Raw genomic sequence first — 144179 nt, 5'->3', positions numbered from 1 at the left:
AGTGTCTCGTACCCCATAAGGCACAATCTTCACGCACTCTGCAACGTGAAACGAACAGTGGTTACACTCTTTGGAATGATGCGTAGAACATGCAGAGCAGCATACGTATCAATAAAGAACACGCACAAAACAAACACCCGAACCGGATAATTGATGATAAGGTGCTTCTGATAACAATGAGAAGAACGTAGCACTCCCCGCATACGTTTTCCGGTAAAGAGTGCTGTTGCACAAGCTGCCACGGCGACGGCAGCCTGTGACGTGGGGAGTGACATCTCTAGCCTTTCGTATCGAAAAAAGAACCAGCCTATAAATTGACTTGAACGTTGTGGCAGCACCACCAGCACCGCCAAAAATACCATTAGTCCCCATAAGTACCATTACTGTAAACCAATAAAGCATTGCATACCCCCCCCCCCCCCCCTCAGCAGTTGTAGTGGTGTTCTTCAACGGCTTCACTGGACATCCACTTTGGCAGGGTCGGGATGGAGAGTGAAGTTTATATTATGCATGTTACGAAGGCAACATGGTACCTAAGGAAAGGCAGGTGCTGCCTTATATTTCTTGTCTTCAAAACAAAGGTGCCTCAGCCAGCAGTGAAATGAAGCCAACTCTTATTTATATTCTTGGCGACTGCTTCTCATATGCACATAAGATGTCTGATCTAGAAGTCTATTTAAAACATGACACGAAACAAGCAGATAAAGCGATGCTTGAGCTGTTAGGATTGCTCAACTAAACTAGTGTTTAATCGACGTTTTGTATCTGTGAATGTATTCGAAATGAGTAGGTACATTAGCCACGAGTTCAAATTAGACATTATGTGTGTCTCGTCTGTTGCGTGTCAGGGTCCTTCGTGCGTTTCTTTTTGTCTCACGAACAAGCTGAGGGCTGATCGCAAGCGCAGAGAGATTGCGCTCCCTTGCCTTACACAGTCAACGGCGCAGCCAAGCGTGTACGAAGCCAAGCAAAGGGGAACTCCGCCGATTATAAAGGGGAAAAAAAAGAAAGCAGTTTCGAAACCTGCCAGAATTGCGGGGCGTTCTGAATTCCACACTGACAAATAGCGCGAATAAGCGCACGTAAAGTTGCAACCACAGTGAGGGCTGTACGTGCGTGTTTTGCTCTACCAGTGACATGCCTTGTCGAGCTGTGTGCGCCAGTGCGGAATGACCACACTCCGTCACCATCTGTCTGCGTCTGGCTTCCTTTTGCGCGCGGTATCTGAACACATTTGTATCGGTGCACCGTCGGTGCGTGTATCTCTGAAAGCGACTCAATGGCAAAAAGAAAAAGAGAACAGACAAAGCGGGGCGGTCTTAGGCTGGGGGAAAGAATTAAGAAAACAGACGACGAGAAAGTGGGGGCGGAAGCGCATTCTTGTCGACAGGGACACCGCAGCCGCCACTTACTGCATAAGCGAGGGAAGCAAGGAAAGAACAAAACTCACAAACGCACGCTAAGTCAAAAGTATACTAGCTGGAGCGCCGTGCTGTGCAGCGTAAATGCAAGATTTCTTCTTTTTTTTTCCCTATCCATGTTCTCGCCTTTGATCCTCTGTACCATTTTTTTATTGCGTTCCGATTTGACATTTACTTTGTTTCTTTATTGTGTCCCATATCAGTTGCGGTGTATAGTACTGTCGGAGTATGGCACAGGAGGAGGGAGACCACACGGATGAGAAAGGATGCAACGTGACTCCTGTGCCAGCACCTCCCCTCTCGAACAGGGAATACACGCCGCTTTCTCTTCACTTGACCGCTTCTCGGCGCCATTACTTCGAGTATCGGCGTCGGCATGGCTCTAGGTACGTGCAAGTACGCGGCATGTGGGTTGGTTCTTGAGAACGTTCGAGGAAAAGTTTTCCCTTCGGATTCCGGTTTTGACAGCGCCTCTGTGTCTACGTGTCTCTCCGCCAACTTGTGTGCGGCCTGATGTTATTGTTGGCTTTCCTCGCGTGGGTGCTCTTGCTTTGTGTGTGAGACATTTCGGTCTTCTGACTGTTGGGTTTGCTCACCTCCGTGGCAGCCACGATTCATGTTGCACAATAAGGTCAGCGTTACAAGCCACACAGACACACGCATACACACAAACACACACACACACACGCACGCGCGCGCACACGCACACACACACGCACACGCACACGCACACGCACACGCACACACACACACACACGCACGCACACACACGCGCGCACGCACACACGCACACACACGCACGCACGCACACACGCAACACACACGCAACACGCACATACACACATACATACGCAGACGAAATCATATAGCACTATTGGTTTTCCTCGGTGGAGCTCACGTTTGCGGCTATATCAAATCTGAAATGATGTCCTCATGTCTTTCGATCGACTTCTCGTTCAAGCGATCAAAACCCGAGCAAGAAGGGCAACCAAAGAACCACACCATAGAGCCGTTTCAGATTTGGGACGTCCCCGAGTTCTGCTCCAACATATCTCTGTTGGAACTTGCCTTACCAATGTAAAAGAAAAGTACAACACCTATTGGAAACAAGAAGTTTTAATGATGGAAGTTTTCATAGATTTGTATAAAGCTTTCGACTGGCTAACCAGGGGTCTGGAGAAGCTTTGGCCAGAGGGCCACATTGGCGACCAGTGGCGGTGTTGAGTGCCGAACAGTAAATAATTAAATAAATAATAGTGAAAAATAAATTCGTGACGATAAGTAACTATACTGGGCGTATACTAAAAACATTATTCTAATAAATGACGCCTCTTATTCAAATAATTTATTTATATTAGCGATGTCATCCTTCTGGCATAACGTCCAGAAAAGGAGCCAAACAAATATTTTAGATTAGGATTTAACATTTACTACAATGTCTCTGCGGGTAATAATATCAATGAGTTTGTGCTGAGAAACGAGCTTGTTCATATTTCCGAGTTGCGCAATTTCTTTTGTTTAAATTTTTACTTGTTCACAGTCATTCTGTCTGCACCAAGCAGATCTACAGAACGTTGAGGTGGTCTCGGAAGCGTCGCCATTATTTACAAAGAGTTCTTTGTTTTACTGGTGTGTCTTTATCGCAACTCCGGCATTTATACGAATTCGTGTTGACATTTGTGCGTAGTTAGTACACTTCAGCAGTGACGAAGGGTAGGCCAGTTGGTGCAGCACCATCAAGAATTAAATAGCACAATACACCTGACAGAGAGCACTCGTGTTTCATCTTGCTCTGTATTTTGTGTATCTTGTTCTTCGCAGTGTTTGCGTTTTCAGTTCTGCCACAAAAGACAACACGTGTAAGTAGGAGTATAGGGTTAACAATTAAGCTTGGACCTGGCCATGATATTTTTGTTGGAGCCTTGCCCGTGGTAAAAAACACCCGCACAAATGTTCTGCTATGATCAAGCTCTAGTTTGTCTCTCTATGGAGATGCCTACGCGTCATAATTCCACAACCTACCGTGAAGGCTGTTGTGAAATCGGGGGTCTGTGTGGCCAATGAACGTTCCATTTATGGTGCCGTACCAGGGGCCGGGAGAAAGTAGGGCTTCGAGTGACGTTGAAGAGCATGAAAAAAAAAAAGGATTCTATTCAAAGAAAGTACATGGTTCAGTTTTACAACATGGTTCCAACTATCGGAGCACACTACATGCTAGGGTCTTTGCATGTACGAGCGTCTCTCTTTTACGGCCGTCCGGATCCGCTTTTTATGCCCTTTTCTTCCCTCTTTCCCTCGTTGAGGGAAGTCGTTCACCACTTCTGTCGTTCACCACCTCTGTCGCCCCTCACTGGGTCTCCAACGTGGTGGGCCTGTCTCCGAGGTGTCACAATAGGAGGCAACTACGTGGCAAACTGAACCTGCCGTCGACGCTTCTCCAGGAGTTCTCAACGATGACCCTGGCATCGATCAGTGGCCTTTTCGAGACGGCCTGGAGAGGCGGCGTTGCTGTCTTCAAGCGAGCTGCCATGAAGTGAATAATGAGGCGTGAACATCAACCGTGACAGCTTCGTGTCGCTGGTGGGGCATACCCCGCTCTGAGGGACCACCAGGCACAAGAAGGCTGAGCACCGAAAGTCGCGTTTAATTTTCTGCAGTACTACAGTAGCATTGCAGTATTTCACTGAATAACGTATTTACAGAAGCTGGGCTAAAGAATAAGCATCAAAGACCCTGGTTTTTCCAAGGCGAATTTCATTGTGTTGATAAGCGAAATGAAGGTCCCTATGACTGTAAACGACAAAGATTTCGAGCGGGCGCATTGTGACTTGAATTAACGAAGTGATCTCGATGCTCATTCTCTGATGTTTCAGCAGACGACATTATAAAAGAGACGGTGCTAAAGGCTGTAGTCATGGTTCCCGTCATACGCAGCGAGAAGCATATACTATTTCAGGAAGCGCCGGTACTCCATTGGTCACTGTGTAACGAGCGGTATCCACACTCTTTCCTACATTCTGGGGTGGAGGTCCTTTCTATGGAGCTTAGCGATCCTACGCTGGTGGATGAGTGCATTTTGTGACCCTCGAGTAAATCCGTGCATCGTGAAGGGTCGTCGACACGGGCAGTTCTTGTACACATGCTTGTGTAGGAGCGGTCCGTGAACTTGGCACACGTGTTGATTCCATTATTTATAATATCAGCTAGGCCCTGCTATTGCAGCCTTTTCCCCTCTACTGTTGCACATATTGCAGCATGAATGGAGAACAGTGCATTAGCGATTATCCAGTTGCATTACTAATAGGTGATCGCATGAGCGGGTAATAGTATCAAATTCATGCGCTTTTGCCTGAGGCAATGTGTGCCTCGGGGGCCGAACTACTCCGCGAAAAGGGCCTTTAATTCGCTATTCCATTAAGAGGCTTGTGCATAAAACATGCACGTCATATGTGCAAGTTCTATTTCGTGATTTATTGTTTGATTACGCAGAACAGATTTGAGTTCACTGGCACTACCTTCTCTGTCAAAAATGAAGCACGCTACCCGGCCTGTCATACGAAGAAACATCGAGATCGGTCCAAGCAATGCTTCGCTTTTAAGTGTGTCAGCTTGGGTGGCGTACGCGTTCTTTTAACATGCAAAACCATATTGTATTGAACAATCACTAGACCTGAATCGTCCCTTACACAGACTCAAACCGTCATTACCGTTGCAGTTACCTGCAGATATTTCGCGATGTGACGCAACAACGCTGCGTCGGCTGTAGGTCGATGCAGACCTCACCGAAGTCCAGTGAGCGTCTGCCCGGCCCTCGTATGTCCAGAAACCCGTACGAAATATGTAGTACCTAAAGGCAATGGCTTGAGCGCCCGTCTTTGACGTGTTACGCCTTGTCTAGTGCACCACCACTGCTTGTCCCCTTTCTCCATCTCTCTCTTTCGCTACGACATTCCCGTCTGCAAGTGCGGGATAGCCAAGTGTACAAAGCCTAGGTAAAGGGGCCCTGAAACACTTTTTGAACCTAGTAAAAAAAAAAAACAGTGTCAATATCTAGAAGATGCTCCCGTAAACATACGAGACAAATATTATTGCACTGCATGCGGCAGGCAATTTACAGTCTCATTCCAAAAACACTGCAAGGTCACTTGATCTCGCCTCCCCCATGTCGGCATGCCGCTTCATTGCAAGTAGCGATGCATACCAGCAGCTATTGGCTATTTCGTTATCGCGAGACCATTCTCAGTAATGCTAATTTCGATTTAATATAAAAATATATCTCTGCAATCTCATAAAGACAGAAAAAATACTTCATTTTTGCAATGCTGCTCTACACACGGCAGCTGCGCGTAGCTGCGTCTGCCGCGCCTGGCTTCCGAGATGGCAATGGCAGGCTGCGTAGCATACTGTATACAGCGGCCGCCCCTGGGTGCTGCCACGATCCTTCTCGCCACCGAGACACTAAAGATTCGAGCGGCGCTCAACCATAACGTTAATATCGCCAACTGTAGAGCAAAAGCTCCCCATAGCGCCCATGTATTGAAGTCGACAACCTCAAGGGCGACGCCACGTTGCTGCCGTATGCAGGCGCGCAGGTGCAGACGACGAAATGCGATTCCGACGACACGCGCAATGAATGCGATCCCGAGCGTCTGTAAATTTTAGACATCATACATACATCCAAATCTCATAAACAACCCCCGATCTTTCTGAAAAATATGTTACGTGTAGATTATTGCTTTCACATAATGTATTTAATATTCGTAGCGCTGCAAAAATGAGTCATAGCCACATGGCGGTGCCCTTACGGTTGCCGCTATTCTCGCCCAACTTTTCCTCTAGAGTTAACTTACTAACTCTATGTATGGGCTGTGCCCTCCTGTTTTCTCGCCTCAGTAACTTCCTGCGCTATAGTGGAGATGAAATAAGAGAAAAGCCGCTCATCATTACGATAACTGCGTCTAATTCCGCTTATATCTGAAAGATTCGATGTTTTAGGGCGCAGCACTCGTGCCTGCGTTTAGCGTCGGCGTCCGGCAGCGTAACCGAGCGAATGGGCGTAGCGAAGGAGGAAACAGCGAACGCGAAGCGCAGCGGGGAATGAAAGCCGGTGATGGAGAAAAGAGTGCGAGGAGGGAAGCGGAGGAGGAGGATATGGCGAAACTATGAGAAGAAAAGCGTAGTGCCGCGCAAGAGGGGTTCTGCGGCGACGACCGCTACGAGATCGCGCCAGAGTAGCGCGACGTCGTCTGTACACCGATGACGCCATCAATAAGGCATACGGCGGGAGCGTCCACCGATACCATATATGGAAACGAGGTGCTGCATGAGTGAAGGTCTGTTTGTGGCGACTGCTGTGAAAACCACACACGCGTCACCCATGCGCTGCCTCTCGCGATCTCCCCATTAGCGAGGCAGTCGCGCCACACATCGCTCCAATGTCAATGGGCCGCACGAGACAGATTGTCCGCACTAGCCAATATATCGCGAAATGAAGACTTGTATAGAGCTGCGTTGAAATTTTGGATTCGGAAGAAAAAAAAAATGTTCATTAGGGAGAGTGGAGTTCTGCGTTGTTTGTGCGGACGGCTGCAGGCAAGGGTCGCGCGGGGTGGTCAAAAGAGACGCGTGGTTCGACACGAAGACGGCGGTGATTTATAGCCTTCGGGGGTGGGGGACCCGCGATCCTCGAAGAGCGCGTAGGCGGGGTGACTGTGTGTCGGGCTTCCGCCAGTCGGTTCGCGGAAGCAGTGCCCTGGCCTTGAAGTCAACCCCTCGTCGCTGAACCGCACTATGCCGCGGCATTCGCAAACTGTCCAGATGCCCCAATGGAGCGCGGAAGTGCTTTCTTCGGGGAAGTCTGTCTTTTGCGAGGTTGTGAGACAAAAGGGGACTCGTTGCACTGCAAAGGATTTGTGGCAACGGCCTGGACGTATTGGAACTCCCGATAGTGTCCCCTTGGAACCCCGTTGTGTGCACACTGCGCGCACCGCAGTGTGATTGGACGAACGATGGGGCGAGGGGTTGCTGGGGATGCTTTTAGGTACGTGCGGGGCCGTTGGAGAGGATTCAGTGGAGATTTGGCTGAGAAAGAAGACCAAGATTCTAACATGTTACTCGTAGTGATGTCTGTGTAAATACTTTCCTTTCTGTCGCTTGCCTATTCTATGTTAATACAGTAAAAGCTCGTTAATTCGAACCGCAAGGGGAAGCCGCTTCAATTCGAATTAACGAAAGTTCGAACTAATGAAAGTGATGGAGGGCAACAGTACACTGCGATGTGGAAGCAGTAGGGCATGTCACAAATTGGGCGTGTCAGAAAGTGGTGGCGTGTGCCCGCGGCACACGCCATCTTCAAGTCGAAGCTCTGGGTCCGACTGTGCCACACCACCGATGTCCACCGAAACGAACGTTAGCCGAGGCTTAACACCATCACAATGAATCGCGACGGCCGATACCTCCTAAGCTGAAAACAGAGGTGCACAACCGACGAAGACTGCCGAGATAAAGACGTTGAACATGTGAAGGCGGCGAAAGCCCTGATTCATTGGTTCTTGATTGCAAGCGCAGCTGCGACGTACTTGATTCGCTGTGTTTTGGCGCTTGCCGTGCCATCTCCGCACAACATTAGCAGCTGTACAAGATTTGCAAAGCCTCCGAGATTCGCAACGGGCAAGAAGTCTCGGAGGTTACGTAGAACGGAGAGGCGGCAGCCGCCTCTGCCTTCTGGCTGACCCCGCATCGGTTAGATTTTTTTCCGATTTTGCCTTCTCTCGCCGTTCTCTCCGTTTCGGAGGCGATACAGCCTTGTGTGTAGGCAGTAGGCGCGTTTCTCTGGCCGTGTGCCAGGCGAGTGTAGTTCGAATTATCCGTGAGCGAACCTTCTCGCGTTCGAATTAACGGACTTTTTTATACATAGGCTTCTGTGGAGCTTGGCCGGACCAAATCGTACAGTTCGAATTATCCATAAATTCGAATTATTGAAGTTCGAATTAACGAGCTTTCACTGTAAACAGTTAACCCCATTCCAATCAGCGTCACTGGCTTGCCCACTGTAATGTGACTTCGCGACATCCATAATATCTTCATGTTTCCCTCACTGACATCGAGGCGAACATCAACTGGGAGGGTGTTGTGTGGAACGCTGCTTTTTGTTTTTGCGAATTTCGAGTTATTTTGTGGGAGACACGGCTCCCGTAACTACAGGGGGAGTCACCTGGAGGGGCGCCAGATCGTGCCGCATCAACAGCGGCCGCTCCGAGAAAATGTTCTAGCCACCCGAGTGACACTGACAGCGAGGACACTGTGATATACTCAGCGACCATTGATGACACCTCGGATGACAGTGACTTCATGCCCGCAGTGAAGCACAAAGCAAAGAGAAGACTCGTCAGGACATCTCCTTCCGCAAGTAAGACAACTCTGATCTCGACGCGAACGTTATCGGACCACACACTTTTATTTGTGCCTGTTGCTGTTAGCGACACTCTAAACCGGCTCAAGTGCCAAGCTACATCTGTGTCGCTCGAGGCCTTTGTTCCTGGTCAGATGAAAGATGTAAGAATAAACGGCCTTAAGAAAATTATCGCTATTGATGTCCCAAACCACAGCGCGCTAGACGTTTTGAGCAACGTCAAGGTGCTGCATAACCTCAACGTACGCTGCTATAGACAAGGCGATCATGACTCTACGGCCGGTGTTGTGTATGACGTAGACGATTCCATAAGCGATGCTGACCTCCATATGCTCATCAAACCAGCGTCAGAGAGAATTGCCATATTGCAAGCCCGTCACCTAGAGAATTCGCACTGCGTGAAGCTAAGATTTAAAGGCGACATCCTACCCTCAAACTTCAAGGTCGGTCACTTTCGCAGAGTAGTACGCCTTGTGTGTCAAGGGACTTCATTGCCTCGATCACCTACTAGAAGACCCACAGCTTTCTAGAAGCGATAATAGATCGAGGCCACTCCTGGAGTCCTCATATCTCCTACCTGAAAAAAAAGAGCTCACCATGATAACCCATGTCCTCAGATTTCTTGCGGGAAAGTCCTCTGGTGCATCTGTGAGGGTTATGCAGTTACTCTTTAACGCTCTGTTCCTGGGTCTCCTGCGCTATAGCTTACCTGTATTGGGTGGCACCACTGAGACCAACCTACATGCCCTCCATTCTGTGCAAGCTCAAGCTTTGCGAATATGTATTGGCCTGCTCAGGTGTGCATACACGACAGTAACAATACCATCGCTCATGACCATTCCATCAATACGTGCATTTAAGTCGACGCTTCAGGGATGAACATCAGGTACGTCACACGGCTTCCAACGCATCATCTCGCCGCGCTTCCTGCCGCTGGACCTCATTCAGCGTTTAGGAGGAGTATCGCTGCCAACCATGTAACTTTACCGTCGAACTCCACGCCTGCAGCACGATCATCTCTACTGCTGCGGTGCCTACATCCACTCCAAGCCCTGTTTGCCATTCACGGCATCGAAAAGAAAATGGAGATGCCATCCTTCGCCTTCAAGCAAACCATGCTTTTCATTCCTGCATGAGAAGCACAGGGAACGCATTCACGTTTACACGGATGGTTCTCTCTCCTCCAAAAGTTCAGCTGGAGCAGTAATAATTCCCGCGAAATGTATCATCATCCAATTGAAGACTTCTCACATTACATCATCGATGGCTGCAAAACCCGCAGGTACCCGTGCTGCTCTGGAGTTTACTGGTCACGAATCGTCACAGTCACATTCCATCTTTTGTGACTCGAAGGCAGCTCTCCAGTGACTGCGATCCTCTTTCAACCACGGGCCTAACGAGCAAATAGCCGCAGACATTGGACTATGCCACCATCACGCAATCTACAAGGGACACAACATCATCTACCAGTGGATACCGGGCCAATGTGAAATTTCGGGAAATCACAGTGCGGATAACGCTGCCCTATCGGCCCACGATGGTGCTCATATTATGCCTTCTTCTTTTCTCTTTCCTCCTCCATATTATACCAACGCCACTGTCGAGAACACATGCAGCTACGAGTCTTCGTTTCCGCGCACGCGAACTTACGCACACTCTGTGGAACAGCAGTGAATTCACAAACGCACGTCTCCACAGATTGAATGCCCGTCGGCAACTCCGTCTTCCGCCAGGGTTACCACGAGCGGAAGCAACACTTCTGTGCTGCCCGTGGCTCGGCATGGCACTCACGAATGCCCATTCCTTTCGAATTGGAATGGCCGACAGCCGTACTTGCGACACCTGCAGCTGCGAGGACACGACCGAGCACCTCCTCTATGGCTGTCCCCATTACAATGTGCCAAGAAAAGTGCTCGCGACTGCGCTCGAAAAACTAGACAACCACCCTTTCGCAGAAGAAGTTCCGGGACACTGGTCGAGACGTGTTTCGGCACTCAAGGCCTTAAGGACTCTGCTCGTTTTTAAGGGCCTGTGAATTGTGCGACCGTGTTTGAATATTGTAGCGCATAGCAGAGCATTACTGTGTGAATTTTTCAAATGTTTTTTCTTCTTTCTCTTTTATTCCTTTAACCCTTTCTCAGGACAGAGTAGCCAGCCGATACTTACGCTGACTGACTTCCCTGTCTTTCCTTCCCTTTGGTCTCTCTGCATGAGCGAGTATGGTAATCGTCGGTGATATTTTGTTTTCTTTTTACAGAGGGATACGCGTGGGGTGATACGGTAATCGTCGGTGATTTTTTTCTTTTCTTTTTACAGAGAAATACGCGTGAGGTAATGTCCTTTAATAAAAGGTCATTCTTTGGTTAGCTATAAAAGTGTTTGAGGGCCCCTTTAACCTCCCCGCCTTTCCTTTCTTCATTCCTCTCTCTTTTTCACTGACCATGCACCAGATGAATGCTTAGTGCAGAAGCGAAGAGGTGGAGACGATGACGATAGTGGTTGCAAATTCTGCTCCTACGCTTACACAGCACCCGGCAAAATGGGCATCCCACTGGTTTCTCAGTCCAGAGCGGTGTAGCATCATGATATGTGAACGCCACTTCCGATTGTAGTTTTTCTCGCGAACGCGGTCGTCGCGATAGGACAGGGGATAGATACTATAAAGCGAGCGAATTCACGTGATTGGTCGCCTTATCTCTCGCTCTCTTCTTTCGCTTTCCCTCTCCTTCGTAACTTCAACCTTACCGCATGGACCGTGAGCCCGGACGGACTTTAAATTCACCGCTTCGACGAAGAAAGCTAAGCGCTTAGGGAAAGCGCGACACGCCAGCGGTTCCAGTTGCGAAGACAATGGGGGAGGGAGAACGGACGCGCGCGGCAAATGCGCGCCGCTAAAGTCGCGGCCCGCTCGTTGCCGGAACTGTCTCTCGCCCCGATTGAGATGGCGGTCACGGCGCATCTTGTCCGGCCATTAGGAGGGGGGGACCTAAACGAGAGACCACAAACCGCAGATCGATTCCCCTTCTCGCCCATCACACTGTGTTTCTTTCCTTCAAACGAACCCCCATTCTTCCCTTTGCTTCCCCCGCCCCACCCCTTAGTCCCTCCCTGCCTATCGGGTACAACACCTCAGCCGTGGTCCCTTCCACATTTCCCCTTCGGCGACGCGTTTGACCGCCGTTGGGTGAAAGTGAGGGAGAGAGGATGTGCAATTTAATGACGCCGGGTCCGTCCGATGGGACCAAATTGCGTCGAACCTGATGAGGTAAAGGTATCAACAGCGCTGACGTGTCCCGCATCCCACGCCGCGTCCTGCGCCGCTTTCCGAATGAGCGGGTCTTCCTCTCCCGGCCACGCGTGCAGCGAAGCGAGCTTCTGTATCTATCTTTTGTTGTTTGGGTTTTGCGTTCTGTGTAGAGTATGCATTTGTGAGCCGTGGAGTCGTTCCTGTGCGGTCCTCCGCTGAAACAGAGCTCCGGGAAATAACGGAGGCTTCGAAGTTTTCACAAATGCAGCCACACATTTGTATTCCAAATATAGTTCTGTAAAACGGCTCCATAGGATAGTTGATGGGCCATAACTACCAGTGTTCGTGCCTTAAAGCTTAGTGAAACACACTGCATGGCTGATAGTTCTGCATGTGATGTTTGCGGATGCGAGGAGAACGTTGACCGCTTATTGTGTCGCTGTCCTCAATTTCAAGCACGAAGACAATCTCTATCCAACATATTGAGGAAACTAGATTATCGTCCTCTGAGTGAACAGACAGTACTAGAGCACCGTCCCACCAATCATCGGCTCAGAAGGCAGTGAAATCACTTTTGTGCTTTCTCAGAACGTCTGGTTTGCACGAGCGGCTTTAATTCAAGTACTTTCTGTGAACGTCTTTGTACCCTCTCTCTCTCTCCCTCCTCTCTCTTCTTCTCCCTTCCGTTGCGTAGGGTAGCCAACCAGACACTTGACTGGTTAACATAACTGCCTTCCTTATCTCTCTTTCTCTCTCTCTCTCTCTCCGATGCGTACGCAACAGAAGTTCGCCGACAACTTTTGTAAACACCGCTAAAGATAGTATTTATTTTTTTTGCCCTTTTTTTGTGTGATGCATCGTTTTGCTTCGACCCGCCCGCGCGTTTTAGTAATGTTTTCTGCACTAATATATGCAGCCAAGTTTAGAGCGTCTGGTCGTCGGAAAAATGCGGCAGGATAACCACCTGCAGTTTTGCTTACTCAAATCGTATTAGAAGCCATGTTAATGTTAAATGAACTGCAGTTTAACGTTTCCTTACTGCGTGTGTTTTGACTTGCTTTGGCAACGCGCTTATACCCCAATCGCTAATAGAAGCATTCAACGCGATGATATGCATGACGTCCTTGATAATGCTGTTGTTTTGTGAGTGGCTGGCGTTGATATGATGGTTACACAGTAAAAGTAAAGTTATTCACAAGAAGAAAAAAAAAACAAGATTTTTTATTGATTTTTTCCCCTTAGAAAAAGGAGACCCATGCAGCTAGGTCATGTTTTCGACTGGCATGAGGTGCTTGTCTCTGTATATCTTTCACTACTTTAAAGTCAGTAGAGACTGACCACTACGCAAATCGAAACAGTGGCTTCGCAGTGATATGGGGCTTGTGTTTAGGAAACGATGTACAGCATTAAGGTAAATCCATACTAAGCGATCATAATCGCACCATACAGATTGCCTAATGGATTCCGGGAAAGAACTGTAGCACAATCTCGTACGATTAAGAACATTTGGCGTGCTTCGCTTCGCGGAAAGTTGGAAACTTGTCGCAGTGTGCGAAGACGGGGTGCACGTAGAAACACGACTTTCAATAAAAAGGCTAATCAAGAGAATGGATATAAAAGAGGCAGCCTGGGCAGAAGCCTCAGCGAAGAGCGGGGTTAATTTGCATAAAATGTTCGTGCGTGGGGCACATGAAGCAAAACATCCTTGAAGTGTATGTGTTAATACGTGGGCTGTCGTACCGGGTTGGTGCTGAGAAAAAAAAAGAAAAAAGAAGAACGAGAATCTGACCACGTAGTGGCTTCCAGTCTGCATAATTAGTCACGAATGAATTCCCGCGCACGTCGGTCCAACGCCTCTGCGGGCGGTGATTGCACGCACTGGAGAAGGCGGAGCAGCTTGCTCTATATTGTGAGATTAGAGCTTTGCTCATGACTTACAATTTGCCGTTGCATGTCGCCTATACACATATCGCGGCGTATTATTCGCTGGTTTTAGATCTTAAATGTTATTTTGAAGCCTGCTCTCCGTTATATGATAATTCATGCTAATTTAAGCGCCAACCAAACCGCGCATCCATATACGCACACAGCAAACTAATGAACATGCGAAGTCACGCATGCCGAAGTGGGATCCATGCCGAAGAGGGTTCTACAATATTGCAGCGACCAGAGAGAGTCGATGTACGCCATAATGTATAGGTTGCAGTCTATAACGCCATCGCCTTGCTGAGGGAAACCAGGATTCTTTGCTGCTTAGACGCTTATAATTCAGGATGAAGTAGCAGCTGGACGCCACGAATCAAGTGCTAACTGCAGCATATTAGCGCGCGAAATAACACCATAGCCTTGTCGCTCTTCTTAGGTTTTTTTTTGTACTACCGGAACATCTGGATAAATTTGGCACAACAGATTTGTGCTAGTAGAAATTTATTAAAGGTATAAACAGCGGGAACTTATGGTAGCATAAACAATCCGAAATCACAGCAATAGCACCACTTATAACGAATCAATACTCGCGCCAAAGAGACAAAAGAGAACCAGATGCTTTTGTCGTTTCATTCCAAGTTAGATCGTTTTTCTTTCTTCTTTCGCTCCATGGGCTTTTCGTACCAATGCGTTTTGCTAGGGGCCCACAGCTTGCCTCTGGTCACTTTGTCGAGGACCTGCAGATTGCTGGTGTCTGTATAGCCGCGGTTAAAGAAGACTTACGAACGTCACCGCTGCAGTGAATATCGGAAAAAAATAAAAGAGTAAATAGCACAAAGATATCAATGAGGTTATGCCAAAGCGAAACTGCTTTCTGCTCTTGAAAACTTCCGAACTTCCTCTCTTACGCCCCGGTCGGATTCTCTTGCATCACGGCGTCGGAGTGCGAAGCTTTTCCTCTGGCCTATCCGAAGATGCATGACCAGCTCACCCCCACCGGTAGCGATGCTGCAATCGCTGAGCTGTGTTCGACACGTCTTCTGGCTTTTCAGCTCGGCGGGCTAGTTTGAAGGCGAGGTCTTAGCGCTCAGCAACGATGTCCCAACACCAGAAAGGCGTCCAAGCAGAAAAGCGAGTAACGTCGCTTGCACAGCGCCACTGCGCCTCACTAAATAACGAAGCGCGAGAAGATAATAATAAGAAAAAAAAACGCAGAGCAAATTGTTAGCGCAATCAGTGCGAGGAAGAAGCAAAAATAGAGTGCAAGAAAACAATAATACCTCTACGAACGCTATAGCAGGCGTGATGCAAGCAAGACATCTCACAACATCTCGGACCAAGATGGGCCGGCGTGCTCGGCGTCGGAAGAACCTTTCGTATGGGGAGCCGCTTTTAGTCGAGGCAGAAAACGGGACAACAGCGGGGACCAAGCTCACCAGCGCTCGCCTACGCTGCCCGTCTGTTGAGACAGTAGAGAGGGATGTAGTTGGAGAGATCCGTGCGAGTGAGCATCAATTATTCCGAGCTTGCTCAGACAAAAGGAAAGCCCTGGCAGAGGAAGCCCTTCGAGCAGCAAGAGTTGCTGCATCTGCTCTTCTTACGCTGCTGCTTCACCGTCGACGACGCTGCGGCAGAACTAACGGAGTTTCTCTCCCGCGTAGCCCATCGCCCACTGCTTGCATCGGATGCCTCGTTCGCTTACTGTTTACGCCGCCGCCTACAGGCTTCTTTACAGAGGGTGCGTTCGGCGTTGTCCGTGGGTTCGGATGCAGACGTGAGGGCGTAAGGCTCCTTCTCGTGACGCGGTGGAAGCAGTGGCGGTAGCGTATGGGGGCGCGCATGCTCTTACATCGGGCCGCTACGCGGCTATATCCCGGGGCCGGCTAAAAGGAGCGTTGCGCGGCGGAAGCGGCCGGAGCCGACGCTGAAAGGACCGGTTGCGAAAGAGGACTCGAGCAGCGATCCTCTCAAGCCCCTCCTTGTCGTGCATTAGTGAGGTTGGCCGGCCAGGCGCCTAGCGAAAATGCCGCCTGCCCCTGGTTATTTTCTTTTTCTCTTTTTATTCTTCGTTTTTTGTATCGAGGGGACACAATAATGCGAAAAAAAAAAACAGTCGCGTGCTAGTGGTCCTGCATTCTTAGATTGGGGCGCTTCCTTGTACACTCCACAGGCTTCTCTCTCTCCTGAATGCCTGTACGTCTTGCTGTCGCACGCTTTTTTCTTTTTTTGCTTTTCGATTCGCGCGAGCTTTATTCGGAAAGCTAGCAGGATTCGCCTCTCGGCCGTTGTTTAGGGACTTGCTCTGTGCAGGCCCGTCTGTCTATTTAATTTCTCGCGTTCCGTGTTATTATTTTTTTTTTATTGTGCGCTGACTGTGTCGTGTGATCGAGTTCCTGGGTACGGGAGACTGTCGCGTTGTTGCATGTCACGCAGGCTTCGCATTGCGAGTGCCAAGGTTAGCACGAATGAAAATGAAAGAGCCGGATCCAAAAGTTGCGCGTAATGTAATTGTGAAAAGTGGATGGCGGGCTCGCGAAAAAGTACTGATCGCATTGTTGTCATCTATGTTCACCGGTGGTACCTTTGTGGGAATCAACTGATGCTGGCTGCTTATTCGAATCCGCATGGCACTGGTGCGTTTGTGCTGCCTAATGGATCAGCTGTTGGACTCCCTATAGTGTTCCAGACCAGCGTGATTTGATCTCAGAATTATACGTTGAGTTTACTTTTGGCAGGCACGGCTACTTTGAGCCGTGATTTTGCAATAACTGTAGACCGCGTCATTACGCTTGTGCATCAGACGTGAGTATGGTTGAAGACCAGAATAAGGCGCGGAAATCACAACGTTACTCTGCAAAGCGAGCGGAGAGAAGCTGCTTGCTTCTGCGGACGCTCATTGAACGCTACAGAATAGTGAATGACTATTTTGTTTCCAGCCAAAGAGACATACGTGGGCTGCAGCTGTATAAACGAGGAAGCATTCCAACAAAACGAGACGCAATATGCGAGCACATTTTATAATGGAGGAATAATCGAACATTAATAGCTTTCGACCAAATCCTGCAGTTACATAATGCATAAAACAAGCAGACGTGTATTCTTTCCACGTAGGCGGTGAAAGCCCACGCGGCATAACTCGGTGTAGTTTCATGTACTTTAGTTGCGTAGATTTTGCAGTCGATTTTAGCCCGCACTATTTCTGCACGACCCGGGCTGTAGTGGCCTTCCTTACCGTTGGCATAATGCATCAATCAGTAGTTACTAACCGCGCGCTCGCCCTCAATGCCAAAGACACGTATGTGAACGATTTCGTGAAGCAAAGACATCGCACTGGTTATGAGCTGTATTCTGAGCACAGAAACCTGCAAGCTGTTGTGTTGAGGCAAGGGTATAAGCGGAGCTAATAGCAAATGTAAGTTCCGATATTGCCCTGCTATTTAAACAACAGGGTAGATTCACTGCTTCAACAACACAGGCAGAGCCAGAATAGCAGAAATCTAGCCTGGACTTATGTTAAATAATAAAGGGCAGGGGGGGGGGTAGCATGGGCGAAGAATGATTTCATTGCGTGCTCAAGGTCGTTTGTGTAAAAGCCCTAAAGTGCGCTGTGGTCGCAAGCCGGAGAAAAATACCAGGTTCTGTAAAAGGCCGAGCTTCTGATGGGGCCCCACGTATAGTAGCTGTATATATTATCTCTTAACGCAGACGTAAGGAAACAAACGAAACATGCCGCATAGTAATTTGTCTAGAAGACCAGCCTCTTGCAAAAGTTCTTTTTAGTCTCAAACCTAGCGGGCAATACACTATAACTGAAGAAATATATGAGGTTCGTAGCCGCGTACGATGTAGCAACTACTAAAAGGATTCGTTCAACATCAGGCCTCTCAATAAATGCAGTTAGTGAGAGTTAACGTGCACCTAACCTCCCTAAGAGGCCCGCAGAGCTTCGACAAGCAATCTAGTTACGCAACTGACTGCTCTTCTAAACCCATCAGCTAGTGCTAGTATGCATGCGTGCAGTTGATTGAACTGCGTGCAGCGAATTGCAAAAACTTGCAGTGCTTCTCAGGAATTGAAAGAATGTGCCGGCTACAGAGAGAGAGAGAGAGAGAACGTTTATTACCGATAATAATAAATAAGTATACTACGGGAAGAAAGCAGGCGAAGCGGCGCAGCAGCGCAGTGTGGTAATTAGAAGGGAAACACACATAGAATTCATTTCAGGATTACTTTAGGCGTTGCGTTGTCCCGCACCGCTCGGAGCAGACCCTACGTGACTCTTTGACTGAGGGGTAACTGCGCAGTTTATAATGCACGAAATGTGTGTAATTGCGCATCCATTTTCGCTGGTAACCGCGGAAAATATATTTCATCTCGCGTCGGATCTATAATCACCCCGTAGCACAAGTGAACGAGCGCCGTATGCGGTACGTGCCAGGCAAAGTGTGTGAGGGTGGGCCGTAAAGAATGGTGGTTTGATGCGCGCCCAATATTGGAAGTGACGTGATAAAGCGTCGTGACGCCGAATGTTCTCGGTCGTCGAGCGAGATCTGTTCATGCTTACCTGTACGCACGTGACAACATGCTTGTTAACTTGATTACTAAGCGAATGTCTACTGCAATTTATACGGCCGATAGAAAAACGAACGACGAACCTTATTTCGTGCAGTTGCCCAGTACTTTGCGATCGCTATCAATCCTTCGGCGTTCGGGCAAAATCGCAACGTTTATTTTGACGCATTGCGAGCATCGAGTGTTCTCGGCGTGCTTTTGAAATATTCCAGCAACGTCATGTAGAGATCGAAGTTTATTCGGGCTTACACTGCGGGTAATGGTACAGAACGTACTCGCATGCGCAGCGTGTTGCATTCGCGACATAACTCTTATGTGCAGGAGGCTGTCGTGTCCGGGGGCTTCCGTAGACGAAGGGGCAGAGGATACTCGAACATAGTTTATTGCATGGCAGCAACGTAACTGCGGTTACTACATATTGATGGACAGAAGGGGTACAGAAGGAATGCTCGCCCCAGGGTCACGGCGGGCGCTTATATACACGTATACAGTGGGCGAGAGTGATTGGTGATGTGGGCCGTGTGACAGAAAGGAAAAACGATATCACGAGCAGAGGGGCACAAATGTGCCACAGAGGCAACCTCTGCTATGTACAGAAACACTGAGTGATCGGGAAGCTTTCCCACGGGATTCGGAAATGAGCGATAATTAGTTTAAAAAGAAGAAAGAGAAGAAAAAAAAGAAAAAAAGAAAGAAGCCCTTTGAAGAGTGTAGACGGTGGCCGCACTACATTGCTAGCAGCTGCAGAGTTTTCGTGAACCCAAAGCTTGGCGAGTGAACAATTGTGCGCTTTGCCGTCATTGGGGCGGAGGTACCGCGACCCGAAATCGAATCAATGACTTCGGACCACCGTAGCGACTGAGCCACCACCAAGGTAACAGCCTTGTTTGAGTCTCCCAACTTTCGTTCTTCTACTTTTCTTGCTTTTTTGTCTCATACATGTTCCGATGGCGGGCGATGTACAGTCGGAACCTTGATCCATAACGATATGCCACTTTGTGCAGGTAGAAATAAATACATGAATGAACGCTCATCGGGGAGATACGCGAAAGTAAAGAAACTACAAAAATACAGCCGATATACTCGAGGAACTGAAATCCAGTTCCATTATATGTCGAGCGTTCTGCAATCATCAGGGACAAATATCTCGATTCAGCGTTCAAAGCAGGGCCTTTTAGCATTCGATGTTCGACGCTAACGGACGCACGGAACCTAACAAAAAAAAAACTGTGCAGGACCGCGCCGCTTCAAATATATGCTGAACATGTCAAGAAAAGCTTTGTCGAGAGTCGTTAGAGGAGAACATTTTCCCCGTATCTATAGCGGTATCAACGCGACGGTCCTAGTTTGGTTTTGTTGCAGACGACACAAGCGTGCCACTGCGGAAGCCCCATGATGTCATGCATTCTGAACGAGTGCTGCCGAATACATTCTAGTTTCAGGCACCTTTAGCCGACTTTTTCTCTTCCATCGTGGCACTGCGCTCTTTTATCAGTGCAGTATAATGGAGAGCGCTCAGATCGCCTGCCGCATTGCGGACTATCGACTGACTGCAGCTTGATTATTTGCTGAAGAATTGCCGAAACGGGGAGCGAAACTGAATGAAACGTAGGTGAGGAGCTCATTTACTAGGTAGCTGGAAGTCCCTCCACTTTCGTTACGAACTTGTGATGATTTTGCGAGGGTCCTTACGAACTGGTTAGGTACTGCAATCTATACAGAGACCTTCCAACACGTGGAGCGTTTGTAGCTTTCATGTAGAGGAAGCGACCTTCCTCGTTTACGTTCTCGTCATGAACTGAAGCCAGCTCAGGCCACATAGTGAGGAGTAATGCGAAGGCAATTTGCTTGAATGTACAACGGTCTGGCAATGTAGCCTGCATTTTCGCGGCACGCCCGTGCTGAAGCTATTTATTTATTTATTTATTTATTTATTTATTTATTTATTTATTTATTTAAACATACTGCCAATCCCAAGAAGAGATTATTGCAGGAAGGGCAAGAAACGTACAATACGAAAATACAAGTCGAAGAGCGACTATACAGGCCCACTAATTTCTTGTGGAGTAGTGAAAGTATTACAATGTTGTTGTTCATGGAAAACATGTAATATTAGTTAACAAGTGTACATCATCCATATGCACAAATACAAGCGTAGTACAAATTGGATAAGGTTACATCATTTTTTCTTATTTTTGGGCCATTATACAGTTTTTACGGAGAAGAAAATGATTTGAGGAAACCAAGATCAACAATTAACAAGTTTTTGATGGCAATTTGCCACACAATGCAATGAGCTCCGCGTGTCATGTCTGTGAGGCATGTAGATCAATCTCGTAAGAGTGCTAAAAGCTTTCTAGTGATGGGCTGAGGATAATATGTGAAGGAAAGTTGTTCAATTGTCTGGTTGCGAGTGAAAAGAATGAAAATCTCAAACAGTAGGTGCTAAAACGGTAATTTTGCAGTGATTAGGGATGTTTATGACGTGTCTGTCTAGTCCATATGCAGAGAAATCCACGTATTACTTTTTCCTCGTGCCAGTGCTTTCGAAGAAAAAGAAGAAGACTAGGTTGAAATTAGATATTGGTCTCTATAAAGGCTGCTTAGCCATTTTACGGTTTAAGAAACGGTTATTCGTTGCCCTTCCGTCCAAGTCATATTTCTTTTTTTTCTTTTTTTTCTCTTTGAAGAGAGCTTTTTCGAGGATGCACTTCGAAAGCGCGAAAAATGTCGAGGAAGCACTGCTTGCGTGTCTTTCACTGCGTTAAGTGATTCCGTGCAAGGTATCGGAACATTCCAGTAACACCATGGCTTCTTGTACCGTCATGCTGGAAGTATCTGGAATGAAAACGAAGTTAAAAAAAGAAAGTTCACGCACTTACGTGTGTCTGAGCCAAGAAAGCAAGAAAGTGGCTGCTCTACCACAGTTGAGAAATCACATCCTTGTTTGTTTGTTTTTTATTACAGGGAACCAAAACTGCAGTGATTGCACCAGAAGAAAACACAACATAAGTTATTGGTCAGAAAAGTTCAAACGCAAAGTAATGCAAAAAATTCAATTGAGAGCGTCGCATGAGCGCTCGTACACCGTAAAATGATTTACACCTTTAAAATTGAAGGCTGTAAATTGGTCTATAACTCACACCCTTACATCCGTTTTGGGTGTGATGGGGTGAGTTATAGACCAATTTACACTTTTATTCGCGTGAAAGTGTACCTGCCATGGTTGCTTAGTGTCTATATTGTTGGGCTGCTAAGAACGAGGTTGTCGGAACGAATCCTGACCAGCGAAGCCGCATTTTGATGGGCGCGAAATGCGACAGCACCCGTGTGCTTCGATTTAGGTGAGCGTTAAAAGCACCCCGGGTGGTCAAAATTTCTGGAGTGCCTTACTACGGCGTGCCTCATAATCACATAGTGGTTTTGGTACGTAAAACCCCATAGTTAAATCTTCCTGTTTAGTTTTAAGCCTCCGAAATTATTTTACTCTTGTGATAGGAGTTTGGACTGTTTGAATGTCGCGGCCGAATGCGCGTGATTGCTGTGCGGCGGCGACGGACGAGGAAGAAGAGAAGGGCCGGTGTCTGGGCGGAGACGGCAGCCATGCGAACTGCCTGAGCTGCCTGGGCTGGCCTTCCGAACGAGCCGAGCAGTTCGTCTACCCAAGGCTGGTGTTCCTGGGTGTGCTGGAAGAACAGGCCGGGCTGTCCTTGGGCTTCAACCGGCCTGCTCCACTGCTGGGCGAGCATCCGACACCGGCATGTTCCGGTGCAGCTAAGCCTTCCGAACGGTCTACCCTGTGGAGGGCAGACGTCCCGACCCAGCTGTCGCGCGAGTGGCTCGTCGTGTGCCGGGCATCCGCCCCCGGCCTCCAGCACCTGCGCCACTCGCCGCTCCAGATTCATCTTTGTGCCTCTTCGTGCCGTGAGTGTGTGATACCGACGCGCTATCGGACGCCTTCCTACATTGACGCTGAGCGTGATAATACTTAAGCGAGAGACATTTATGAAAGGAACTGTGTGTGTGTTATCGTGTATGTTATTCTAGTCCCGTCCCCGTGTCATTAAAGCCTCTCTGTGTTCATTGTGCCATCCCTGTGTGCTTGAGGCCTGGGCCCACATCCTCCTATCACAACTCTATAAATCTCGTGTAGTTCAAATATCCAGCTGCTCATGGAACGCACTGTTCGTTGTCAGGAGTGGTTCAGAATTTCTGTCAATCATTCTAGCACTTCGAATACTGTGTAGTCTTAAAAGAAATAATGAGGTCGTATGGCAAGGTTTTGTTTCGTTACATCGAGGCAATTGATACCAACTGGATTAGTTTAGAAGTCTTTTCTTTTTTCTTTCAATCTGCTCTGCCAGAACGTCACAAAAATACTGCCTCCCAACGCTGAGTAAAGCAATCATCATTAGCGTCTGGTGTTTGCCATACTTTGCATTTGTATGTATTGGGCTCATCGAACAAAGGATGCCCCTGTCTTCTGGCATGTCTTCACAAGAAGCGTCGAAATATTGAGTTTAGAGATGAAAGTTTTTGCACCTGGAGAAACACACATATTCTTAACGCAATTAAGAGGAAGCTTTAGCTCGGGCCCAACTCCGACGCGGCGTATTCAAATACACGTAAAACGCAAAAACGTTTTAATGAGATAACCCCTCGACCGATTTTGATGAAATTTGTTGCATTTGAAAGAGAAAGTTGAATTATAGTGACTGTTACGAGCGGAATTTCGATTTAGGGCTTGAATTTTCTTAAAACGATTTTCAAGTATTTGACCGTTAAAAAAAATAGAAGCACGAAGTTTACAAATGCATAGCTCTGCATCAAGAACTGATATCGCGGTTCTGTAAATGGTATCCATTAGATCATTCAAGGCGGACAAATTCAGTATGTCATTTACATGTTGTACAATACATACATATGTATTTTACAAACGACAAGGTAACGCGCCGCCTTCCGCCGCCCGCAAGGATCCTCTGGGACGGTAGGGAAGGGGGGCACGTTCTACTTCAGGCGGCCGGACGTGCCCGCCCGGGCCACTGTATCCTGAAAGCCATCTGCGACGTGGTCACAGTCCACCACGCGTTGTGTTTTCGCGGCTTATCACTGATGCGTGACGCAGCATGAAGGTTATTTCACTCGCTGCTGCTGCCGCGTTTCCTCACTCCAGCGTATTGACAGCGAGTTTCTGTGGTCATTGAGTAAGATGCGTTCACGTCTGCTTGACCGCGCGTGACACCATTCTTGTTACTTAGGTTAGTATGCCTTTGTTTACACGTTTTTTTTCGGCCGATAAAACTACTACGTTTACTTCGTATAGCTAGCTGTTCACTAATTTGCTATCACAATCGATGCTTCGCCTTTCGGGCAAAACTGCTGCTTTTTTCTTTCGGTCGAAATGCCCTTCTGCTTGTCTGGAGACCCTTTAATTCTCCGTGCGCTATGCGCGCGTGCGCCGTCAGCTAGACGGCGCGACACCGGTGGTCACGACGGTGTGAATGTGCCTCCACCGCCCTTATCATTGCTATCGCACGAGAAAGGTATTACGTCAGCTGACATAGTCAGGCCTGTTTATGTCGGCATAAATAGTTGAAGCCGCAGAAATGTACGGCACCCATGAAAGCTTTAGCACGTGTAGGGCTTGTAATGGTACCGCGATGCACCACATGGCTGCGCGTAAAGGGCACCGGCACCGGGGCCAGTAAAATCACTTTCAGAATGTGAGCCGTAAAACTTTTTTTTGCAATTTTAATTTGTTTTAACTAGAATACTTAAGATAAGAGGCATGTATTCGCTTGGAGTGTCCTTATTAAAGCCCCTTGATCGACGCTTTTCAGAGTTTTGGGCGCAATACGCCATGGAGGAGCTTCAGTACCTATAATCGCTACGGCAGTAATAACTATATACCAATAATGATAACGCTATTTACGCCTCCTGAGAGAAATTTTCGATGATCCTTTTCGCATAAGCACTTTACAAGCTACGCAGGCGGGCATCATAGAGAAAGAATTTCAACAAGAGACACTCGGCAAAAACTGGCAGCAGGAAATACGTCACGCTAGTATTAATGTCGACCGTTTTCTGCCGCGAGCATCTGCCGCAAAGGAAGTTAGGACATTTTTTTATTTTTTTAATTCTTTCCCTGCAAAACAAAACATATTTGCGTATTAATTAGTTTATACTTTGTGACTTGCTTTCTTTGCATTACCTAGCGGCAGGCCAACGACGCGCTGTAGATGCATGAGGAATGCGTCAGACTCGCCGCCGAAGCGAGCGAGGCCGGCTGCGCATGAGAGCATTGGCCTCCTGTCTGTCCGTTTTTCTTTTTTTGCATTAAGCCCGGTTTGTTGCACTCCCGGCTTATTCTTGCATTTCTTCTGCACTTCGACATGGCGCCACTGTGCTCTTGGACTATGGCAAGGTGAGAAATTTTGTTTGATAGTGTCCGACACATTTCAAGCAATTAGTCCTACGGCATGGAACCTAGACTTGGGACGCAGTTAATTTAAGTTAATAACTAGTCCTGGAGATGTCTTCGACGCTTTCTGCGAGTCTCCACGTCATTGCAACTAATTTCGGTAATTCCTGGGCACGCTTTCCGCGCCTGTGTTGTGACGTACCTAGCACAGAGCAGTTCGGCTGTGCGACGCAGTTAGTGTCGCGTGTACATAACCTTACTGGGACTAGTTCGTGACGCTTTCTCTGGCCGCCAATATGATCCTAAATAATTTTGTTAGATTTCGGGACAATTTTCAAGCAAACTCGCCGCGCCTGTCGTGACGCAGCGAAAAGAAGCGTGGCCGTAGTGACAAAGTTAGTTTCGCGTGTACTGAATATTGGTGGGATAAGTTTGTGGCGCTTTTTATGGCATCGCAGCAACGTACACCTGCTTCCGGTACTCGCCGTAGTTGCTTAGTGGTTATGGTGTTGGGCTACTAAGCACGAGGTCACGGGTTCGAATTCCGGCCATGGCAGCCATATTTCGATGTGGGCGGAAACACCCGTGCACTTGGGTTTAGGTGCACATTAAAGAGCCCCAGGCGGTCAAAATTTTCGGAGTCCCTCGCTAAGACGCGCCTTGTAATCAGATAGTGGTTTGGCACGTAAACCCCCCCCCCCCCCAATTTTTTTTTTTAAAACCTCCTTTCAGCACTCATGCTTGTCGAAAACGCGGCGAACTATTGCCAAGAGTGATATGACGCTTGCGCCGGAAGAACGTGCAAAAGATAATGCCAAAAAGCTCAAACACCACGAACTTGTAAATCGAAAATTCTGTCTTCTGAATGACTGAAAACTGGCTTTGCACCTACGCATGCATTTGTTTTGACTACCAGTAGAAGGAATCCTGCGAGTGTCTAGCGTAGTCTGGTTGATAGTCTGTGTTGTGGCCACCTCTGTGTAAATGTTCCGTACTATCGCGTCGATTGAAGCAAAGTTCTTTTAAAAACACGCAGTCGCTAGTGTATTTGTGCCCTTAAAGTGCAGGAAATAAGGCCTGGCAATAGGGGAATGCATGGGAATCGGATGATATTGTGATTTGTTATGTACAGTATTGTTTGGGATCAGTTGGGTATTTTCTATGTCATGTATGTAAAAGCGAATCGCTTTTGTTGGTAATGCCGCCCATTCACCACTTCGGCACGTTTCGCCTCAACACGTATTATTCCTAGAAGGTGTTAATTACCAAAATGACACTTGCTTGTAATTTACTTTGTTCAGCTGACGTCGTCAAGCTGAGTTTCGTATGGGTTCTACTACTGCTTGCGTAGTGCCACAACGTTCGATGAACGCATAAAAAGCCCGGAACAAGCACTTATATAAAGCAAAATAGCATTTCCTCATTCCACAAGGCGTGTTGCGTCTTCTTTATGAAATTTCACGGGGAACATGTTCGACGGACGCTTGTAAAGGTCGTTCGAAATCATTTTTGCTTAATAATGAAACGATTCTGAACCAAGACCACTCGCGGTTGAGTAGTAGAAGCAAAAATGCAAATGCCGCGCCGAACAGCACAGCCGGCGTAACTCGTTCCAGCTGGCGTACAAAACGTGCGCGCCCAAAAACGAAACGGATAGTGCGGTTCAGGTAATAATGTCGGCGGCTTGGAGCGCTACAGTCAATTCGGCCACTGGGCTCTATGGGAGTGTCCGCTCTTGCTAAATTTCTTTATCTATGCAGAAGGCAACTTTTCCCCATGGAGCCTCTTATTGCGGAAAAGCCAGCTTCGGTCAAATATTTTTTCTGCTGCAAAAGTCTATCGTGTGTCTCAGCTATAAGGTTAGCCAAGCTGTTAAAAAAAGTTATTCAACGAACATGGTACATGGTAAGGTTATAAGAACTACGGTGCTCTACTGTAAGAGGTCCGACGGCCGAACAATGCAGGTCTTATAACGGCAATACGCACCGTGTTTTCTACTTTTTTTTCTTTAATTAGCTTCGCTCACGTTAGCTGACACATCCTATATATACGCTTTCGAAGCTGATTCAATATTTTACCTTCATTGTCATCGCTACTAAAATATGCATATTGGTTTATAGTAGCCGGCAGATAAACACGGTCATTTGCACGTATTGTGCCGCCCCATATGTACCCATCTAAAGCCGCAGCAGTCAGTATTACATTCTAACGGAGGAGTAACTGCTTCACGGCTGCTGATTCCGTTACTTCTGACGATGCACTACCAAGTAGGCGCTCCCCGCCATGTCTTTTTCTCATTGCTTTTAAGTTGCTGTAGCTTATTAGTGGTCCGCCTTACGGGAATGGAGCGACTCTGAGTAACCATTACGAAAATGTCAAAATATTCCCGTGGAACACCATTAGACTTCCATCGAAGCCTGCTGATTTTTCTCAAGGTAGTTGCTCATTACAGTTTACTCGTGCTGTGCATACAGGTCACTGGAACACGTGATGACTCATCTTTTTTTATTACGTAATACGTAAATAATTTGCAGGGGACCAGAGAGCTGGATTATCGCATGTGAACAACGCCGCATCTGGGCTTCCTACAAACAAGGCGAATTGCGGCATATACTAAGGACATATTTCATCCCGTGCTTACGGGGTGACAAGGTTCGTTCAGAATCCCAAAATGTTCCGATTTATTTTGCACTGTCCTATCGCTTCAAATTAAAATACCGTCCACATTGGATACAAGAAGGTCTTTTGAAAAGTTGATTCACCGCCTGCGGCTGCGGCTAGGTACCGCGCACAGTAAGCATTTTCTGCATACCATTTCAAAAGATGATAGTTCATGATGCACTTGTGGCCATGTGGATGCAGATTACATGACACACAAAGACAACGTGTAAAACGTGATTTAGTGACATTGCACCGCTGACCCTTCCGCCTCGTAATGACCCTAGCTCCCTGGCCAACATATTCAGTGTGAAGGTGAGTGTTAATGACACTTCAGGGATTTGTGGAAGCGAGTTATATTCACGTAAAATATTTAGTGTTCTTAGCTCAATGAATATGCTTATCAGCCTGTCGTTGTTCCATTCTTTGCCTATAGATTCATGTGCCTTCTGTGAAGTTATTCCGTGTTTTATTATGTTCCCCAACTTTAATTATGTGAATAGACTTTGTGTTCCTGCGTTCTTTTTATGGCTATCTTTCTACAGCGAAGCTGTATATGGCTAGCCGATTCGTCCGTTCGTTCATCCGTCTGTCGGTGGCCTGTACGCCGAAAACTCCTCCGGCGCAACCCCATGCACATGCGCGAAAAGAAGAGAGAGAGAAAGAAAGAAAGGCGCGGGATTAGCCAGCACCACCTAGATAGCACAAGGTCTGTTTACTCCGATCCATGACGTCACGCTACCTGACCCGAAATTTCCATTGACAAGGCTGGCATGATGAAAGCGAGGACGTCAAAACTGTTGCTCTCTACTCGAGGGCATCCCCATTAGATTCCATGGCAGTCTAGCCAGGTAACATGATGTCATGGATCGGAATGAAAAGGCCTTGTGCTATCTAGGGCGTGTTGGATTAGCTGCGTTAGTAGTGACGTCGTTGCTCTCCGTCTGAGCCGAGCGCGCACGCAGCAGATTCTCTCCGGCTCCAAAATGAGTGGGTCACGCGTGATACGTACTCCTTAGGAGCAGGCAGCTTTTGATCAGCAACGCCACGAGCAGAAGCGCGAACGAGCTCGCCTAGGCCGTGCCGTTGCTGCAGCCGGGCACAAGAACAGGCTCGTGCACCCGAGCGCAAGCAGCAATTGCGTACCGAGGATCTGGCAACCTACCAAGGCGACGTTTAATGAACCGACGGGATTAACCCGTCGCGTGTTTGAGCTTCGCTGGTTAAGCATCAGCACGGAGTGCTTGGGTGATGATTTTTCATCTAGTTCACGTTACATCACTTTATGAATGAGTGTCACTTATTTGCACAAGTAGATTGTCTGTTGGAATGTGATTTTATGTGGTTTTCCCCCCACATCTGTAGCCTTCATTATTTGTTGCAGCCGGCGCCACTTAAAAGCGCCAACATCTCTTAAGCGTCATAAGTGTAATAAAAAGTCATGAGCCATTCCACTCTGTGAAGGTGGATGTCCAGCGAATATGTTGAGCACACGACAGAGAGGTGACAGAATTTTGAACAAAGTTACGAATTTATTTATTGTCCTGGTCGATGGTCATAGTGGCGATAGGTCTGCACGCACATTCTCGTATCACATCTGAGATGACATGACAAGAACGTCTTTTGAGTCCTCAGGGACTGAGATCTTGGGGAGCCAAAATCGAAGACTCCCGAAGATCAAGTCGGTGGCTCCGTCCATGATCGGACTGGGAGACGAAGTCCTGCCGCAATGTCATGGGCCCTCTGGACAGCCTAGAGTTGAATGTGGAGATTGCTGCTCTTGAGCGATTCCTGGCATTGTTCTTTCGTTCTCTTCCGTCCGCCACGTAAGACAATGAATGGCTCATACCCCCTTAATCAATGGTTCATACCATCGTAAATAGAAAGTTCATCGCATCCTCCCCATTAAGACGACAGAAGAGAAATGAAATTCTACGTTGGAATGATGAGCGGCAATGGAGGCATCTGTGGAAGAAGACGATGATGCTAAAGCCATTGATGATGATGATAGCTGCTGCTGCTGATGATGATGACGGTGGTAGTTACCTCTTGCCAATGAATGGCTCATACCCCCTTAAGTACTTATAGGCAACGGAGCCTGCTGTGAGAGGAGACGCCGACGACGAACGCATGAGCAGTGGCACGAGCGCGTTCGCGCGCTTGGGCCGAGGGGTGCGAGGGGTGCGTTGGTTGTTCGTGGGCGACGGACGAAAGAAATGCCCAAGACATATACAGCTTAGCTGTTAATTAAACATAGTCCCAGTAGCGGCAATGACAGCCACGCGAATGCAGATGTCTTATCACCATCTGTTTCACATAATTTACCAATGTGGCTGTATTGTTTGCCGGGCTGGTGGTGTCACATGCCGAGAAACGAAGGTGTCTCAAACTAGCTGCGCCTATGTTAGAAGGCGTTGGCTCAAGCCCTCTGGACAAGTGTGTTTGGGACGGTACATCGCTGTCTCATACGTTAAGTAGCTCACTCAACTCAACGATGGGAGCAGAGAGCAGGCTCCAGTGAAACATCCCTTTCATTAGAAAGTGTTAAATGATGCAAATGTTGGGTCCATGTAAAGCAATGTAATTATTTAGCTATTGTCGTGACCCCTCATGTTGATGATAACTGATTATCGTCATAAGGCGATTCTAAGCGAAAAAAAGTATTGATGAAGTGTAATCGTCGTGTCTCGACTTCGTGTTTCCCTCAAATAGCGACTATAGAAAACTATCTATCTATAGACTATCGACTATCTATAGAAAGACAAATAAGAGAAAGAAAGAACTTTTGTGAATAACAATTGAGAGAGAGAGAAAAGAAGGAAAGATGCAGGCTTTATCTGGCAAGCCCCCTTTGATGTTTCAGTTTTCCACTCACGAGTACGAAGATAACGCCTGCACTGTATTGGATGCCGGCTTCTCCTTTGTTGCTGTGAATGCACCTTGCGCTGCTTGCGAACAAAGGCTTGACTGAAGTGCGTGATTAATTGCTGTCGCGTCCGCTGCCGGAAGGCTTTTGCTAACACTCCAAGCGGTGACATGGAAACTGCCGTCTCATTCCCCCCTTTTTTTTTCAGCACTTTGTGGCCCGTGTCTCTCTCTATATTTATTAATTCGTTGTAAATTTGACAGCGACTCCTTTCGCCGCGTGCGTCACGAGCTTTCTCGTTTGTTAGTAATGGGATTCTAATATCCCGTGTTTCACGCGACGTGTGACAAGAGAGCGATTTTTCGTCGGGGGTATCGCGTGAATGCTCCCAGCAACTGGTGTCACGGTAAACAATTGCCACGTTGATGAATGCTTCTAACGCGTCATGGAGACGTGTCTTCGTCGCCAAGTGAGCCGAACAAGAAGCGTTGAGCGTGATATCGACTGGCGGCAGTCCGCGTCCTTGACAGTCGTAAAGCTCGCGCTGCGCATTTAAGCCACGAAAACTCGCGCTTCCATTTGCCGTCACTTCCGGCATGCGTGCACTAATTGCTGCGTTGCTCGCTCTCGACGCTTAGCAGCGCAACGCCAGTACGACACCGCGGCAGGTAGCACAGCAAACTGCGCAACAATCGGTGCATAATTGTGCTTTCGTCAGTGTATATACAGGATTCCTAAGTAAAGTTTGAGCGCGCTGTTGCACGTTTACTGTCGAAGCCCATCAGAGAACAAGGCATGTCTACTTAGCAGGAGCCCTAAGACCAGTTGTGGGACAGTCGTTCTCAATCTCATCGACAAAAGCTTCCCTTTTCTATATAAAGATATGCCCTGGAAAAGCTTAAGCGATGCTCTGTACAAGATTCATTCGTCGAACGCTGTCCCATCTCGCCGCAGGTTCTGGGACGGCCGGGTAACTGGGTTTCATTAACGTGTACCCCATATGGTGCACGAGCGTGGCTGATGATGTGCCGGGTGCCGGGCGATCGAGAGGTCCGGGGTAACGCCCAAGAGATTTATTTACAAATTTTCGTCATGAGAGTTTACATTTGCTACCACGAGTTCGAGTACTATAGTAGGAGCATGACTAGGAGCACACGTATGAGTCTGAGCACTGGCACTACTATAGGAGCACTAGTACTAGTATCACAACACTCCAGATCCATTTCCTATGCACTTTCTTTCCCCGAAATCTCCTTGGGGAAATTCACTGTTCCTCTCGACCAACCACAATCGTTGAACCGTTCTCAAAATCCCGCCCGCGACGTCGCACCCCGTCTCCAATGTTGCACGTTCGCCCCCGCATACCAGGCAACGACGCGGCAAGCTGGGAATTTGATGTCGAAGTCGTTCCCACGGAAGTTCTCGACGTTGGCCCCTTTGATCAATTAGAGGGCCATATGTGACGGTCCGCTTGTCTGGGTCACGTTTCTGTAGAGTGGTATTTCACAATGGTTGTTGCTTCCACGAAGGACGGCGGCTGCGCTCGTCTCACCGGTCAGTTTTGGTTGCGCTGATTTAGTAGCCAGCTCCCTGGTCCTAAGGAAACGACGATACCACAGAACACCTATATAACGTTGAGCGAAACTTTACAGGTTGTCCCACGTAACTTTAGCCAAAGTTTTAAAAATGCAAGGTACTCTGGACGCTAGTTCAACTGAATGCATAATGTTCGCACTGGCCTATAGTTACTCAGGCTATTTTTTTTATTTTCCCCTTTAATAACGGATTAGGTATGTTTAATTAATCAACTTTTTAAGTATTGGCTGCAGACCCCAAGTGTGATACGCAAAGTTGCAGAGCACCTTGAGAAGCCTCTCACTAAATTGTTTACAACACGATTTATTTCAGGTGGTCACAACACGATATATTTCAGGTGGTCCTTTTTTCCGCATTCCACCCGCCGTGGTTGCTCAGTGGCTATGGTGTTGGGCTGCTGAGCACGAGGTCGCGGGATGGAATCCCGGCCATGGCGGCCGCATTTCAATGGAGGCGAAAACACCCGTGTACTTAGATTTAGGTGCGCGTTAAAGATCCCCAGGTGGTCGAAATTTCCGCAGTCCTCCCCTACGGCGTGCCTCATAATCAGAAAGTAGTTTCGGCACGTAAGACCACATTTTTTTCCCGCGTTTCAAAGAAGGCCCATGAAATATGAAAAAAAAAATACCACGTGACGGGGCGCTTGCGCACTGTTACTGTGCTGCTCTCAAGTGTGCGATGGATGAACGAGGTCTGAGACGCTTTATCGCTTCGGCAACGCTCGGCCAGCAGCATGCATTTGCACCGTCATGCGATAAGAGCCACATGCCCAGATACCTACACCAGGCATAACGCCCTGTCACGGGCCAGTCTTGCTGCAGCCGACCTTGTTTGAAATTTTGGCCGGGCCATGTGACTTTTTAACGTCAAGTTGAAGCAGTAAGAACAGCAGATTCTGATATCGTTATGTCTGGCATTTGGGATTGGGTGTTTGTTAGTGGGAGATATGAAGGCTGCGTACGCGTAAAAACAGACTGGAAGTAATTGGTAAAAGCAGTTGCAGTAGTACGTGCATCTTCAACGAAACTACATGAAATTTACGTTTTAGTCACAGGCTGTATAGTTTCGATAAATATTTTCAGATTTACGCGGTTGATTTGTAATAAAGTCTCTTAATGTGTTTAAAAAGCAGTTCTCTCTAGTAGTCTTTATTTACCATCGTAAAGCAACACTGAAGGAGAGTATTAAGTCAAGCTAGATCTACAGAGTATGCGGTCAAAAGTCTATCATCGATTTCTGTACGCCACTATATCAATTTTTCTGCAAAAAAATTGCTGTAGAAGGTCCCACTGCTGCTTCTCAATTTGAACCGCACGCGCCAAAGCAGATGACTTGGCGTCATCTTCACGTGACTGCCCTCTGGGCCTTTTGTGCCTTTTGTAGACTCGTTATTTAGCTAGATATGCGAAGCGTGCTGCTTGGCGGGTGTAGGTGTTCTGCTTGCGTGAGTCAGCAGCTGCGGTTTTGCTTGGGTTTAGCGGCGGAATCTTATAACGGTTCGGAAAACGAACCGTGCACTTCGCCGCTCACGTCACTAGATGTGCCACTCTCAAGCCGGTGGTAGAAGAAGGGGAGGACGTGACCAATAGATGAGAGGGTGCCACCTCTGAAGTGTGTACGTCACTATATGACAAGTTAATCGAGAAACTGCATGTTTTTGCTTGCTAAATAAATAAAAATTATAATGTAAACATTATACGGCAAGTCCTAAAGGATAAACGTGCGGTTCCGGGTGTTTACGCAAGGCAGAAGTAATTTATTATTGTCATTCTTTTTCATTCTCAGCCGAGAGGCGGTATCGTAAGCGTAAATGAGTTGGCAGAGCGCAGCGCTATGTCGTCTGCTACCAGGAGGTTGTACGACGCAAGCAACAGGAAAGTACTGCCAGCACATAAGCAGCGAGTGAGACAAAACCGTCAACTGGTTCTTAGAGCCACCTTGACTAGCCGACTACATCAATTTTCCTTCTTTTTTCGCCCTTCGCCATCGGCTCGGACATGACTCGCTCGCCGCCGCGCTGCCGCTATCCCTGCGATCTTCTCCACGGCGCGTCGCGTGATAGACGCAATGGAACTTGAAATCGAACATTACGATATACGCGCCCTGCATTGCCTGCGTGAAAAAAAAATAAATAAAAAGCGTGGTGCTGACAGTGCGCGCTCTGCCGTGAAATTGAGGAACAAAGTGCGACATTGCCGGGGGAACTATACGAAGCAGTGTGTAGAATGAAGGCACCCTCTCCGAGTCGTGGATATCGTGGCTTGTCGCGGATAGTTGTGGACATTCTGGCTTTTCTGATATAGCGGCACAGAAGAAGTATTTTAATGATTATAAAATGTAGAGAGGTCGGCCGGATAACAAACTACTGCGTAACAATATGACTTCACCAGCGTTTCTTTTATTGAAATGAATATGAAAGAAAAAAAAGATGGTCAATTCTAATGCCGACGGCAACTTATTTTCACGCAATAGCAATAATAGTACGAATATGGTAAAATAAGAAGTATCACAGGTTCGGAAAATCTAAAGCGGAGTTAGATTACAGAGTACGTGAAGTCTATGTATGGTCCTAGGAAGAATGGAAGAGAAAAATACGAAAAGTGGAGCAGTTTGCGCAACGCACTATGCGGAGTCCCTACACATACACGTATAATGAGCTCCGAGCAGTACACAAGGCTGCGATGCGGTACATGATGAACCGGCATACATAAACGGAACCAAGACACAACAATTAGAACTGGGCTTCATCCCACAGGGTGCACAAAGGTGAGCATAATACATGTATTAGACCACAAGCACACATAAAACAACTGAAGTGCATATTCATACAAATTAATGGAAGTGTGTTGTGTTTAAAATAACTGTTCGCATTGTGGCACCTAGTGCACCTTTAATACTCCTGTATCTTCAAATAAATGTTCGAGTGCTTTCAAGGCCTTTTGCTGTGGTGTTTTTGATAGCCAAGCGCACAGCAGTTTTACTAGTGTGAAAGGTCGGTGGAGATCAATTGCCTATAGCTCATTGTTGAATTGTCTATTGCGCAGCGTGTTTTGGACAATCAAGGAGCAGATGGCGAACATCCTCATCTTTGTCACGGCTTGATCCTGTGGCAACGGCTTCACCAATACTCGACTTCAATTTCGCAGTTTCTACAAGTGAGTAACGTCAAATGCTGTGAGTGATTTGTTTAAGTTAGAGTCACGGGAGACATTTCACTTTCTTGTGCAATGACCGCCTCTTCCTCCAATGTGCAATGTTGATTTTTGTTATATTTCATGGGCAACTTCAAATAGAAATGTTCATTTCCTCCCTAGTTCCCTTCCACACCTCCGCGAAAAAAATGTGTGTGAGAGAGAGAGAGAAAGAAAGAAAGTGAACACAATGGTGGCACTGATCGCGGCGAAATCGAAACACTGCGCACTGAAGTATTTACACGCACACATGCAATCGTTCGCTACGAATCCGAGGAACCGCTGTACTGAGTCGTAATTGGCTTCGGACATTAAGACAGCATACAGCACTAATGTAGTTCGCACGGTATTCTCTCGACGATATCGCTTCTTTGAAGCAAGAAACCATCTTGGCATGTTCCGTTGCCACGCCCGTGCATTCTTTGTTTTGCTGTATTTTGTGAATAGACCACGTCTGTAAATTGCCCTCTGCATGCTTTCAGTTTAAAAAAATCATTATTTTGGTAGCGAAGAACTTACCTTCTTTTGAAGGAGCTAAATGAACAGTCGGGGAGCGCGACTACGCCGGCAGCGCGTGTTGGCTCTGGTACCGCGTCAGTGGGTAGCTCCCTAAAGATGGCGCCACTGTTAGCCCTCCCCCCGCCATCATCCAGGCGTAGTGGAAGACGCACAAGAGAGAAGCGTCGTGGACGAAAAGGTGAAAGGAACACGTAGTAGGAAAAGGAAAAAGTCTGTTGAGCAACACGGGATCCATTACAGATGCCTATTGCGCAGTAAATTGGCGTAACTTGATCCTCAGCTATTTGATGTCTTCAGAGCACGGTGGCATTCGCTTCTCTTCTTTGCAGAGGAGGCGGGGGCGGTCTCTTAAAACCAGAGGGTGAGTAGTTGGGCAGAGAGTATGGTTGGCCTTTAGAATGCAGTTATCGTCGTTGCCTGACTTAAATGAGACGTATCGCAGAAAAGAGATTTACAAGGGTGCGCCTCGGAATCACTGAATTTATAGCAGAAAGAAGATCGTATTTTTTTTTTATTTTCTGAAATACTTATTTTTCCTGTTCGCAATGCCATAGATCGTTACCATCCTGTTAAAACGCTTCGTGTCTCCGGCTTTCACAACTGGCGACATGGCAAAACTTTTAACCCAAGAAGATTGGCTTATCGTTGGCCCTAACTCGAGACGCACTTTGGCGAAAGCGTGCGAAGGAAATCTGACTCGTTGCAAACATGTTAGCTACATGATTCAAGGATGGCGTCTAGAAGGTCTTCGAGTCGCAAAAGAAACGTCTAGCGTACGCGAAGCATTCACCGGGAGCAGATTGATGCTAACAAGCGACCTCCGGCGGCAGACTCCGAAGCTCGTTATACTAGATGCACGCTGCTTGTCTGCCAGTGAGTAAACTCTGATACGTCGTGTTCACAGTCGTGGAGGAAAGTGGGAAAACTAGCTACGCAAGGCAGGCTAACCAAAGGAAAGTCGACTTCAGACCGTTGCGGTTGGTTACCCTAACGCAAGGATAAGGTATAATGAGGTGCAACGAACTCGTAACCAGGGGAAGGAGAAATAAAAAAAAATTAAGAACACGAACGTACGACAACGTTTGGAGCACTGTCATGCAAGCCGGATGACGTCAAAAAGTGAATCGGTGCCTCAGAAGTTTGCCGCGCTGACGTTCGTTAATTTTGCAGTGTATGCAGTGCTTGTACGTGGATGTAGAAGGCGTTGTTGTCATGTTCATGATGCGTGGCCCAGTGTGCTTGCGTTTGTGCAGTCTACGATGATAAACCCGAAATTTCACGCATTGTTACGTCTGGAGCCGTTCTCGCAACTTCGAATGACGAAGATAAAAAAGTAAGAAATTCGCACGATAAGCGCAAGCTGGGCCAGAGCGGTCATAATGGTGGAGGCATGGTTAAAAGTTGGTTAATGCTTTGAATTGAATTGTTTATTTATGTGCCCCAAAGCAGCATACAATATGCATTTAAATTTGGCACAGAATGAAAAGAAAGCCGACACAAAAAGATATGTCGAAATACAGAAACGAAGTAAGTATGAGATTTACAAAATACATATAATTTCGAAGAATAATTTAATCCTAGTTTTAAATACAGCGGTGTCATTTATGAAAACTTCAACATTTTCGTTTTTACTCAGTGTTAACTAAATTCTAAATTTGAATTACAGGACTTAGATTTCGAATTTCATTAACTTCAAACGCATGATTCCGCCGATATCACCTGTCCCGGAAAGAAAAAAAAACAGGGTAAAGAAAAAGACAAATGCTATATGTCTATGAGTAAACTTGCGTAAAAGTACCAAGTTCCGAATTTTACATTGCTAAATCAATGTTTTCATGTTATACTTGCCATAAATTCTCACGTAACTGTAGTAATAGGAAAGACTGATATGCCTATCGGAGAGCATACTAACGAATCTGGTTTGCACTCTTTCGATTTTCTGCACAAGACCAACGCCAAGATTATTCTATGCTACCGAGCAATATTCAAGTTTACTAAAACCAAACACTGAAACAATCTAATGAAACAATACGAAAGCAAGAATGTTAAAAGAAGCACTTACGATATGGTTACCATATTTACTGAATTTTCTGTTGCTATCAAAATCAACACCTATTAGTTATATGCAATTTGTTCAAACGTGTGCCATCTATAGTGCATGCAAAATTAACAGGAAAGTTTTTCCTGGTTATATACATAAGAACCGTTTTTTTTGTACATACTTTAGTGCGCCATTAGAACGGCAACGCTTTGCTATTGAATCAACTTCACTTTCGAGTCAGTGGGTGAATCCTGACAGCGGTATCAATGTTTGCAGCCAGTTGTAGATACAACCCCTGTGTTCTTCAGACCATTGGATGGATTCCACCACTTTTGAGCTGATTGGTCGGATCGTACTCCGTGGTAAGCACAGTGATGGCATAGGGCATGCCCTTTTGCTAAGCCTGATAATTTTAATTGGACTTCCCGGCCGCCTTATTCTGATGGGGCCGAACTGGAAAAAAAAAAGAATCCTGCGAGATTCGTGTGTACAACGAAAGCTCCGGGCGATCAATATGAACCCAGAGCCCTCTATTCAATGTAACGTCACATATACGAGATATGTTGCTTTATCACACTTAATCAATCAACTATTCGACAACATGCTCGCTTGTTTGGACGTCGCAGCGATACCGTGGGCAGTTAACAAGTGTTATGACTTTAATGAAGCTGTGTAAATTATAGAGCGATGATTCAATTGCTCTTTTCAGCGCTAATAATTTCTCCACAACTATTAATCAGTTGAAGCTAATTTCCACCGTGTTTTCAATTTTCAGTTTGATTTTATTTAACCACATGATATATGACAAATGTGCATTTGTGGCTGGATATGACGGGAAAGACCTATCTGCCAACCTATGTCTAGACCTGTGTGCAGCTGGTTTCCCGGTTCTAGCCATAATTCGATTAACCCAATTTGCAGTGGCCGCGGGATCGCGACCAAGCGTATAGTTACGTTTTCGTCAACTGAGAGTTCCACCACAGGAAGTTACAGGAAATTGCTTGTGCTGGTAATGAAACATAGGAAGGTAACTATTTCGCAAGCGCTACCTTTTCTATACTGTGTCGATCGTAAAACACTGTTACTTAGCTTTAAAAGTTTAAGACCACGCTGTTAGCTTTCTTCTTTTTTTTTCTTAGACATTCTGCATGTAAATGAATGTAGCCGACGAATGGAATTAGCGTGACGACCACACCCTACCCCTATATGTTATAACTTTGATTGAATAATGACAAGGGCCAAAATGAGAAACGGGAAGGGCCCCTCCTGCCACCTAATCTTAAAACATGATGCACACCTGATTATATTCACCAACAACCAGCTGATCGGTGGACAATGTTTAACTACTAAAAGGCGGCCCCGCAGTGCCTTTCTTCAGTGATATGTCGCGAGTCTTACGAACAACTCACTTCACAGATGCCAGAAATGCCAGGTGCCAAATGCCATATGCCAGATGCCAGAAAGACCGAACACTGTAGTTCTTAAAATCGTATCTTGCACCATGTTTTTTTTTTCTGTTCTCTTTTTTTTTCGTTTAACGGAAGGCTAACGCTAGCGTGGACACCTAGTTGGTTGGTATTTGCCTAGAAAGGAAGGATGTCGTGTTGGAGTAACATTCCTTATTCCAGTATTCGGTGAATTTCACGGAATAAAACGGAGGCGTCGATCGGCACTTCATGAATTGGAAGAATGCTCGATGGCTCTCGGGCTTCTTCGAACGAGGGCTTCTGTCTCACTTAAAAATATCAAGGCTTTGCTCATGACGCACTCGCTCACGCGTAGATGATGATGAACCCGCACTTTCTAAGAATGCGACACGCGTGCTTTTGTTTCACAGCGTGCTCTGCGCAGAAGGTGCAATAAAGTCTTACCATCATAGCAAAAAGTATGGGCAAAGCTATGAGAAAAAAGAAGAATAAGGTGATCGCGCTTACTTTAGACAGCCGCTGTTTTAAGATAAAGCTAAAGTTCTGTTCGGGTCCTACACAGGATGGAACATGCGAATACGTCTTGCACACAAAAGCGTTTCGTATTACTCAACGGCGATGCAGATCTGAACAATAACATTTGTCATATAAAAGTAACCTCCGAAATTGAGTGACTGAAGATATCAGTACTTTGGTTTTACACCCTCGTATGCTTGTTTGCGAATGACGAAAATCATAACTTAATAAAAGTGCAAATGAAAAATAATATAAAGCTATCCATTACGTGACCTAGACCGCACGGGTAGTTTGTTTTGCAAGCGGTTCGACCATGTCAACCAACGCCTCGCAAGCTGGGTGACCGAAATCGTTTGAATGAGCCCGACTATAGACTGCACTTCGGCCTGGCAAGTCGATTCGATTCGAATTTGTCGTGTTCATGTATACGTAGCTCGTGTGCCACGTTTGATAAAGTAGACCACCGTCGCCGATCAGAATAGTTTAGGCTGTTACATGGCGCGATTGGGGCGAAAGAAAGCGCTCGGCCGAGCACATCGCAGAGCGATTTTCGCTGACAGCTTTCCCACGCGTTTGTGGCAGCGCGATTTCCGTCGCAGCGATGCGCAACGTTGCCTCCTGCTCACGAAGTATCCATGCCTGCATAGGTAAATGAAAACAACATGGAAACTAGTCAAATATTAGAATTTTACAATTATTATGCGATAATCGAACAAGTGCACCTTTTTTGAACGTTTAAAAAGGTTAAGACTTTACGAGAGCTTGCAGATGTGGTGAGTGAGACGCTGCACAACACCGCTAGTATGAGCCTGCGGCTTGTGCGGCGTCGGTGGGGTGGTTCCGTTTAGTACACTCTAGTTTCGTTGTTATTATGGAAGGCACAACTTCTTCCCCGGATTAGTATTTGCTTTTGTAGTAGAACAAGCTACCATTCAGCGTGCATGTATAAGCAGCTGGCACAAGTTGCAGCGATGAAGAGGTTGACAACGGTGGCGATCAAATGGGCGCGTGCCTTATGTTGAAGCGGCGTGCCTCTCCCGACCTGGATAGTGTGTAGCTTCTCCTTTAAACGAATTCTGTAAGCTGAAGCAAAAAAAAAAATTATGAAGCTCCTAAGCCGCAGGCGCTGGTGGGTACGCCATATTTAAACGTAATTAAAACTGGCACGCGACATTGCTCCACAGAGCTACCAACGCGTGGTAAAACAGGAAAGCGCCTGTTTTGACGGCGCTTTGTCTCGTCTCACACATTGGCTTTCCCACATGGCGTCGATGGCTGCGACTCAGCGACGGCGCGACTAACTTGTTAGAATCCAGTCGCGCAGAGCCCACGACGTCACTGCGGTCGCTGATCGACGGAATTAAAAAAAATTAAATTATGGGGTTTTACGTGCCGAAACCACTTTCTGATTATGAGGCACGCCGTAGTGGAGGACTCCGGAAATTTCGACCACCTGGGGTTCTTTAACGTGCACCTAAATATAAGCACACGGGTGTTTTCGCATTTCGCCCCCATCGAAATGCGGCCGCCGTGGCCGGGATTCGATCCCGCGATCTCGTGCTCAGCAGCCCAGCACCATAGCCACTGAGCAACCACGGCGGGTCGACGGAATTCGCTGTGTCGCTGACTGAAAGTCGCGACATGTGATACAGCCTTTTGGCGGTGCTCTTGTTTACTGACTGTGACAAAATGAAAAGTTTGGCACCTGAAGAGCATGCTTTCGCAAAATTGTAGCCGCCAAGCAAACCTCCGATGGATAGAAAATATACGAAGAAGGAGGCAAGCTAAATCTTATGCAAGTCTAAAGTATATATTAAAAAAAGACGCCGAATGAACGCATTGACGAATCTCTAAATGAGTTAGCCAAGTAGCAGTAGTATTAGATGACACGAGCCGAGCCTATCTCGTCAGCTGATTGCTGATTAGTGCTGTATGTACAGATAAGTACGACACAGATATGAATATATTTCTGTCACATAGGAACATAGCCAGTGTACAGACACTGTATCTAGTGCAAGTGGGCCCTTGCCCACTTGCACATTCGCAGTGACCCAAAATTAGTCGATTTGTCCAGTATTTGCTGAACTTCCCCCTTGCCCTGCCTTACCTTCCTTTTTTCGTTTTCTCTCTCCTCCTCCCTTTAACTGCGTGGCCAATGCCCTCGCAATGCCCTCGCAGTAAGCGCCATGAAATGAGGGTCAAGACAACGCAAGACAAGGCGCGCAAGTTGTCCACTCGGCAAGGCAGCAGCCATTGCTCTCAAAGCGCGTGGAAGAGGCGAAGATAGCTTCCTTTTAAAAACCGAAGGAAAGTATGTGCTAAGAAATTAGTTACAAATATATGCATATAGTATGCTGCACACAGTCAGCGCACAAGTACTGACGAGCATGGGTATCTTCCAGGTTTGATACTACTGTGTGCCATCTCCTGGCATTGTCCCATTTGCTATCTGCTTCTCCCTTCCTCGTCATGTCTGTGATCATCAAACTATTTTCTTTCTCAGTGCAGAGTATTAAACCAGTCTATCTCTGATTGCCCTTGCCTGTAGGTCTTTACATCCTCTTTGCTTCTTCTCTCTTATTGCTGTTAAATCACCCTTTCCACACCAGACTAGCTTACCGAGGTTAGGTTGACTGCGCGGCATCCATATATCGAATGCCTTGGCTGAATTAAGAAACATAAAAGAGAGAGGTCAGGAAGTATTAAACTCCAGCCAGGACAATGCTCTGCGACGAGGACGAGAAAAAAAGAAATAAAAAAGAAAGATAGAGAAGTCTAGCGCTAGTGAACTGAAAATGAAAAGGAAATCAAATTAACATTCAAGATAGCGACAAAACAGTGGGGAAAGGTTGAGACGATGAGGGAGAAGGCAAACTATGGAATTATGCGGCACCCACCAAACGCTAGCGTATATGGAGTTCTTCCGCAGAGCGCCCGCCAGAGAATTTCAAACTCACGCGCTTGACGGGCTGGGAACGAAATCCGAACTCTGGAAGTTTGGGCATGCTTGAATGAACGCATCTGGCGTTTTTATTCTTCCATGTTCCTCTGTGTCTTCTGGTTCCACCTCTTACTGAAGTCTCAGTACATACCCCCCCCCCTCATTTCTCCCCCCTAAAAGGCGTTCATCTCTCTAAGCAGGTCCTTTATGTTTCTTTATTTTTTTCTCATTTATTTAGCGCTCTACTCGGGCGACTTTCCAAAACCTGCATCTCACGAAGCATAATTGGTTCGAGCGCAGTTTTGCGTGAACGACTCCAGACATGACTTGGAGACCACGCGTCGCTGGCTGCGAAAGAACTTCGCAGGCAACAGCAAAAGTCAAATCACAGCAGCGTATCACCAGAAAAAGAAAAGAAAAAGAAGTCAGCCTGTACTAGATGCGTGATACCCTTACCAAGTGTCTCGTGTTTTTTACCGCGAAGGCCCGTGAAAACAGTAAGCGACCGTGCTCCAGCAGCCCGTCTGTATATCGGACGTTTTACGTAACTTGAGCCAAACTGTGAAAATATGCAATTGCCACGTAGCTGGACAGAACCAAGGCAATGTTGTTTGCCGTCGCTTGTAGGTGCTCAGATTACTTTTGACATTCTGCCTAATTACATTATTAGGTGACTTATTTAATCATATTCTTGAATACTATAACTAGATGAAAATGAGGAAATTGTAGAACAGCATTGAAAACTCCCGATACAGCTTTCTGCTGCTCAATACGTGCTACATAAAAGTGTTTTTCCAAGCATCAAAGGAGCCGGCGACTACACGCCAAATTGTCGCGCCACTGGCCACTCGAGGCACTTTGCGTGCATTCGCGGGCATATTTCATGCTTGGGAAAATCTATCTATCTATCTATCTATCTATCTATCTATCTATCTATCTATCTATCTATCTATCTATCTATCTATCTATCTATCTATCTATCTATCTATCTATCTATCTATCTATCTATCTGTCTGTCTGTCTGTCTGTCTGTCTGTCTGTCTGTCTGTCTGTCTGTCTGTCTGTCTGTCTGTCTGTCTGTCTGTCTGTCTGTCTGTCTGTCTGTCTGTCTGTCTGTCTGTCTGTCTGTCTGTCTGTCTGTCTGTCTGTCTGTCTGTCTGTCTGTCTGTCTGTCTGTCTGTCTGTCTGTCTGTCTGTCTGTCTGTCTGTCTGTCTGTCTGTCTGTCTGTCTGTCTGTCTGTCTGTCTGTCTGTCTGTCTGTCTGTCTGTCTGTCTGTCTGTCTGTCTGTCTGTCTGTCTGTCTGTCTGTCTGTCTGTCTGTCTGTCTGTCTGTCTGTCTGTCTGTCTGTCTGTCTGTCTGTCTGTCTGTCTGTCTGTCTGTCTGTCTGTCTGTCTGTCTGTCTGTCTGTCTGTCTGTCTGTCTGTCTGTCTGTCTGTCTGTCTGTCTGTCTGTCTGTCTGTCTGTCTGTCTGTCTGTCTGTCTGTCTGTCTGTCTGTCTGTCTGTCTGTCTGTCTGTCTGTCTGTCTGTCTGTCTGTCTGTCTGTCTGTCTGTCTGTCTGTCTGTCTGTCTGTCTGTCTGTCTGTCTGTCTGTCTGTCTGTCTGTCTGTCTGTCTGTCTGTCTGTCTGTCTGTCTGTCTGTCTGTCTGTCTGTCTGTCTGTCTGTCTGTCTGTCTGTCTGTCTGTCTGTCTGTCTGTCTGTCTGTCTGTCTGTCTGTCTGTCTGTCTGTCTGTCTGTCTGTCTGTCTGTCTGTCTGTCTGTCTGTCTGTCTGTCTGTCTGTCTGTCTGTCTGTCTGTCTGTCTGTCTGTCTGTCTGTCTGTCTGTCTGTCTGTCTGTCTGTCTGTCTGTCTGTCTGTCTGTCTGTCTGTCTGTCTGTCTGTCTGTCTGTCTGTCTGTCTGTCTATCTATCTATCTATCTATCTATCTATCTATCTATCTATCTATCTATCTATCTATCTAATCTTCAGGAAAGGTAATGTACGGAAATGTAAAGAAAGGTTACTGTACTCTGACGAAGGCTGGTTCCATCAGCCAAATACATTAAGTAAACACGTCTTACTACGAAAAGGCTTGTCGTTTCTTTACTGCGTGTGTTACGTCGTGCCCTGCGTGCTGAACTTTGAAGAAACCCCGCTATGTATGTCTGTCCTCGCAGGTAGACGTCACAGTCATGTTCGGAAATCCGGTGAAGTTCGGAATAAGGCGGCGACTATTTGCTTCTTCAAAGCGTCGACATTCATTGATGACGTCTTGCAATGTGGATGAGTTCTTAAAAACCAGTAGTGTAAACGCGTCATCCGCGATACCATTGGGGATATGCGCAACCTTTTCCGTTTCCGGCATCATGTCATCGGCTTTGCGACAAAGCGCGAGTATGTCCTGGATGCATGTCACATAGGACTCGATGCAAATCTGTGCTCGGTATGCAAGTACTTTCTGCCCAGCACGACGGTGTCTGATGGGCTTGCCGAACAGATCGATGAGCTTTTTCTTACATACCTCCCAGCTCGTAAGTTCCTGTTCGTGATTCAGAAACCACACTTGTGCCATGCCCGCCCGGTAAAATATGATGTTCAGCATCATATCGCATCAGACTCGGGTCCCAGCTGTTGCTATTGCTCACCCGTTTGTACAGTCGAAGTCAATCTGAGACGTCGGTGTTGTCAGAGCCGGAATAGATACCGGGGTCATGCGGTTGTGTGAAGACGATGGAGCGGTTGGCAGCGGATGGTTGAGGCATAGTTAGTGACATGATCAAAGCACTCTCGTCCCCGCCGCGTCGCTGGCATTGTAGAGGACGCCAAGGAGCGTCCGCTCCGTAAATCCGTCTTAAAACTTGAAAAGTCCTCCCATCTTCGTTCGCTATTGCAGCGCCTCGTAGCAAGATACATATATATATATATATATCTCGTTAATGGTCGTTAATGGCCAATATAAATATATATTTCAGTGCCGCGAACTGTTACGACATCCAACCGGTGCCGCCACTGTTACGGACTTTGCACCGCTGCACCACTATTACGACTTTGTGGTCCCGTAGCGCTCGTCACCCGTTTCGTGACAGAGCGTTGGTAGCGAAGACTCCGAGCCAGGCGTCGATGAGAATAACGAAAGGGATTTTATACATTATATACAGGTCATTGTACAGGACAAGATCGGATCGGCACTGGGGCCGAGAGCTCACACAAACGCGACTGTTCCCGCCCGGCGACGTCCGGCGAAAACGCGTGACACATCTCACCCCAGTCGGGAGCGACACTGTCTCCCGGTGGGTCGGCGGATCCTGTTTTTCAGGCAGCGCGTCGCTGCTTTTATAATCCCCGAGGAACCATTGTCACTCAAACGGCCCAATACAAAGTCAGCACACGACGGTCGTCCGAGGGGTCCAACCAGCGACCGCGCTGGCCACCCGGTTCAAAGTTCGCGCGCGCGGAGACCTCCATGCAAAAGGAGGTGCGGCGCCGGGCTGTCTGGCACACGCTGACACGTCTAAACACGTCGCCTGCCGATGCTTCTCCCGCAGGACACCGCTGCCTGACGGCTCAGCACCTTGACTTGTGAAGGGAGAATTAGGGCGCTCGCAGGATAGATTCTGCATCTTGCAGATTCGGAATCCGGGCTTGTGGTAATGGCACAAAAGCATCCCCGCCCTCAGATAAGGCGCCGGGAAGACGAGCTGCCTCCACGTGGCTCGGATGCCGGGCGCGCACGTTCGTCAGGCTCCTCCAAGTTCACGTCCAGTGTCGGGACGCCAGGTAACTTCACGTGCCCAGGTCCGACTCGCCAGGACAGGAGCTCTGCTCACCGCGTCGTCGCCAAGGCACCTTGACCAGCTCCGCTCGGGTCGTTCCTAAGACCTTGCTTCTCGCCACTGGTCCCGCTTGGTCGTTCTGCAGCTTGCAAAACCGACCGGCAAAAGGCAACACCCAACACGAACAAGTGCCCTCTGTCTCCCGTCAAACACCAGACAAAGCCATAATTCAAATCATTCTAACTAAATTGCTATCCCTCTTTTTGCTCCCGCTGCAACAAGAGGCAGGTGTACGATCTGGTACACAAGGATCAAACGACCAGTTTTTAAATTAACAACACACAAAATAGAAACAATTTTCAATCAGCAATAATAATTACAAATGGAATGGTCCCCTTCAAATCACTTGGACCGAAAACATATTACTGAGGAAGCAAATGAGGTCATTCATTTTTCCCGGCGATATTTTCGCGGAATCCGAAGCTGCTTATATGTGCGACCCTGCTTATCCGTGTAGCGGCGGTACAATAAGCCAGATTCCTTGCCAAATGAAACCCTTTTTTTTTTTCACTCCCCGTTTGACGCTCTTCCTCAGATCGGCTAGTGAACAATCTTCCTGTTGCTCGCGAATCCGAGTTTCCCTTTCAACTGCGGCCTGCTCCTGCCAGCTGGCGGAAACCGGAGCGAGTGTGGAGCCCACGTCGCCTAATTGCGGCGTCGCGTCTATATCGCGGCTAGCACTGCACGCGTCACTCCCACTCACCTCCAGGACCCGCTCGTCTAGGCCAGCCTCCGAGCTCTGCCTCTCCCGTGACTGCTCGCAACTCAAGTTACCTTGATCGGTCCGTGTGCCGCACCGCCTTTCGCTCACCGACGCAAAGTCAAGTTCTCTCGACAGCGGGCGCGCTTTGGATCGCGTGAGCGCCATGTACGCCACGTCGGCAAAGAATGATTTGCCCTGATCCTTCAGCAGCTGCTCCGAGTTATTTGAGAAGAGGTAGGAAAATTGCTCCGGGAGGGTGGCTGACACAGCGGCTTCGGTGTTAAGTTTCCCAAACTCTCCTTCAATGATAACCGTTGCGATCGGTAAACAGACACTCTCCTTCTCGGCCACTTGCCGTATCCTAACGCACTCTCCCGTAAAGTCACTCGAGGAGACGAAAGACGGGTGAACAACGTCCATAGTTGCTGCAGAGTCCCGCAGTGCTCGGCACTTCTTGCCGTTTACCTTAATTTCCTGCACATAGGGCTCCAATAGACGTATGTTTTTGTGAGTTTCCTGTATCGTTGCAAAAGCAATTCTCTCTGGGCAGCTCGCAGCGATGTGCCCTTGCTTTTTGCAATTGTAGCAGGTTAACGGTTTCCGTTTTTCAAAAGAACGCGTCATTTCGTTTCGCTGTTTCGGACCATCGTCATCATTCTGAGATGCATTCTGTCCTTCCCTTACAGTTTCTTTGGTAAGGGATTCGTCTTCCCGAAACTCGCGACGCGTGATTTGCTTCCGTTCGTCGGGCTTCCCGGAAAACCCATCTCTTCTATCAGCTTTTTCTACGCGCACTGCCTTGCTGTGCAAGCTGCGGCGGGTGTAATACTCTTCCGCTAACTCTGCTGCCTTGTTTAGCTTAACCTCCTTTAGCCTATCTTGCAGCCAGAGCCGGACATCCTCATCAATGCAACGGTAGAACTGCTCCAACGCGATGCATTCGACAATTTTGTCGCGGTCGTCGTAAACCTCTTCGCCCTTCAGCCATTCCACCAGGTCGGCTTTTAGACGAAACGCGAAGTCAACATTCGACTCCTTGCCCTTTTTTGCATACCGGAACCTCTGCCGGAAAGCTTCGGGCGACAATTTGTACTTCCGCAGTAGCGCTTCCTTCACATCACTGTAGCTCTCAAACGCCTCTTTCGATAAGCAAGTTATTACGTCTGATGCCTCCCCAGGAAGCAAGGCTAACAGATTCTGTGCCCAAAGGGATCGCTCAATGCTATTCCGTTCACACACGTGCTCAAATTTCACGAGGTATTTGGCCATATCCTCTCCGACGACAAAGGGTGGAAGTTGATCGCGTATTCTTGGAACATTGGAAGTGAGACTAGGCGCTGGCGAGCTATTTCGGGTCTCCAACTCTTTCATTTTAAGCTCGTGCTCACGAATCTCTCTCCTTTCCTCCTTTTCCTCCTCGCGACGTTGCTGTTCTCTCCTTTCCTCCCTTTCCCGACGTTCATTGATACCCGCCAAGGCCTCTGCGGCTTCCTCAGCCGTTACGTCCCCAGTCCTCATGACCTCAAGGATCGCATTCTTTCTTTTGGTTGAGCCCAACTCAATGCCCAACTCCTCACAAATTTCGAGAAGTTCCTTCACCTTGTACTTCTCCATCGTTCACACTGTCCTCCTGCTGTTTACCCTTTTTGAATATACCTGCCGTACGCTACTATAACACTACTAGTAAGACATATGCAAGTATATCACACACTGCCCTGTTTACCCCCTCAGCATCCCCTGGTGTTCAAAACACTCTTACTAGGCTTGAAACACACAAGGTTATCACAATGCAACACCAAATCCTTCCCTAAGCTACTATAACCTGTGTCAAAGAAAGTCTGGTGTTTGAGGTAAACTTCAGGCACTCACCGCGCCGAGGTAGCTGATGCCGGTCAATCCCGTCGCTGCCATCCACTGTTACGACATCCAACCGGTGCCGCCACTGTTACGGACTTTGCACCGCTGCACCACTATTACGACTTTGTGGTCCCGTAGCGCTCGCCACCCGTTTCGTGACAGAGCGTTGGTAGCGAAGACTCCGAGCCAGGCGTCGATGAGAATAACGAAAGGGATTTTATACATTATATACAGGTCATTGTACAGGACAAGATCGGATCGGCACTGGGGCCGAGAGCTCACACAAACGCGACTGTTCCCGCACGGCGACGTCCGGCGAAAACGCGTGACACATCTCACCCCAGTCGGGAGCGACACTGTCTCCCGGTGGGTCGGCGGATCCTGTTTTTCAGGCAGGGCGTCGCTGCTTTTATAATCCCCGAGGAACCATTGTCACTCAAACGGCCCAATACAAAGTCAGCACACGACGGTCGTCCGAGGGGTCCAACCAGCGACCGCGCTGGCCACCCGGTTCAAAGTTCGCGCGCGCGGAGACCTCCATGCAAAAGGAGGTGCGGCGCCGGGCTGTCTGGCACACGCTGACACGTCTAAACACGTCGCCTGCCGATGCTTCTCCCGCAGGACACCGCTGCCTGACGGCTCAGCATCTTGACTTGTGAAGGGAGAATTAGGGCGCTCGCAGGATAGATTCTGCATCTTGCAGATTCGGAATGCGGGCTTGTGGTAATGGCACAACAGAACCCATGATTTCAGCAGGCGGGCTCCACTGCCAAGCAAGACGGTCTCTCCACTCACCCTGTCTAGCTTCCGCAAGCGAAATTCCTTCCCTGCGTTCTCCCATACCGGACCTCGGGGAGCGGGCTACGCATACGTCAAAAGCACTGCCTTCATTTTTTTTTTCTGCTCGCTTTTTTTTTTCGGTGCTACGCACTTCGCTAACGGCGTTGCGCGCCAGCTGTTGTCTCGTTCGCGCGGCGCACGATTTTGAGCGCTGTGCACAAGGAAACATGTCTAGCGGTACAATTCAGTGCTACACGAATACTGAGGCACAACAAGCGGATCGCAGAGCATGATCACGTGCTGGAACACGGTAGAAAATGGCGTAGTTTCTGTACCTGCGCACGTGACCACACGACCGTGGGAACAAGCAGACGAAGCGGAAGTACATCTCTCTTGCTTCGGTGCGAAGTAAAACAAAAAACCACGCAGACGTCCCGTTTGTCTGTTTTATTATTTCTCTAAGCTTCAATTCGTCAATTCAAGCAACAGATTGTACAGGTAACAGATGTCTTCAATAATTCTCTATGTCACGTGTCACCACGAGCGGTGCCTAACGACGGACACAGGTACGTAGGCACAGGTACACGAGAACGTCATCCCCCGGCTTGGAGCGCGGCGGCCGCCAGGAGAAGGAAAAACGGCGTTCGATTTGAAATTTCAGATCTTTCCGCGGCGCGTAGCGATGTAATACTTTGCAGACACGGTCGTTATTGCGCAATGCATGCTCTGCGTTTGTCAGCTCAAAATGGCCAGACCTGGTGAGGGGCCCTTTAAGCTTTCAAATCTCGCCTGCTTCAACTATTTCCCGCGTGTTCATTAGAGCCGACCTGCGCAGAATTGAGGTCTGCTCACTCTTCCTTACGCCATTTGCAATCCCGGCAATGTAATACCTAGGTGTCTAGAGGCAGTAGTGACGTTGCTGTTGTGTCCTTTGAATCTATCATTTATACATACGCCAGATTGTCCGATCTATAGGCTCTGCCACAGGACAAAGTTGTTAGTAGACCACCTTTTCTGTGCATGAAACAAATTGCCGCTGGTGCCGGATGGTGCAGCTTCTATTCTGACTGTCGGAAGAGTTGACCTTCTTGCGGAGTTTAAATAACTATTCCGGTGCTGAAAAGACCACTTCCACTGCTGCGCGCTTTCCTATTTTCCTGAGGTTATGAAATAAACCAGTTGCAGTCAGCGCTTTGTGGTGTTGTTACTCTGTCAGTCCCTGTCGATTTATTGTGCGCTGTGTTCAAGTAGACATCTATAAGCAACTAGCCGACCAGTTCGTCCTGTTGGTTCGCCCAGCGATGGATATGAAAATAGGCTACTGATGATGATGATGATGATGATGATGATGATGATGATGATGATGATGATTAGGGATGTATGGGATCTGCCGCAGCAAAATGGACTGCTCATTGCCAATTGTTAAGAACCCCGTCAACGAGCGACTCATCTCTTAGCGAGGAATGTCGAACCAAAACGCGTTGCTTGCAAAGCTCGTCGAAGCTTTGGTGCAATTACATTTGGTGAATACACTAAAAGCGTCTTCGTCTATTCCCTTTAATGTATTCTTGATTTTATCCATCTCGGGCATTGTCGACGTACCAAATATAGTTCTTCAAGTTCTCACTGGCCTGCCAGGCGCGTCCTCGAAGACATTCAGCTCAAATATGCCGTATAGTAGGGCGGCCGAAAACCTTGGCGAAGGCGTTCGTGGACGCGGACGAAGTTTTGAGATCGTTCTCTTGGTTGCGGCAGCGCAGGTTGCTACGTCTGTCAGGCAGAATACGACGTTAAGTCTCGAGCCCACGTCTCAATTAGTATGCCGACTCACCCTGTCATGCGGAGAAGCCACCGTTTGACGTCCGGTGGCGCTGAAGAAAGCCGGACCTCGCTGGCACATCACACTAGAGCAGGTGACAACTGGTGGCATCTGCAAGTGATTTAGTGCTGGAGTCCTTGGTCATTGCATCGAGTACAGTGTAGCTTCGGAGACCCAGAACTGTAGTTTTAAAAGCTACTTGGCTCCTCCCCTAATTTTAATTGGGGGTTTTATTCGCAGAGCTGAGCACCCAAGATACGGACAGGAACACATTACATCAATGCCAACAGCTCTGTCCTTGCGCAGCGGCGACAGGCGGTGGCTGTCGGCGTAGCATGCGTGTATGCTTAACTACTGTATATGCTGTCCGTCTGTCCCAGCTATCGTGAACCGAGCTTAAGAAATAGCCGAATGGAGCAATTGCCGGCAGCTATTGTAAGGCTTATACCACCAGTAGCCTACAACCACTCAACTCAACTCAGCTGGATCATTGCACACGAATTAGAACAAGGGAATGTGGTTCGGAATTCAGTTGAGAAACAACCAGTAAGGTATTATTTCCTGACATACGATTAATTTATTAAGCGTAATTATCAAACTTTAATTGTTGTTCTAATCGTCGAAGGTCAATCATATAGTTGTAGAAAACCATAAGAGATGTCAAATGAGTCGTTTCATTTCTTCAGCAAGGTATACAACGTGTGTTTTTTTTTTCGGCAGAAAAAAGCCTGCGAACTATGAAAATACTCTAGATGCCGTGCGTTCGGGTGGTGGTGGTGGTGGTGGTGGTGAATTGTAGCAACAGGCGGGTTTAGACTGGCGAACAAGGCCGGCAATTGCTCCGCCCGAGCGTCTCGCACGATACCGCTGATGGGTCCCAGTCTCTCTTAAGAATTCGATCAGGAGACGTGAAGTTTCTTTGCGGGCCATCACTGATCCCTCGGGAAATATAAGGTGTTGCAGGCGCGCATGCGGAAGGTCCTTGTTTTGCAAATTCTTCAGGAGCGTGTCTCTTGCATCTTGGAATTGCTGGCAGAACCACAAAAAAGTGCTCAATGTCTCCTGTCTCGTTGCATGCCGTACAGTTCGGAGAATTTATTCGCCCCGTTTTAAATAACCAGGCCGGTGTGTTAGCAGATCCTGTCCTTATACGATGTAGAAGTGAGGCTTCCTCTCGGTGCAATCTCTTGGTTACGCAGGGCATATGCGGTGGAACCCAAAGAGACGCAAAGTGATTTCGAATTTCAGATTTTTGCACTTGGTTACTCTTTGGAGCCTTGATTTTGGGAGGATGATATAGCGCTGCGTATGCAAGCGCATCAGCTTTTTCGTTTCCTGAGATACCAATGTGGGAGGGAATCCACTGAAACTTTACTGTGAAGCCTTTGTTGTTGAGGTCTTTCACGATGGCTAGGGATTTGCGTGGGAACTTGAGGGATGGCAAACCACGGTATACTTGTTGTAATGCGGCCTTTGAGTCCGTAAGGACAACCACATTCTGCGGAGGCAAAGTCTTTAATTTGCGCAGAGCAGAAGCTATCGCTACGCCTTCCACAACTGTCGACGAGGCTATACACTCCAGACGCCCAGACCACGTATATCTTAGAGAGGGAATGTAGTATGCAGCTGCACAGCGGTCTTCATCTGCCTTGACAGAGCCATCTGTGTATACTCGTAGGTGATTCGGGTAAGTCGTGTTCAGGTGTTCCAGGACTAATGACTTGGCTTCTGCAGATGGAATGCAGCTCTTTGATTGCAATCGTGGTACACTTAAGTTGCATGTGATGTCCTCGAATGTCCAGGGTGGTTCTATCCTTTCTCTCGGTCTCGAGCAGCGCAATCCTAATACGCGAAGCGTGTTCAATGCTGCATAAAAATGTGAGCGCGGTCTGTTACCTATACGTCGTAACAGGGCTCTACCGGGCGTAGACTCACTCAATCGTAGAAGCTGGATCATCAGAGCCTCGGAAGCCTGAAGTCGTAGAGGGCGTGACTCAGCTTCGTAGAGCACTTTCTTGTTTGACGCTGGCTGAGGGACTCCAAGGCAAAGTCGGATACCTTTTCTGTGGATGGCTTCTAAGCGCTCGTATTGGCTGTCTGAGGGTGACATCAGAGGTAGCTGATACAGGACTCGACTGGTAAACAACGCTGTATGTAGCCGTAGCATTGACGTCGGGTGGTTGCCCCAGCGTATGCCAGCGACTCGCTTGAGCACATGTAGCCTGGGTGACGATGATGCCACAACGTGGTCAACACCGCGGCGCCAGAGTAGCCTGTGGTCTAAGGTAACGCCCAGAAATCGGACGTTGGTGACCTGTCGAATCTGGTATCCGTCCAAAGTCAGCGTCAAGCGTGTAGATTTTCTTTTCACTCCAGGAAATAGTACGAATGATGATTTCTCTGCTGATAGTGTTAATTCAAGCGTTGCCAAGTGACCCTGAATTGCTTTTACTGCTCCCTGGGCTATTCGTGCGAGGCGGCGATGCTGGTAGCCGGAGACCCATATGCAGATATCATCGGCATATATAGACATCTTCACTGGTGTTCGATGGTTTAGTACGGTTGGGAGGCTACTCATGGCAATGTTAAATAATAAGGGAGATAAAACACTCCCCTGTGGCACACCACGAAATATACGTATTTCATCGCTCAAAGTGTCGCCAAGACGAACTCTGATGCGACGATCATTGAGGAACGTATGTATAAAGTGCAAGAGATGACCCGTGACGCCTATAACTTGTAACTGGCTGATGATCGCTCTTCGAGACACGTAGTCGTAAGCCTTAGAGACATCCATAAAAACAGCAAGTGTCGACAGGCCGTCCGCACGGTAATGTTCTATGTGGCTTATCAGGTCCAGCACATTGTCTTGAGCGCTTAGACGCTGCCGAAACCCAGTCATGCACGATGGTAGTTTTCGACCCTGCTCGACATACCAAGTGAGTCTTGTGCATGCCATCTTCTCCATTAGCTTCGCTGCACACGAGGTCAGTGATACCGGTCTGTATGAGTCCAGAGCTGCAGGATTCTTTCCAGGCTTCAGAACCGGCACCACCCATGCTACCTTCCATAAATGTGGGATAGCCCCACTGGCCCAGACTTGGTTGAAAAATGCCAGCAAATCACGCCGCCTCTCAACCGGTAGGTTAGTCAGCATCTGATTACTGATAAGGTCAGGTCCCACCGCACAGCGACGTCGGAGGCTGCTCATGGCTAGTTCCAGCTCTCTGAGTGTAAAAGGAGCATCCATTAGGGACGAGGATAGCGGCGGAGGCGGGCCGGTTGTGCTGGCTGACCTGCCAGAAGAGTATATTTCAGCGAACGCATTCGCAAGACAAGCGAGTGTCTTGCCTAACTTCAATGCTAGGGCTTCAAATGGCTTGTGTGGTCGAAAGTTTCCAGCAAGGTTATTAACGACCCACCATATCCTTGGAACTGGTGTGAAGACCGATAGGCTTGCACAAAATGATGCCCATTGATCTCTTCTTAGTTTCCTTGTATACCGCCGAATCACTGCGTTAATCCTGTTGTATATAGTCTTCATTGGTGGGTCACCCTTCGTCCTCATCAGCCTCCGTTCCGCTCTTCTACGGGCAGCGCATAGATTTTTGAGCTTTAGATCCGGAGCGGGGAAGTGGTCGCGTAGCTTCAGCTCAGCGGTAGCCAATCTCTTGCTACGTAGCATGTCCGCGAACAGGTCTCCAGATGATTCGCTTAGGCCGTCCCTGTACGTATCCCAATGCGTCACAGGACAGGATCTTCGGCCGTTGGTTCTATATCCAGCAATGTTAACGAAGACGGGAAAATGATCACTGCCCATTCTATCTTTGCTAGTCGTTGACGATGCGAGGATGTCCGTTGAATGTAACGTCAAGTCAATGACACTGTAAGGGGCCGGTGGTCGAAAAAACGTCGGCTGTTTGTCATTTGCCACGCAGAGTCCCTCGGTGTTTAAAGCTCTAACAATTTGCTTTCCACGTGCATCAGTCGTCTTGTCGCCCCAGAGAGTATGGTGCGCGTTAAAGTCCCCACATATAATCCTCGGAGCTAGGCAGCGGCTGCAGAGGTCTCTTATAATTTCTCCCATCGGGACCTTCTGACGAGAGCTCACATATACGGAGGCCACGCTGAGACTTCGGTTTCCCAGCCGCACTTGTACAGCAGTGACTTCCAATGCACTGCTGCAAAGGTCTTGAACTGGTAGAACGTAATGTGGTATTTCCCGTCTCACATATAGCATGGCGCTTCCGTTCGGAAATGTCGGAATACTTTGGTTTCCATGTGCGACATAACCAGCAATTGATCTGGAACTTGGAAGACCAGCCTCGGACAGGGCCAATATTGGCACAGGCATGTTGCGTAAGAAAAGCGACAGTTCAGGTAAGTGGCACGCAAGACCCGCACAGTTCCATTGCATAATAAGTGGCACTTGTGGACGAGATGGTGAACATTGTGTCCTGACCGCATCCATATTGCTTGGTACTTTAAGAAGAGGCAGAGCTTACAATCACTGACTCGAGAGCCAGGACTACTTCGAGCATTTCCTTCATCGAGCTCGCCGGCATCTTCTCTATGTGTGATCGCAAGGCCTTGAAGAGAGCACGTAGCACCTGCTGACAGTCCTCCTGTTGATTTTTTTCATCGCAACGCGATTGGGGTCGCTGCAGTGCAGACACATAACTTCGCTGCTCTGGTTGTTCTGCTCTGGTTGCGTTCGGGACAACAGCATCATCATACAGTGTCTGTGGGAACACAAGCTGTTCACCTCAGACTCATGGCTCAGGGCAGCGCGTTTTCTTGATATTATACATAAGGTGAACAATATATATCGCATGGATCTGTTGATGCATCGTGGAGAGAACAAGCGTGCTGTTAACGTCGCTGCTCGGCCCAGTAAGGAATGAACCGTTTGCTCTCTAACAGAGCAAGATTACTCCTTGCAACATAATTTTGACTGCCTGGAACTTGAAGCTCTACCGGAAATGGCCGCCAGGGTCTGGTATCGAACCTACGACCACGTGCTCAGCAGCGCTACACCGTAGCCGCTGTGACGGCATACAACATCGCGAGAGCCGTGATCGATCACCTTAAACTTCGATGCCTAGCTGTCTACTAGGCCTCGCTTTTCTCAGCATAGCCGGAATGAGGTTTCGTTAAATTTTTTTTCTCGCCCCTAATGTAGCAGTTACTTGAAAGCCTGCACGTCGCAACCCAGTTTATATGCAGTAAACATTAAAGTGCAAGGCAAAGTGATGTAATTTTTTGTTCACATAGGAACCGTTTAGACAAAACCTTTGTTTGCTTTTGTAAGCGTGAACTTAAATAATGATATTATGTAGACGGGACTAAGGCGTCGCTACTGACATTCATTTGTCTTGCATGCAAGCCAACCAAATGAGCAAGCGCAGGTTCCGCGTAATAAATAGTTTGGCAGACGTGAAATTCTGTGCTTCACGTCCTGCGGAAGTAATTAATTGAAACGGTAACTGCAGCTTTAATCCTGACATTCGCTTGTTTATTTATTGCTCTGCTTTTAATATTGGTCTGCGGACAATGTGAAATAAAAAATAGCGCAGGCTTTTTTTTTTTGCCTCTTGCGCAAAATCATTTATTACTTGACCCGACGAGATTCTATTCCTATACATTTGATCAACGTTCACTGTGGCGAGAGCACAGTTTTCTAAAGTATTCAACCGCGCCTCTGATTCGAAGCTCATTAGGTGAAATTCATTATTAACGTCTTACAAGCTGCATGTCCTTTCCGGGAGCTAAGAAAAAGTGGGAAAATTAAGTTTTTACACTTTATATATGGTTGACAACCGGTTGAGACCCGCGCTCTTGCTATGAGATGTCGTTGGGAAAAAGCTGACCGTGAGGTAAGCTAAGTTGAATCTCCCGTTTTATTTGTCATCTTGTTTCGTGCCTTCTAATTTGCTCCTTCAAAGAAGGTTATTGCTCGGCGAACATTCCAGTACGTACTTCTCCAGATCCGAAAAAAGAGCAAAAAAGAAAAGAAAGACAAAAATTAACCAGAAGCATTAACGTCAGATGTTCGCTCCAAGCTCGTTATCGCTAATTGAAGGATAAAACCATTTTAATCAGCATAGTCCGCAGTTCGGAAGCAAAACAGAGGAAGACAACGACGTGCGAGTCAACGCAGTCAAAGAAGAAGAAAAAAGCAGGACACATGTAACAGAAAAAAAAAACGAAGTTGGAATGTCAGAAACCTCAGCTTCTGTTTCTTCCGTACAAAGTCCAGGATGTTCTTTTTTTTAGCTCCTGTCTCGAACCAATTGGACAGCTTCCTGCTTTGCTTTAAGAGCTGTACGGTCGCAAAGCACCAGTCTAGTTTGCGGGCTTCGGAAGAGAGGAAGATAATTCTGTAAGTAGCTTATCTCACACTTGGTCTTGACTTATACCGCGCCAGCTTGATGCGGGCTCTTAATGCCTTATTTCTTTCTTTCCTCTGTTTTTTTACCTTCTAGACCGGTTGGGAGGCACGTGGAAGCGTTGAGTCTGAGTCAAATGAAGGCAGAATTCGTCTTTTTCATTAATTTGAGAGTACTTCGGTCTGATTCGGCGAGACTAAGCGTGATTTAAGCCATCACTTTCTCTTAGACGGCTGAAAGATTTTCCAGCTACCAAAATTACGCTTCTGCCGGGCTTCTCGCGTTCTTCTTACTTTTTATCTATACGTATTTTTTTACGTGTATGGATTAATGAGCCGGCCAAGTGATGGAGTACGTGCTGTTGATTCGATTACGGCGCGCACGCATGGACGAGAATTAAGTTTTTCGATATTAGGGTGAGGTAATTAATTATTAGTCATAAGCTCATGCCCCGTGAAATATTCTTCGGTATTAGAGCATTAACAATTTTAAGTGTCTTAGTGCGAAGGGAGTAACTAGTAAAAATTTCAAGCAGCGCATTTATGTAAGCTCTAGACCACGGTTATTATGTCCATCTACAGGGTGCTTCGGCGAACACTTTCAAAATTTTTATAACTTGCCTGTGGCCGACAGCACAATTCTAGTCCATGAGTTTGTCTACTCGAAGAGGCCGACATTACTTGCACAAAAAATTGAAATGCATACTCGACTAATTAACAAAAGATCAGTAATTAAATTTTTAGCCAACTACCATATGGCATATATTGCTATTTACAAATTCAAGCGGGCGTGTCTGCAAGGCACATCCACTGGAAAAGGATTCTGTGGATGACACCATTTACGAAATATGCGCCCTCAACCTTGCGGTAAGATTGCACTGTCGTTCCACTTACTTTCTTAACAAAACGTCGTTTTATACATTGAAGCGCAAAAGTAATTGTAACACCAATAAATTTCTCCACAAAATTCGGGAATTAATATCTCTAAACTGGTGTCATCCTGAGGATTCGTTCCAAGTGGATCCGCCTCCGATATTGAAATATGTGCTATACGGTAATTCGTCACAAACTTGATTAGCAAATTTCTTGAAATTAGTTGATTCCGCATTTCAATTTTTGTGCAAGTAATGTCCGCCTCTTCGAGTAGACAAACTCATGGACTAGAATTGCGCTATCTGCCACAGGCAATTTTTCTTTTTTAATTTTAAAGTGTTCGCTGAAACACCGCCATGTATAGGGTGGTTCAGCGAACACTTCTAAAAACCTTTAAATGTTGCATGCGGCATATAGCACAATTCTATTTCATGAGCTGGTCTACGCGGAGAGGCGGATATTACTTACAGAAAAATTGAAATGCATAATGGCATAATTAACAGAAATTCACAAATCACGTTGTCAGCTAATTACAGTATCGCAGATATTTCGCTTTGAAAACTATAGCCGTGGAGTTCCCAAGGCGGATCAACTTGGAGCGAATTATCAGCATGACACCAGTTTCGAGATATTAATTCCCGAATTTTGCTTAGAAATGCATTGACATTGCAGTTACTTTTGTGCTTCAATTCATAACAAAATCGGTTTGTTTAGAAAGTAACTGGGATGCCAATGCATTTCTACGCAAAATTCGGGAATTAATATCTAGAAGCTGGTGTCAGCCTGAGAATTCGTTCCAAGTTGATCCGCCTTGGAAGCTCCACGGTTGTAATTTGTAAAGCGAAATATGTGCGATACTCTTATCAGTTAAAAACATGATTAGTGAATTTCTGTTAATTATGCATTTACATTTTTTGTGCAAGTAAAGTCCGCCTCTCCGCGTAGACCAGCTCATGAACTAGGGGACCTATAACTTAAAACTATGCCAAGTTGTTTTTATTCCAGTCTCCTGACGTCAAATTTACGAAAACAACGACGAAGTCAACGATCGGACGGTAATCCGCAGCATTGTTTCAAAAGCCCAATCAAACGCGCTGCTCGTTCATAGGAGATTTTTTTTTTGCTTTGTGTCCGAGCGTGTACGCGTGTGACGTGTGTAGACTGTGCGCTAAGGGGAGAGCCAACGCGGCTCGCATACTTTGGGACTGTAGTATAAATCCACGTGAAGCCAGCGAGAAGACGACGATCCCGCCGCAGCTAGAGGTTGCAACGAGGAGCTATGACCAAGATACACAACTCAAGGTTGTCCAGCAGGTCTCGGCAGCTCTAGAGAGGCAGCGACCTCGCGAAACCGAGGGAAAGGGGGGCAGCACCCCCAGGAAGGGGGCGGCGACCCTCTCGGATCCGCGGAAGTAGCGAGGAACCAAGACCTCGAGGAGCACAATGCACGAGACTGACGTAGTGGCGACGTCGCGGTAAAAGCTTGTCCTCCCTGCGTGGAGGGAGCCTAACCGACTCTGCAGGCATTTTCACTAAAGTTGTTTTCTCTCTCTCTCTTCAAAGCGAACAGCATTGCCTGCATTGAGCAGATTTGCTTATCGAATTGGCTAGCAAGAGGCGAGGAGCACGCTCAAGTGGAGAGTGTTTCGGTGGGGCCGAGCCAGCGCAGTGAAAGTAACTAACTGAATGAGGAAGGTGGCGCCGGCGTCTGCGATTGGTCCGCTTCCCCTTACTTTGCTTGCTGTGGCTGGCCGGAAATCGCGGTGGCGGCGCACAAAGGAAGGTTAAGAATGCCGCTAAAACGGATCCTTAGCAAAGCAGAGCTTGTAAAGTGATGTCGTATAGACCGTTTTTTCGTAGGCGCCGCCATATTGTGAGCGCAGTGGCGCCGCCTATGAGCAGCGCCATACTGGCTTGGGTGAAAGCGGTCTTTTGCATGGCAGGTATACGCTCGGCGGTAGGTTCTGGCGTTTGTTTTCGCCGTCGTGCGGCCTGTTTAGTATTACGTGTGTCTTCTACGTAGTAAACGGTTCTGTGAGACGTGCTGAAGTGGTTTAAGGCGTCATGGCCGGAATTTCTGTTGGCGTTGAGGTGGACGGAACACGCAGCGCGATATGTGCGCGCATATTCGAGTCTACAATCAGCCTCGGAGATTAATTGTGTAGTTCTGAATGTTCCAGTCATAATGTGACCTTATTGCAGTATTGTCCTCTATCTATAAGCTGCGGTTTAGGAGCCATGAAACATACGCGACGATCGTAACAGCGTGAGCGTGGGTACCGTTCGGCTACGATAGGAGCTGAGATTTTATACTTTGACAAGCGTTCAGACTGTTCGCTGCAGGTTACATTGCCTGATTACTTGGTTCGATGGATGAGGTTTCCGCCCCTGAATAAAATAGTTTTGACAAGTGATAGCAGCATACCTTACTGTCTGAATTACGCTTGTCCAGCAAAGGGACTGTTTACGAACTGCGCGAGCGTCCTAAGCAGTGGTAGGTGCTGGATTACATATATCGTTGTTCTATATACCGCTTGGTCCAAGCATACCGCATCCGCGGTTATATATTTTTAAACGTTGTGCGGCGTGACTATGCGAGGCCCTGTTGCGGTGTTAGCCCGTTTTCTCTTGCGTTTTCTAGAAAGAGGATGATAACCGAATTTCTTTTTCGGTTGTGTTCGTTCCGTTCTCTGCGACGCACTCACACGTATTACGGAAATTTTGTCCACAAAAATAGGCATCGCATTCTTTTTATGCGATCCCTCATATATTATGGCTGTATGCAGGCCAAAAAGCAATGCCGAAGCGCACAGCTTACATATGTACCGTGCTGGATCACCACCTGCAGTGATCGCTGTGTTGAGCAGCGCCATCGGCCTCATGCAGGAAGGCTAGCGTAGACATATGGTAATTTCAAGCCTACTAGACTTGAAATGCGCGAGAACGATGCCGGTGCATCACAAATATTTGATTGCGCCTGCCGCTTAGATGTTTCGCGGTTGCCTTAGGTTGGCCATGCACGAGCATGCGCTCTTATGCTTTATGTTTTACTCCCTATGCCAAGCGATCAGATATTGAGCAGATTTACCATTTCAGGCTGCTAATAAAGAGACACCGGTTTTCTTTGCCGAGTTAAAACCGATATAAGCAAAATAGTTCACAACACATACACACACCGCGACTGATAATGTGCGTACACCGCGGCTGATAAAACGCGTCACATTTTCGCGCCCCCAAAAGATATTTCCGCCTATTGTAGTTACCGATGCACCGAAAGGCTTCCCTGACGACCTTATATGAAAGGACACGGCGTAAATTTCACAGAGTACGATCTAAAACATCAAGAAATCGTTCCGCAGCACGTGACAGCAATACTTTCAAGCTGCGCCGCGCCGGATCGCCCAAGCCAGAGAGGAGGAAAGGCTCTCCGCGCGCCCTATCCTCCTCGCCCGATGAAACGGTCTATACGTGCCGAAAGGGCTCGATAACGGTATACTGCCACGGAAAAATGTTTATTATACGCGAAATGTCCATGGCTACCCGGCCGCTCCGAGCAGCTAGTGCCCGAGTAAACGGCGGGCAGCTATCTTCTATTCCTTTCGGAACGGGGCTGTCTCCAGCTATTCAGAAAAAAAAAATCAGTTTTGCTCGGCATAATAATTCGTCTTTAACGTGTACACGTCACTGACGCGGTGAGCTTTCGAGGTTTTGTGACGTAGCGGGAGAGCCAGGCAGGTGAAGTGGGTGCCGCCCGAAAACTTTTGATCAATCGTAGATTATTGGGCGAAAAAAAGCGTCGAATCAGGAATAATTATTTTTATTTCGTTCGGTATGAGCATAATCAGCGTGCGCACATTATATCAGATGTGGCATTTTCGCGGTTTTCTTAACGTCGCGTGAGAGACAGGCTTACTGGGTGTGGCCCGAAATTTTTTTTACCAATCATGGAGGGCTGATTGCGGAATTCGAATAGAAAAGTTTGGAATAGCTTTACGTTAAAGCGCTGCAGGATTGTGCTATCTGCCAGAGGCAACCTTCAAAAAATTTTCAAGGTGTTCGCTGAAACACCCGGTATGTAGACCGCCGTCGACAATAAAATGCCTATTTTCCTAGTTTTCAATAAAGTTTCAGAAATTTACGCGGCGAAGAACAAAGCCATGAAAATAACACATTGACATGACATGACATGACATCACATGACATGACAAGAACTTTATATGAGTTCCTGAATAGCTCACGTCCGATTGAAACTCCCCGCTTTCTGACCTTCGAGCTTACCGCTCACGGAGTAATATGTGCTTGAGGGGCATCTCATTAGCAAAATACATAGTTATTACTTTTTCTTTTCGTGTAACATGATTAGGTAGCAGCCATTCTGATAAGTTAGCACTGCGATTGTGCCTTGAATTGACTGGATGACAGGCCATTTACAGAAGCAAAGATTTTGGGAGCCTGGCCTCTCAGTTCATTAGCCCAGAAAGCAGTTCGAGCGCTTCTTCACTATCTGAAGGCAACAGATTTGAGTGCCCGGCTATAGACATCCTACACCTAACTTAGTGCACGTGAAAGTGTGGTATAGGCTCATGTTTTTTCTCTCTCTCTTTCACTCCCCATTCTCCTCCCCACGTGTAGGGTAGCAAACTGGACTCAGTATGGTTAACCTCCCTGCCTTTCCGTCTTCCCTTCTCTCTTTCTCTCTCCAACACTGCGATCACCGCCTTTGCGATACCAGGGTGCACTATAGAACGTGTTTAGATTGACTGACTTGTTATGGATTGTAAGTACAGTACCTACTACAGCACGTTACCGGATTCTCAACTACGTTAAGCTATTAATAACTGAAAAATAATTCTGGGGCTTTACGCGCCAAGACCATGATATGATTATCAAATGCGCCGTGGCGGGGGAATCCGAAATAATTTTGACCACCTGGGTTCCTTAACGTGCACTTTATAGACGGTGCACACGCGTTTTTTGCATTTTGCCGCCATCTAAAGGCAGTTGCCGCGGCCGGCATTTGATCTGGCGCCAAGGGGTTTTTCATCACTAGGCCAAAGCCACTATGTTAGCACGGCGAGTTGGTGAATGACTGAAAATTGACCTTACGGGAAGGGTGGCCTCTTCGCTGTTTAACTGTTTACAACCAAATGCGAGGCAGTCACATGCAAGTAAAGAAAAGTTAAGAAAGCGTCATATTTATTTATTTATTTATTTACCTATTTATTTATTTAGGAAATACTGCAGGCCAAAGAATAGCCCAAGCAGGAGTTCGGGAGTTGCAGAAGAAATGTACACGGCTATTCACTGTATCCTGAGATATCAAATGTAGCAAACAGTCTTCTTGTGCTCTCCAGCATTCCACAAACACTTCACAGGTAGTTACTTAAGAAAAAGAGAAGAACAATAAGAAATATATTTTTCACACAGTTTTTTAATGCCGCAAGAAAAACCTGAAATCTCATCAAAGCCATTTACACACGCAAACACAAATTCAGGCATCTACTCGCGAATGGTTAAGAGCAGGCGTCTACACAGATCGCAGTGTGAATTTTAATTATGAACGTCCCTTTATACAAAGCCGCAGCTTCCAAACGCGAAATGGCGCACTATCACATACAACCGTTCCAAGCATAAACCACGATTCTAATTGCGTCTGCCTGCAAATCAGCCGACCTAGCTGCGTAAACCCGAAGCTCGGAGGAGAATCATCGAAACTTCAAAATATATTCTAAATAGGAAAGTGAAATAATTTGTACAGGTCATTATTGATTGCAGAATGGTTTTAATAACACAAAAGCGCCTAACGTCTTCTATGCGCCAGCCGGATCTCTAAACGTGGGGTGTCACATAGGTCAGACAATCGTCGTAGATGGGTTCCGCAGAAATTTATCATCTTTGGGCGACCTGGTGCGTGGTCTTTCGGAACCACCAAACGTTTTATTTTTTTGTTGTTGTTGTTGTACAAGAGATAATTTATCGCCCTATCTCAGCCGCTAGTTCCATACCACTGTATTAGAATTGAATATCACACTACAGTTGTTCAACAACTATGGGAATGATGTAACAGATGTGTATGTTCTTGTGGGTTACCACAGCTTCGTTAAGAAACCGCATTGTACGTCTTCTTTATTGTATCTGTGTGGCCAAACTGTGTCGGCTGATAGTCTCGCACGAAGTATTAACGTCAGTTCACTGTCGTATCCCCACAACTGAATCTTATTGTCGCTAAATTACACACTGTGCTCAACGTAACGCACAAGGGTCTGAACTTGTATTTGTTGGCGCGGCTTTATGACGGAAGGAGATCGCGACTAATGGGACGAGAAAGGGACGAAAACAGCGCCTAGCCCTGTCCTCTCTTTCTCGTCCCGTTTGCAGAGCTGCCTTTTTCATCACGTATCTACGATGGAAATTTAACTTTAAGGACACCTCTCAAATCGATAAAGCCGATTTTTGAGACAATGCCGCAGGTCTGCCGAGAAACTATATACGTGAGCGCGTTCGCGAAATTTTTGCGCGTCCTGTTTTACATTGTTTGGTTTGAGTTGCGCGTCTGTGGTATGTCCTTCGCGTGTCGTTTTATTTATGATTGATTTTATCTAGACTGGCGCGACACACGTCTACAGGCGAACATTTCCAGTTTTTGTTGAAGAACTTGCCTCTCGTTTCACGTTTGAGCAACTTTCTGGCATCATTACAGTGAGGTCGTCATCTTAGGACTTAATAGCACTCCGGTTCAACGCCTTGTTGTCCAGCTCTCCGATTACCTGCCAATAAATACTGACAAACTACTTCCCCGTCTTTCATATTTTATTTGTTTGGTTTCACAGACGTTGTCACATCGAAGCAGATGGCAGAAACTTCTTGTGGGGCGCAGTAGAAGAGCTGTGTTTGCACACTGCGATCTTCAGCAGTGGTGCGTGTAATCGTTGAGAACGCGTCCGATACTCTGATGCACGATCTCGCACGGGCTGATCTAAACAGGCCTGGACGTGTCACGATAAGCTGTTGCGGCTAAGCGCCCGACTAAATTAAGACGTCATTAACGTCCATTACTAACCTGATGGAGGCAGTTTGCGAACTAGTCAGGACTCTCTATCGGGAGCGTTTAGCGAGACGCCGATCGGGGGTTTAAAAGCTGTCTTGGCCGCACACGTCAGAGGGAACAACACGGTCCCCACGTAACTCAGCGACAAAATTAATAGTGCGTAGTGCTACGATCCTGATGCCAGTGCTGGTCTTTTAGGAAGGGTAAAATGAACGCTGTGGAAATACAGATTTTTTTTTCGTCTAACTAAATGCAGTTCACAAAATGCAGGTGTAGTATGTTTTGAACATCGTCGTTAGACTCGTGCGATCTACATTGTGAATGATGAATACCATTTTGTTGCAGAGGGTACGTACACTAAAGAAGTTTACCTTAAGAGGCCTCTCAAAGGGGCGTACGACAACGTTACGCATGAAGCCATCCTCGCCGCTCTCGAAAAGGTAGGCGTCGGAGGTGGGATGCTTCGCTGAATACGCAGCTATTCCTATATGCGATTTTTCTTCGTGAGCGCCGAGGACGGCCGCACTTCTTTACGTTACACCTACATTCGCACCCCTAAGGGAAACTAACTGAGCCCTATGTTGTTTAACCTCACGCTGGCTTGCCTGCTTGATCACCTTCCTAGCGCAGTTAAACTATCAATCTGCATGCATGACATCTGCATTTGGGCGTCTGGAGTTACATGTATACAGGTGCGCGTAAGGCTCCAAAATGCTGTCACTCAGACTGCACTTTACCTCCGCAATGAAGGCCTGGAAATTTAATCTGAAAAATGTGCACTTGTGGTGTTCACACGTAAGCTAATGATTAATGATTAACATTGTATTAATCATTGGGCAGATGATACCCTATGTTCGGTCATACCAATTCTCGGGTGACATGACTGACAGAGACATCGTATGGAGTACTCACGTATTGTACATGCAAAACCAGTTGACAAGCACCTCTCACCTCTTGAAATAGTTCGCTGGAAAGACCTGGGGCATGTTCACAAGCGCTAGGTCACTGTTATATAGGGTGCTTATTCTCTGCTTTTTGCCGTAAAACTTGCCACCATTAACCAACGCAAGTGGAACAAGCCTACGCACTATACAAAGTGTACAGGCTCAGGCACCCCGGTTTTGTTTTGGTCTTCCTCGAAGCGCATCAATGGCGGCAGCTATAGCAATCGCCAGAGACCACCTCATCAAGACCCACATCGCCGTTGAAGCATTAAGAGTGCACGTGAGGCACCTTTCCCGCACTCCTTGCCACCATCTAGCCTCTCTACCTGCGCAGAGACCACTTGCCCCGTTCTGCCGGCCGGTATCCGCACATTGTGAGGCTATACCATCTTGCTTCACACCTTCTGCGAGACTTTCGACTCTTCCTTGGCGCCTCATTCAGCCAAAGGTCAACATGACAATACCTGCGTCTGGAGAAAAGCAGGTATGTCATCGTCGGCTCTTAAACGGCTTACCTTACTCCTAATAAATGAGAAGTACCGGCATTACCCCCACATATACACTGACGGCTTCGCCCTGCCGCAGTGCTCTACCACTGCTGTCGTCATTCCAGAAAAAGCAACCACTATCAAACTGAAAACATCTCACTTGACAACGTCGACGACAGCAGAACTCGCAGCGCTTCGAGTCGCATTGCACTTTATTAATTACGAACCAACCCAAAAATATTTAATTTTCTATGACTCGAAGACGGCACTGCAGTGTTTAGTGTCAGCCTCATGGCGTGATTCGCATGAAAAGTTGCTGTTGGAAGGAAGGAAGGAAGGAAGGAAGGAAGGAAGGAAGGAAGGAAGGAAGGAAGGAAGGAAGGAAGGAAGGAAGGAAGGAAGGAAGGAAAAAGCAGAGAAGGAAAGGCAGGGAAGTTAAAGAGTTATGTTCAACCGGTTTGCTACCTTCCACATGGGAGCGGGATAGGGGCCATAGACCACCTGACTGAGAAAAAAAACCACGCAATCATTCTTTAGTGGCTACCAAGTCCCTGTGGAATGTATTGTCGGCGGCAATGAACGTACCGATAAAGCTGTTCGTTTAGCTAATGTAGAAGACCGCAGCCTATCATTCACGCTTGCTGTAGCAGATGCTGCAATGATGTTCCGCCTACTTGGACATCTGTGCACAACATTGGAGTGGAATGAACCACATTTCATGCATGCCCGATTATACATCATGGATCCAACCTTAAGGCTTTGACTTCCACCAAGAATTTTCCGAAGAGATGCGACCCTTTTGTGTAGGCTGTGGTTGGGCGTCGCGTTTACAATGCCTAGTGGTTCCGCATGGGGATGGCCTAACCGCAGCCTATGGCGACTGCGGTGGCGAGGAAGCAATTCGTCGTGTTCTATGCCAGTCTCTGCAGTACAGTGGGCAGAGACAATCGCTGTTAGTCGTGCTCAACGAGTTGGACGACCAGGTTCTGTCGGAAGAGAGAATCTTACAACATGGACGAAACTTAACATCGCATCAGAAGGCCCTGCGAGCACTACTGCGCTTCTTGAGATTGACCGGCCTGTGTGAACGCCTGTGATTGAAACACCTTTCCTGTTAACTATTCCTGCTCTTTCTTTCTTTTTATTTCTCTCTATTTGCCCTCTTTCCAACCCCTATTTTTCCGACCCCTGTGCAGGGTAGCAAACCACGAACTCTCATCTGGTTAACTTTCCTGGGTTTCTTTCTCTCTCTCTCTCTCAATATGCTGTAATCTGACACGGTAATTCAAGAAGCTGCATATTTATGATGGTTTATGCGCTACTTGACACGAGAGGCTAACCAAAAAAAAAATAGTGACGACATACACGCGCACAAGATGACGGTGTCGTCGAACGTGGAGGATATGAGACGTACGAGTTTCTTCAATAGGGAGCCGGCAACTTTTGCAACTCCGTGCGGCAAGAAATGGCACACTCTGCAACATCGCGCAAATACATCTTTGCAACAGAAAACGAGCTTGGAAAAAAAATTCGGATGACCTAGCGAAAAGTTAAGCGATAAACTTTGGCTCAAGTTTCACATATGGCCCACAGAACCGCAGTAGCGTTGACGCTTTCGCTCTTGATACACACGTAAAAAGGAAAGAACACAAACTGCGAAGTACCGAGTGCCGCAAGCATTCCTATTGCGACAATGTTTCACAGCTATACAAGTATTTATGAGCTTTAGCACGCACTTCGCATCCTCGACAGCGAAATTTACGAGGTCCTCTTGCCTTGGTAGCTGCTGTTCTTGTGCCGCCATACGCTCTTGAGCAACCGTTGAGCGTGTCGCCGTTCAAAGGCCACTCGAAATGTAAGGGGAGAAAGAAAGGAGAAAAAAGGGGGGGGGAGGGGTGCAAAGCATCGAAGATGCAAAGAAAGCTATAATGTCGTTCGTGCATATGAGAGCGAACAAACTGGAAACCTTGTGCCGAAGGTCCGAAAGAAATTGGACAAGGCGGGTGCGCATAAAGAACGTGAACAGGCGAATAGTGAGTAAGTTAGTCTTCCGAGAAGAGGAGGCAGTGGTGCGATTGAGAATTAGTCTCTATATACGCTGAGAATACGAGAAAAAGAAAACACAAGGGTAATAACCGATGACGAGAAAAAAGACGAAGAGGAAGAGAGCGTGAAGAAAAGGCGCAACTGGGAGGTAAGAAAAAATATTTCGAAATATCAAACTCGTTGCGTCGCTGCAATGTGAATAACTGTTTCTCCAGGACTTTTCTTTCTTGCTTTTGCATTGTTCTCAGCTCCCAGAGAACGTCGATCTCGGCTTGCGCCCGTTCCTGAACACTCTTCGCATGCAAGCGCCACATCCGTCTCCCTTGTTTCCTCTCCTCCTCCATTTTAGTATGATTGCATATTTCTCGAGGCCCCTACCTTTTCGTATCTTCCTGTCTCTAGTAAATTGGAAAACGCAATATATATATATATATATATATATATATATATATATATATATATATATATATATATATATATATATATATATATATATTGGTATTTCAGAAAACTGAAAGAAAGCCCGAGTTATAACATTGGTGCGCCAACCTCCTGAAAAAGAAAATGGAAAGAAAGAAACAACTTGAAAATCGAATGTTTTCAGAGAAGGAGAGTTCTAGGAATGGAAGGTACACTGTAAGACGAACTTGCGCCCATGAAACCTTGCAGGATAAATAAAATAGAAAACGAAAGAAGACAAAACGGCGGGGGCACGTAAGCGTTGAATAAAACATAATACGCGACCGGGCCAAAGCAGCAGAAGCGGGGAGAAGAGGCGACAGCTGTCTCCTTCCTTGGCAGCGCAGAGGGCCGCCCGCTCGTCCTCGCAGCCGGAGGCTCGTCTTTCGCATTTGAGAGGCAGCTCGTCGGCCTCGCCGCGCCTGAGACGAGCTAAACGCTTCCGAGGCGCACGCTCTTCCTGCAGTACAAAGACACTGCGCTGCCCGGCGACGCCCTTGGTACGAGAACGCCGAGAGACAGAGACAGCCGAAACACGAAATGTTGGAACCAACTTTAGCGAACGACCTAGTGGGACAAGATCAAAAAAGAAACGAAGCGCCGGAAAGCCGTAGTACAATAAAATAAACCTCGAGAAAGAGAAGGGGAAGGGTCATAAGGCGCACGCGGCGATATCGGAGCGCGCTATGTACGCATCAACGAACTTTGCCGTACAGCCATCTGTGCGCACTGATGAAGCTTAAGAGAGGGCGAAGGATATAATAAAGAAAGGGAGAAAGAAGAGTGACTGTGAGTGGCGTTCCGGTTCGGCACAGAAACATTTCTTCTCCGAACGGGGAGGCTTCTAATTTAATGGCGTTCTTGGCTGCTCATGCCTCCCCATCGGCGACATTTTCTTTACGAAAGTCGGTATTATACGGTTCGTATAATATAGCTGCACCACCGTCCCTCCCCCTCGTGCGCACTTTCTTTTTTTTTTTCCATGTCGTGGCATTGTCTTCGGCCGTTCGCCAACCTCCCGTGTTTGGGTGCAGCCTTTCGTATCTTCTTTTATTTTTCTATCCTTTTCCGTTCATCTTGTCTGAATAAAGGTTGGAATCCTATGAGTGCAAAAGAAAAGAAGAAAAAAGAAGTAAACAGCGCTACGCTTTCGCTGCCATATACGCCGGGGGCGTTGGCAAACAAATGCGCAAGTTGTCAGCGTGGTTGAGATTGCCTTCCGAGAGGCGTGGAGCGCGCACAAAGCTTTCACGAGATTGCGACTCCACTAGCAATTCATCCAGGAGAAGCTCAATTTGTGATTTACGATTTCTTTCACACTTTTGCTCCCGCGGATGGCGTTCTGTTTTATTGCGATAGCAATTATATGGACACTCCCGGCTCATTTTTCGCCGTCGGCATCGCCTTGATGTTCCGTATAAATTATAAGGGCGATAACACCATCACCACGCGCCATATGCTGCATATGCTAGTGAAAGCGCCCGAAGGGAGCCGACGATCGCGGCTCAATCTAGCACGCACAAGGGAGGAAAGCTGAGACGAAACGCGTCGTCTCCCGTCGCGGGAAGTGCCGTGTGGGGGAGATGGAAGGGAGGTGAAGGAGCGGTGGTGTCCTCCAACAGCAACTACGCCTTTCGTGCCTGCGCGCAAGTGGAACTGACGATCGCGATTCAACCTCGTGTGCGCAAGGGAGGAAACCGGGGAGGCAGCGCGGGAGGGAAGGAGGTGGCATCTACTCCGCCAGCAGCGGTGTACCTTGCGCGGCCTCACGGGGTCGCGCGCGCCCCATATTGAAAGGGATCTGACGTACAGCTCAGGCCTTTGCGCGTTCTGTGTTAGCATGGCTAAGTCTGCGTTGAAGCGATAGACCCCACGAAGGTCACTTCGTTTGCTGCTGCTGCCGCGCGTCCTCACGCCAGTGTTTTGACAGTGAGTGTCTGCGGTCATCGAATGTGGTTTGTCCATGTTTGCGTGTTCGCACTGACATCATGCTTGTTAAGCTAGTTTAGTAAGCGAATCTTTGCAAGTTTATATGGCCGGTAAAGCTGCTATACTTGGTATAGCTATCTACTAACTTGCTATCGCAATCAATGCTTCGCCTTTCAGGCAAAACTACGACTTTTTTGTTTAGTTTTTCCACTATAGGTATACCCGTATGAGATATGGAGCCTGGCTTCAGTTGTGCATTCCGTCGCTGTAGCTTCTGTGGATATAACGATAAGTGTTGGAGCACTCTTTGTTTACTTGGTCTTGTCTTAAGCAAAAAAAAAAAAGTCGCCGTAACGCTCTATAAAGGCAAAGAATCTATAGCGATAGCATTGTATTACACTATGCATGAAACGTAGTTATTTCGTCGGTAATATAAGCTGCAGTGAAAAATCGCTGCATGAATAAACAAACGTGGTGTCATGCTCCCAAAAACACCCCGAACAGATTTCACTCGATGACCGCGGGTGTCGCAACAATAACGTGGGGAAAAGCGCCGCCACCATAGTGCTTTCGTGTTTGTCACAAGCCCTTGGGTTCAGCGAGAGCAGGAGGGAAGTAAACATGTCCGCAATAGAGATTAGTAAGAGGCGATTGGAAGAGCGGTGGAAGTAAGGAAACGACAGACAACGCAGGCGCACAAAGTTCACAATAGGGGTTCAAAGACATTGGTTATGGGAACTCATCACGTGTTTTTTTTCTTTTCTTTATTTTTTTTCTTTTTGGACATAGATAGGACATTAGGCAATAAAATAACAATAGCTTGGTGGCGAAACCCACCGCCCCGTTCCACCGGGGACGCTCATAACATTCCTTCATCCATCCAGGCGAACGTGGCCGTGCTGTCGCTCTCTTAATGTTTCTACTGCGCCTCGCCTGGAAAACTCAGCCAATCACGTGGCCTGAGACACCAGACACGCATTAAGCCACCAGCCTTGAAGGCTTGCTATTACATGTTTTTGCCCTTCGCCCTGGCGCCTGCAGTAGATCACGCGAGATCCGAGTACGACGCGCGACCATACGGGCAAACCTTGTCTCGCATGCTCCTCACACAACAGCAGCTCCCATGCCGAAAACGCGCTTCGATGGTCCGTGTAATTGCTGTGGCAGCAAAGCTCGATACTACTTTGCCAAGGAGCTCCGTACTGTTGAAGGGAACATCAACAATCGTTATTTTGAGGAGACGTGCGCGAACTATCGCTTAAGGATTTTGATAGCTTATTGTAGCAAACCTGGGCGGTGAAGGACGCTGTTGTGGGGAGCTTCTGATAAAGTTTAACCTATATACGGGGCGGCCGGTTTTAGGTTTTATTTATTTAACAAAAAATGGCCCGTTGCAGATAATGTAATTCTAGTCCTTGGGCTGGATCATTCGGAGAGGCAGACATTACTCGGGAGAAATTTACTAATTGTCATCCTTGTTATTTACTTTACGGCTCACACGGCAATTTACGAATTGCAGCCGGTGAGATTATAACGCGTATCCACTTGGAAGGAATTTTCAGAATGACAGGAGTTTAGAGATATGCGCCATCAAACTCGCCGTAAGAATGCAATGTTGCTCCACTTACGTTTGTAACAAAAATTTTCCTTTATACATTGAAGCATAAAAGTAACTGGAACGTCTATGTATTTCATCCCACGCTTCAGGAAATAATACCTTGAAACTTCTGTCCTAGTGGAAATTCATTTCAAGTGCATACGTCTTGCAAACTCACCGGCTACAAGTCATTTATTGCAATCTGTGCCGTAATTTTTATTTTTAATATTTATTTACAATACTGCTGCTCTCATTCGAGCGCGTGGCAATTACGCAATACAATATTATTCATGTATGCCAGTACGCAGAGCTTAAGTATAAAAGATGGTTAAAGAACATCTGGGCGGAACAGTTAACTGAAAGAACAATCGTTCATGGACGGTAATATAATAAGGACGATGAGTTTAGGAATGCAAATGCATGTTTCCACATGACAGTTAACTGACATGATACTCAAAACTGGCATTAATGAACACGTACGTAGCCAGTTATTCATGTATAGGAACGAATGCAAAGATAACAATTAACGCGTCAACAAATAATACATTTGTGTGAAGAGCTGCATTTATAACACATAGCACTTTGAGAGAGATAAGAAACGATTTGAGAAAAAAATAAAATTTAGGCAAGGAAGTAGTGGTGAATGTGGCAGTTACAACAGTCATCTTAGGATTAGAAGTAGTCATCATCATCATCATCACCATCGTCGTCGTCGTCGTCATCATCATCATCATAATCATTCTCAGCCTCTTTTATGTCCACTGCAGGATGAAGGCCTCTTCCTCCGATCTCCAATTATCCCTGTCCCGCGCCAACCGATTCCAACTAGCACCCGCAAATTTACTAATTTCGTCTCACCACCTAGTCTTCTGACGTCCTCTACTGCGCTTCGCTTCTCTTGGTACCCATTCTGTCACCCTACTGGTACAACGGTTATCTGCGCATTACATGACCTTCCCAGCGCCATTTCTTTTTCTTAATGTCAATTAGAATATCGTCTATACCTGTTTGCTCTCTAATCGAAACCGCTCTCTATCTGTCTCTCAAAATTATGCCTAGGATTCTTCGTTCCATTGCTCTTTGCGTGGTCCTTAACTTGTTCTCAAGCTTCTTTGTCGGTCTCGAAGCCTCTGCCACATATGTCTGCACAGGTAAAATGTACTGATTGTATACCTTCCTTTTCGATGATAACGGTAAGCTTCAAGTCAGGAGCTCACGATGTTTGCCGTATGCGATCCAATCCATTTTTATGCTTCTGTGAATTTCCCTTCTAAATGGCCAGGGTTCACTGTGATCAGTTGACCTAGGTAAACGTACCCCTTCACAGACTCCAGAGGCTGACTTGCGATCTTGAACTATTGTTCTCTTGCCCGGTTGTTCATCATTATCTTTGTTTTCTGCATATTATTCTTCAAGTCCACTCTTACACTCTCCCTGTTAAGGTCCTCAATAATTTGTTGTAACTCGTCCGCGGTGTTGTTGAATAGAACAATGTCATCGGCAAACCGAAGGTTGCTGAGGTACTCACCGTCGATCGTTACTCCTAAACCTTCCCAGTTTAATAGCTTGAATACTTCTTGTAAGCACGCAGTGAATAGCATTGGAGAGATTGTGTCTCCTTGTCTGACTCCTTTCTTTCTAGGTATCTTCCTACTTTTCTTGTGTAGAATTAAGGGGGCTGCGGAATCTCTGTAGACATTTTCCAGGGTATTTAAGTAAGCGGTCTGTACTCATTGATTACGCAATGCCTCTATGACTGCTGATATCTCTACTGAATTATATGCTTTTTTGTAATCTGTCGAAGCCATATAGAGAGGCTTACTCTAGTCTGCAAATTTCTCGCTAACCTGATTAATGGCATGGATGGACATTGTAGAGTATCTCTCCCTGAAGCCAGCGTGTTTCCTTGGTTGACTAAAGTCCAGTGCTGCTGTTAATTTATTATAGATTATTTTGATAAATATTTTATATATTACTGGGCGTTGACAGGGTCAGTTTCTAGTGGTGGCCTGTCCGGACCCAGAGATTCTTAGCACCCTCTGCTGCGTTACAGGTCTGACCACCGCCTTGGTCAGGTGTTCCGCAGCTGCTGGGGACTGAGGGCCATGCTTAATTGTAGATATCATCAGGGAGGTTGTGGCTAAATACTGCATCAGGTTGGCCAATTCCTGTTCTGGTGAGAGAGTGTCTCTGTTGAAGCGTAGTGGGCCTTCCTAATTTCGTTGTTCCTGGATTAGTGTAGCCCCACTCGCTCTCGGCATCTTTCGCTGGTGTCAGGTGTCACTCCAAGCCTGCAGATGTAGTGCCGTAGTGCTAGAAGTAGTACATTAATAACAAAGATTACTTTAGGAACAGAGCATGGCAAGTGTCCACATAACGGCAACTAATACAAAAAAGAGGGGGAAATGTCGACACCAACCTTTTGCAAGATGTGTGACGATGATGCATGCGATGATAAATGTATTTATTTGCGCACTGCTGTTTCTACTTGTGAGGTAAATTCTGATAACGATTGGATGTTGGTTACAGCAGGATCGAGTCAGTTCCACTCAGCTCTTGTGAGAGGGAAGAAGGAATACTTAGCGTTTCGTTGTTGCATGTGCATTCTGTTAAAGTGTACGCATGTTTTCTAGGTGTTTCCAAGCCTCAGAACATGAAATGTACCTGGACACGTCTATCTTACAGTTATTTATTATTAGCTGAAGCACGTATTTAAGCTGAGCGTGTTTTGCTCTGGTAGATTGCCTTCGCAATCGAGACTGCGTTAGAGGATTAGTCACTGAGTCTGGGCGTTCCTATTTATTTTGAATGAACCGTATGGCGTTTCTTTATCTTGCCTCATATTTGTTATGTTAGTGACTCAATGAGGAAACCAGGCTACGTATTCGTATTCGATGACTGACCTTATCAACGTTGTATAGGCTTGTAGCTGAAGGCTTCTTTTGAGGAAAAATAGTTCGCGTAACGCTACTGCAGTGATATTCGTAATATGTTTATTCCACCTTAGGTTTGAGGTTAATATAACTCCTAGGTATTGTTCAACTTTAGTTAGCGGTATGCCGTCAATTTCATATGTAAAGTTAGATGGTCTTGTTTTCCTTGTTGAATTGAATTCTGGTGTTTTACGTGCCAAAGCCACGATTTGATTATGAGGCACGCCGTGGTGGGGGACTCCGGATTAACCTTCACCACCACGGGATCTTTAACGTGCCCCAGTGCACGGGACCAGGGGCGTTTTTGCACTTCGCCCCCTTCGAAATGTGGGCGCCGCGGCCCGGATTTGATCCCGCGATCTCGTGCTTAGCAGCGCAACACCATAGCCGCTAAGCCACCGGAGCAGGTTTTCACATACTTCTTTATTTCCGTCAGCATTTATACGCCTGCCCAACGAGGAAACCTATCCCTCCTTCACGTAAGGCGAATCGCTATATAGGGTATAAAAATTTGTATGGAATCGGGTCGAGGGTGATAAAGTTGATACCGACCGATAGGGGTTGCTAAGGCTCGGATCGAGTCTGATAAGTTGATAACAAGCGATAAGGATTGATAAGGGTAGCATCTAGTTCAATAAGGTTGACAACGACCAATAAGGGTTGATAAGGGTTTATACTTGCCTGATCAAGTTTCATAACACTGATAATGACACCAGGCTGCGCGGAGATGAGCGAGTTGCACAATGCCTATGCCTACTTAGACGACTCCCAAAGGAGTTTCTGGGTGTCGTTTTACGTTAAATGACATCTTTCAATTAGAGCCACAAATAGGTATAGTGTTGAGGGATGTATTAAGTGCGATGCGGTCGCTTTAATTAGTACATATTTTCGCTGTAGATAACGCAGTAGTCGGCGAGCAGTATTTATTGCAATCAATGTTAGCTGTGATGCCATTAGTATAGATTAGGAATAGTAATAACCCAAGAACTGAGCCTTGAGGAACTCTGGAAGTGACCGCGACAGTGTTAGGTATATGTAATTATATACCACTTAATTAGTTAATTTCTCTTAATTAGTTAAATGTGTGTTTCGATTAGTCGAGTTGGTAATGGCCGCCTATCCGAATAATACAGCTCAAGGACTAGAATTATGCTATCTTGCCCTCAGCGATTTTTGAAAATTCCGTAAAACTTAAATACCCTAACCCCCTATATACAGGGTGTCCCATGTAACTTCATCGAAACGTTAAAAATATGCAAATGCCGCGTTGCATTACAGAACCATGGTAATGTTATTTGCCATCGCTTGAAGATACTCTGATTATATTTTCTCGCGTTCTGCCTAATTACGTAACTGGTCTTAAATAATTAATCAAATTCTAAAATATTATAGTAAGATAAAAACTGTCAATGCGAAAATTGTACAGTGACATGAAAAACTCCCGACACAGCTTTCTGTTGGTGAATACTTGCTACATAATTAAGATGTTTTCCGAGCGTGAAAGAAGCCTGCGAATACAGGCGAGATCGTCGCGCGACGGGCCGCTCGAAGCACTCGAAGCATTCGCGGGCTTCTTTCACGCTCAGGAAAACACTTTTATCTGTCACGTATTGAGCAGCAAAAAGTTGTATCAGGAGTTTTTCTTGATGTATAATTCTCTCATTGACACTTTTCATTTCATTGTAATATTTGGGTTGATTAATTAATTAAGACTAATAATCTAATTACGTGGAATTCCAGAGCTAATGTAAGTATCTCCAAGCGATGGCAATTACCATTACTTTGGTTCTGTACAGCTATGTGGCAAAGGCATATGTTCAACGTTTGGCTAATGTTACGTGGGACACCCTGTATATGAAGGGTACATGAGGGCCGAATGCGAGTACCAACGAACAAGCTTATATAACAAACACATGCTCACCGACGAAATGGTGTAACAGGGTGCATATTTACATTTATTTTAGGTGCACAAGCATGGGAACGCAGGCTAGTCGCCTATCCCAAAATTGTTGATCAAGGAGAAATGAAAAGGAAAAGAAAGAAGAAAATATCAGAAGCACTATGCGATCCCGAACGCAACCACACAAAGAATGTATCTGCGGGCACCAGCACCGGAAGCACAGTCCAGTACCTATACGATGGTCATCCGTCACATTTGAATGAAAGTCCATAGAAGTCATTTTGTGTATAAATACAAGACGGCAGTGGCATCAGCCCGTTAAAAGAAAGCATACTGCCGAGAACCTATAAACACGTAATGACACTTTAGGCTGTTTATAAGATTTGAGTCCAATAGAAAATAGAAAATAAAAACGTGAAGGGCAAAATAACAGTGCGACTCTGTTTGTGACTTCGGTGAGTTGCTATACTCACAGTAATCTTGCAAAAGCACGTGACAGGCGGGACATAGACAAATAAACAGATGTTTATTGATTCAGTGGCGGTGGTGCTGGTGGCAGCAGCCGCAACTCTGAATAATATGAAGTACAGATAAATAAATAAAATAAATAAATAAATAAATAAATAAATAAATAAATAAATAAATAAATAAATGATGTACTTACGGTGCCCAGCAACAATGTTGGTCTGAGTGCTGGCGCACGCATACATTAAACAAGAAAACAGGAACTGCAGGGAACTATAAGTCTCTTCTCCCCATCTTTCATCCCCCCCCATCCCGCCCCATGTGTAGGGTAGCAAACCGGTTAAGCTAAACTGGTTAACCTCCCTGCCTTCCTTCTCCACTTTTTCCTCCCTTCCTATAAGTACAAAAAGAAAACAATTCATTAATAGAACAATACTGAGAAGAAGAATGTAAATACAACAAGGCGCAAGCTGAATGCAAAAGAAAAGGCAGGAGAAGGGCAGTTGAAAAATATATAAAACTATGACACAACAACGCAAAGCTCAGAAAAGAGCAATGACAGCGATCAATGAAAAATAGCGAGATCATGAAAATAAGCGTTATAAAGACTTCGTATTCTGTGGACGGTTGAGTTTTGGTGATCACAGGCAGTAACATGCAAAAGTCTATGTTCTCTAAATATCTTGCGCGGAATATGCAACGGGGTAGAACTGAGGAGCCCGAGGCAGGTGGGGATACCGAGAGGGCTACGTCGGCAGCGAAGTGAAGGCAATGACAATTATCCAACAGTGATAGAACAAGGTCTGGCATCAGCGTTAGCAAAGCGATGATGATATATGCTTAGAAACTTTTTCCGGACCCGATCTGTAATGTCACTGTTGCATCTAGAAATGCCATTCCAGACGGCCGTCGCACATTGGAGTTGAGAAGGACAGATTGTTGTGTACAACTTGCGTAACGGTGTAGGATAATAGAATTATCTTGATAGTCTGCAGACAGAGCCGCGAGAGCGCATACCCTGCATAGCAACGCGTTTAGTGTGAGCTGAAAAACGTAGAGTTGTATCAAAATCTAGAACGGAATCATTGGTATCACAGACGTACACAATGGTTCAAAATCTACAAAAAAGAAAGCTTCCTGTCTTGCGTGTGAAAGTCACGCCTTTAGTATTAGTAGCGTTGAAGGTGTGGTTATTACCTTTGCACCAGTTAGTAAAAGAAAACCAGTCAGACTGTAGGATGCGACATTCATCAACAGCAGTATGAATTTCCTTATAAATTTTGATGCCATTAGAATAAAGGAGCAACGAAAAATTCCGAATAGTGCTGAGAACGTCACCAATAAAAATCTTACAAAGGAGTTCTCCTAATACTGATTTTTTAGGGACGCCACTAGTTGTCATATGAAGAGAAGACATTTGGACATTGACGTTAACTTAACATAATCTACCAAGAAGATAACTGCGCAAGAGATTGAGATTTGACGAGCCAATACCAAAGTGCGTAGACGTGATCAGAAGAAGTGAGTGGCTGACTACATCAAAAGCTTTGCTGAGGCCACAGTAAATGCGGTCAGCTTGCCCCCTTTGAAGTACCGCTGCGGAGGTCTGTTATCAAACTTGCGATATTTGTGATAGCGGAGCGGCCGGTGACAAATCCAGGCTCATTCGGAATCAGTGAGTGCTTCACAGTAAAAGACCACATCTTGTGAAGAGCAAATCGTAGACGAAGCACAGAAAAGAGAAAGCGGGCAATAATTCGAGGCACTGGCTTTACATCCATACTTAAATAGAGGAAAAACGCGAGCGAGTTTTCACGTGTGAGAGAAAGTAGAAGTATTCAAAGAGTTTTAAAATATAAATGTCAATACTGGCGCAAATATACTACCGTTAGCAACTTTTTTAGAAATGCGGAGGGAATGCCATCAGGGTGCCAGGATAGGAAAGGCTTCAAGCACAAAGCATTCGCTGATGAGCTTTTCATCAAACAACACATAGATATAGGAACCATCGTTTGCTGTTGACTGACACCCGCGTCGAAACCTGAAGTTTTATATAAGCATGAGAAATGACCAGCATAACAATCCGCGACTGCTTAGACTTCTCCTCCTCTACAGTCGAGCAAGCGAAAACACTCTGCACGTTTACTAAAGTGCCTGCTGATATACTCTTGAAATTCCACCGGCCGGTCGGAGGCACTCTTTTCCAAGAATGCAATATATGAGTCGTGTTGCCGCTTATAAAGGTGTTTACAAAGAGTGCGAAAAAAAAGCAGAATTCTCTCCACTCTTTAAGCACGGGACTTATGGATTTACGGTGCACGCGAACTTCATACTTTAGAGCAGTTATACGTTCAGATGAACCGTGGGTTTGTTTCGAGCGTTTAGGACTGTACTGGGGAATTTATTTGCGCATGCTGCGAAAAAGAAGCTTTGTAAACTCATCTACTTGGTCATCGACATTGGTTTTGTCAGGTACCAGTGACCAATCAGTGGTGTACAAGAAATCTTATAAACAAACATAACTATAACGCTTGAAAGCAAAGCGATAGGTTTTATCGATGCCACTAGAGCAGCATGAGAGTGGCCAGAAGGCGGAATATATCAGCTTACTAGCAAACAAGAAATACAATCACAAAGAAAGATCTACTCAAGAATCGTCATTTCGTGATTTCATTTTACCCGTTCTGAAGAGCAAGATGAAAAGAGAGAGGTGCACATGAGAAAAAGGCTGTGAGGTTAACCAGAGCTAAAGCCTCCAGTTTGCTACCCTGCACTAGAGGAAGGGAAATGGGAACCGAAGACGGAAAGAAGAGCGGGGACAAAACAAGATGAACGAAAGGAACGGTGCCTACGTGTAGGAAAGTTTGATCTAGCCAAGTTCGGCCAGACGGAACGATCGACTGCCGAGGGGCAACCGAGCGAGGGCGTGTTGCAGTGATTAAATAGTAAGAGGCAGAACATTGCACTTCGCTTAATTGAAGCAAGATAATGTTAAAACAAAGGTAGCACGGAGCTGGCCGGGCACCGCATTCATCTTCTCAGCTGCGGTGCGTGTCCCGAATGCTTAACTGTTGTTCCAAACACCAGAAAAACACCTTGCTACGCCCGTATCTCGTATAGACATCTCCTCTCTTTCCACTTCGTTCTCCTTCTACCATCCCTCCTCTGCCTCGCATGCGACGTGTGCTTCTTGTTCGCTTAATAATTAAGTACTGCGCGAAGGCGCGTATGTTTGGTGAACTTTTCACGTCATCGCTCACGGTTCCAGAAGTAACGCTAGGAGCCTTTCCTCGATTCTTCTGATTCATTTACATGGCACTAGCTTGTTCACAGCAGATTTCGTTTCTGCACTGGTTTGGGACAGCAACTAGTGGGTGTGCCCCCGCTGTGACCAATACGAACACGAAGTTCAGTCGATATAAAAGTTGGGCTCCCTGATGGACGCTCCGACCATGGCGGATAACTCACTGCAAAGCCAAACGCAAAATTAATCAAGGACGCCAAGCGTGGTGGCGATGAAGGCATACGCGCATTGCCATTCGACGCTGTCTTGATCTAGTTAATCGTCGGGATTACTTTTATTCTCTAGCCTTCTGAAGGAGTGGATCGTGAGCAACATCCGTTATATGACAGCAGTCCTGTGTGCCGTAGGCGGAACGCCACTCGGGAGGCCGAACAGTTCTTGCATTTCAATGGTGAGGGGAGCGAGGCTCATTGCGTTCACGGCTCTAACAAATCACGCTTTTCAAGTCAGCCTTTTCCCATAACGTCATATTCAGAGCAAGCGCGTCACTCACTCACTCACTCACTCACTCACTCACTCACTCACTCACTCACTCACTCACTCACTCACTCACTCACTCACTCACTCACTCACTCACTCACTCACTCACTCACTCACTCACTCACTCACTCACTCACTCACTCACTCACTCACTCACTCACTCACTCACTCACTCACTCACTCACTCACTCACTCACTCACTTTCCTGCAAACTTTTCGAGCAATTAAAGTTTCAATTAAAGCACGAACTGGTCTTCTCTCTTGCAAACTATGAACGTTTGCTAGAAAAACACACTTCTGGCTCTGTCAAACGGCAGTTCCGGAACGGCTGCAAGCTGGAGCCGTCTTAGAGTGAAAACTCTATGGTCGGTAGCCGTTGTTTTCAGTTAGGATACAAGGAATAGGCTTCATAAAGGCTACAGTTTTAAGAGCTGGAAGGTTAGGGATATGTTACGACGCCTTAACTTACCGAACAGCGCATAGCTCCTGGTGCAAGCTCGGTGTCTATCAAGGAGACTCGGACTTCACATTTCGGGAGCAAACAACCTCCTTTGTCACGCACAGGAATCCCGCGCGAGCCTAAGTCCGAATGGAACCTTTGGAGCTGACTGGTTACAACTGGTTCGATGACGCCTCTGTCTCATTACCTGAAATAGTGCTAGTCAGCTTCCGTAGAAGCATTGTCCTTGAAAGACAAAGTTTATACAAAAACTGTAACTCACAAGACGAGTGTCTGATTATTCGTCTCCGCCATCTGGTTCGGTGGAAGCAGAAGAGAGCGAGAGAACAAATATATATGCATTTGAAGCCAAGCTTCTGCGCATAGGAGGAAATAAAAAAAAAAGCGAAGAGTCTTCGCACTTCGACTTGTGGTTCGTTCGCTGAACACAAATACGGAAACGCTGCTTTCCCCGAGATTGCGTCAACAGCCGCGTAATAGTAGGTGCGATAACGAGCAGGTACAGCAGCGCATGAGATGTTGCTCCGTAAAACCGAAAGTCTGCCGCTAAACCTTGATTCCATAGTGCATTGTTACCCGAGCAGCCCTCTATAGCTAAAACACTCTCGCACGCTTATAAACACACCTGGTACCCTTCGCGCTGCCGGTGGCAACCGCGAAAGGAAAGGCGGCAGCACTTGCGAGGGCGCCTCATTTTTCTCATAAATGTATAATCGAGAAGAGAGAGGCCGTACGGAATCAGGGAAAATAAAGGGACCACCGCGCCGCCTGAAAGGAAGAGTCGGTCGTCTTCCAGCCAGCGCCTCAACTCTTGTCCAGATTGCTTGGTTCCCCGCGAGAGAGGAGGTAAGAACGTCGTGGAAAGGGAGAAACCTCAGCGTTCAGCCGAGGACGGGCTTGACCGGCTTACTGAGTTGGAAGAAGTTAGCTTCCTCTCACCGCTGTTACAGAGGGGCGACGTGGGGAAAAGCTGCGTGGAGAGCGCGAGAAACGTTGTTGCTGCCAGCGCCTGCTTTCGAACCTTTTACTCTTTTCTTTTTTTACCCGGTCTTTCTCTTCTTGCGTTTTGTATCGTTGTACGCGTTCGCAGGGAAGCGCGATTCTGCGCTGCAGAAAGAAGGGCAATGCTCTTCGGCAAAAGTTGATCAAGGGAGGCCACGCCGCCGCCGCCACCGCAGCAGCACGAAGCAGCCGCACGCTTCTTGTGGCGGCGACCGCGCAAATAGAATTTTGATCCTGCGGAGTCTTCCCTCCTCGGAGGGCAGAAGCTTTTGTGACTCGACGTGAGAACGGGACCAAAGGAAGTCTCGTCTTGCTGCTGATTCGGGATATGAAAGATTGGTGAGGAGGCAAGTGTGAGAAAAAAAAAAAAGAAAACCACGATGACGCGGTGGTGATGAAGATGTACGCTTTTGCTGCCCTTACCAGGTTTGCCCGCATCGTCCTCACTACGTTTCCTTCTTCCCATCCTTTTTCTTCCACTCTCGGCGTGAGAAGCAGCTACGACTTCCTCGGTGGCGCTAGTTGGGAGTTGTTGGTCGCGGTGGCCGTCGAGGAGAGGGCGAGAAGCGAAATTAAATTTCACACTCGACGCCAAAGCGATGAGAATCTACTTGCGCGCGGCGCGGCACTTCAGGCGGTAAACAGAATTGGTCCAATTTTTTCTTATCGGCGTTCTTTAGATGTCCTAAAATGACATCAACACAATAGGATTGTTTTCAAAGTGTTTTGGTGTTTCATTGGCAGTTAAATTTTTAGCAGCTAAACTGATCACGCTTTGCCATTTATATTAGATTTGAGGCGGATGAGGTCGGTAGAATGGATTTTCAAAGGAGATAGTGAAAGCAACTGGTCAATGACAGCTTGCATCTGTTCAAGTGAATCGCTGAAAATACAAAGAGTATGCAGATACCGGTGTCGCCGCGTCTTTTCTCGAGATAAGTATCGGGACTATTCGTCTCAAAGTATCGCGTTCAGCTTTGGCCGCACAGTCAGCCTGGATGTTGGCTTGTACACCGCAATGGGATAGTATACACTGCAACAAAACACTGTGATTTCGCAGGCTTTGATGCATAGGCGTCTGACGTCCATGTCGAGCTCTTCCTGCATGCGTGGTGTCTTCAAGCACATCACACTTAGTGAAAGCAATGACGGCACACTTTTGTGGTGACAATGTCCTTAGACCTCGCGCGTATGGAAAATTTTCAATAGGATTGATAGCCTTCTGCAACCTTGCACTTCGGTTGTTCTGCTCGTAATCTACGCGTCCTACGAGGGGAAGAGACACGGAAAAGCGCAAACATGCACTAGTCCGTGTCTCTGCCCTCTCCTAATTGTCTGGTATTGCGTGATATACGTTTCCTTGACATTATAAACCAACTAGTTAAGCAACAAGTTTTCCTTACTAAAAAGTCTCCGATGGAGTACAACTGCCATCGTAGTTTTAACATAGACCACGCGGCATAGACAGAGGTACGTACTTAGTCGCAGAGAACTTAGAACTTAGGCACTTAGTCGCAGAGAACGTCAATATTCGTGTTTCTCTCGCTTAAGCCCCTCCAGTACCTATGTAGAAGCGAACAATCGGCATGTCGCAAACTCGCGTCAAACGGCCGGAGTATATATCACGCCGTCATCGTCTTGTTGCTTTCGTCACACACTCTTGCGACACAAACACAAATTTGCCTTACACATGCAAACACGTTGGTCGACCTCGTAGTGCTTTGATAACTCAGACTGCTGGATATAGCCAGCGACCTGCAATAACAACCGTTCGCATAACATCGATTCCCGAGTGCGTTGGTTCTTCTTTCTTTCTTTTCTTTTTAGCTTTATATTTATTTTATACGATATGTAGATTATATTATAGACAATAGTGCAGATGCTGCGAACATCGAATGCAATACCGCTAGTGTTGCAACGGCTGAGCCGAGTGAACTGTTCGTTAGCGCTTACTGATTGATATCCATGTCGCAGCATCCATCATGGCAGTCCTTCTTTATTTTGGTCTTTGTACGGACTTCTTTATTCCTGATGAAATTCCTGCAAACCCAACAGTGTTGTTACACGAGAGATTGTAGAATTCACATGGCAAGTACGCTGGCTGATGGCACAGTATAGGAAAGCTGACCAGTGGACTGCGTAATGAGACTACCAGAACGTTGTAAAACAGCTATTACATATGATAACTCAGCCAACGGTTGTCCTAGTTTGCATTAAAAAATCCGTAATGAAGTGTATGCTATTATGTAAGATAAAGCTGAAATGAATAAATAGAACGAAACGAGATTTTTTTTTGTTTTTTATTGAGGCACAACTCTAGACCAAGCATTAATACGCGTTCTTGTGCTGTAGGTTTCATTTTCTCCTTCTCTTTTTTTTTTTCGCTTAGAAGCACTAGTGCAAAGAGAATAAGTCAAGCGTCCAAACTAATGCTGCCAGAACTGCCAGGCACGAATTCCTCTCGACAACAACAACTTCCATTTATCAACTGGGACCGGGGCACGATGTCCGCATCATGCTAAACAGAATAAAGTAAGCTTGCTCACAAGACCAGGAATATATAACGCCTATAAATTATAAGGAAGTGGCAGGACAGCTTCCTTCTCAAGGACGCACAAGGATAGGCAAAAAATAAGAACGCTTTTTTTTTCTTCCTCCATTCTCTAAGCCAGGCGCTCCGACGCCGAAATATCGATTCACGCTTAAATAAGCTCGCTCGCTATGTCAGCGCCACTCAGGAATTGGGGTGATGGCGTAGGGGAGAGGAATTCTGTGACCGTGCAGAGCCTGGGCCCATGTTGTGTACTTCGTTCGTCCAGATCAATGAAAACGTCGCTGAGTCGACGTACATTGGCACAACAGGCGCGTGCTGTAGTCAGAGAATTTGCCGTTCAGGCGTTTGCCGCAACATCCATCAGCTGAAGAAAGGGTGAACTAACATCTCGGGCAGCGACAAGATTCAGCACACTCTCTTCACGAGTCTTCTGACTGTGGGACTCAAACTTTCTTTGAAAGACTGTGGTTATAGTATGCTCGCAACAAGCGCGATCGTCAGTAGAAACGAAACAGTGCGGACTGTTTACGTCGAGAGGTGCATTGAGCACCCTCCTCAAAGAAACAGACAGATTGCGTGAAACGAGGTGGAAAAGGGGAGAGAAAGGGAGAGCGAATACGTTGTGGGACCGACGGAGGAGACAAAATTCCACGCCGGTGCGAGCCAATATTGGCAGTCTGCTGCTCGTAAATCAAGTGGCCACGTAAGGCGTCAGCGCTCGTTGAACACGGTTCTTCACTCACGAAGTTAGCGCGCGCGCGAGCGCGCCTTTTTTGAAAAGGAGGCGAGAGAGGAGAGAGACAGACAAAACGAGAAATAAAACACCTTTGATGGCGGGCTTGCCGAACACTGGAAGCCCTTAGCCAGGCTCTACGCGGTGGTGGCAAGCTCTCCGGGAGGCAATATTTCAGGATTCGGAGACGCAGTAGAACAGTGTTTGGAAGCCAGCCGCTTGGGGCGTACATTCTTGGTCCTTTTTGACGTGCCTCTTTTGACAGGAACCGGAGAGAACGACTGGCAAAGGAGTGGGAAGGACAACGCAGGAGCGTGTGACAGGCGCGGAGTGAAGAGCGCTCGTAGTGGGAGAGGACCGTGGAACTGGGTTAGGATGGCGAGGGAAGTCCTAGTATCAAAAAAATGAAAAAAGAAAAGAACAACACCCTTTTCGAGAGGAGGGGAAGGCGGGGGTGAGATGAGAAAGGGTGGGGAGGGGGAGGTTGGACGAAGAGAGACGTCCCGTAACCGAAATTGCCTTTTCGTTGAGAGAGGCTCTGAAAAAAAAAATGGTTTGTCGAGAAGGAGCCGGCGGAGTTGAATAGAGACGGAGGGAAACGTCTTGTCGTCGACGTATACATACACCGCCGTAGGAGTGACGGCGACGACAACGTCGACGCCTCGGCGCGCACATACGCGCGGCGTTCTCCGTGCCGAATCGGCGAAGAGAAACACAACATCTCGCGAAAAAATGGAACCGGCGAAGCGGGCCACGGGGCAGGCAGGCAGACGCCGGCGACGCCGCTTTTTCTATACGCCGACGAGTGCGCCAGCGCGTTGCCGCGTGACAATGGAATATAAATAGCCGGAAATGGGATTCTGCGCCATGTTTGATCGGCGGCGCTTTGTTTTCATGAAGGCCGCGTAGGCGGCGTTAGCAGCGGCGCGCCATTTGAAGACTTTTGCGTCGGCAGGAGAGCTGCCTCTTTCTTTATGTACCAGTTCCTTCCTTGATTTGTTTTTTAAATGTGTTTTCGAGAAGGTTTCGGGGAAGAGGGTGGGTTGAGGCAGGCTGTGTAGGTTTGGGAGGCAGAGGAAGAAAGCTAGTAAGAAGGCGGAAGAGAAAGGGACGTCGTAGCGCTCTGGCTGCGAGCGCTTTTTCTTCTCGTGTTTCACAGAAGGGCCGCATTATATTTCACTTTTCGGGCGTTTTCGCGCTCTGCATACGGCCCGAAACCCGCGCGCTGTGCTTGTGTGGTAGAGCGGGCTGCTTGTTTTTGCTTCTTTTTCATTCTGTACTCGGTGTTTATTATCGTCATTTCTTTTGCTTTCTTGTTTTTATTTTTCTTCGCCACGCAGGCTGCTTTGCGTCGTCTAGGCGTCAGCGTTCCAGGTTTCTGAAGGGCAGTCGAGGACGCATTGGAGTTTGCGCCACCGTTCTGGGTTTCTTCCTTGATGAGATGCTATCCATAACGACGGCGCTTTCCGCTTTCCCTGCTTTCTTCAGCCCTTTTGCAGATTGAGCGAAGTACAGAAGCATTGGTGCGGACGTAATTGCAGAGGACTGGAACGTTAGGAGGAAGAAGTAAAAAAAAAAGATGCAGAAGGGCTCAGCGCTAGAGAGATGAGGGGTGAGCGATGCGGTTTCTGAAGGAGGTGCAACGACGATGGAGTTCTTCTAGTAATAAGGTAGATTTCGGAGATGTGGCGATACGAAGATAAGAGAGCATAAGAACAGTTCAAGTTCTACGTGTTCACTGTACATTGAAAACTGGTGCTGTTCATGAGATGGAAGAAGAGCGAACGCCAGGTGTGAACATGTGAAGAAAAAATTCTTTAAAGCTGAGATTCTGCGAATAAATTCAATTAAGAAAAAAAGAAGGACGATGACCAATAAGGTTTTAATGAGCATAACACAGGTCGGATTCCGTATACGGAAGCGGAAACATGCAGTACTTATTAACAACACCTTCTCGCTGGGTGGCGTCCTCTTTCTTTTGATATGCATTTTACAGCCGACCAGACAAGATGTCGCCAGATCACTCATCTCACGCTGCGAAAGAAATTGATTCAAGAAAACCTAGAAGTCCAAAAAAGGAGAGTAAATAAATGCGGCAGTTGTGTAAACGAAACGACAGAGTAGGCTTCGCAAAATGTGTGTCTGTACGCTCGGCGATTCTTCAAGGTGCAATCATATGTGAGTAAAATGAGTACCCTAATAGATATAATTGTTCCCCATGCACATGCTGTTACGAACTTTGTACCGCTGCACCACTATTACGACTTTGTGGTCCCGTAGCGCTCGTCACCCGTTTCGTGACAGAGCGTTGGTAGCGAAGACTCCGAGCCAGGCGTCGACGAGAATAACGAAAGGGATTTTATACATTATATACAGGTCATTGTACAGGACAAGATCGGATCGGCACTGGGGCCGAGAGCTCACACAAACGCGACTGTTCCCGCACGACGGCGTCCGGCGAAAACGCGTGACACATCTCACCCCAGTCGGGAGCGACACTCTCTCCCGGTGGGTCGGCGGATCCTGTTTTTCAGGCGGCGTGTCGCGTCTTTTATAATCCCCGAGGAACCATTGTCACTCAAACGGACCAATACAAAGTCAGCACACGACGGTCGTCCGAGGGGTCCAACCAGCGACCGCGCTGGCCACCCGGTTCAAAGTTCGCGCGCGCGGTGACCTCCAGGCAAAGGGAGGTGCGGCGCCGGGCTGTCTGGCACACGCTGACACGTCCAAACTTGCGGCTCGCCGAGGCTTCTCCCGCAGGACCCCGCTGCCTGACGGCTCAGCATCTTGACTTGTGAAGGGAGAATTAGGGCGCTCGCAGGATAGATTCTGCATCTTGCAGATTCGGAATCCGGGCTTGTGGTAATGGCACAACAGCATCCCCGCCCTCAGATAAGGCGCCGGGAAGACGAGCTGCCTCCACGTGGCTCGGATGCCAGGCGCGCACGTTCGTCAGGCTCGTCCAAGTTCACGTCCAGTGTCGGGACGCCAGGTAACTTCACGTGCCCAGGTCCGACTCGCCAGGACAGGAGCTCTGCTCACCGCGTTGTCGCCAAGGCACCTCGACCAGCTCCGCTCGGGTCGTTCCTAAGACCTTGCTTCTCGCCACTGGTCCCGGTTGGTCGTTCTGCAGCTTGCAACACCGACCGGCAAAAGGCAACACCCAACACGAACAAGTGCCCTCTGTCTCCCGTCAAACACCAGACAAGGCCATAATCCAAATCAACCTAACTAAATCGCTATCCCCTTTTGCTCCCGCTGCAACAAGAGGCAGGTGTACGATCTAGCACACAAGGCTCAAACAACCAGTTTTCAAATTAACAACACAACAAAATAGACAAGAAACAATTATTAATCAGCAATAATAATTACAAATGGAATGGTCCCCTTGAAATCACTTGGACCGAAAACATACTACTGAGGAAGCAAATGAGGTCATTCATTTTTCCCGGCGATATTTTCGCGGAATCCGAAGCTGCTTATATTTGCGACCCTGCTTATCCGTGTAGCGGCGGTACAATAAGCCAGATTCCTTGCCAAATGAAACCCTCTTTTTTTTCACTCCCCGTTTGACGCTCTTCCTCAGATCGGCTAATGAACAGCCTTCCTGTTGCTCGCGAATCAGACTTTCTCTTTCAACTGCAGCCTGCTCCTGCCGGCTGGCGGAAACCGGAGCGAGTGTGGAGCCCGCGTCGCCTAATTGCGGCGTCGCGTCTATATCGCGGCTAGCACTGCACGCGTCACTCCCACTCACTTCCAGGACCCGCTCGTCTAGGCCAGCGTCCGAGCTCTGCCTCTCCCGTGACTGCTCGCCACTCAAGTTACCTTGATCAGTCCGTGTGCCGCACCGCCTTTCGCTCACTGACGCTAAGTCAAGTTCCCTCGACAGCGGGCGCGCTTTGGATCGCGTGGGGGCCATGTACGCCACGTCGGCAAAGAATGATTTGCCCTGATCCCTCAGCAGCTGCTCCGAGCTATTTGAGAAGAGGTAGGAAAATTGCTCCGGGAGGGCGGCTGACACAGCGGCTTCGGTGTTAAGTTTCCCAAACTCTCCTTCAATGATAACCGTTGCGATCGGTAAACAGACACTCTCCTTCTCGGCCACTTGCCGTATCCTAACGCACTCTCCCGTAAAATCACTCGAGGAGACGAAAGACGGGTGAACAACGTCCATAGTTGCTGCAGAGTCCCGCAGTGCTCGGCACTTCTTGCCGTTTACCTTAATTTCCTGCACATAGGGCTCCAATAGACGTATGTTTTTGCGAGTTTCCTGTATCGTTGCAAAAGCAATTCTCTCTGGGCAGCTTGCAGCGATGTGCCCTTGCTTTTTGCAATTGTAGCAGGTTAACGGTTTACGTTTTTCAAAAGAACGCGTCATTTCGTTTCGCTGTTTCGGACCATCGTCATCATTCTGAGATGCATTCTGTCCATCCCTTTCAGTTTCTTTGGGAAGGGACTCGTCTTCCCGAAACTCGCGACGCGTGATTTGCTTCCGTTCGTCGGACTTCCCGGAAAACCCATCTCTCCTATCTGCTTTTTCTACGCGCACTGCCTTGCTGTGCAAGCTGCGGCGGGTGTAATACTCTTCCGCTAACTCTGCTGCCTTGTTTAGCTTAACCTCCTTTAGCCTATCTTGCAGCCAGAGCCGGACATCCTCATCAATGCAACGGTAGAACTGCTCCAACGCGATGCATTCGACAATTTTGTCGCGGTCGTCGTAAACCTCTTCGCCCTTCAGCCATTCCACCAAGTCGGCTTTTAGACGAAATGCGAAGTCAACATTCGACTCCTTGCCCTTTTTTGCATACCGGAACCTCTGCCGGAAAGCTTCGGGCGACAATTTGTACTTCCGCAGTAGCGCTTCCTTCACATCACTGTAGCTCTCAAACGCCTCTTTCGATAAGCAAGTTATTACGTCTGATGCCTCCCCAGGAAGCAAGGCTAACAGATTCTGTGCCCAAAGGGATCGCTCAATGCTATTCCGTTCGCACACGTGCTCAAATTTCACGAGGTATTTGGCCATATCCTCTCCGACGACAAAGGGTGGAAGTTGATCGCGTATTCTTGGAACATTAGAAGTGAGACTAGGCGCTGGCGAGCTATTTCGGGTCTCCAACTCTTTCATTTTAAGCTCGTGCTCACGAATCTCTCTCCTTTCCTCCTTTTCCTCCTCGCGACGTTGCTGTTCTCTCCTTTCCTCCTTTTCCTCTTCGCGACGTTCCTGTTCTCTCCTTTCCTCCCTTTCCCGACGTTCATTTTCTCTCCTTTCCTCCTTTTCCCGTCGTTCATTTTCCTTCCTTTCCTGCTCGCAACGTTCCTTCTCCTCCCTTTCCCGACGTTCATTGATACCCGCCAAGGCCTCTGCGGCTTCCTCAGCCGTTACGTCCCCAGTCCTCATGACCTCAAGGATCGCATTCTTTCTTTTGGTTGAGCCCAACTCAATGCCCAACTCCTCACAAATTTCGAGAAGTTCCTTCACCTTGTACTTCTCCATCGTTCACACTGTCCTCCTGCTGTTTACCCTTTTTGAATATACCTGCCGTACGCTACTATAATGCTACTAGTAAGACATATGCAAGTATTTCACACACTGCCCTGTTTACCCCCTCAGCATCCCCTGGTTTCCAAAACACTCTTACTAGGCTTGAAACACTCAAGGTTATCACAATGCAACACCAAATCCTTCCCTAAGCTACTATAACCTGTGTCAGAGAAAGTCTGGTGTTTGAGGTAAACTTCAGGCACTCACCGCGCCGAGGTAGCTGATGCCGGTCAATCCCGTAGCTGCCATCCAGTGTTACGAACTTTGTACCGCTGCACCACTATTACGACTTTGTGGTCCCGTAGCGCTCGTCACCCGTTTCGTGACAGAGCGTTGGTAGCGAAGACTCCGAGCCAGGCGTCGATGAGAATAACGAAAGGGATTTTATACATTATATACAGGTCATTGTACAGGACAAGATCGGATCGGCACTGGGGCCGAGAGCTCACACAAACGCGACTGTTCCCGCACGACGGCGTCCGGCGAAAACGCGTGACACATCTCACCCCAGTCGGGAGCGACACTCTCTCCCGGTGGGTCGGCGGATCCTGTTTTTCAGGCGGCGTGTCGCGTCTTTTATAATCCCCGAGGAACCATTGTCACTCAAACGGACCAATACAAAGTCAGCACACGACGGTCGTCCGAGGGGTCCAACCAGCGACCGCGCTGGCCACCCGGTTCAAAGTTCGCGCGCGCGGTGACCTCCAGGCAAAGGGAGGTGCGGCGCCGGGCTGTCTGGCACACGCTGACACGTCCAAACTTGCGCCTCGCCGAGGTTTCTCCCGCAGGACCCCGCTGCCTGACGGCTCAGCATCTTGACTTGTGAAGGGAGAATTAGGGCGCTCGCAGGATAGATTCTGCATCTTGCAGATTCGGAATCCGGGCTTGTGGTAATGGCACAACAATGCAAAGCTCTTCAATACACCCAATCTATGAATATACTTGGGTTTGCACATTTTTAATGTGATCGTAGGTGGAAGTCACATTTAGATTATGTCTGTCAAAAACAATTCGTTTGGTGTCTTGTCTTCTACACGATATTAGATATTACAAGCCAAATTGTGACACATGTCAAAGGCCACTGCTCTGTTCGATGGAAAACAAACTTAATTCCATATTGCATTCCTTGTTGAAAACCATTGCTTATGATTTATATCTCCCTTATGATTTAGATGTTACTAAATTACTAAGGTTACCTAATCTTACTTCACACTTGACCTAAGCAATCGTGCCAAATTTTTTTGGTTGTCAAATTTCTGCCATTTGTCATACGCAGCTTGTGCCAAAAAAAAAAAGAATATGCATTGATATATGCATGTGCCACGCAGCTGAACAGAACGAGGTGGTGTTATTTGGCGTCGCCTGAAATAAGTCAGCTTACCTTCCTTTTCTTTTGTATTTCGCCTAATTAGATGAATTACTTAGTATTATTTGATGAAGTTCGCGAATGTTATGTTCAGAGCAAAAGTGCCAATAAGATAATTGCAGACCACCTTGAAAAATACTGGATCCAGCTTTCTGATGCTCAATACGTGCTACATAAAAGTTCGTTTTTTTTTTCAAGCCTGGAAGAAAGCCCGCGAAATACGAAAACGCGTGGCGCGGCTAGTCGCGCGACACTTATTTTAGAGGGAAGGCGCTACTCCTCGAGACACAGCACCCGAAGCTCAATCTCGGCGCGCGCTTAACCTTCAGCCACCAGCGCGCAAGTGTGAAGGTGTGACGTCACGTGACGTGTCCGCTGCGGAGGGGCGTCGCAGCTGCGCTCGCTCGAGCCTCGCCGCTACGTACCACGTGACTAGGCGAGGATTTAACAGCTGCTTCACCGGTGCTTGGTCGCTCAGTCTCGCCATTGACGGAGCCCGCACCGGTGCGATCGCGTCAACTTTTCGCCGCAGGCGCCAGGCCAAGTCTGAACCTTACAGCAACCGAAGTTATAATTGCGAGCGACTACCTTACAGACCATAAATCAGTGTTTACCTTAGTCAAGCCACAGCAAGACAGTGATGAAGCCTTCGATGGGCAATAAAACATTAAAAGAGGCGAAGCCGTGTTTAACTATGCTTAAGAGAGCTTTTGCTCGTATAACTAGGTTCAAGCCACCTTGAAGCCCAGCCACTTGTTTCTTTTTTAATCTTCGTATATCCCCACACTAGTGCGGCACTCCGACGCGCCGGCAGGGCTTGAGCAATATGAAAGTGGAGAAGGCGAACAAGAAAACAAGTAAGACGATGGCGAAACCACCGATAAGTCACCTGTATATAGAAACGGGTCAAGACGCTTTGACGTCGGTGACAGTTACCAAAGACAACCAAGATTAGGTCGTAGGACGTTGCGAGAAAAGCAGCGCTGAAGCGAAGACAAGCACGGACAGGGCCTCCATGTGTCGGTGTCTTACTCAATCTCACGTTTAAAAAAACCCTTCCTTTGAAACAGGAAAATATTTCTGTTTCATTGCTAGCTTTCTCTTCCTTCGATCATGCGTCATTAAACATGTACCATGTAAACGCCAGTCACTTCGCTTCGTGTAGTTAGTGTTTGCTGTTTGAAAGCTCTCAACGACCGTTGCCCTGACTCTGGACAATACTCAAGAAAGGTTTGAAAGTTCTTGCACAGCCTCGGGCGGTGCCAGACACGAAAACATCAAGGGTGCGGCTGCTCTTTCTTATTTATTGTTTTTTGTTTGTTAACCTGGACACTAACATTGGGAGGCGAGGCAAGTACCCCAATCTCATGAATTCAACAAGGCGAGACGCCCAGAGTCAACTGCGGTGCGGAGCGAAGCGCGAGCTTCCTTTTTATCTTCTCGTTCGATGTTTTCCCGAGCATTCGGCGACACACTTAAGTCGTCCAGGTCCTCCGGTTACCCGTTCTTTTGTTATTCATTATTCATGTGGACAGGTCCTTTCTTGTTTCTCTTTCGAGACAGCACGCGGGGCTGAATTTTAATGCAAGGGGAAGGGACGAGCCGTTCACTGCGCATCAGAAGGACTAAGGTACGGCGAAGGCGCAAGGACCTAATTGCGCGCCGTTCTTATTGTCGCAAGAAGAAAGACGGCCCGAAGGCGCGGAATTAAGCTAATAACTCGACGAAGACGAGCCGAACTGTGAGAAATAAAACAATTTGCATTCGCGAGGAGTTGGGCCCGCCGCTGGCCCGTGGGGCGAAGAAGAGCCGACCAAGATGAAAGGAAATAAAATAAATAAATAAAAGAAAAGGTCGGCTCGTGGCAAAGAAGGGCGGCGGGGCTCGGGCTGGGGCTTTTCTTTGACACTGTGGATATTGCAAGGCGACATTTGAGATTCCTCGCAGGGGTCCCGCTTTGTCCGCGCAAAGTGAATAACGAACTCCGAAGCGCCTCTGGGCAGCCACCTTACGAAGTGGCTGCCGCGAAGTCCAACAGAGCCCGACTGCGCCTGGGGCTGATCGTAAATAGAAGGACTAAGACCTAACTGCCAGCGAAGCGGACACGTGCTAGCTTTTCTATTGTTCGCCTACTGGCCAGAGTCGGAGGGAACGAGGCGGCTTAGTGCGTTACAAAATGACTTTTAAAACACGTGCCTTTCTTTGCTTGCGTGTTGCTGTACTATTCTTTCTTCTTCTTTCTTTTCTTTTTGCATCAATACTAATTTGTACTGGAAGCTCCTTTGAAAGAAGACGTCCAAGCAAGCAGCTAAGACCAATCGAGTCCGCTGAACCTGAATCGCCTGTGGGCGCGTGCCGCCGTGGGCGTTAAAGAATGATTCCATCCTAGATGATTGGTTGCCCAGAGCAAATTTTTTTGTTGAAGATATTAGCGTGGAAATAAAAGAGAAAAGAAATAATGAGCGCAGGAAGAAAGGCCATAGTGAATCTGACTTTCCCTCTTCGTCTTATTTAGTTAAGTATTGACGAATCAGGCTGTGACGAACATGTGTCGGGAAGCGTTGGCCGTATAATAAAGCACTGCGGACTGGAACGTGTGCGAAGATCTCTACGCAGTTTAAGCCCCTTGGTCTATTTCTTTATTTGGATCGCTGTTATCTACGTTAAAGCCTTCAAAGGAAGCTTTAGCTTGGGCGTTTCTATCAATATTCACTGACAAGGATCAATGCTTCTCTGACCTCCTTACGATATGACTCGGGATTGTCAGTCACGGCTTCACTCAATTCTGGCTAGGACGGGGCTCAACGCATCGAGCACCTGTAGCCCACTTCGAGCAGATGGGGTGTCACTGCTTGTCAGCATAGCCCTGATGACATTTACAATGGATCGCAGCACCGGAATCTCGAGACAGCAGTACTTTGCCGACTGCGGCTTGGTGTCACTTACACAAGATCTTTCGAATTCCGAGTCGGTATGTACGAGAGCGCGGCTTGCAGTCACTGCGGCTGCGAGGAGACCATAGAACACGCACTTTGCCACTGTCCTCGATACAGCGCGCACCGGCTGTCACTAGCGACCGCGTTGGCACGCCTTGACAACAGGCCACTTTCAGAACAGTCAGACTTGGAATGCTGACATGAACTGTCGTCGCACACAAGGTCAGTCAAGGCTTTGTTGACCTTTTAACGTGGCGCTGGCCTATTAGAAAGACTAAAATGATCCCGTTCCGTCCCTTCTCATATTTTCACGCTTTTACTTTTGTCACGCTCTTCTTTCCCTCTTTACTTCCCCTTTCCCTTCCCCTAGTGCAGGGTAGCAAACCGGAGGTTTTAACTCTGGTTAATCTCCCTGCATTTCTCTCATTTGCGTCTCTCCCTCTGTACATCGACACGGAGAGATAACTTCTCTCCTCAATTGCTGCACCAATTTTGAGGCTGTTCTTGTTTTCATTTTTTTTTCATTTAAATGTAAAAGCTATATTCTAGTCACTTTTGTAAATAGATCTTTATTTACACCATTATTGCTTTACAAGTATTGTTGAAGCTTGCAAAATAATAAAAAAAAATTTCAAGCACCAAATTTTGAAGTGTGTAACTCAGTAATGAACAATCGTATAGCAGTCTTGAAAAGTTAATTGATTAGGACACTTAACGTAGTCAAAACTAATTCGTATACACAACTCTCAAATACTCACACCACTCATTTATGAGTAAGACTTTGGCGAAACACACGCAGACATTGTAAAAAGTTTACACAAGTGTAACCTCACACATCAAAATCTTTTGTTTCAGAAGCCAGAATGTAAGCAGTTTACAGAAAAGGTATGTCTGTTTTATGTAGAAAGTGATGGATTTGTAGACTTTTGCTTGAATTTTTAAACTACAGATAAAAAAATAGATATTGTATAAAATGTGGTGTTTTTAACTAATATTCTGCTTTTACAATTCCTGTAACTTAACGTTCTCTCTGAAATGTGATAGAGTTTGACCAGATCGGTCTTTCGGTCCTCTCATAAGAACGTGTCTGCGCTTTGCGTACATTTGAGTAGGGAATTCGGTGTTACACCAGAGCTGGATCTCCCTCTTAAATGAAACGTTCAATTACGAAGTGATCAGCGTGCCACTTCATGCAGAAACTATACTCTTTAGTTTTATTTATTTATTTACTTATTACCATCATTTCTCCCGAGGACATTATTGTAGAAGGGTTACAACAATAGCGCTGTTCGCTCTGCACCAAGCCAGTCAGTAAATTGCATCGAAGTGGCACAGATTTAGTTACACATCTTCTTTTAAGGAACCTCATGCACAAAATATGTCAGTATTATGCATCACACTGAGACTAATCCAGAGAATTATTACGCACAACAGAGCAGAAAAACATAATACAGATATTCTGTTGAATGTACGAGGGTGTCAGAAAGTTCTAATACATATAGAGCAGGCGTGCTTGAAAGGCATCAAAATGAACGACCGTTTCTCTAGTTTAGCAGAATATAAATATTGTGTTCTGCATGGTACTGCAGGACACCGTTAGAGCATTAAATAAAGAATGGCAGCGTCCATTGGGAATGTAATTGGTTGAAGTACGAAAAGTGAGCCACTTCCGGTATCACAAGGAATACATTCGATAGAGATTCATGCCGAGATGGCGATATAGCTATGATGATTGCGCGCTCACGGCAAGACACCGTAACTGTTTATTTATGTTCTGGATCGGTCGAACTTATAGATACACGGCTCCTGTAACTTCATTTTCTGTGCTGCCTGGCCCTGACCCTGTAAACCATGAATCATTTTCGGATCTGTGAAACGTAGTTCGCTTAAATGCACCAAAAGGCTCTCGAGAGAGCTTGTGCACGCCTCGGTGAGACGTGTTCCTGTCACGTGTATCGACTGATTGATTGATTGGTAATTGGTTGGTAGGTTTATTGATTGGCTGATGGGGTTTGATGTCACAAATCAATGATAGGGCCTTGAGAGACGCCGTATAGGGGCGTACGCCAGTATAATTTTCACCACCTGGGATTACATTACCTGCATTTAAGTAACTCCAAGTAAAGAAGAGCTTTTTTTTTTTTACATTCCGCTGCCATCGGCACGCATCCACTACTACCGAGTTCAGAACGACCATCTCGGTCTCAGCAGACGCGCAGTTTTCGGGGAGCTCAAGGTGCTGCTGTTTACCACGTGGAAATAGATATCAGGTGTTTCCCACCGGCTGGGATGCACCAGGAACCTGTATTGTGTGCAAAGTTTATCGAGGGCTAACACGGGCCTACTTCTGGTCTGCAAAAAACAAAACACAAACAAAGTGTCAACGAAAATAAAATTTGCGTGCTACGAACGTCGATCAATGTTTATTAGCCTAAGAGCTTCTTAATGTTTGATGGGAGGTCCTGCGTACATTGCCTTTTTTTTTTTTTGCTGCAGTAATGATGTTGAAACAGCAGAACTTTCGTAACGGAGGCAAAATGATAGCAGAATTAGCGCAACGTTGAGATCACGCTGACGGTATAGTCGCTGCGCAAGAGCGTTTGCTATTTGCTGAAGAATAAGAGACACTGACAAAGCTATAGTGACTTGCACGCGTGTGTACAAAGGATGACTAGAAAAGAAAAACAAAAAGCCAACAGTTAGCATTATGTGCCGTACGTCAGCGAATTATCTGGCGCACGCCATCCTACTTTTCAAATGGATGCTTGAGGGTCCACAGTAGCCTAGTTGAAACCTATTATTGCTGACCTATTATTGCTGACCTTTCTGTGGGAGAGCGAGGGCAGAGGTTACGTTAGAGCCGAATATCCCAATGCGCTGTTATGCAACGAAGACTAAACATTTCCCCATGAATGAGCACACATACCACACACAGACAGACACACTAATTCTGCAGAAAACAACAACTTCTCAACTCTAAAGAAGAGAAAGAGTTTAAAGAAGAGCAAGAAAAGCCAAGAAAGACATACAAACAAATCCGCAACCGTCTTACATACATCTGCGTCAAGTTGATGACGACTGTGCAATAAAAACACTAGCACACGCGTAACACACTGATATCACTCCTCAAGTAGTGTCCATATCAAACACCGAATACTGGTATACGCAGAGCTCGTAACAATTCAAATCTAATTAATTGGCCTGCTTTCAACAAGCGAGTCCCGCAGGGATGTTAAAGCAAATCTCTCTTTAACGAGGCATGGCCATGGGCCGTTTCACATCGATCATCTCAGGAAACAAGGCAGCTGAGGCTCTGGCGTCTTTAGCGCAAACTTGATTTACACTAATGATGCGAATTTGTTCAATTTACCTTATTACGCGCGCAGCGTAGCGAGGCGCGGTTCGTGGTGGAACCTATAGCGACTGTAACGTGATAGGGCAGCGTAAAATGAGGCTTGGCTCTACGGCGCCGCGAAGCGGTGTGTCTCGCCCCTGCTGCTGAAGCGACAATGTATCCAGTCTGGAGCTGCGCACAGCGCCAATCGAAATCGAAAGGAGGAAGTGCAATGGCAGCTTCATTTTACGCCAGCTTTTACGTAACGCAGGGCTTGAACAGAGAACCGCGTTTCGCCGTGCTGCGTGCGCAATGAGGTAAATCGAATGAATTATATATATATATATATATATATATATATATATATATATATATATATATATATATATATATATATATATATATATATATATGTATATATATATATATATATATATATGTATATATATATTCAATGAGAAGTTCTGTAGGTCCGGTGTAATAGGTCCGGTGAAATGAAGTGTGCACCTTCATTTCTAAATCTATATATATATATATATATATATATATATATATATAGTTGCATGCATGCATGTCTGCAATAAAGACTCGGACTCCGACTCAGACGTGACCATGTTGAAATGTAGAAACCCGAAAGAAGACCTTTCCATGGCGGCTGCATTTCTATGGGGGTAAAATGCGACAACACCCGTGTACATAAGATTAGGTGCATGTTAAAGAACCCCAGGTGGTCCAAATCACTGCGGCGTACCTCATAATCGGATCGTGGTTATGACGCGTTAAATCCCATAATTTTAAACAAGACCTTTATGTAAATTCCCATCAACTTCCCAATATAAATAAATCCCGTAAGGTTTGTAACCGCGAAGGCACCTAATGTAATTAGTTTATTTAGTGAATAGATTGCTTTGATTTTTCTTACGAAAGACATCGGCGTGGGTAGATGAATAATCTGCAATGACGTGATTCGAGTAATATTTTTGGTTTTTTTTTAATTGAAGGAGCCCTGAAACGTTTTTTGAATGTAGTAGAAACACGGCCAAACACCATGGCCAACTCGGCCAAGCACCGGTTCTGCCGATCAGTTAATGAGGCTCCTGTGAACATGTTAGCCAAATATTGTCGCACTGCATACGGCAGTGAATTCAGAAGTTTGTGTCAAAAGTAGTTAACCGTCACTTTCTCTCGCATCCGCAATGTCGTCATCGAAAGCAGTTGGCCGACCAACGCTTTGGCTGATTTCGTGGTCGCGAGAGCAACCTCAACAATACGTGATTGCTAATTTTGAGGTAAATAGATGAAAAATCATTTTAACAAAATACAAAGAAATCATTTCATTTTTGCACAGCGCGTATAGCTGCGTCTCTTGCGCGTCGCCTCCGATATGGCACAGGCCTGCTGCGCAGCCTGGTCTATCGCGGCCACCACAGGGGGTCTCGACGAGCCCCTCTTTCGTCCCCGGTGGTGGTAAACTTTATTGAAAGGGCGAATGGGAAAGGGGGAGGTGGCTGAGGGATCGGGCTCAAGTAAGGCCCTGGACCTGCTTGGCCTTCTGCGCCCAGTCCACCGGTTCAAGCTGTCGGTCGTCGTCCCAGGACCGCGACACTTAACGTCTGGCCGGGACTTGCCCTCTTGGCTTCTCCGCTGTGTGCCTTCCAGCGCGCTAGTGGAGACGAAAAGGGAGAGAAAGCTGCGTATCGATGCAATAACTCCCCTTGGAGCTGGAGTGGAAAAACTTCCGCTGCATGAGAATCGTGGGACGACGTTCTTTAGTAGTGACGCTATTCTGTGATTATTTAAAGAAAGTGTTTCAGAGCCCCTTTAAGAAATTCGGCAGCGTGTTACACTACTGTAACACGTGAACGCGAAAGCGTGTTGCAAACGTGGTCATGCATTAAGTTGTACGCTCGGATGGGTCAGACTTCTTGTGAACATAACGAGCCGCATGCAGTGGGAAGTAAACGTATGGCTCTGTATGTCGACTTGCTCAGCGACATATGCGGGCACATAATGATCTACCTAAAGGTTCTTTCGTTCTTTCTTTCGTTCTCTCTTTCTTTCTGTAGTTCTTTCTTTGTTCTTTCATTCTCTCTTTCTTTCGTTCTTTTTTTCTTTCCTTCCTTCCTTCTTTCGTTTCTTCATTCATATTCATCTATTGCGTCTCTGCTTGCTTATGGTGGTAGGAGCCATTCCTGATGATTATATTTTTTGCATCACCGAGTTTTTGCATCACTGGACTAGACGCCGTTTTGTTCGGTATGAGCCATTGCAACGAGCCACTTAAGCTGTCGCCTGAAAAAGCTCTTAAAGTAAAAAAGAAAAAAAGAAAAAAGAAAATAAAAAAACATACTGCATCGGGGTGATCGGCAACACCTGTGGGGATGCGCGACCCTCGCGCCTCCCCTGATGTTTTTCCCGCATAGCGCGTCTCCTGTAGTGCGGCTTCGCCGCGCACGCGGCGTCGGAGTGGTACAAGCGTGGTGCGAGAGATGGCGCGAGCATCGAGCCGCTGCGCGGTTACTTGGGTGCGGGGGAGACAAGGCGCTCTCTCTTGGCTTCGAGACAGGAAGCGGGACAGACGTGCTGCACGTGCAGCAACGCTCTTCCCCGGCGGGTCGCCGAACAGCGCGGACATTCCGCGCGCGCGGCGACCGATGCATCTGCGAGACCGCCTCGCGTGGCCGCCTTCGAACGCGCCACGATTCGCGTGACTATACATCCGAACGACCAGGCGTTGGGATCCAGCATGGGGCGAACATATTCGCTCGCGAGGACGCGGTGAGTCGGACTTCTAGATTTGTCGCGCGCCCATCGGCATGTTTTGTGGATAGCAACTCGGCTAGCAGGCATTGATGTATGAAAGGTGCAATAAATGCCCTTGTGATTGTTTGCACTACTGTGTTGTCGTTCCTTTGTCCCAAGAGTACGGTGTGAGAATCCCCCCCCCATCAGACCCCACATCTGGCTGCCCAACGTGGACCTCTTGGGGCATCGGACGATAATTTTAAATGTTGCTTCGTTCGAGACCTTTGTTTGAACCGAAGCGTAGGCCTAGCGTGAATTTTGATCGCTAGCGTCGGCGGCGTGCTTTCTTGAGCGAGGTGACGGTGGCTGTAGTGTGTTTGAACATGTCAACATGCTAAGCCTTTTCGCAAGTGTTTTCTTTCTTTAATGGCATTCGTCGGTACGAGAGCCACGTGGTCTGCATCCTGGGAGAGCGAGGCTGAGCGCCCGCGGAGCAGTGGCAAGCCTGAAGCGAGTGAGTACGGAAGCCTCGTGGGTGGTCCGAATTTCTTATGTAAATAGCTTCTTCTATCTCTTTGACTCTGATGAAGTCGCGGCTCTGGGAGCCGGGTGGCCGCGGGCCACGGGTGCCACTACGGGCTGACTGGTATTGCGGCCTGGCACCGGGCGCTCCGACACCGTCTGGGACGGTGGGCGCCGTCAACTCGGATGCTGTGTGCACCGAGCGGAGTAGGACCACCTCACAGAGCTGACGTCTCCTCGCGGCTGCCTGTTTTGCGCCCATTTTGGGTGTTGTTTTTGGATGCCGGTTGTTGTCAGGGTAGCGACGCTTTAGGCCTAAGGCTTTACGAAGCTGCCTGTCGCACGTGGATGGACACAATCTGGTGGACCGTGGCGTTGAGGTGCTGCAAGTTGCTTCCCTCATTCTATTTAGCCTCGCACGAATTGAAAATACTCCTTCGACTCAAGAAAGCGAGCTTCGTTCACGTGAACCTAGCATCTGAGTAGCTGCCCGATCTTTTGCTAGCCGAGTTGAACATCGTACCACGTGGGCGATACGCATGCAGAATTCCTCTCCCTTGCACTACTTTAGTGTTTGCCGAGTGTGTTGAGTTTACGCAGCGTGATTGGAGTCACCCCTGGCTTAGTGTCACCTGCACATCGTCTACGCTGCTGCCCCGGACTACGATCGAGTCACCCCGGGCGATGGTGATGCTGTGGCCAGTTCGGCGCAGCGACTTCGGCGGCCTCCTGCATCCAGCTCACAACCCTCGGCGGCGGACAAAGGAGCCGGCGGTCACCGACAGCTACTGCAGCTCTTCCCAGCAGGCCGCATCAGCGCGAGCGACGCTTGCTCGTACCGACTACTGCGTCGTCGTCTCCGGAGCCCTGGCCTGGGATCATGCCGTCGAGGCTGCAAAGCCGCTGCTGTGACCGGCGAACGCCAGCGGTGTACCCAAGGACAATGTCGGCTCGCATGCTATGGACAGCGTGTGGACATTTCCTCAGCGCGACCACTGTTGCATGTACCACCCTGTTCGCGAAGCACGGGTTAATGTTAGACCGTGTCACATGTTTCCCCGGAATAAGAAGTGATTTAAGGTTGGGGGGATGGGGGGATGCGCGACCCTCGCGCCTCCCCTGATGTTTTTCCCGCATAGCGCGTCTCCTGTAGTGCGGCTTCGCCGCGCATGCGGCGTCGGAGTGGTACAAGCGTGGTGCGAGAGATGGCGCGAGCATCACGCCGCTGCGCGGTTACTTGGGTGCGGGGGAGACAAGGCGCTCTCTCTTGGCTTCGAGACAGGAAGCGGGACAGACGTGCTGCACGTGCAGCAACGCTCTTCCCCGGCAGGTCGCCGAACAGCGCGGACATTCCGCGCGCGCGGCGACCGATGCATCTGCGAGACCGCCTCGCGTGGCCGCCTTCGAACGCGCCACGATTCGCGTGACTATACACGCGAACGACCAGGCGTTGGGATCCAGCATGGGGCGAACATATTCGCTCGCGAGGACGCGGTGAGTCGGACTTCTAGATTTGTCGCGCGCCCATCGGCATGTTTTGTGGATAGCAACTCGGCTAGCAGGCATTGATGTATGAAAGGTGCAATAAATGCCCTTGTGATTGTTTGCACTACTGTGTTGTCGTTCCTTTGTCCCAAGAGTACGGTGTGAGAATCCCCCCCATCAGACCCCACACACCTTACGTATGCTCATGTGCTTCTCCCCAGACATTTGTAGTGGTGCCGGTAGGGAAAGTGTGTAGGGGCGGTGGGTCCTTCATTTGGCCACCACAGCCAATAACGAGAAGGAGAGAACCAATTTCTTTCTCCGTAATTTTGCTTGTACCACCTGTGTTTTCCCCTTCCTTTCGCCAAGCAGTTCGCCCTGCTTTCGAATTTTCAGTGGCATTAATGCCTACAAGTTCTAATTTTGATTAACTTCGTCGTACTCTCGGCTTGCGTGTACACTACTTGGAATTAGTGATAGTGCTCATGTGCGATGTCCGCAGCTGCGAAGAGAACATCGAATTCGTGAATTGCAAAGACAGTAACCCTGCCAAATGTTGCGACAGCTTTATGATCGGCCGCTGTCCAACATTGACCAAGGCTTCCGTTGGGGCGAATTGGGCTATCATATTTGTGTAAAAAAAAAAAGCAGCACTTCTTTTTAAACACGTTTGCCCGAACACTGTCCCCATCACTCGTCGACCCACAAGTCAGTGAAGACATTGGTGGAAGCACTTTTCCGCTTTTTGAGCGGGACTGGCCTGTGTGAACCATAGCGTGAACGCCTTTCACTGCTTGGCGCACTCCATTCTCGTGCACGCGACCACTGACATTTTCCTTCCTCTATCTTCGTTATATTCTCCTGTAAGGTTATTATTCCAGCGTAGGGAAGCCAACCAGACGCTTTGCCGGGTTAGCATCCCTGCAGCCGGAGGCACGTCACTCAGGCCGACCTAGCTCTCTGTCTTTCTGCCATTAGTTACCTCTCTGCACTCTCCATTTGTTTTCTCTCCTCCTCATCTCTCGAATTGTGCTTCGTATCTCCGAGAACCGTCTTAATTTTGTCGAACTTGCTACGAAGGCAACCTGCAGTCTTAGACCGCAGAAGATTGCTTTAGATTAGCTTTAATTTTGCCCGCTCATTGCGCAAGGTGTGATGTCACATCTTTTTGTGCCCATTTGCTACCCTCAACATACTTGGCACAGCAGTTTTGTTGCCGATAGGGGGTTTCTCTGTTTCACCTATACGCAAGAGAAGAGCTAAGCCTGTTCGGCATTACGAGTCAGCAGTCAAATTAGCATGGCCTTCCAGTAGAATAATCAGCGCGAGATATATTGCTCAAGTTCTTTACGTTCGCAGTACAGGTAGTCGTGCATGATCGGAATCAGATAAGATGTAAGCCAGGGACACCAGGAAGGTGAATGAGGCACACCCATCGCAGTGCGGCTCAGTCGCTATGACGTTCTGTTAACAGGAGTTTGCTGCAGTTTGACACCTGCCGGGGGCTGCAGCATTCCAGTGTGAGCGCATGTGAAAACCCACTTGTCTTTTAATAACAATGATATTATACAATGAAGCTCGTGCGTAAACAGGCTCTCCCTCTCTCTAAACTGAATAAAAAGGGATCCACGCTCATTTGCTTCCTGGAACGAAGTACGGTAATTGGTATATATGAAACTGCTCAAGGGCCTGGCATTATTTTGTTTTCAGCCCTGAATGGTATCCAAGATCTTATTCGGCCTTTGTTAGCATACTACGCCCAATATAGCACGAATAAATATAGGCGTGGACGAAAAACAAGAACAAATGAGAAAAGATGGCCGAAATTATGGGTCACAGGGAGCCACCTGCGTGACACTGAATCCTTCGATGCCTCAGACGAAGAGGGTGGGGGGGGGGGCACGAAAAACAGAAAACGAGACAAGTATCAGACGGGTGGGGCGGCGTCACTACGACGCACGTCTCTCTACACTGCCCAACCGCGGTTGTTGAACACCGGCAGCTCTAAACAACACGGCGCACTTACTCGTCGCGGGGCGTAATTAAAAACTGTCGCCGCTAAAACCGCCGCTCCTCTCGAAACCGGACGGCTGGGAGGCCGTTCGCGACTTGCTTGCGGGCGACGGCGCCGCAGCGCAGGGGTGCGCCCGGCGCGGCAGCGCGAATTTGGCGACGCCCCTTGAAAGCGTGCCCGCGCCTTCGGTGCCAATATTGCGCATCGCCGTCGCGTCGACGCGTCTCCCTTTTTCATCAACTCGCAACAGCTGGTGCGCCGAGTGCGCGAGCGTCACCCGCTGCCGCGTCGATGGCTGCTGGCCGCTCTGAGCGCCGCTCTCACTGCCGGCTTCGGCTCGTTAGTTGTCTGCAGTGCCGTCGGCAGAGTTTGCCGCAGTGGGCAGCACCGATGCTTACAAGAAGCCATCTCTTCCGTGTTCTCTCGCCCGCGTTCATTCTCCGCCTGGAAGCTGCCTCTGTCCAATCTGCGGATCCTTCGCAATCGGGTCGTAGACAATAGCCGCGAGTGGGCGTCACTAGCTGACGCGGGCGCCGAAAGGTGGCGGTCCTTGGGAGGACCGCCACCTTGCCTCTACTGTCCGCGACTGCTTTAGCAAACAAGTCACGCGTATGTTGCTTTGTCCACCTCATTCATGTCATCCCGTCTTAGAAAGGAATTAAAAAATGGCAGGCCTACAACGCCATGATTTCTTTTAAGAGATGTAAAAGATATTTTCTCTTACTACTTGGCACACGCACGAACGCATGAACGCACACGCCTGCATCAGTGCTATTTGTATATCACCGTACCGTGGAATGTAAGTAGAATGTAAGATAAAAAAAAATCGAGGCCATTCCACGATGAGAAAGTTGACGACCAGTGGAGCTTTAAACACCGTGGTGTTTAGAGCTCCGCTTGTGGTAAAGACTTGTGGTAAAGACTTTATTACATCACTCATCGTCACTTAGTAACGACGGTCACAATCACCTTGTGGTCGCTATGATATACACTGATCGACATAATAGCAACTCCAAACACATTCTTTGATATATTGTCAAATTGATACACTTACGTCGCTTGCTGGTAGGTTGGGCCGGATAGGTGGGGCATCGCAAGCGATACGTCTGCAACACGAAACGCGTAAGCCACGCCCTTTTCGGTCCCGACACATCCGCATTGAGATCACCAACAACGACCACAGGGGTAGTGTCATCCCAACTAACCCACGCATAGTGAGTAGCTTACCTTACGGAGCTATGAGCCACTGCATCTTTTTTTTTTTTGCTTGCTTGCTTACGAGGGGTACCAGCCATTGCTCATGGGGGTATGAGTCATTGATGACGACAGTTTTCGACATGCCGCTCTGTAATTTGTATGCATGAATAGAAAGAATGTAAGCCCTGTTCGCTTCGCTTTGCTAAGTGCTTGTAGCGTCTGTCTTCCGGGGCTATGAGCCATTGCATTGTTTTGCTTGCTTACGGGGGTAGCGGCCATTGATAATGATAGTTTTGTCTGTGGACACGGAAATTCTATGGTACCCTGTAGCCATATACAGCGCCGCTATAAAAGGTATGGGGGGGGGGGGGGTGCTTCTTTGTGCATCATAATTAGTAGAGTGACATCATTCACTAACAAGCAAAGCTGTGGAGTGACGTAAATTGCTTTAACGGATTGTAAAAGAAGAGCTAAGGCACTGCGCTTCATTTCGTACAGCATATAGGTCTCACTTTAATTAAAATTTAATACTGGAGTTTTAATTGCCACAACCATGATATGATTATGAGGCACGCGGTATAGTGAATGAATCCGGACTAATTTTGACTCCTGGGTTTCCTTAAGCTGCGCCGAATGCATGGTACACGGGCGCTTTTCCAGTTTGCCGCCGTCAAAAGGCGGCCGCCGCGGCAGGGTTATGATCCCGCGTCCTCGGGGTTAGCAACGCAACGCAAGGCCACTATGTCCCTACGGCGAGTAGGCTTTACTTCTCTGCCGTGCTTTTCGCAACGAAATGTCCCAAAATAAGACGCCGTTGCAACATGGAAGTTTGTTATAATGAGAGAGAACAAAGAAACTGGTGCTAGACGTTGGCAATAGTGGCTTCACAATTCGGGGGATATGTCTTTGGTGCTATATAACGCAATACTACCATTTCGTCTTAAACTGAATATGGGATGCGTAAATGTATTGATGTGGCTTAGCTTTGGCAGGACTTCCGAACAGCACATTGTCACGTCGCCGAGCTCTAACATAAGCTGCAACGTCCGTGAAGGCTGACATAAAGTTGCACTCAGACATGACGACCCACCCCACATAGTGACTAGTCTTATTTTGCAGCGATAGCTGTTATAGACTCACTCCCTTGGTAATATTGATGTCCGCCAGTGTCCGCCATTGCCTTCGCTGGAATCTTAAAATCCCTTGCGAGAAAATCACACATCTGATTGTGCTACGAGCATTTGAACTTAGAAAAACACGTTGGCAATCCAGGTTTCTACTTGCCGATACTATACAAGAGTGGATAATACTAATCCATGGAGAGCGTGATCACACACATCAGCAGCTACCGTGATTGACTAATGCTCCGATATATAAATTTGCGAAAAGCCGAATGAATCCAGCTGTGAGAAACTAAAGCGTTGTTTTTGTAGAGACCAACGGCTAATTCCGGGTGGTCGAAAGGTAGAAACAAAATGTGGTCTTTGGCCTATGGCCACCGGAAGGCGCAGCGTCCACGAATAAATCCGACTCGCACTTCATTTACTTCTCAAAAGGACGTTGTTCGCTCGCACCTGAGAATGTTTACTAACAAGCTGCTCAGCTAAGACGAGCGAGACCAGGTCTGGGCCGTCCAGCTAGCGGAAGCAGCCGCAAGGAACCAGGGAATTTCGGTCGTCTGGTAGGTGGAGGGAGGCTGTATGCGCTCTCGGGATTGCGGGCATTAATAAATGTTGACTCTCTCTCTTTCTAACAAACGCTGCACGAAACAGCCTAAGGCCCACTTGCCTAGTGGCTATGCCGTTGGGCTTCTAAGCGCGAGGTCGTGGCATCGAATCCTGGCCGCAGCGGCCGCATTTCGATGGGGGTGAAATGCGCTAACACCCGTGTGCGTTTGCAGCCCCAACTGGTCTTCATTTTCAGAGTCCCTCACAACGGCGTGTCTCATAATCAGATCGCGGTTTTGGCACGTAAAACCCTGGAATGTATATTTAATTTTGTTTTCACGTCACGCCTTTGCGTTATTTCCACGGAACATATAACTGGAAACCGCAAGTGGTCTGTGCAGCAGTAGCTTATGTTAAGAAACGTACCAGGTAAGTATGTTAAGAAACGTAGAAGTGCTTGCAAGTGTGTATATAAATTGATTCATGTACACAAGCGCGTGCTTCACCACACTCCGCTGGTTTTCTGGATGACTGGTGATCGCATTCAATGCACATGAGGAAATTGATTCTATATGGGTGGCACAGCTGATGCAGAGCACGATTTAAACACTCTATAAAAGCTACCAGATTACGATGTTTTCGTGCAGCAAGCCAATCGGAGCATGAAAAAAATAACCAAGGAATAAAAAGAAAGATATTTACGCAAACTTTTGGCAACGACAAAAGTGATGCGCCGTGTAGGAACCGTATACCGTAGGGCAAAAAACAAACGTCGTTCGTCGCACACGTTTCTAGCACATTATATGCGAGATGAATCGTGTGTCAAGCGGGCTAAATTCTCCCTGTGACATGCCAGACCGGATGCGCTGGCTTAGCGTATAGGTGTAGCATTGATCAGCACGAGATCGCGGGGTCAAATCCCGGCTGCAGCGGCCGCAATTCGATTGGGGCGAAATGAAGAAACGCCCGTGTACCATACATTGGGGCCACGCTAAAAAAGCTCAGGTGGTCGAAACTGATCCGGAGTCCCGCACTACGGCGTGCCTCATAATCAGATCGTGGTTCCGGCACGTAAAATCCACGAATTTACTTTTGTTACATGGCAGACAGTAATGTCGCACCCCATTTGCAACAGCGGGGAGTAGTGGTTGGGATAGTCCATCTTTTAGGTCGGGCAAACGTTCTCAGCGGCAGTCCGCAAAATGGCCAGACCTGGTGCATTAATTTTGCACGTGGAGATACAGCGTTTATGTTGTGTAGCCGATCGCATGTTTCTATAGCACCGAAGGAAACCCTCTAAACTTTCTTTGCCAGCCTCTTCTCGTCGGTACTGCAGTAAGCAAGAGCGTGGAAGAGACTGTCAAGAGATAGAGGGCAACGTAAAAAACGGAGGCAGAAGTTTATCGTCAATGTTCTGCTCACTCGCTGCCGCAAGCGCAAGGTTTAGAACCAATTCAGGAGTGTTGCAAACGCCGGCGCACGCACGCACTCAGTGAACCTTGTATGACACAAAAGCCCTTCAGGAATATTAATTGCGTTAGCTGCTTCAAAAGGACCTAGAGTATCTACCTCGTTGCCACATTTCTCCTCCAAGGCAGAACACTAAAAAGTGTCTGTTTTCCATGAAAACTAATGTCTTTCGTTGCAACGTTTGCAAATTTAATGGACCAGCCGAGAAGTAGAAGGGATATGTAAACAGCCAGGATCTTACTGCAAAGGAAGATCTCAGCGCAAGTGATTGCAGGGGAAAAAAAAAAAAGTTGAGCGTTCTTTTATTTGAGAGCTGAACGAAAGGACGGAGCACAATGAAAAAAAAGGAAGAAAAGGAAAAGTGAACTGAGAAAAACGTCGGCGACGCGTCAAGAAGAAAGATAGAAAAGTAAAAAGAATTACCCCATCGTTGCAGAGCGATAGAAGCACCGCACGCATCGACAAATGGCTTCGCGGAAAGGCCGCGCCGCGCGTAGGAAGCCAGCTATTATCGCAATCTCGATGCTCTCTTGTCGCTCCCTCTGGTGGCCCAGATTCGCAATAATAGATAGCAGAACAAGAATGAGTGCGGGGTTGGGGCGCGCGAGCAGCGGCAAAGGGCGGCGTGGTCGAACAACAAGGGGGATGTGGCGGGATATGGAAGGGAGAGGTGCCTGCTTTGAAGGGAAAACGTCAAAAGTAAAAGAAAGAAAGAAACACAAACACACACACACACAATAAAATGTGGAAAAAGAGAGAGGGAGAGAGAAAAGAAACGCGAGAGAAAGGGCAAATCGTGCCCGAGGGCGAGCGATGATGTATCGCGTGTCGTGTCGTTGCGGTGCGGCGGGGATATTTTATAGGGGACAGGTTCTCCATCGGAAACTGCCGCTGTTTTCTCTCCCCCCACCCGCCCCTGTCTCACCTTCGCGTGCGTGCAACCCTGCCGTCTCGCGGTCCTCCTGCTACTGCCGACTGCTGCTGGCCGGCCGGCCCGCCGCGGAGGACGGACCCGTCGTCCGTTTTTCTCTGGTCCCGCGCGCTCTCGTCTATACTGGCCGCAACCGCGTGCCATTCCACGCTGGTTCGGTGCACCGCGGCGTTGTGGCTCAAAGGAACACTAAGGCAAAACACCAAATCAGCGTAGACAGATGAAGTGTTCCTTGAAAACTATGTTATCATTAATTTCGAAGTAATAGGTTGTCTATTAGAAGAGAAAATGAAGGCCAAAGTTACATCTTTTTTTAAATTTCGCGCCGAAGTCACACCGCCGGCACGTCACAGTGACGTCACGAGTTTCAATACTATATATATATTTTTTTCAATTGCGGCCGCGTTGGTTTACGGCAAAAGTTCTTGAAAGTCACCTTGTTCAATATTTGGCTCCTTTAGGGCACAGTGCAGTCTATCTTTAGCGCGGTAAGATATTACCTAGGCCCTAGAAGACGCTGTTAAAATCCAAGACGTCACAGCGAGTTCGGGCGGGAACTTCAAGCAGGCGCGCCACCAGTCTTTTATTGGGGCGCTTTTATTTTTTCTGGCTTACCAAGCTATAGGAGCGGTGTTTTTTGGTAGTTCAAAAGGGTAATTTACTGATACACAAGAAATCATTTTTCTCTTCAGTGTCCCTCTTAATTGCGCTGTGCAGCAGCAGCGATACATGTGTGCCGACCCTTTCTGGCGCAGTGTGTACAATTGTGCACGCGAAGACCGACAGCAAATGTACTTACGAAAGTGTATATTTAAAACGGGCCACACAGACTTTATACAACACTCCTGATTGGAAATAATTAATGTGCTGCAAGTTTGAATGATGCGTTGGGTGTTTTAGTAAAACGAGTTGGTGTACACGGCTGGGTGCTTGCTCACCGTCTCAGTACGTCGTCATGCAGTGAGTTCTACTTCTTTATTTTTTTAACGGAGTTTTACATACGCCATATTTTTCAAGTTTCTGCATAGCCTCTTTCCAAGTATGCTACAAGATAAATAGTTGATGTTCTGACTTATATGACGTTCCCGTATAGAGTTCTCGCACGGAGTCCATCTTCAGTCAACTTGACGATACTATCTGCAAAGTTTAAAATTATTAATTCGGTCTGGTGCTGTGCACTGTTCCCGATGCTGAACATCGAAGAAATGTAATGAAACCTAACTATCAGTGCACAGAATGAATGCACCCGAAGGTGCGAGACAATGAATTGTAGTCAACGGTATAGTCGGGCACGCGTGCATATATAACGGGTTGAAATGAGACTCGTGTCATAGGCATGTAAAGTGTGAGCTGGTTTTTAAAAGAGCTGATCAGAGAACAAAACTCTACAAATTGCATTGTTAAGCCTTTCAACTTTTTCCTCCTCTTTCCAATGTTACGCGTATCTGAGTTGCTTGTCGAGCTGTGCTGTAGTCGCGAACATCACGTTGATCGCTCGTTTAATTCAAGATGTTGGATATTCAAACACATTGAATGAAAGCGACGAATATGTACACTAAACAGCCCAAAAAATTGTAAAGCAATGCGTATTTCTTGGCGTAACTAATTCCTACATCTTAGGGGACTGACCACTTTCATTGCCCAAAGGAAAGAGGCTGAGTGCATCAGTGAGATCTCAGCTTCTTCTTTCTTGAGCGGCTTCGCTTTCTATAGGCGTCAGCGACTGCTCTATACGCTGTGCACATTATCCTATCCAGACGTATTGCTTCATTTTTGTCTGTGAGGAACGCGCGAAATTGCTCTTCTTCATTTGTGTACTTGAAACTATCGCCTTCGAATAGACGGTGTTCGGGGTCGCACGTTTTCGTAGTCTTTACTGCGGCTGCGTTCTTTATGCCTGCGTTGAGTTATTTATTTTATTAATGACGTGGGCTATGTTGGTCGTTTTTCTTTCACAAGTTTGTTCACATTCCAAAGCATGGTGTGCCTGAGGAGCTTTGTCATCCCTCTTTATCATCTGTGTTATTCAGAAAGATGGTGGTGCCTGTACATATTGCCGGCTAGCCACTTCTTTTTAAATAATGACGGATGTGTACCAAACGATGCGAAATTTCCGAATAAAGAATCGAGAGAAATAAAAGGTAAGGCAGGGCAGTTCACATGTACGAACACGCGGTAAATGCACAAAAGCAAATGTTCCTCAATAGTTAATGAAATAAAGACGTTGCTGTAGAAGTGCAAATGACGGCCCTCGCTATTTACACGTTTCAAACACCGCACTCGTGAACACGCGCACAGGCGCCACGGGAACATAGTAACAAATATGACCACAGAAACACGAATACGTGCAAGCGCCGAAAAAAATAATATACATCCACAAACAGAAAGTTTTGAAGTGATAATTATTATAATAATAAAATATTGAGATTTATGAAAGGAATAAATCGGCGACCAACTGTACGTAGAGCACGAAGCTACGAACAAAGTCTTATCATGATTTCCGCCATCATGAAGATTCCCACAGAATCCATTTGCATCAATGAGATTTAGTAACCTTCAGATGTTCCCTGATAGTGCAAGAAACCACACCAATGACTGTACATTCCTTGCGTTGCAATTTTTTTTTAACGTCATGCACTTAGCTGTCGTAGTAAAAACGCCGCTTTAGTGCACTACGCTATGTTAATTAGGAACGGTGGAAAATGCAGATGGTAGCAACACAACACTGCTCGTTCTGCGATGAAGTAGCATCTTGACTGCAATCGTAGCCTCAAATAGGGTTGGGAGTGAGCATGTCACGATCCCACTAAATTTGTAAACGAAGTGTTACACTTCGCAAGGCCTAAGCTTATGCGATGTCTTATTCGTGACGAAAGTCATTAGACAACGGAGAGGCATTTTACGCACTGTCGTTAGATTCTTGGGCTTCGTGCAACGCGAAAATGAGAAGTAAACAAGATAAACGTACTTAAACATACTATCCTTCCGTTTTGATTGCACAAAGATTGATGCATTAAAGAAAGAGAAACGCACCGATATGCATTACTAAATGAATTAAATATTTTATCATACCGTTTAGAACGAACATTTGTACATTGGCGCACAGGACGGTGCGCTTCGTGGCCGTGCTTTCTGTGAATAGCTCTAAATCTGCCGGTGAGTCGCGACAACAACCATCAGTGCAAGCTGTCATCCTGAAAACAGCAATTACACGTTTTGAAAAAAAAAAAAGCAGCCGAAAGCAACTTGGGGATATTTAGAGCCAACACTTGAGACCCGTAGAAATAATTCTTGTCCCATCTCCAAGTACCACGCGACAGTACTTGAAACGTACATTGCAGTAAAACTATAACAGGCTCGAGAAGCGCCGCATTACTCGAACCGAAAACACCGAGCTAGTCGCGGCGGAATAATTTAGGGCTGGACACCGTCTTTGCACTTTCGAACGGTGCGCCTCGGCGAGTGCCAGCATAAAGGCGGCGCCATCCTTCGTACTGCGCAGAACAGTCGCGCCGTGGTAGCAACAGCCAGGGAACCGCTAAGGCAGCAACAACGTCGGTGGAAGCGGTCGCACGCGGGTAAAATAGGTGGCCGCTCTCTTCGCGGGAATTGTCGCCGCCGTAGCTGCTGCTGGCTCTGTCGTGACGCCCTTTGTCTTCGACGCTGACACGAGAGGCCCGCCGCGTGTCTGCTTCCAAAGGCGCTCGGTCCCCGTGGGCTGTGGTTCGGACGTCGTCGATTCGTTCGTAACGGTTTCTCTGCGCACTCCTTCCGATTCCCTTCTCTCCCAGTGGCGTTCACTACGACGAATGGTGTTCGACCTGCGCCCAATTAGACTGTCGTGGAAACCTGCTCGCGCTGAGCGACGAGAGAAATCGCTCCACAAGACAGCCAAGCGACAGACAGAAAGAAAGCGAAGCAAAATGGAGCCGAGAGGTTTGGGCTTTCTCGGAAATGAAAGCCGACTGGAATTCTGTGCTGCTGCTGTTGTCGGATGTTTAGCGCCGGACTGGCTCTTCAAGTATAAGTTTAGAGCCATGTGCTGCGGAGTTTTGGTGGTCGTTAATCGGCGCAAAGAGCTTGAAAGGGTCCCTGCTTTGCTGCTGTTATGTCTCAGCGTGGGTGCGCGCAGCTGATGGAGATGGCTGAGTCCCTGCGAGGCTGTTATGTGATTGATGTGAGTAATGCACTATAGGTATATGTATTCTTTAGCTGCGGTGACAGGGGCGGGCTGTCGTCGGGGAATAGAAGGTTTACAGTTTTTTATTTTCTAATCGAGCACGTACTACGGCTATCATTGAAACCCGTTCTCCGGCACAAGCAAATGCTAAGTGCAAGAAATAGGCACAAAAGCTCTGAACACTACACCGAACGAATGGTTTGTCTGTTCGCATTTCCTTGCACTTTATACCTGTTTACGCTGATTAACATAATTAAAAATATATGATATTGGCCAGCCTTCAACGTACTCATATGAATAGCGTCAATCAAGAAGATAATAAATAAATTACTTGCTCATTCTGTTTTGTTCCTGCCTTACTGGAAAAAGAAGCTGTTTCGCTGCCATAAGTATCAACTTAATATGCGAACATTTTTCGTTTTTCAATATCTGCCACGGTTATCATTAAAGCAACAAATTTAGCATGTGCATTCACAGTTTGAGACAAAACAGCAACATTTTACTCAAAATGTTGTTCTCTTGCTGTTTGTTTCACGACGGAAGCAGGCTTTAACGTTTCACACTGTTAAAGCTTAGCTGCTTTAAATGTTCATGGGGAACTTATCCAGATTTCCTTCTTAGTTGCGCAGATGCGTCGGCTTTTAGGAGATTCTTGAGAACCACTTACATATTTATTGAAAGTTTGGCTGAATTTAGATGCCGTAAAATATTTTTAGAGAAGGCAGCTGTGCGATCATATCTTCCACATGCTCGTGGGCGTAGTTCACCTCGTTGCCTTAGAGGCGCGGTAGGAAAACTTCGATCAGGGTGCGACGAGAGCTGGCACTCAATGCATCCTGTGCTTTATCAGGTGCAACGGAAACACTTAGTCCTGAGCACGAGGTCGCGGGATCGAATCCCGGCCATGGCGGCCGCATTTCGATGGGGGCGAAATGCGAAAACACCCGTGTACATAGATTTAGGTGCACGTTAAAGAACCCCAGGTGGTCGAAATTTCCGGAGTCCTCCACTACGGCGTGCCTCATAATCAGAAAGTGGTTTTGGCACGTAAAACCCCAAATAATAAAAAATTAAAACACTTAGTCAGCTGACCTTGGTCTGTCCCACTTTAACGAGACTAATATTTACTGGGCTGACTATGTTACCATGCATCTTCATTATATTTCCTTCTGGTCGTGCGTCTAAAATTGGTTAAGTTCACACAGCCCAGTCGTTATTTCTGAAGGGGACACGTTTACACGCCTGAATTTAGGCTGTACATTTTTAAGCTTGTGCTAATTTGTCGAATATTTGGCGAACGTTAAGTGCCGCCCGATGAGTGTGTGAGTTGGATGTACAGTCTTGGTCAAAAAACTTGAACCCGCTGTGAACGGTCGGGGAGCGGCTGCACTCCGCTATCGCGGCGCTGACGCCGCCGGCGCGCGCCGCTGCTCGCTTGCGTCGAGGATAAAGAGAGCGAGGGAAGCATGCCTCTTACTCTCAAGCATGCTTTGACAACAGGGCTCGTGAAAAACTAGTGCGGCTTTCGCTCTGCCAGCTGCGAGGTCGTCTTGCGGCCGCCGTGGTACGGCGCTTCGTGCGAGCAAATGCGCTCGTCTGGGCAAAACTGCCCAGCTTCCATGCAGCGCATTATAGTACAAAATTTCCCTAATTATCGAAATTTATTACAATTTTATCCTACACATTCAAAGGGGAGAGCCCCCGCATTATGCTTTTAGATAAATATTTTGAATGTGTTTCTAAGTGCGACGAAAACAAAAGATAAAAAATAAACTAACATCTCTCAGTGCTGTCTAGCGTTGTTCCAGGTTTTATTATAATATGCGGGCAATTCAATCATCGTTCGTTTAGAAAAGACCAGAAGCAGCAATTTCGACTACAAAGGCTCTCTTGGGGAAGGGCCTGCAACCACCGTTGTAATATTTGAAATACGTTGACCGCACTTCTCCATTAAGGAATGACCATACGAGTGCGTTTGGCGTTCAAGTTTTTAATTAAACCCACAGTGAGATTATGAAAACTTTTTGGGACTAGAAGATGTTTGCCCTGCAGGGGTAGCCGATTGAGTTAGACCCATTCCCTTGGCATTTTGGAAAGTGCCCACCACCTCGCCTTTTTTCATATCTTCGTGCAGACTGCCTCATTGTCGTTAGGGCCCACTTTCATGCACACATGAGGCCAGTGTAGCTTCATCCCCTTTGCACGCATTTGAATCGCCAAAAGTAGACCAGAGCCACAAGATTATAGGATTCTCTCATAGTGAAGGCGTCACACCGGCGGTACTGTCGCTGTCGCGGGTTCACTGGAAGGAGTATTTTAGATCAAGTTTACTGAGGTATTGTTCGTCTCTACTAGAGAGGGTTTCACAGGCAGCTTAAAAGAAAGGGTTATACGTAGCGTCCTTTCAACCAGAGACTTTGGCTAGCTTACAGTGAAGCACATGGGCAAGCTGCAATTGTTCGGGGCAACCACAGACCAAGCCACACACAATGCCTTGAAGGCATGCTCCCCCCTGTGATTTCGTCGAGAGACGTTGGTGCCACCCTGAAGCTTATGCTTTCTTGATTAATTTGCTACTTGTGGCATTCATGATTGCAAATGCGAGATGACATTGTGGAACGTTATTTTATATATCATTAAGCTGCTGAAGTCAGATCTCAGCTACGATCCTCGCAAGGTGCCCTTGTTTGAGCACGCGCAGGGCTATTCACAGCGCTGTTCCTTTAATTTGGTCCCTGAAAACAATAACTAATGATTACGATACTTGGAATTGGGAAATTTGAGCCTATCACGTTTGAAAGCGGTCGCCAGAGACCCCCACCCGCTCATCCAGCATACGTTGCAAACAGCATGCTAGCCGAACGTGTGGCTTCCGCTTCGCCACCGTCGCGCTTGCGCCGCGCTCATCGTACTAGTTTTTCACGAGCGCTGTTATCAAACGACGCTTGAGAGTGAGAGACATGCTTCCCTCGCCCTCTTTATCCTCGGCGCAAGCGAACAGCGGCGTGCGCCGACGGTGGCAGCGCCGCGATAGCGGAGCGCAGCTGCTCCCCGGCCGTTCACAGCGGGTTCAAGTTTTTTGACCAAGACTGTAGTACGTTTTATACTGGTGTTGGTCTCGTCAAATCCTCTTTTTAAAATATATCCTCTCTTTCACTCACTACGCCCTCTTCCCCTTATTGTTTATTAAGTTCCTCACTCACTGTTATTTTTTTAATGTTCATTTGCTCTTCTAGATTGGGCAGACGCTGTGCCCTGGCTGGTGGCAGCTACCAGCTAGCCCTTTCTGTCTATTCTTCTTGAGTTGTTTTGTGTAGACAAACCTAATATTATTCTGAAGTTAAGAATATGGATGGCTGTTTTAACATAATCAACTTTTCGCTTGAATTCTAACAACTAAAAAGCTTTTTTTTTTCGTTAGCTCAGGTTTTTCACGAATTCTTTCTTCCGTAGGTGTGTTCAATAATAAATAACAAAAGAACGCTCAACTTGGTGCCTGTAGGTGAGCACTCAAACTTTTTACTTTTTTTTACTGCATCTTCAATGTACGTTAACTACGTTCATTATTTTGATCACAGTCATACGCCGTCTATTGAAACAACAAACAGACACTGTTGCTGTATTTGTGTATTGGCAGCGAGGAGTTACGGAGTCGCTATCTATCGGAAGCGCCTCGCTGGCGTAGTATGAGAGATCACACGGCGCGCTCCTCGTAGGTTTTGCTGCCAGCGCTCACTGAAAACACCACGAACGAGCTCTCCCGGACATTTCTGTAAGTCCTTTCGAAACGAGAGAAGTTTTTTACTGTCTAAATAATAATAATCTTCCGAAAACTGAAAGCACAGAATCGTTTACAGTTGACTGTACGTATTCTTTACCGAATACGTACAGTGAACTGCTGTAAAGCAGTGATTTGGGCTTGTTGGTAAGATATCGTGAGGCTTATAGCGCGTTAAAAAGACAAGGACGAAGGTGAGACGTGACACACACAGGCGCTAACTTGCAACAATCTTTATTTCGAGCAAGGGACCCATACATATATACAACTTTTTCGCGTACATCATACATGCGCTGTTTACAAAATACCTTTACTCAACGAGCGTTTAAAGGAACACCGGTACAATGTAGCAGAAAAGCGGGGCGGGTTTCTTGACGCCCACTGCAGGCATTGCAGCTACACTGTTGCCGGGGTGGATGATGGCGACCATTCGACGTGTGCTCCAGCATACAAAGACTGCTCCATTGTGGGAAAAGCCCGAGGTAGGATTACTCGCGAAATTATAGAAGCAGAAATGATTGATAGGCTTGGCGATAACTGTGTGTCCAAACCATCCATTGCCCTTTCCCACAAAGAGTTATCGTACCTGTGCAATAGTGTGTAAAGGTATTTTGTAAACAGCGCATGTATGATGTACGCGAAAAAGTTGTATATATGTATGGGTCCCTTGCTCGAAATAAAGATTGTTGCAAGTTAGCGCCTGTGTGTGTCACGTCTCACCTTCGTCCTTGTCTTTTTAACGCGCTATAAGCCTCACGATGTACAGTGAACGCCACTGCGCGCGGTCGCCGCAATGGAGTCTCCCGAACCGGCTTTTTGCGTGAAAGGTAGGTAAACGCTGAGAGCAAACTATGTGAAATATGTTCTTATAGTGTTTGTATAACTAAATGGAGTGTAATAGAACGAAGCCTCAATGCAGCGATCGCGCAGATTCGCAGCGACCGTCTGCGCGTCTGCATGCTTGTCCGTGCCCTGTGTCGCTTTCTCCGCGCGCGCGTTTTCGCACCGTGCCATGAGCTTTAGGCCGCAGAATATGAGCATTTGACAGTATACAAGCAATCATTGTTGCGTGGGCGCTATCAGAGCTGTTCAAAAATAATTGCATTGTAGAGACTTCGACGCCTACGAGGACTGTGATGTGACGTCGCAACGATTCAATCTTTTTTATGCGAAGCATATTACGAGGGCTCAACCCAGCTCCTCAGGCGCGGCGGTGACCATGAAATCACGTGACACCGTGACGTCACGACAGAGGAGAAGTGGCTTTGGCTCAACTCTTGCAAGACGGGCTGGGTGGGAATCGAACCAGGGTCTCCGGAGTGTGGGACGGAGACGCTACCACTGAGCCACGAGTACAACGCTTCAAAGCGGTACAAAAGCGCCTCTAGTGAATGCGGTGTTGCCTTAGAAACGCGCTGTTTCTAAGGCGTGCGTCTCTTGCTCAGGCGCACATTTCGTTGCCGCGCCGAACGCTGCTTTGCTCGACGCTCACCGCGTCCAATGCGGGGCGCGTAGTCGCCGCCCTCTAGCCCATTGTCTTACACCCCTTGGCGGGTCGACGGGAACGCTGTCGCGTTCCACTCTTGAAGGCGAAGAAGTAATGCATGAGTTGTTTCTTCGTCTAGCCGAACCAAATATAGCCAAGCAACAGCAGTTCACCAGGCTAAACAGTGGTTCAACAACTAAAATAAAGGCTAGTATGCTTCGCATCCTGGGCTTAACCTTACCTAAGCCACAGCCATTTTTTTCTTCTAAATTCTTTGACCTTTCAATACTATTTCTCAAGCTGCGTAACACAAATATGACTATATGCCATGCTTTTTTTAAATGTGCTTCTTACCGCTGCCTTTGTACTCCACTGAACTTGCCAGTATCTATAGCTTCGACAAGTTCATAGACCAAACCGTCATGACATTAGTCGGGCAGTGGACTCGGGCGAGCGTCTCAGTGCCCGTTTTCCGAACATCGCAGACCCGGTGCCGTAGCAGAAATCTTCCTCTCGTCTGTGCTTGCTGCATACCCGAGTTGTAGCCGATGACTGTTTGCTGGTTTTATGTATCGCGAGCCAAGCTTCACGCAGCTTCTTGTCCTGCGGCTACATGTGAATAAGGCTGACACCGGGCTCGGTTGCGTACGTCCGGCACTACGGCACCGAGCAGTAGCCTACCATGTTGCGCGCCTTCAAAGGCAGCAACTACCTATTGAAGCACTTTCAAGTGTTGTAAAGGAGACACTCGAAGTGGGAAAATCTAGCCACTAGATGAGGACCGTAGCGTACGAGGGAATTTAAACTCTCGTTTTCAGCTCGCTTCGGCGCTACCGAAGCAGCCGACGCGGCCGCTATGTCCACGTGATCGCTAATAGCACGTCACGCCGACGGTGGCGCCAGCTTTTCCAGTGGTGGAGCTCGAGGACAATACTGACTGTGGTAGTCGCACTTCTAAATTTTTTGATGAATTTGATGGAAAGTATTGCTCCGAAGGTAAAATGAATTTATCCTTACCAGTCGCCTTCTATGCATTTCCTCCGGTGAAAAAGAAAACGTAGATGATTGCAAGTGAAGTTTTTCTAACGAATCAACTGAAGATTTAAAACAAATTGTCCAGAAATAATCGATGATGATTGCCAATGTAAGGGAATAGCCGAACGCTTCAAGAAAGCCACTTGATTCATTAAAGAAATGAAGCGCTTGATGGCATACATTTGTTGCAGTGAGACTATTCAAACATCGTTTGTTGTTTCATTACGTAATTCTGTAGAGAATAGAGGCGCTAACCAGTATGTCTGTAGCGCTAGTATAGATAGACAGCACGTGCGTCTCAAAGAGCTGTAATAGTGGGCTTTTGGCAATGAACGCGCCTTGCCCATCGGTGGCTCGGGAGCGCGTGCCATACACGTCGGCACATTTTATCAGCGGTGAGCATGAACCAACTAGCCCAAGCAAGAGTTTTACTTGAAAGAGACAAAGAAAGCTATTCGCTTCAAAAATTGTGCGATAAATTTGCAACTCTAAATATTGTGGTGATCTTCCTGTTCGCAAACTGCAGCGTGGCTCCGTTTGCCGTCGATTTTGGTTGATTTTTTTACTAGCCCGAATGTGTGTGTTCTTTGTTCGTATACGACGTGACAGAGACCGTACATATGTGTACGCGTGGTAGAATCTTATTATGTTTACAGACGTACATATATGTACTATATGTACATATATATTTACATTATATTTACATTAATGTAGAGCAAATTAGACCAACCTGCCATGCAGCAATTTATTCTGAGAACAAAACCCCCTTTTTTTCTGCCGATGGTGGCTTCACCACACTTGTTGTCACTATGAGGGGAAGCGTTGAACACAAGTACAGGGAGGGGGGGGGGCATTTTTTGACAATGGAGAACGAGGAGGAGGAATAAACTTTATTTATGCACAGCAGATTTGAGACATGGGTCTCTCTACCTATATGCCTCGAGCCCTTGGGCCCTGGTGGCATCTTCGGCCTGCTGCATTGCCTTGAGGTGGTCTTCCGGTGCACAGCGGAGCACCGCGCTCTCCCACTGCTCCCTGGTCTTGTTTATTTTATTCTGTGTGGGTGTCCGAGGACAAGCCCAAACCATATGTTGCAGGTCCGCCCTTTCTTGACAGAATCTACATCTATCCGTGTAAAGGTGCGGGTAGCAGCGGTGGTAGGCCACCGGGTTCGATATGTATCTGTTTCTACAAGGCACCATGCCGTCGCTTGCCGTCTACTCATCGAAGAGTGTGCCGGGGGGAAATCGGCCCTTCCCAATTAATAGTGTTTGGTGATCTCGTTAAAGCTGGTCATCTGATCTATCTCGGTTCCCTGTATTTGTTGCTTGTTACCTGCTCCGCCCGTGAGTTATCGAGCCAGGTTGTGCGCTATTTCGTTCCCGGGAAGGGAGGAGTGTGCGTGTGCCCACATAATGTGAATGTCGCGATCTTCGCGAAAGTTGTTTAAAATTCTCAGCTTTATTGAAGAAGGAATCACAGCTTCTGTGTGTTGGCCCGAAGGGTGCATCGCTAATGGTCTGGGCATCTAGTCCAGGGCTCCGCCAGTTCTGGCCATCTTCTCCGCCTACTGGTTCAGTTTGAGCTGGTCGTGGAAGGGAAAGCTGAACAACAGCGCCTCCGATTGCTCCCTCGCGGTGTTAATTTTTGACAAGGTAGGGCTTTTTAAGGCATGCGATAGAAGTGTCTTGACGTCTCTGTCAGGCAGATCTGTGAAAGTGCCCGCTTCTTCGTGTTGTTGAGCGAGAAATTGGAAGGATACTCAGCGTTATACTTTTATATCGCGTCTTGTTGTTTCTCGACAGCGGAGTAATCCAGTGACCTGTTCACAAATAATCGGGATGTTCAATGCAGCCTTCGCCCTTTTGATGAGTGATTTGAAGAACAGAAGGGGTGCGCAAGTTTTCACACGGCATGGAGGTCTACCTGTAGAACTGGTTGTTAGATCCTTCAAGTGGCTAGAAAACATTGTGTGAGTCTACTCACAATGTCATCTTTCAGTTGCTCCCGGGTCCTCGAGGCGTTGTCCCAACAACTTCGCTAACAAGGCTGACCGATCTGCTCACGAAGACATCCGGACACGACGAATTGTGCTAGTAAGAACGAACGCTGCAAGACGACTACATTTACTTGCTCACGCAACCGACACCAGCTTTCTATGCATGTGTAAGTGCCGAATATACGTAACTAGGACCCTTTGTTACAGCTTCAGACTTTGACCAGATTACCTCGCGGCAGTTAAAGATTTTTCCATCGCTTATGGCTGAGAGGGGCATATAGGAACGCTTATCTTTAGCCTATTGGAATATAGCTCCAATGACTACTTTCCGGATGAAGAACTGGCGACGGCATCATCTGCATTATCACACATCGCCTGTGTTGTTTTACCTTTCATTGTTCCCGTTGCTGTGCTGTTTTTCTCGGAATGTTGCTCAATCAAGTGTCCCAGCGTCACACTTTTGTACAGGTTAGAGCAAAGCTTTCATGGCCTTTCCACGCTAGACACATCAGTACACTGACTGTGTCAATGTTATCGCTTTCCAAAGACAAAAAATAATTATCAATTTTTGTCGATGTATAATGATTCCTGCGAATATTTAGTCTTCCTTTGCCGATGTAAATCAGAAAAATAAAGTACTACCTTATTCACATTGGCGACCATGAGAAGCCGCTGGGGTGCAACGCACATTGTCCGAAATTTCAAAGCACAAAAATACGCAAATATGGCAGGTTAAGGGCATACTTTTTTTACTATTGTAGAACTTTGAATTCGAGGTATGTTCATGAAACCTTGGAATTTAGGCGATATTGTGTGCAGTGTTTCTTGTTAGCTTTCTTTTCTCGTTTTATGAAATACGATAGAAATAGGTGAAATCGGGGAGCTGGTAAAAAAGAGAAGGGCGTCAGAGTCGCAGTGTGTTGAAACTTCCGTTATTACGGGTGTCACTCACAGCGCAATGGCAATGAGGCTGTGTGTCCAGCTTGCGTAGCGAGGCACAACAGTGAAAAATAAAAAGAAAAGAAACGGCACAATAAGACGGGGATGACAGCGTACCAAGAACGAAAAAAAAATGGTTTGCACATGATTGCTCTGCTACTGGGGCTTCCATTTAAAGCCATATATTCACACGCACACAACAATTACTTTGTTACTGTCTCCGTGCGGAGACAGAATAACGAATGTGCTGCGACAGCATGTATTTCATAACAGCCTACAGACGCCGTCACACCCCCTTGTATGCTTCTTAACCACGAGCCATTTGCCATTCTGTCGGCCCCTTTCAACGTCATGGAGACTAAGTATGTTTCGAATCATAACCGGACGCTGAGTGTCCCGCTTGACGTTGCACGAAACATCGAGCGCCCAGTGGCATTATCACATGAAAATAAAATGTCAATAAAGGGCAGGGGATAAAACACCTAAAAACTCGCTCTCCAAATGAAACGTTTCGACAACTCGGAAGTGGCGGACCCGCTCGACGGACTGCGCCCGAAGCATTCAAGACTTCCACTACTTCCGGTCGCAGGAAGCAGTAGGCAGCGGCTGCTTTGCGGCTAACGGCGTCGTTCTTGCAAGACGGTCGTCGTTCTAGCCGCGCTCTCGTCGCTCCCATCCTACGGGCCATGCAAAACTTGAACGAGGGTTCGACGCTGTGCGGTGGATTCCCGCTGTCTGACTGTGGTTGGCATGAGAGAGAGAGAGAGAAAGATGTACTTGTAGGTACCTTGAATCAAAAGGAAAGAAGAGCACGTAAACATTACGGAGACAACAACAGAGAAGAGAACGGGTGTGTATCGTCGATATAATTCCGGCGTGGATCGGGCGACCGATCAAGTCGAAGCTTATTCAAGCGGTCGAGGCAAGTGAGAGCTGAAGAAGGAAGAACGGTTGATGTCTTACCCCCTCCCCCCCCCTTCTCTTTTTTTTTTTGCGTGCGTGGGTTTCCGCTGAAGCCGCAATTGAATGACACGTTCTTACAAAGCTGGAAGTGAATGAAACTAAAGAAGCACGAGAATATACCGTAGCCTCACAGTTTATTTCTGTTATAACTTTATTGTATTTTTTTTCCTGGTACAGCTTCACGCCGCGTTCCACGCACATGCTCGCCCTTTCTGAATAAAAAAAAAAAGGAAACGTTTCGATTCCTTCTTGGCAAAGTAGGTTTCGCTCTCGTATACCTTGCTTTTTCGGTAATATATTTTTTTCGCCCTTCAGGTTGCAATCCGCGATTGAGACGCACGTTCTACCCCTTTTGTTTTCTGTTTTGTTCCTGTCTTTTGAGCTAGACCGTCGCCGCAAGTTGGGGCGTCATTCGGCCCTGCACTCCCTCTCTATTCCTACCCTCCCTCTCCACCCCCGCTTTCTTTTTTTATTTTTTTTTCACCCTACACCGCGTCGTCCTCACAACGTCCTTTTTGTCCCCCTTCCCCCCCCCCCCCGCCCACCCCTTCATGTTCTTTTTCATCCCGTTCATTTTCATCTCTATTTCTCAAACGCGACGAATACGACTGCTCTTGAACGTAAGAAGTCGAAAGATAGAAACGGTCTCTTCTTCGTTTTCGAAAATTTCATCCTTCGCTCCTTCCTAAAACGTCGTGTCCCACGGCTCTTGCTGTTTTTCTTTTTTTTCTTCTTCTTCCAACCCCCCTCTTTTTTCTTGAGCACGTTCTTTTTCTCTCTGTTCTTTTCATTCAGTCATTACTCTTCTTTTGCGTATGTAGAACCGCCTTGTACGCATTTCGCGATGTTATACTCTTTACCAAAAGAGTGCGAGCGAGTAGCATTTACTCTTACTCTTTCTCTCTCTTTTACCTCCTTTCATTTTTTAGCATAGTGCGCGTGGTATCCCTACATTCTTTAGGCAACTCGCTTGTGGTTTTGTGCTCCTGCACAGAACGACCGCTACTGTGGCAAAAAAAAAAAAATGAATACAGTGAGAGAGAGAGAGAGAGAGAGAGAAAGAGAGAGAGAGCGAGCGACGAGCATTGTGTCTCTCGCGCCCACACTTTTCATTCCATCAGCTTTCTCGTGCGGTTGGCTGTTTCCCAGAGCCTGTTTCCAATCTGCAAACGGACGGAAGAAAAATGAATAAAACTTGGGGTGCACGCGGGCTCCTCCCGAAAAACTGAATGGTCCTCGCCGCATGCTTCTGAAGCTGAGAGCGCGCGCGTCTGTGTGCTACACGGAGATGCTCGCGAGAGAAGGCGAAGGGGCTAAGGAAAAAGAAAGAAAGAAAGAATAGAATAGAAGGATGCGAAGGAGAGCGAGCGGTCCGCAGGGATAAGTTATATAGCGCGATACTGCGCTCTAAGAGGCCTTCCTCGCTGCTCCAGCGCGAGTTACGAACCAGAAAGAGGAATAAAGCGGGCCGTGTACGGGGTGGAATACAACTAACGGGATCGCCCGAGCGATTTGAAGAGGCGAGTCAAGCGGTAAAGAAGGAAAGAAATAAGAAACCCACGAACAGAGAATAAGGCTGCGAAGCTGAACACAGCAGAGACAAGAAAGAGAAAGGGCGGGAAAAGAAGAAGTACAACGCGGAGAGCTATAACGTTAGTACCGCCTAGGAGGAAAAGAGACCGCGAAGGCGTCGGGCCGTGAAGAATGAACGCGCCAGCGTGCTCGGCTGGCGCGCGCGCGTTCGCGGGAGAAATTTGGCGGGAGGGTGCTGACGCGGCGCGCACGCGTGTGACCCTACATACAACGAAGGAAGGAAGGAAGGGTGGTGGTGGAAGCCGGTCCTCCTGACGCCCTTTCCCCGCCCTCTCCGCTACTCCCGCTTCTTGGGCGTCGAAGATGTTCGGCTCGGATGGTTTGCATCGCCGTCGTGTGACCCCCTTCATTGGCGTCTCTGACGAGGACGACGAGAACGACGTCAGCCGCACCGCCTTTGAGCCCGTATATTGGGCGGCCTTTCTCTGCGGCCTTTATAGGCATGTGTGCCGCCGCCACTGCCACCCCCTTACGATCTCTTCGTCGTCCGCCCACTTCACTTCTTGCGAGTGCACTTCTTTCGTGCTTTGGGCAATGCCCTCTCGTAGGCATTTCGCCCCCTCCTCCGCCGTGTTTTATCGAGCATCGCCGGGCCATCTATTCTATCGCGGTCAGATTGCTTCTTCTTTCTCTAACTTTTTCTTCCCCGTTTTCCTTTCTTGCGGTTTACTCGCGTCGCTCGTGGTCTACGTTTCCCTGAATTAGATAAGCGATAAGTCGAGGCCGTAGGAGAAAGGCAATTCGCGGCGGATTCCTCCCGTTCGGCCTGTCTCGGGAGGCCGAATTTATGGTGAAAGGTGAAGAAACAATAGCGGTGTGCGTGTTGCGTGCTATCAGAGAAGGCAGGGTGGTGTGACAGAGAGAAGCGTTGGATAAGGAATGGCAACGCTGCCTTCTCCGAGTATAGGACGAGTGACCGCAACAGTGCTCTCGTCGAATGTCGCGGTGCCGCACTATCTTCCAAGTCGAATTCCGGAGACAACGGGGTCTGAAAAGGCGAGACACTTTAGTGCCTGCGATATATCGGCGCAGGCACGTAGTCATTTGAACAAGTTGGAGCGTAGATACGCAACTTTCAGTTGCCTATTTCTTATACTAACCAAAGCATCAGCGCTCAGTGTTGAAGAAATCGGCCAACAAAGAAAAGTCCAGGTTTGTTACTCCGCAATGAAACACAAGCGAAGTGTAAACTCATAAACAAATGGTAGAGAGAGGTTTCTGCTGCTGACCTTATATAGCGATTAAGTTATCCAGGAGTTACTGACGTACGTTCAAGTCAGCCACATCCAGCTTTTCTGGACATGTACCAACTAGCACCCCAAGCGGCCCTGGCACTAAGCTAGCGCGTTTTCAATGAAACGAGAGTGTTTCTTGCGAATGACAAAAGCTGCAGGTCGATTATTGAAAAATGGCTGTGGCTTAGCTAAGGTTAAGCCCAGGATGCGAAGCATACTAGCCTTTATTTTAGTTGTTGAACCACTGTTTAGCCTGGTGAACTGCTGTTGCTTGGCTATATTTGGCTCGGCTAGACGAAGAAACAACTCATGCGTTACTCTGCTTCACCTTCAAGAGTGGAACGCGACAGCGTTCCCGTCGACCCGCCAAGGGGTTTAAGACAATGGGCTATGGCGCAGCGACTACGCGCCCCGCATTGGACGCGGTGAGCGTCGAGCAACGCAGCGTTCGGCGCGGCAACGAAATGTGCGCCTGAGCAAGCGACGCACGCCTGAGCCTTAGAAACAGCTCGTTTCTAAGGCAACACCGCATTCACTAGAGGCGCTTTTGTACCGCTTTGCAGCATCGTACTCGTGGCTCAGTGGTAGCGTCTCCGTCTCACACTCTGGAGACCCTGGTTCGATTCCCACCCAGCCCATCTTGCAAGAGTTGAGCCAAGGCCACCTAGAAAATCAGTCTCTGTAGCACGCCGCAACCTTCGCTTCTCATTCCAACGAGCAGCTCTGTCTCCAGGAGGCATCTCACCTCGTGAGTGTCTAGCAGAGGCAAGCGCAGCTGCTTATAAACCGCCGCGACGCCGCGAGCGACGGCGCGAGTTGGAGCCCCGTTTCTCCTCTGTCGTGACGTCACGGTGTCACGTGGTATTGAAGGCGACACCGCCGCGCCTGAGGAGCTGGGTTGAGCTCTCGTAATATGCTTCGCATAAAAAGTGAGGTGACAGACATGTTCTGGAAGAAAATCCACACGAGCAAACTGCAGTGATCATGCTGTGGCAAGCAAAGATTTTGTTCCAAGAGCGGTTAAATATTAAGCAATGGAAGCCTATGGAAACGACGAAAGCTTGTACTCGATTTTCGAGATAAAAACGGTAAATGTGATAAAACCACGGCGTCTTTTGTAATAGCCGCTGCAGCGTATGTGGTCCGGAGACTCAACTTTCGATTGACGCCTACACATGGCACACTCTCTGCACACTCTCTACTCATGGCGTAACACTGTTCCCAAAATCGATTTTTGAAACACAGTTGTGCAAGTTCACCTGGTATTCATAAAAACCCGATCGTATCACCTGCGGAAACGTTGGGAGCCGTGGCTGATGCGTTTAATCGCTTGCCCTCTATCATTCCGCGTCATGCTGGCAGCGGTTCGATGCCGTGCTGCGTGATACCGGTTTTTGCCACCATGTAGGACTCAGTTCGACAGTCTCCCACCAGATGGCCGAAACACAAAACTCAAGATCTGATTTCAGTGTAGTTTTTTTTCTGAAGGGTTCTTCACGTATTATAACTTGTATTTTTACTTCCTAAAACGTAGCAACGTGTTGCTTATTTGTTAAGTCATCGTTTTTATTATCAGATTTCATTCCTTGTACCACATAACAACAAGCATGCGCATGTCTTTGTGTGACATTAAAAAAAATATACTATTGTGCGTTGTAGCATGGACATAATCAGGAATTCTGGACATTACACCTTCATTGTCCTGTGGAACTTCACGGCAATGCACATGCGTAACTGAATTGGTGAAATTTTTAGCAATTTTATTTCTATATAATAGCCGAGTATCAACAAGCTGTAACTGCCTGCGCCAGGAGAAGTAGGATAACGATCGATCTGATAACGACACTATTACAGGGGTGAGAGCACTGAACTAGAAGAAAGTATCATGAATACGGACTTAGGTTTAATCCATTCATTGGTTAGTTTCTTCCTCTTTATTGAAGTAAGTGTAAATATAAGAGACTTTGTCACCACATGGTAGTGAAGCCCACTTCCTTTTTCGCATTGATGAAGTTAAATTCAGCACCTGATATCGGTGTGTCCCGATTTCAGTTCGCAGCGCATGTCGTTAGTGAGGCAATACCATCTCCTTGGCCTGAGGTGTCCGACACTCGACGAATGTTTGTACCCGAGTCGTTGTTCGTCCCGAGGCGATCAGGCTAATCGCGCGTTACTTGCTTTTTTTAGAATCAACTAACTTAGGTTCAGGTTTGTAGCTCAATCACTATTTCTTCTATTTCATATTCTGTAGTAGCGTGACCTTCAGTGACCGGCCCTACTGTGTGGGAGCTGTACAGTGTGTTCTACGTTATTCTTTTAGGTTTGTCCTTTTGCTCTTTCTTTCCGCTTTCCTGCCCTCCCTCCTATCTTCCATTTCGGTGTTTCTGTCACCTCCGTTCTGAAAGGTAGGCAGTCGCTGTGCCGCTTTCGGTGGCAAGTGGCAGCCTACTGCTCGCCTTCCCTTTCCTGTCAAATGTATATGCTTTCAAAACAAATAACAAGCTAAATAAAAACAGATAAAATATGCATCGTAGTAAAAAATAGAGGCTCCCTAGGAAAGATGCACCAACGCCATCCTTCATACTTTAGCGTTAGGAAGAAAAAGAAAAAAAAAGACAGAAAAAAAGTAAGCAGTGATAATTGCGGAACAAATGAAAACACTTCTACTGCAATTATTTTCCTTCTTTTATCTGCTGCTTGGGCCACGCCGTATGCATTTACAAGTTCGTTAAATGCGTTATTGAGATAATTACGGCAACCGACAAAATTGGTGGATAGCGAACAATAAAGGCTGGTACAAGCCCTCCCCCCCCCCTCCCTCCCTCGTTACATTAGGCCACCGAAGTAAGCAGAAATGCACAATACTACATGCGTTACACGGCGAGACATAACTGCCTTTTCATAGCTTCACCGTAAAGAATATGACGTCATTGTTTGTGATATGAGAGCGCTCCTGAAGTGTTGAAAAAACCAGTAGTGGCGACATTCAACATCTACGATTGACATGTGAGCTATAACAACAATAACTAGTCTTCTCTGTCGTCATAAGAGTGTAGGCGTACGATTCGTAGTAAAGCACATTTGATACGGCACAAGTTCCTCAGAAGCTCATTACTCGCCGACCAGCTGTGGGCCGTCCAGCAGGCCCTCGAAACGTCTGCCAGGTACTCCCTGTCGCTCCCTATGGGAGACACCTGCTACGCGCTGAGCGCGTCCTGCAGGACCGTAAAGAAAATTTCCAGTCCAGTGTGCTTTCGTAGCTTTGCTGGGACGCTCCCAAAGCGACTATTAGGAGCAGCTAAAGGCAGCAAGAGCAAGGTTCAGGGACCGTCTATTGAATTTATACTAGGTATTGCTTTCAAATATGCCAGCTAACAAACTTATTGTAGCCGCTCTGGCCCAGTGCTAGTTGAAGCATATATACGTCATTTTAGACGTCTGCGGAGCATAAACACCTGTGTCAAACAAACCATATCATTGAAAGTAAGCACTTTATTGCTTTGCCGAATTTCTAAGTGCTGAACATCAACACACTGAAGACATAATTGCTAGGTGGATGTCATCTGCCGTTGCAACTGCGAGAATGTTTCGACGGGCATTGGCGTAAGGCTACGTCGAGCTTGGCGCCGCCGAATAATGCGAATGTGATAATTTTCTTTTGCTTCGCTAAGCTTTGTTCTTGTTTTGTTCTCGTTTGAGAAGAATGTAAGATATTGAGTATGTGTTTTCCAAAAAATGTCGCACTTTCGCCCGAAAGCGGAAGCATCGATTGCGATAGAATATTGGAGAACAGCTAGCTATATGAAATGAAGATCGTAGTTTTATCTGCCACATAAACTTGTAAACATTCGCACACTAACTAAATTAACGAGCTCGGTGTCACGCGCGCACAGGTAAACATCGAAAAATCTCGTTCGATGACCGCGCAAACTCGCTGTCAAAACACTGGAGTGAGGAAGCGCAGCAGCAGCAGCGAGCGAATTTACCTTCGTGCTGCGTGTCGAATCAACGCGAACTAAGCCGTGAAAACAGAGCGCGCGGCGGTCTCTGTCTCCGTCGCAGATGGCTTTCAACATACAGCGGTCCAGCCAGGCGCGCGCGGTCTCCGGAGCCGCCTGGAGTAGAACGCGTCCCCCTTTCCTGCCCTCCCCCCGGATCCTTGTGCGTGACGGAAGACAGCGTGCTTCCGACCCACTTTCCTCGCTTGCTTGCGGGAGATTGAGCCGCGATCGCCAGCTCACCCTCAGCCGCTTTCACTGATTTTGCTGCACTTGAACTTTACACTAAACCTCACAGCCATGGGCAGAAATGTGCTTGGAGTGTCCATATAATTTCTATCGCAATAAAAGTCACAGTGACATTTCACGTCGTGAACGCGGGTTACGCGCAAGCGTACGGGTGCCATTCCTATATAATTGCAATGATATGGAACTACAGGCGCAATTCTGCCGTCATGGTCGCCACGATATGGCGATAACATCGTCGACGCGCGCCATATGCGAGTGAAAGCGTGTGACGGTGAGCCGAATCGCGCACAAAGGAGGAAAGCGGGAAGGTAGCGCGGGAGGGAGAGGTGGCTTGTACTGTAGTAGCAACTTCATAGTTTACGCAGCGCCGCGCGCCGTACCTTGAAAGAGATCTGCAGAAGGCTCATACCATTGTCAGTGCTGTGTTTTCGCTGCTCAGTTTGCGTGGAAGCAATAGACAGTACGAAGGTCCCCTCGCTAGGTGCTGCTGGCGCGCTTCCTCACACCAGCACTTGTTCAGATCATGCCCGGTGCTTGGCGACGACTTCGAAGTCGGTCGACTCGTGGTCGGCCTGCCGCCGCTCGCGTGGCTGCTCCATCCTTATCGTAATGCGCTCGGCAACTCGATCACGAGATGAACCCAGTACCTCCAATGCGCGCGCACAACCCTTAACAACTGCCAGAGAAGGTCAACCCAGCGCGCCTCGCCTACCCTCCTTCTGTGCGAAGTTTTGCCTCTTTTCTGCTTCCGCGCTTCGCTCAACACTACCTAGACTTTCCTCTAGGCGGTGTTGGTTTGCCGCCCGTAAAAGTGCTCCTTCGTAGTTTCCCCGGTGCGCGATTCTCTTGTCCACCTCTAGGCACCGTCCTCCTCCGCTTCCTTCGCTGCTTCACACTACCCCTGGACGGCCCTGGGGGCCCCTAGCCATTTACACTTCAGCGTAAAAACTGGCTGTAAGGAGCCCAACGGAAGCCCGACCTTCTAAGAGACGGGTAGAATGTTCTTTACCTACACGACGCGTTTTCCACCGCCATTTTAAACAAGGCGTAACGCATTTGTTGGCTTTCTTTAGAGAGAGAGAGAGAAGTTGTTCTTGTAGGGAAAGGAGGAAAGGCTGGCACTATCTTCTGAAACCCTTGCGGGAGCACGGCTCAACGCCAGCAGGGTGAGGATATGGAAGTGAAGGAGATAGAAGGAGGGAGAAAGGTAGAGAGTCGCCATGGCAGCAGCGGAGCAGCCCGGCCTGGAAGGCCCAGTGGCTTCGACCGGAGGAGTGGACGGGTGATAGACCTTAGGAGGTGGCCCAGCAAAAGCGAAGTTTAGGCGGATCAGGAGGCCCGAGGTGGTGAATAGCCGTTAGGCTATTCGTCTTTGAAGAAATTGCCTAGAGTCTCGCCGAGAGCCCCGACGAGTCGAGGTACTCGACTTTACGGTCGTAGAACATATGCAGTAACATAAATATTCCGATTGGGCAGTTTTATTTACAATACGTCGAACACATCTTCTAATATTGTTGACATCTTCTCCCGAGTTAAGCGATGGAGGCGAAATTGAAAAAAGAAAGTAAGCGCTTGCGCATTTGTATTTAGGTGCACGTTAAAGAATCTCAGTGGGCCAAAATGTATCCGGAACCCTTCACCACGACATTCCGCATAGACCACTGTACATTTTCAGGACGTTAAACCCCAAATAAAATTTATTTTTTAAGTCACGTGTGGTTATGTTCTGCCTCTTACCTTTCATAATGACAACTAACAAGACGACAAACCATTAACACCGAAAGTTAATTAGGCGGGTGTGCTAAGAGATACATGCACGATTTAAAGATTTGTACTTCAAAAGGCCAGCGCTAAAAATACTAGTAAATATTGACCTGCGTCTAAATAAAGCACAAATTTTTGCATTTCAAGCTGTGCTATTACCCTTTTGCGTAGATTATGCCACTCGACATCGTTGATTAAGAAGCACAGAAGCGCTAAATTCTCAGTCTGGTGACGGAGGTTTGCATTGAACACCACCATATTCATTCTTATTCTTCAATCACTCGGGGATAAAAATATCGACCCAGAAAGCGCAGGGGACCTCATCTCCCATGCAAATCACACAGGAAGTGCTCTAAAGCTCGTTTCTTCCGCCAGACATTGCATTACGGAAGACGAGGAGGAGGAACGAAGGTGACCAATGCGAGCGCGGCCAGTCTAGTGGAAAACTCAATCTCCCATCCGCGTGAAGCGGGCCAGTCTCAAGAGCCCTGCGGTGGCCTGGAAAGAAAGCAAAGCGAATATCTCGGCGAATAAGCTGGCCACGTCCTGCCGTATTTTTTTTTATTGTCCCATGCTGTCGCATTTCCAGCCGGCTTCGTTTTCCTGCCACCGCCGCACAACAATGGCATCGCCACGTGCTTCGGCGCGAATCACCATCGCCAAAAGATAGGCATCTGGCCATATGCACACTCGTCTCCTTCTTCGTAGAAGACGACAACGACGCCAGCTCTTTTCTGACGCATAGTCCAGTTCACGCGTTTTTTCTTCTCTTTCTTATTGTTTATCCGGTTGGCCGGCCGGCGCGAGCACGGTGTCGGCACTCCGGGAGTCGCCTCGGGTCGACGGTCCTCGCAGCAACGCAAACAGCCATTGGCTTCGAGTGAGCGAGCAGCGGAAAGCGGAGCGGCAGTCGATGGCGGAGGGGTGGAGGGCGGGGGGTGGCGGCTGTGTGTGGAGGAAGTGTAGGAGACGGGATGACGCTGGTTATGCTTCGCCTCAGCGCCAAGTGGGTGCAGTGCGGCGAAAGCTACTGGGTGTGCTCCGGCACCGATAAAGTGAGCACAAGACGTATGTGCAGCAGCCTCTCTACCTCCCGTTACACTGAACATAATTTATCAAGGAGTCGTCTGTAAGTTCGCGCGTCGATTTTTAATACCGCATTGAGCTTCAACTTATCCCCGAAGCAGTTCAACTAAATATAACCGTGATGCTTCCGTAACCAGAACATGAAGTGTGGGAAAACGTTGGCACTTTGGAGGGTAGTTTACTACTTTGCACCAGGCGATAAAAATGGCCGCTGTTCGGCCTGCGCCGGACTAACCTCTGAATTCGGCGAAACCCGGAGCACTACATCCGCGTACTTCTCGGGCGAATCGCTGTAGCTCTTGTTTTTCCTGAGATGGCTCACTCGAAATGTGTTGTCGAACAATATGGCTGTGTAAGGTGCAAGTTGGCTCGGCAGCGCCTTACCACGAAAAAATTCTCTGAATCTCACGCGCGGATCCGCAGGCGGCGAACGAACGAAACTTCGCTTGCGTTTGCGTCCGCAGACCTACAAGCCGGGCGACACGACCCGTAACTTTGACTTCACTGCACGAGTCCGGGGCTACACGCAGTATGGCACGGCCCCACTCTGGCCGCTCTACGGGGGTCCCGCTTCGGGAGCGAACTCTCCGAGGATATGAAGAATAAACACATGCGCTTCGCGGGGCGCCGCCCGGACACGGTTTCGCGCTTCGCAAAAAGCAATTTCCGTCGCGTGAAAATTCGCTTCCACCGGAAGAAATGGGGGAGGCGGCAAAGTCCGGTCTGCTGGCTTCATCGCACCTACGCGTCCTGCTAACTTTCCTCTACGGGCGACGGCCAACGAGTTTGCTGGATTGTTTGTTTTTCTCCCGACTTTCAGTCTGTCGCGGCTGTTTCTCCCGTTCGCCCTGCTTGCTCTTGCAGCCATCGTTCTGGCACTCGCAATTTGATGGCTGCACTGAAAATACAGCGCCGAGTGTTTGTTGCTTGTGGGCGATTTCTCACAACTTGCCTGCCCTTGCATTCCCCCCCCCCCCCCTTATAGAAGAAAGAGTAGTGAAGTAAACGTGGAAAGTAAAAAAGGCAAAACCTAGCCGACATTTATTCACGTTATAACTCCCTTTCACCTGCTGGTCTATCTTGCTGTTTTAGGCTCATTTCTACATTCTACACTTCCTGCATGCATTCCAACACTTCGTTTCTTCCAGTACATTGCGTCGTCACTGCCGTTTTTCATTTTGATAATGTGCAAAAAAAAAGCACTGATAGATGAGTCGAGTTTCAAGAACCGGTGTTCTCTCCGGCTTTGCTAGTAACTTTAGCAATTGGTCAACGAGGGCGCAACCGTTATTTCTTTCGCGTAGGAACGATGAAACCACCCAGGAAAGCCGGCACTGCAGGAAGCATGAAGGTTCTGGAAACCGCGGAGGCCATGAACTTCAATGGCGCAAAGCTGAAAAAAAGTATTAATAGTAATGAGACAACGAAACAAATAACTGTGCAAAAAAAAGAAGATACTGAGAGCACTAATAAAAAATGAGCACAAGGACGAAAGACCAAGTAGGCCACTTTAGAAACTACCACTTGCCTTCTGGCAGCAGCCCTCCTTTCTGCTCGATGGAAAGTGGCTGTGGGAGAGAGAGGGACTTGGGTATTACTGTTAGGGAAGGCGCCGTGCGGTGGCATCACGTAGAAGTGGGGGCGAGAGAAGAGCACGCCACAGTTGGCTTTTTATTTTTCGTTCCCTACTTTTCTGCACCTCACTGCTTTGCTTTCATTCTCGCTTTCTTAGGTAGCTGGAGCAATTGAGAGGTAAAGAAATCACACACACAAAAAAAAGAACTATGAAGGAAGAGAAAGTCATCAAGAAAGGTTGCCGGTGAAGCGGTGTTGTAGTACCGCGGTCGAAGCTCACTTCGCTAGCTACAGCTTGGCATCGCTGGCTGCGCATTCGGCACAGGTTCCCAGCATCTCGGTCGAGTGCTGCGGGTGGTAAGGAATATCGCTTGACGTGTACCAGACTTCGTGTAGAAAAATAATTATACAGATCCAACGCACATGTTCGTATCTACGTATCGTTTTAAGGCCAAGCTTCGCCGGACGCGCTTTATTATTATATTTTAAGTGAATGCTAATCTAATAGGCAAGAACCCAATCGGCGACCGACCGACCCAGGCGAAACCATAGAACGGTAGCCAAAGAAAGCTTCACCTTATAAACGACCTACGTTTCCTCTCAGTCCCCTTCGGCTCTGCCCACCTTATTTGTGTGGTGGCTTTCCTTCATGCTCCGTCATGCTTCATGCTTATCGCGGGTGAGTCGTTCCGGCGTACCGTAGAGCTCCATTCTGCCAGATACGCACGCGTGCATGTACCATTCGATATTCCCACTTTGGTTACTCATCGACCCTTACGTGCCGTGCGTCCCCACCGGCTCGATGTCTGGCTTTTGCTTGCCCCCTATAAGGTTCCTATTGTTTCGCCTCCTTCAATACTCTTTTCACTCTGCTCTTAGAACAATGGGGGGACGGGGGAGGAACACGGTACATTTGCGTGACTCGTAGAATCGTGTACGGTGCTGTGCCCTGACCTACTTCCGAAAATACGTGAGGCTAGATTTGGGAGAGAGCTCTATGTGAGGTTGCAAATGACAGAAAGAGAGAAAGAGAGAGGAAAGAAAGAAGTGACTATTAGCTCTCGTATCGCGCTCCGAACACGCGCTGGTTTGTTTTTCTAAGACACACGCATCATTACGAATGTTTGTATGCCGGACTGACGTCGATTCGTCGTCGCAAGCGATAATTGTCGCTCCTGTTCTGAGGGGTTAAACAACCATGGCAGATCTTGACCCGCTCGTTAGGCAGACCGCATTGATATCGGTGCATTTCTTGACGCTACCAGGAGCAAGTAGCTTGCTTTATAAGGGGCTGTCGTGAGGTTACTTGTTCGATCATATTGGAGGCGTTACTTGTAAAAACAACAACAACGACAACATCAACGCAAGGATAGGCGGCGACACGCTTGCGATCGTTCAGCCATTTCCAGTTGCGATGATACGGCGAACAATTACTGAAACTCGCCAGGTAAAGCTCGCACCAAATTTCGATTCGACTCAAACATGTCGACTTAGTGCGCAGCGTTGCGATTTCTACCTCGTTGTACTCGCGGAAGGAATAGAAAGAAGCATGTCACGGAAGAAGGGATTTTACTGACGACCATTTTCCCTCTGCCTCGCTCCCAACACTATTGAGAGAGTAAACGCCATTCGGGTAATGCTTGATTGCTCTGCGGTGAAGTACACGAGGTAAAAGCTGGCAGTGGTTTCAAAGACAGTTTCGTGGCACTGATAGCGCCCTATATATATCAAAATGTAGTATAGTCACTCTGTTGACGCGGAGTGATACCGTGACGTGCTTATGAGCAAAAAATGGATATATTTGCCAGCGCGACTTATCTGAAATCATACGAAATACATGAGTATACCTTAATTATTGGCAGGTAAGGAACCTGCATTCAGATGATCTGTGAGGCCCCGGCTCTTCAGAGCCAGAAAATAAAGGAAGAAAAAGTACACAGGCAACCTTACCAGGCTGCTTATGTTTGGTCGACATCTACGACACAGTGAAATTTGTCTTTTATTTGCACAAATGAAGCTGGAAGTTACTAGAAATCTCGACTTATAGTAGGAAGCTTACTTATACATACAAGTTGTCTAACTTGTATAAGTAAGCCCTAGTCATTGATTTGGAAATCCTAAGCCTAGGATTTCTGAAATAGCTAATCTGAACTAGGACAAATGATCGATTTCGACACAAAGACTGAACTCAAGCACTTTCAGGGTTATCGCGAGAAGTTCCGAACTTCGTATTTTTCAGTCCCAACCGCTAGACGACATCGTCGTGTTTAGGCGTTGATAAACACTACCCTTCTCAGAAGCAGTTTTCCTATAAAGAAAGAAACATAACCTGACATTATTATTATTTACATGTGAGCGTACGCGCCGCTTTCAACTGTGGCTTTCTCATGGCTACAATGTATGTATGTATGTATGTATGTATGTATGTATGTATGTATGTATGTATGTATGTATGTATGTATGTATGTATGTATGTATGTATGTATGTATGTATGTACGTATGTACGTATGTATGCATGTATGTATGTATGTATGTATGTATGTATGTATGTATGTATGTATGTATGTATGTATGTATGTATGTATGCATCTATCTATCTATCTATCTATCTATCTATCTATCTATCTATCTATCTATCTATCTATCTATCTATCTATCTATCTATCTATCTATCTATCTATCTATCTATCTATCTATCTATCTATCTATCTATCTATCTATCTATCTATCTATCTATCTATCTATCTATCTATCTATCTATCTATCTATCTATCTATCTATCTATCTATCTATCTATCTATTGCGCACATGCCACGCGATGGTAAGGTCCAAACGCGTTTCTCGCGTCCACTTTCCTCTCTGCCATACTCCTGTCAAGTATGTACACGCTCTAAAGCACCAACGATGCGGCGTGAAATACAAGAGCAGCAGCAGCAGCGGCGCGAAAGTCGAAGGAAGAAGCAAAGAAAGCTTCGCTTTAAAAACTGTTGAGCCTGACGACAGTTTCCATCCATCCGTCCGTCCGTCCATCCGTCCATAAATCCATCCATCCATCCATCCATCCATCCATCCATCCATCCATCCATCCATCCATCCATCCATCCATCCATCCATCCATCCATCCATCCATCCATCCATCCATCCATCCATCCATCCATCCATCCAATATCAGTACTTGCCAACTTGCGGGTTCTGCCCAACCAGACGAGCAACTGCGGGGCGATGATCTGCGGATCTGCGATGATCTGCGGATCCAGAAACCTGGAGGCTTACGAAAAGGGTTCTACTCAAATTGAGGATGACGCAACGAGCTATGGAAAGGAGAATGATAGGTGTAACGTTAAGGGATAAGAAAAGAGCCGATTGGGTGAGGGAACAAACGCGAGTTAATGACATCTTAGTTGAAATCAAGAAAAAGAAATGGGCATGGGCAGGACATGTAATGAGGAGGGAGGATAACCGATGGTCATTAAAGGGATACGGACACAAAAGTTGGTGGGTGCTTTTTTGCGTCAGAACAAACGTTCAACTGTTGAAAATGACGAATACAACAAGCTGTTTAGAAAAAAAGAACGAGAAACACCTTTATTTTGCAATTTTTTGTTGCACCTTGCCTCCAAGCGGCCGCCGGGAGAAGCTGAAATTTGACGTCATGACACCCCCGCGCGCGCGGCCAAGATCAGCTACAGTCGGCGCAGTCTTTCCGAAGTGTCGGTCCCTTGCAGCGTTTGTTTATCGCCGTGGGCTATGTTCGCACGTGGTCCGTCTGAAACATTATCCCCGTCAGCGCTCCGTGCAGGTGGTGCGTCTTACACGCGTGCTTGCACGGTCGTCGATCGGTATTGACGCACGCGTCGCGGCGGAAGAAAATGCCCAAACATTACTGCACCCACAGCTATTATAACAGCATTATCGGTCGTGACACGCCGTCTCGCACGTTTCCCAGAGACGAGAATATGCGTAAACTTTGCATACGTGCCTCTCAGCCACCACACCCAGCATGGAAACTTCTAAAAAATGGCGTCATTTGCGCGGACCACTTCATCGACAATGATTATGCGACCAGCCCGGCTGTGCTCAAAAGCCTTGGCATGCTGCTCAAGAGGCTCCTGTTGAGGCAATACAATTCAAAGAACGGGTGCTTAGTGATGCATCCGTAACTCTCAGCGGTCTTCGCCACCTTTGGTGTTCTGGCAACAGACCCTCTCTCTTTCTGTATGCATGTAACCGCAGCGGTGACCGCAGGAGTGTTTGTTGAAAGAAGGGAAATTACCCTTTCATTGGCTGTGCAAAAAGGGATATTCTCGGGTTGTGACAGAAATTGTTTACCCTGCGGATGCATGTTTTTGTCACAAAACAAAATAGTCATGTTGTATACACTTTCGCTGCATCTAATATTGAACGACAGCATACGAGCGCTCTTTTAATTGATCAAATATACAAAACACAGCCAGTGAATGAACGTCAGACAACAGCATGCAGCATGGAACAGCTGCACTTAAAAGGCGCAGCACATTTACCTACATTGCCTTTTCACACGTTGCTTTTCAACCTCAAGCAAAAAATTACGAATTTTCATAGGCCTCTGCATGATCACGCGTCGGGTTTCATGACTTGGTTGTTCGAGCAGCATTTCGCTAGTAGAAGTCACAGCCAAAGACTTTCCTTTCTCTATGGCCACAGAATCGATGTAGCTAAGTGATCTGGTCGACGGGTCCCTAGCGCAGCCGCCCATCTCAGCGAGTTCAACCAGTAAATGGCTTCTAATGGCGTGAGTGTGATAGTAGTCATAAACACAGGGCTATGAAACGGCTGGAAAATTTTACAAATGCCATGCCTCGTCGCGTAAAAACGAAGTGTGCAGCGGTCGAAAACCGACAGCGACGAGCTACGCTACTTACGATTCAGCCGTAATAGCTCCCTTTCTGCCTCAACGCGGGTCACGAAACTAGGCATTTTGCATCCTACGTAACATAACTTTACGAACTGCTACCGCTGCACTTCAAGTTTACTAGAAAAAAAAATTACCATGTTGCTGGCCCGGACAGCCTGACCGGCACGTTCAAGGCCGCCTGCTCTTCGCCGCTTGACGCGGAAGGCTCGTAACCGTAAGCGGATATATTTCTTGCGAAATTGGAACGGTCCTCATCTACAGACGTGTACTCATCGCTGGTAGAGGCACCAGAACCCGAATCCATGCTCGCGATGGCGGCGGCGGCGCGCCTCGAATGACCGCAGCCGGCTGGCTGGCTATCCGACGAGGGTGTCGTGACGTCACGCCTTCCAACTCGCTTGGGCCGGGCGGCGTTGCGCGCGCTCACAAAAACGCCAAAAATAAAGCCATCCGCTGAAAAATGAGTGAAGTGACTACTTGTTTTCGATGTACTCGCACACTGAGGACTCATTTTCTGTATTATCGTAAAATGTTCAGATTTTGTGTCCGTATCCCTTTAAGGGCTACGGACTGGATCCCAAGGGAAGGGAAGCGTAGCAGGGGGCGGCAGAAGGTTAGGTGGGCGGATGAGATTAAGAAGTTTGTCGGGACGGCATGGCCACAATTAGTACATGACCGGGGTTGTTGGAGAAGTATGGGAGAGGCCTTTGCCCTGCAGTGGGCGTAACCAGGCTGATGATGATGATGATGATCTGCGGTAAGAGTAAGCGCGAGGAGATGTCGCTATGCGGGTTCTGTTAGCTCACCAAAACCGTGGCGCTGGTTCCTCGCATTTCTACAGAGCGGCAACAGCTTGCGGACCTGC

General features: G+C 47.5%; 1 long non-coding RNA gene across 1 annotated transcript; it reads left to right on the top strand.

The window, feature by feature from the left end:
• Nucleotides 1-27593: 27593 nt before the first annotated feature.
• On the top strand, nucleotides 27594-125267 carry LOC135919179 (uncharacterized). Its single transcript, XR_011512781.1, has 4 exons — nucleotides 27594-27650; nucleotides 35163-35273; nucleotides 38146-38231; nucleotides 125020-125267. It is a non-coding gene; the product is annotated as an uncharacterized lncRNA (long non-coding RNA).
• Nucleotides 125268-144179: the final 18912 nt, after the last annotated feature.

The sequence above is a fragment of the Dermacentor albipictus genome, chromosome 3 (genome assembly GCF_038994185.2).
Source record: "Dermacentor albipictus isolate Rhodes 1998 colony chromosome 3, USDA_Dalb.pri_finalv2, whole genome shotgun sequence".
Classification (NCBI taxonomy): Eukaryota; Metazoa; Arthropoda; class Arachnida; order Ixodida; family Ixodidae; genus Dermacentor; species Dermacentor albipictus.
This window is presented reverse-complemented; position numbering and strand designations above follow the sequence as displayed.